The sequence below is a fragment of the Acipenser ruthenus genome, chromosome 2 (assembly GCF_902713425.1).
Source record: "Acipenser ruthenus chromosome 2, fAciRut3.2 maternal haplotype, whole genome shotgun sequence".
Classification (NCBI taxonomy): domain Eukaryota; kingdom Metazoa; phylum Chordata; class Actinopteri; order Acipenseriformes; family Acipenseridae; genus Acipenser; species Acipenser ruthenus.
Window position 1 is genome coordinate 26528662 of NC_081190.1, and position 144179 is coordinate 26672840.

The 144179-nt window shown below is 37.1% G+C and overlaps 2 protein-coding genes across 6 annotated transcripts; one reads left to right on the forward strand and one right to left on the reverse strand.

Annotated features, from left to right (window-relative positions):
- Positions 1 to 1421: 1421 nt before the first annotated feature.
- LOC131698779 (receptor expression-enhancing protein 5-like) lies at positions 1422 to 14654 on the forward strand. Its single transcript, XM_058992805.1, has 5 exons — positions 1422 to 1679; positions 2472 to 2565; positions 6717 to 6855; positions 12286 to 12454; positions 14300 to 14654. Exons 1-5 carry the CDS (start codon positions 1562 to 1564, stop codon positions 14347 to 14349), a joined length of 570 nt encoding a protein of 189 aa, XP_058848788.1. The 5' UTR covers positions 1422 to 1561; the 3' UTR covers positions 14350 to 14654.
- A 419-nt stretch (positions 14655 to 15073) lies between these two features.
- LOC131698778 (chromodomain-helicase-DNA-binding protein 1-like) lies at positions 15074 to 49536 on the reverse strand. Of its 5 annotated transcripts, none has more exons than XM_058992785.1 (37): positions 49154 to 49536; positions 47387 to 47575; positions 42501 to 42705; positions 42144 to 42254; positions 41967 to 42037; positions 41153 to 41290; positions 38913 to 39178; positions 38572 to 38797; positions 38128 to 38228; positions 37498 to 37676; positions 37036 to 37160; positions 35224 to 35440; positions 34111 to 34200; positions 33052 to 33242; positions 32636 to 32824; positions 32077 to 32239; positions 30294 to 30446; positions 30093 to 30164; positions 29122 to 29271; positions 28834 to 28982; positions 28103 to 28199; positions 27924 to 28019; positions 27555 to 27731; positions 26782 to 26951; positions 25761 to 25802; positions 25527 to 25660; positions 24986 to 25124; positions 24584 to 24734; positions 24305 to 24427; positions 23829 to 23972; positions 22577 to 22858; positions 22297 to 22431; positions 20757 to 20935; positions 20219 to 20318; positions 20070 to 20118; positions 19673 to 19886; positions 15074 to 19422 (listed from the first exon to the last, which is right to left on the reverse strand). In XM_058992785.1, exons 2-37 carry the CDS (start codon positions 47437 to 47439, stop codon positions 19077 to 19079), a joined length of 5427 nt encoding a protein of 1808 aa, XP_058848768.1. In that variant the 5' UTR covers positions 47440 to 47575; positions 49154 to 49536; the 3' UTR covers positions 15074 to 19076. The 5 variants fall into 5 exon arrangements, with proteins under 5 accessions (XP_058848768.1, XP_058848766.1, XP_058848758.1 ...); XM_058992783.1 differs by having other exon boundaries at positions 23823 to 23972; XM_058992775.1 differs by having other exon boundaries at positions 41153 to 41317.
- Positions 49537 to 144179: the final 94643 nt, after the last annotated feature.

Sequence of the window (144179 nt, forward strand, 5' to 3'; positions counted from 1 at the left end):
ACAACTTCTATTCAATTAAACCACTCACCTGGTACTAATCACACACTAACTCAGCTAATTCAAACACCACCTTACAGAGTTACCAAATGTAGTTAATTAAAGATTACTTGAAGCAGGAGCTAGCCTATCTGCCTCAGTCCCTGGTTCCTGTAGACTGACCACTATTATATGCACACCCTTAAATGGGTTCCACCTCACTTTGCAAGGGGACTGGCACAACTGCTAACTGCTCTATTGACAATACTTTTACACACTTATTGCTTTTGTTAATTTATCATCTCTAGGCTTTACATTACATGTATCTGCGTCAGATAAAATACATAACCTTTGACAGCAAATACAAAAACACATAAAATATGGTTTAATTATGTGCAGTACAGCACATGAAAGGTAAGCTTGGGTTAGGATGCCCAATTAAATTGTGCACACTGTCTAGTATAACATTTAGTTTTTTGGCCTGCATGTTAAATAAATGTTTGCCTTTTTATTCAGGAAAAAGTCACAGCAGATAGAGTGGAAAAGTAGCAACAAGACCAAGTGGACGGGGGTGGTGTGCGGTATGCTTCAGTGTGATTTACAAAGGGGGGCAATAGTAAAAACAAGGCCAATAGCTGTTTAAAAACCTGCTAGGTCGATGTCGTGCTGCACCCGGTGGGTCTGACCCACTCCCTCTGGCCTGGTTGTGAAGCAGTGCTGGAACTCCCGCAACAGCTCCTGCAGCAGGGCCTGCTGATCCGGGCTAAGCCCCTCACAGCTGCAGTGCCAGACCGCGTTCACTGCTGCTAGAGTGACGTATAGGTTGGCGGACTGTTGTGGTACTGCTGGGCTGGGCCCTTCTGTTGTTTGTATTTTAGTGGCTTTATGCCATGCATAGAACTTTAATTTACTGTCAATGTCTCAAACCTCCACAAGCAGGATTAATGGTACTTTGGCAGATAAATAAAGTGTTAACCTATTACAATTATTAACTCATACTAGAAATGTTATAAATTAAAGAAGAAAAAAAAAATCCAACCCATGCTGTGTTTTTTTTGTTTTTTTTGTTTTTTTTCTACCAACTTGAAATATATTAAGAGACCCTTAAGTATGTGTCCCTGCATTCCAACTCTTGCTGGTAACCAGCTCACTGCAGTGCCTACAACAATCACAAAAAACTCATTAGTCTGATGGTATATGTTCTGAGAGCCCACACAGTTGTTTTCAAAGGGCGCAGGAAAATGTTTCATTCAGAGAACCACAATGACAATTTCCTGCTGTAAAAGCTCAGAACCCTTAGCTGGTATAACCTTGTTTCTGTGTAATTAAATATTGAACAACTCGTCCACCTATGAGTTCAGAACAGATACGGGTTTTTCAACATATTTGGCAGACTAATAAGGGTGTGGCTGCCTGTGTGACGTACACCACATCCTGGCTCTGACGGCCCTGTAGTACTTGTGACAGGGCGATGTTAAAAAGCAAGGGAGACTTGTGCGTATTACAGTATTGCAGTGTGGCTTGATTTCAAAGGGAAGAGACAGCAAGCAGGCTATACTGAACTGAACCACACAAACAGAAAAACATGGCTGGGGCGCTAAAAGAGAGGTTTGAGAAGTTTCTTCATGAGAAGAATGTAGTAAACGATCAACTGGCAAAAATCGAGGCCAAGACAGGAGTAAAGCGATCCTACATTGCAATCGGTAAGTCGTTAATTATAGTAATTATAGACCACGCAGCAAACAGGAGTACCAAAAGAGCTGCTTCTTTGACTGGCAATTGTGTGTCACTGTTGTATAAAAATGGAAGTTATGTTTTAAATAGAAAAAAAAACAAAAAACAACAACTCATGAAATGCAGCTATGGCCAAACGTTTTGCATCACCTATAATTTTAGGACCGAGACATTAATACAAATAAAAATAAAATATATAAACAGAATTTAGATATTTTATTTAAAAATAGTACAGTATTTCATGTTGGATTTCGAAATGTCACATTTTTCGTTAAGTATGGGAAACTACATAGCAGTATGTAAGTCAATATGTTAACGTAACGTTATTCAGTAGGGTTCATTCGCGACTGAAGTAATAATTGGGTGATGAAAAACCTTTGGCTATAGCTGTATATATTGTTGTTGTGATGAATACATATTTGCATATTATAATGTACTAGGGGACATATATTCCCGTCATTCCAGTAGAATAATGTCTTATTAACGTTTTAATAGCATATGCAAAACTATAGTATAGCTCGGTAAGATTTTTTTCACAGAACCCTTGATATATCATCATATTCAATGTGCGTTGCACTGTTACGTAAACATTTTCTTTTGCCAAAAATCTGTAAAATCAGGCTACAGTCATCTGTACCACCCCGTTGTTTGTATCCCAAGCTATTTCTGACAATGTCTTGCGAAAGGTATACAGTGGTTGTTTAAAATCTAATTATGATATAAACTGTAAGGCTACAGCGTGTTATGATTTTGTTTTGCAGCTGTCATTGCCATTATTTCTTTATATCTTGTGATCGGATATGGGGCATCTCTTTTGTGTAACCTCATTGGATTCGTGTATCCTGCATATATTTCGTAAGTTATTCTGTTTGTTATTTTTATTTATTTGTTTAGTGTTTTATATATATATATATATATATATATAGAGAGAGAGAGAGAGAGAGAGAGAGAGAGAGAGAGAGAGAGAGAGAGATGAGCTGGTTCAATTAAAACCCAAACCATTTTGAATTTAGCTATACACAGGCTATGCCGTTTGAACGATTACGTCACCCTAGAAGCCTATAGTCAGCAACATAATATAAACTGAAGAGATATCTGTAGTGTCCTTAACAGGCATATTTATATACAGTGCAGTAATACATTATGACAATTCAAGCGTCTGTTTGTACATTTCAGTATGTAAGACACAGAGGATCACATTATTAAAAAAACAAAACAAAACATAAAAGCCAATGCAGATAAATATTTCACAGTATATGTACACATTAGTTTCATTAATTTGCATGTACATTTTTTGAATGAATCAGCAAATATTGAGTAAGTCTGTTAAGAGATATTGCCTAATGTTGCTATTTGGCAAGCATGTTATTACTAAATGGGTTATTAAAATAGCCACACACGGGGACTCTCGCCTGGCGCATCCAGTAAAAGCACTCGCTAGAGTGCAGGATGCGCTCTATAGCCTGAACGTCGCCAGTTCGAGTCCAGGCTATTCCACAGCCGACCGTGGACGGGAGCTCCCAGGGGGCGGCGCTCAATTGGCCGAGCGTCGTCCGGGGGGATGGTTAGGTCGGCCAGGGTGTCCTCGGCTCACCGCGCACCAGCGACCCCTGTAGTCTGGCCGGGCGCCTGCGGGCTTGCCTGTAAGCTGCCCAGAGCTGCGTTGTCCTCTGAGGCGGCTGCACGGTGAGTTTACAGAATGTAAAGAAGCAGGCGGCTGACGGCACACGCTTCGGAGGGCAGCGTGTGTTCATTTTCGCCCCTCCAGAGTCAGCGCAGGGGTGGTAGCGGTGAGCTGAGCCTAAAAATAATTGGGCATTTCAAATTGGGGAGAAAATAATAAAAACTAATTGGCAACGACTTAAATTTAAAAAAAAAAAAAAAAAATAATAAAATAAAATAGCCACACACAAAAAAAACCAAACATAAGTATATGAATTTAGCCCAGTGCGTTGTCATTACTACGTTAAATATGAGTTTCAACCCAATTACGATAGAGTGTCAGAACTAGCAGACTTTATTGGGGTGTGGGTTTTTATGTTCCAGATGTACTTGTATTTAAAGTAGAAAAGCTTAAACAGCAGTAATGGAATAATCCAATACCTATAAATCAAGAGCCGTATATGGATTGAGAACTATCGTTTGGATAGCCCTAGTGTAAAGTACATTCTCATTATATCCGTAAAACAAGCACTGATACAAAAATAGCAAATTCCGGGAAGAAAAACAGATCAAACAACAAATAATAATATACATTTGAGGCTAATTGCTCTCATAAGCGAGTATGTGTTAGGTAAGGTTTAACAATGATGCTGTTTGAAAATGTTGTATTCGTGTTGTATCATGGGCTATAAATTAAATTTGTAGTTTGAAAATGAGCACAAATTAACAAGACTTTAAACTGATGCTCTTTTTTTAAAATATATTGTGACCTACTGTAGATTAAACCAAAATAAACATATTTTAAGGTTGCAATTGTGTCACGACACATTTTTTTTTTACCTTCTCCATTTAACACCTGTTTAATGTTTCTGCCAGAATCCACAAAATAACAACATAAACAGTTTTGCTTGGTCAGCTTATTGTAATAAAGTTAGCATTGTATTTGCAAGAAGGTCAGTGTTGAAAATTAGTTTTATTGTTTAGACATGACACACACACACACACACATACAGTAAGAATCTGTTATAAAATGTGAAAAACATGAAGAAAATAAATATTGAAGGATGTGTTATAAAATTCAGCATATAGGTTAAGATGGAGCAGTCCGTTCTATAAATATGTTTGCACCTTTATTAATATCCATTTGCAGTAGCTTTTCAAATATCCTATTCCTACTTGCTATGTTTAGCGGTGCCCATTTTTTCTAGTTTTCACAGTTGTTTGCACCATCTCAGGATTTTGTTTTATTTACATACTATACTTTGCCTTGTGTTGAGTCTTCTGCCATGAGTGACTGCACAATGAAGCTGGATTGGATTACCTGATGCTCTTCCGTGTGCAGTCTGTTTGCTTGATAGCTCTGAAATGTCAGAAAGAGGCCCACCCTTTACCAACAGGAATTACCACAAGCACAGACATAGAGCAGAACTGGCACGTTGACAAAAAAACATTTCAGGATGCGCAACTGATGCATTATCATCTTAAGTTGCACTAGGGAATTGAGTCACCATGTGACTGGTTTATTACTGGGTTCTTCGTTGTTGAGAAATCTATTGGACACATGGATTGTACACGGCAGCTTCATTTTTCTGGCACAGACAAGAGGCCGCGCCTTTATTGAATTTAAGATTTTTAGCCCAGGGGCATTGATTATTTAATGCAGTTGTCATCACAGAATATATATATATATATATATATATATATATATATATATATATATATATATATATATATATATATATATATATATATATATATTATATATCAAATGCTGAGCAAGGTAGTCTGTAGAATTGCATGTGCCGTACTGTTCAGGATGTGGTATAATATTGTGTGGTTTGGAGTGTCTATATACTGCTGTTGTGGTGTAGTGTCAGTCACATGGGAAATGCAGAGATGTAGGAAGAAGGAAGTGCTGTAAATGCATGGTAAAGCACAAGGTTGCAAATTCAAGGTAAACGCATAATAGAAGACTATTGAACTGTATTTTTTGTTTACAACTGTAAGTCACCCTGGGTAAGGGTGTCTGCTAAGAAATTCTTTCTTTTACTGTAATATTAAACTGAATTATACTTTTTTATTATTCGTTATTCAGCTAATTAAAAACTGAAAGAATATTGTAAACAATGATGTAAAATGCCAGTTAGATTTGTCACTCTTTAGTTTGAGTACTAATCAGAATCGGTGGATCCCAGGGATGATATGATCCCACAATGAAAAGAGTCTAGGTACAACACAAAACAATAGTGATTGTGACCATGACCTCTGACCGAATATGGGATGGTACACTTGGAGCTGCTGTCTTCTGTTTGGTAACAGCTGTATTCTTTGATGTTCTTAAATTCCATTACCTGTGTTGTCCAACCCTTTCACTGCCACGTTGTTTTAACCTCTAGCCATATCAATGACACAGACCACATGCTTTGACATGGGGTCCTTATAGTGGGTACAGAGTTGCATTGTCTCATGATTCACTCAATAAAGTTCCGTTACAAGTGGTGTCCAGTAAAAATGAACCATTCCACTGCCACATTCGATGTACCTCTGCATATGAATGTCATGTTTACACATTATTACATCTGATATGTCCCTTCTTAGATTTTATATATATATATATATATATATATATATATATATATATATATATATATATATATATATATATATATATATATATATAGACACACACACACACACACACACACACACACACTTATATAGCTGAGAATTAATATGCGGCAGTACCAAAGTTTTGAGCATTCAAATGTAATGCTTTCTTATATTCTTAAACCTTTTACCAGGCAGCTGATCATGTTTAAATGGTTGGTGTATTTTTAGGGTTGAAGTAAACCAGGATGCCCTTTAATGTGGGTTCCCAAATTATACCAGTGTGTGTATGTGTGTTCTATAAAGGGATTCCCAGTCTTCTTGCTACGAATACATCTCTCTCCCAGTGTATAACACTATCACAATAATAATACAAATATAAGCCAGTATTGAAAGTGTTTGCTGGTCTTACTTTAGACTTGTTTTCCTGCTTTATTAATACCAGTATTTAAAAATGTATTACAGAGACTTTTATGTGATGCCTTGTTATATTCTTAGGTTTTATGCACCTGTTCAGACTTGAGATATCAGTTATGTATTCTAGAAGTGTACCTCTAAAGTCGGCACACAGTGTCATCCACTGAATGTATTTCTTCAAACCACCCCATATGCACTAAAAGAAAGGTTGCATAAATATTAAAAATCTAGCCTACCTCTTATTCTGATGGAATAACATGATGTGTTTATTTTGCTGCTTACACTGCCCTTATTAAAATAATCTTGTTTCTGACTTTCAGAATTAAAGCAATCGAAAGCATAGCCAAAGATGATGACACAAAATGGCTGACCTACTGGGTGGTGTATGGAGTTTTCAGCGTGGCTGAATTCTTTGCTGATATTTTCCTGTCTTGGTTCCCATTTTACTACATGGGCAAGGTATGTTGTTTTTGTTGTTTTGTTGGGGAGATATAAATCAATCTTTATTTTATGTAGCACCTTTCAAAATGGACCACCATCACAAAGCGCTTTACAAGATGCAGTAACAACAAGAAAATCCATAATACTTTAAATACAGAGAAATGCATAATACATAATATACAGTGAAAAATGCATAATACATGAAATAATAGCAACAACACAGCAGCTAATAGCAGATGTCAGGCTTAAAGAGCATGGAAAGCAAGAGAGAACAAATGGGTCTTGAGAGTTGATTTGAAGCGAGCAATGGTGAGAGCATCACGCATCAAAGCTGGGCGAGAGTTCCAAAGAGTTGGAGCCATGAAGCTAAATGAGTGTTCTCCAAGTGTGGTGCACTTTTGCTTGGGGATAACAAGCAGGCCAGAGTCAGAGGACCTCAGCTTGTGGGCAGGGACATAGTGGGTCAGCAAGTTGAGGAGGTACTCGGGACCTATGTGATGAAGGGCATTGTAGGTGAGCAGGAGAGTTTTGAAAGTAATCCTGAACTTTACAGGTAGCCAGTGCAGCTGGGCAAGACGGGGGGGGGTGATCATGCTGAACTAGCTGCAGTCGGTTTATGGTGCGTGCCGGGAGACCACCATAGAGAGTTGCAGTAGTTGAGTCGAAAGGAGACAAATGCATGACAAAGTATCTCTGTATCCGGGAAGGAAAGGTAGGGACGGACTTTGGAGATGTTTCGAAGATGGTAGAAGGAAGATTTGACCACGGAGGAGATGTGGGCATCAAAGGAGAGGTTGCTGTCAAGAAGTACACCAAGGCTTCATACTGTGGGGGAAGGCAGCAGCAGAGTTTCCGAGGTTCAGGGCAGCTATATTGAGCTTAAGCTGAGTTTTAGATCCTACTAGAAGGAGTTCAGATTTGCTAGTGTTCAGCTGAAGAAAATTGGTAGACATCCAGGCCTCAATGTCTTGAATGCAAGCCGAGAGCCGGGCCATGGCAGAGGGGCTTCCAGAGTCAAGTTTTAAGTAGAGCTGGGTGTCGTCAGCATAGGAGTGAGACATGAGGCTGTGTTGGTGGATAAGGTGACCTAAAGGAAGCATGTAGATATTGAAGAGAAGGGCCCAAGAACAGATCCTTGGAGAACACCACTGCATCCAGCATAGAAAACAGACTGCATGCGTCCGGATAGGTAAGAGGACATACAGGAGAGACAGGTTCCAGAGATCCCAGCATACTTCTGAAGGCGGTCAAGAAGAATGCCATGATCTATGGTGTCAGAAGTGGCTGTTGGATGTTTCATCAGCTGACTGGCTACAGCCCTTTCGATATACATATACATATGTAACGTCATGTAATCAAAGAAAGTACAAATGTCTACCGGAAGCCATAGCAGTAGTACAGTTATTTCATGTTAGATTTCAAAATATCATATTTTTCAATGTTTGTCAGTTTGTCATTAAGTATAGGGAACAATGCAAAGCGGTATGTAATTCCATATGTTAACATTATTCAGCAGGCTTCATTTGACTTCATGAAGAAAAATGTGTTAATTCTACAGGGTGATGCAAAACTTTTGGCTATAGCTGTACAGTGGCATAAACTGTTAATAATGAGAATAAGTGAAAATGAGATAGTGTCTGAGAAGTTATATTTAAATAATATACTAGCAACCAGAATCGATTTTAAAGGTTAAATGTGTAACACGTACATAAACCATGTGGTCCTTTTCATTGTAGAGCAAAAGCCATGCCATGTGACCAGTGTGATTTGTGGCCTCTTAGTCTTTACCAGATATAGGCAGCATAAGCTGATAACAAAAAAGGTTTAAGAATGACTCAAAGGCTGATGTGAAACATTTTTTCCATGTTGCAGCATGTAGACTTTCCAGGTTTGGAGACACTAAAAGTACAATTAAAAGGGACACTATAAGAACTTGGTAGCAAACGGAAAACAACCTGAGTTTAGGTTACCAATATAATTTGATAATGGACCACTTTCTGTCTTTTATGAAAATGTATGTGCAGTGGTTTAGTGAGCAAATCCTCTCGTAAAAACCTAGGGTTCTTATTTGGGATCTTATACTGAAAGCCTTCTCGTCAAAAAGGTAATTACAGTGCATGCTCATTACACAGTTCTGGTTTAATCTTCTTTGTGAGCTTCAGAGACATCACTTGCTCTAGAAACAAACCCCAGTGGAAGTTAAAATTTAAATACAGCTGTCTCAAAACATGGTAAACGTAAAAGATGCCATTACATTCCAGACAAAGAACTGTAACTAATTTATTTGAACATGCTTTAAAGTCATAAATATCATTGATAGCTGTTCCATTTATTATTATTATTATTATTATTATTATTTATTTCTTAGCAGACGCCCTTATCCAGGGCGACTTACAATCGTAAGCAAATACATTTCAAGTGTTACAATACAAGTAATACAATAAGAGCAAGAAATACAATAACTTTTGTTCAAGCAAAGTACAAGTGTGACAAACCACAATTCAATAATACAGCAGATAATAGTGATAGTTACATCAGGATATGATTAAATAGTGATAGTTACATCAGGATGTGATTAAATACAAAGTACTACAGGTTAAACACTTGGCAGATTACAGTATTCTGAAGTACAGGATTAAATGCAGTAAAATAGGGGGCAGATAAGAGCAAAATAAAGCACATTTACATGAAGGGTGATAGTGTCCCAGGATACAAACAGAGGAGTTCTACAGGTGCTCTTTGAAGAGGTGAGTCTTGAGGAGGCGCCGGAATGTGGTCAGGGACTGGGCAGTCCTGACATCTGTAGGAAGGTCATTCCACCACTGCGGAGCAAGGGTGGAGAAGGAGCGGGCTCTGGAGGCAGGGGAGCGTAGTGGAGGTAGAGCTAGTCTTCTAGTGCAGGCGGAGCGGAGAGGTCGAGTGGGGGTGTAGGGAGAGATGAGGGTCTGGAGGTAGCTGGGTGCAGTCTGGTCAAGGCATCTGTAGGCTAGTACAATTTAAATTCAATTCCTGTTTTTCAAAACCATAGAAAACTGTGCAACTTGTGGTATTAAGAGGTATGTTATTACTGTTACATCTAAAAAAAGATCATCCCTTTCTATATTTGTTCCTATTTGGATTGCTGCCGTATGAATCATATCAAACACTGCCTTAAAAGTCTTAAATGTCTTTCTGCTTTGCAAGACATGCCGTACGAGTGCTTACAGGCACTTATAATGTAGTAAGCATGTTTGACGACACTAAATGCAAGGTGTGCATTTGCTTTGACCACCCTTGTTTGTAAAATCAAACACGACATACAGGAAGTGAGTATTTACATGTCCAGGGATTTCCTGACGTGTGGTGCTTGTGAAATAAAAGGGTGCGGTCTTGTATTTCAAGCTGTCGGCTGCTTACAAATATCCCATTCTTGTCCTCTTGAGCACTGTGCTGCTTGGGTATTGGTGTCTAGTTCTAGTGTCACAGAGGATCACCATCAGTGTGTTTTGCCTTCTCCCAGCCCGATGCATCTGCTATGAGACAAGGTAATTCTACCCCTCACAGAGACACAGTGGAATGCAGACCCTTCTTGAGCTCAAAGGATTATGCAGCACAGATGGGAACAGCAAGACTTGCCCGACCGAAATTGCTGCCTTTAGAGCGCGTAACTTGCTTAAGTGAGAGCTTTGGTAAGAGGTGAAATAAATAGCAATGTACAAATTTCAGAACAATATTAAGCATGCATTGCCAATCTAACATTTATAGTTGTAAAGGAAGGGCAGGCCAATGGTAAATATTTGCCATTTGGGCAACACTCTGCAATAAATAGCTGTGGTAAGAAACATTGATAAGGGTTATTATTTCCTTTGAATTTCTGTGGAATGTAGTATAAATTGAGGAGTTATTTGAAATGAAATACATGTTGTTGTTCGGGATCCTCTAGAAAAACAAGAACACTTTATCCTTGGAAGTCTATCCCAGAAATAGTAGCTCTAACCCAAAGGTCCTGTGTAGGATATAGACATATCCAGCTGCATATCCACATGGAAAGTTCTCAAACACTGATACCAGATTCCTAAACACTAAACAGTAAAAAAGCCAAAAATCCTTCAAAATCATGCACTTTAAAAGTATACCAAATCAGATTAGAAAGAACTTTGTGTTTTACGAATGCATTTCAAACAGCAGCAGACAATACCTACAGTCCATTCTGTGATGCGTAATCTTGTGACAAAAGCATGTCTAAACCAGTTAGCAGTTGTAATGAACAAACAGGGAGTGGCTGTAACTTGTAATTTACCTCATTATCTTGCACAAGGGAGTAAAATGTATTGTAAAGAAAGGGAGAAGAAAAGGAGAGTTGGGCCATGTTAACATTAAGTGTTAAATGTACAGTATAGGACTTTGTTAAGGATGAATAAATGTCATCAGATAAATGTATATATACTTGTCGCACTTCCCTAGTTGAGACTGCTCAATTTACCTTGTTAGGCAGCAAAGGTTTTGCACACCATGGTCCTGTTAAACTGTTGTGCAATTAAATCCATGCACCTGTATGAGGCATGGTTGACATACCCACCAATCCAGCTTGCAAGCCACTGAGAGGCAAGGAGCTATAATCTGCATCCCAAATTCAGCGTGCTAGTCTGTGAGTTAGTGTTAGTGATCAGACTCTTGTGTAAAACTGATAAACATGTCTAAGATTATTATAGCCTTAACTTTTAATTTCCAGCCACAGCGGGGAAACTTCCTGCACCAAAACTCAATGATTAGTAGATAAACAAGTGGAGGAGAGATTTACTCCTATCATGCGCTCAGCAGTATCTGCAGGAAGAATGCAAGAGGCTTACATGACAAGCAAAGCATGACTTGACAAATGAAAGATAAGTGAAAGAGATAATGTCAAGCTCTGCTGATCAGGATACAGAGATCATTGATACCTATCTGACACAGTCTATTTTAAACATCATTTGCATCTTCAAACAAACAAACAAAAAAACACAGAAATGGCATGATAGTAAGATTTAAACCTCTTATTAATCAGTTACCTTGAATGCAGTTTCTTTCTTTGCCTGTCTAAATGGTTTGGTTGGGAAAGAACCAATAAAGCTTTACGAGGATATTCAGCAAAAGAGAAGTCATACGTAACTTAATTCCCTCAACTACTGCAATCTCCCTGCATATGCAAGGTTTTCATAAGGTCTGCAGACAGACAGCCAGCATATTGCGTATTCACGCTACAACTCTCAACTAGTGTCTAAGTGGTAATCTCAATAGGGTGTATGCAACTTGAAGGTACAGTGAAGCATTTGAGAATCACAAAAGCATGTGACTCACAGAAGACACAGCAATGGCTTGCAAATGCCGCTGGGAGACTAAATATAGGCTAGATACTTGGTCTGCAGTCAAGTATGCCGAGTTTGATTCCTGTTTTTAAAAGCACATTGACATTTGTGTGTTTGCCAACAGTGTGCTTTCCTTGTGTGGTGCATGTCTCCCACCCCTTCCAACGGATCCATGTTGATCTACCATCGGATTATCCGCCCCTTCTTTCTGAAGCATGAGGCCAAGATGGATCGTGTTGTGAAGGACCTGAAAGACAAGGCTTCAGAGGCTGCTGACACCATTACCAACGAGGGTAAGGCCACATCATTACTAATACTTTATAGTATTGCCAGAATAGTCACACTTGAGGTAGATAATTCAATCTCTGGATGTGGTGAGGCCATGGCAGATGCACAAAGTTGTATAGTGTAACACAAAAGTAAAAATCAGCGAATTATATGTGCCTAATGAAAAAAAATAAGAAATTGATATAAAATTTAAAACAGGAGTCCCACCTCTTATTCATCTTTAAACGCACACATGTTTCAATTTGTTTAAACAGCATTAGGGATGTGTTGATCAGTTTTAAGCATTCCATGGGAAAAAATAAATAATGTGTTTCCACATATATGACATGCATCTGACTTTTAATTCAGCAGTATAGTCTAATATGAACTGTAGTGGCATTTCCTATTTTAAACCCAGAGCCCACGACGACAGTATTAGAGGCATTACATTGTGCAGCACAGTGCTTGTCAGGGGAGAATGGACCAGACGAGGCAGAATGTTAGAAACAAGGTTTTTGTAGGTTAGTTAATGTAGGTAAGTTTGAGGCTTGCTTAGGAGCCTTAATTTGTAGCTTTTGCAGAAGACCAATGAAAATGTATCAAAAGTGGTAGGAGTGTTTGCGTTCAAAACTGTTTCCTGATGTCACAGGATTACCTAGAGAAAGAAAATGAAAAGTGCAGTAATAGTAGCCCAACTAGATTTGCAATAATGAATTATATTTACATATATTCTCAATTTCTATTGGTTAAACTTATTTATTTAGTACCAGTGTGTTTCCTCAGGTACTGGTCAATCCCATAGGGCCTGTTTCTGAAATTAGAATGTCTACGTGCACCTACATTTCTTAGTAGATCAGCAATATTTCTATTTTGAAATTTTGGCCTGACGCAAAAACAAACCAGCATTGCAGCTGACAAGAATGATAGTTTTAGAATATTTAATTTCCAAACATATATCGGTGTTCTTGCTCTCAGTCAGTGAAGTGAGGTTACAAAATCACTCCCCCACCCCTACCAAATCTACACCTACAGTACAGTATAGACCTATGTAAAAACTTGCTAAAACAGAGCCAAAAAACATTGCAGACAAGAAAACTAAAGTACTACAAGTCAAGTAACACAGAGACAGACAGAGATGCACTGTATGCAGTCAGTGGTCGAGGGAAAACCAATGTGAAAATGCAAAGGGAAGTAAAATACAACTGGTCGACACCAAGCAGCATAAAGTAGTGAAACAAAAGAAAGACATAAACAAGAAGATAGAAGTGAGCAGCAGAAAATCTCAAACTCACAACCGAATGTTGATTTTGAAAACATGATTACATGTTTGGGTGTAAACATTACATCTCTGGGTAATCTGATCTGTTTATAAGACTGGCCAAGGCAAGTCGATCAAACTAACTTCCCTGCAGGGTAGCACTAAAACTACCTAGTGCCAACTTCCGTGAACTCAGTCAACAGCAAGGATAGCAGGGAGTTGCAGGGAAGTTCAGCGAAACACTAAATATCTAAATTGGGTGCGGTTTGGGAGTGGAGAACAGAATTTCTGTTTCCTCTAAACTGCTTCCCCCATCCCCACTGGATTAACTGAGACTGCACAGTAGTGACAGCCTTGGTGTGGAGTTAAGAATGGTAAATTCTGTAATAGACACATTTTGCTCCAAGACTTTATATTATGTATATTACACACTAGAAACCGTACGCATTGGCAGATATCTTGCCTGCAAAATTCCACAAAATTGACAAAATCACTGTGGTATTGACTTGTTACAAGAAATTCTGTGCCCAGCCCTATTAAGGCCATCATTTTGGGGCCTTGACTCTTCTTAATATAAAGGTTTCACTCTATTTTCATTTATTGTGTTTTTCAGCCAAAAAAGCAACAGCAAACATAATGTTTGAAGAGAAGAAGAGCTCCTAAGCCCTGGACAAAGTCTTATTTAAAAAGCTTAATCTCTTTGGAGGACTGTGGTACAAAATGTCTAAATAAATGTTGCCTTGGAGTTTTTCTTTTTAATGACCCAGGAGATCTTTTCAGTTTTGCTCACTATTGTATTGTTGTATGTATCCGTAGCAATGGATGTGTGTTACATAAAGGCAGTGCAGTAGCTGTTCAAGCTTATTTCAAAACTATTTTAATCATGTATACATTGGAACAATGCGTTTCAAGTGTATTGTCCCGCCCCTGCACAAGAAGGAACCTAATAAAGAACAACATATTACTAATTGTCTTTATTGTTTTTTCTTGTTGGTATTAAAAGATTTACCAGGAAGTAAAACTCACTGAAGCCAGGGTGTTCTTTCCTGGCTATCCTTTGATTAACAAATCAGCTGTAGGCTGACAGTTGACAGTAAACTGGTTCTCCAAGATGGTAGCGGCTGGAAATTTCACAATTTTACTTGGTTAATCTAGTATACCGGCCATGTTATCAGACATTTACACATCATATCTTTGATCATGTGCTGTGGTTTTAAAAAATGTCAAGTACAGAATACTAGCACAGTGCACAGAAACATCTATTTCCTAAAACATGGCAGGCAGATTTACGAGTCAAAACTGTAAACACTGTAGCCACTACAAGTCTTATTACCTATTCCCTTTCTAAAACTAGTATCGGTAAAGGATCCACATATCATAAAGAAGGTAATGAAAGAAATATCTTTATTTTTTATGAGTGCCTACTCAGTTGACAGTAACAAAGTGTAGTCTAAAAGACCACTGTTTACCATTAAAAAGTCTATCAGGGTCCTGCCAACTTAAATTGATGCTGAAAATGACAACAGTTGACAGCAATTTTGCTCCCAAGTCAGACCCTCTCTATCAGTCTTACTCTGTATTTAAAACCGAGCAGCAATTTGTGTACTGGCAATTATTGCCAAGAGTAAACTAGCCTGTAGTCTGAAAGGAGATAACTTCTTACTGGCTGAGGAAGACATTTCATGCTTAGAAAATCGATGCTTAGGAAAGACTTTTTTTTTTTTTAAAACTCATCCAGGACACAATTTTTAATTGCATACCCAGCATACATTATCCTTGGTGATCTGAATTGCTGTTGGCAGATCTGACAAAAAACAGCAGTCTTTACCAGTGGATTCTGGGTAAGCGAGACCAGCAGGTGATTCTGTATCCAGACTACTGAGGTTTCATTATGACCACCCTTATAACCTGAAGAGTAACTTGCTGGTGGAAAACTACAACACACAATTGCTTATTGGTATGCGAATGAATGGCCTTTTTTGCAGTTTATTGTATTTTGCAGCATACTTTGTATTGTGGGGTCTTTGCATTGCACAGCACAGTATGGACCAGAAAAAGACAGAAACAGAATGTTAATACTTCAGAATAACATTGTAGCATAAAGCAAGTCGTTTTTATGAAACAGGCACACCGTATAGGTTTATTATACAACCGTTTACATCCAGAAAATTTGGATTTCTGTCACATTTAATATGGAGTTATGATTAAATGGCAAAATGTTTGGGGCTGAACAGAGTCCTATTCCACTTGCACTGGAGAACAGAATGTTGCAGTTTTCCTTCTAATGAATAACAAGGTAATGAACAGAGAAGAGAACAACCAGTGTTAAACCTTGTCTACTGCAGTTTTACCTAATGTATGTACAACAGGAGCGATAGATGCGTGAGATATTAAACACAGCAACTGAAGTAAAACCACAGACGACAAAAATGCAACAGGTAATGTGCTGCACAATAAATTGGGGGTGTTCTCTAGAGACAAGTAAAAAATGTACAACATATGTACAAGTACAGCCATCTCCGTATGCAACTGCACAGTAAGATACAGAACCCAGTATCTTTAAGATAAGAAAAATTCTAGTTGCACCAGAATTAGATTCTTGGTTTCCTAAAGAACCCGTTATCCATTTGTGATTCATTTTGAAAAGATCATTACCATGGATGTAGATCATGGTGATTTCATTTTTTTTTTTTATCCAACAGACAGATGGCTTTAATTTTGTGTTTACAGCTATGGCAGGGATGTAGGTCACAAATATAAAACACATATACTAATATGCATTGCTAATGACTTCCCATCACTCTATGCATTATTCAGTTATGTCAGAACAGTTGTAAGCAACATTAGCAAAATAAATCTCTGTGCCTACAGCAATAAAACACTTGTTAAAACATGCTGGAGCAACTAGTAAAAAAAAAAAAAAAACACTTTGTTTCAGTGTATTCTGCCATGTTGTACAACATTTCTTTTATGCAGCTGTAGTCATTTCTGCAGTTAACTATAATTTCAGCTGCTCACTTAATGCAAAATATTTTGGTGTGTGAAAGACTGACAAAAGTAATGCTTTTCAAAATTAAATTGTAATTTTGTCAAACTATACCATTTAAAACCACTAACATCTTACATTTTTCTTATGATTTCCATGTTGGATAAAGTAGAAAAGGAGGTGGAGTTTAGCTTGATAGAAATGACTTGTTTCAATATAAGGGCACTAGACATAACTGGCACTACGGATGTAAAGATGCATTTATTTGTATGGTACTGTATGCTTGTTATCAGGATACACAAGATGCACAGAACAGTGATTTAGTTGGGTCTTGTGCACATGTAATGGATGAAAAATGTAATACGTAATGTTAAAAAAAACAAATCAGAAGCTTGTAGATTTAAATTTCCTTTTTGACAAAATAAAATGCGTTTTTATCTAATGTATTAAAAACTACTTTAATCACTGTAAGTCCACCAGTTCAGTATGTCTTACAGTACACATTTAACTTGCCATTACATCTTTTATTTACAGATACATATTCATGAAAGTCTAATCTTCTCAAGCCAAGTTTTATTTCAGAGATCTAAACCCACACTTCCCTTTACTGCATTTCATACGGAATACCCATTTAAAAATAAAAAAACATGACTTTATACTTGTAATCAAATTTGGTCTTCATTTGCTCTCCTTCACTTCCTACATCAATACAGTTTTATCTTTCACAGTGATACACCAAGGTTAACATCCACATTGTATAAAGCTACAGCTTTCTGTAACCTGTGTTTCTTTGCCTTCTGCATTACTCCAATATGTTTGGTACATAGCAGCGTAGTTAACACACTTTAAATCCCTGAGATTGACTTCTTATTGTGATTTATGATATCTTCTTACAGATGACAGAGGCTAGAATTAATAGAAGTGTTAAAAAAAAAAAAAAAAGTCCTGAACTGGTCTAAGTGCAGTGCAATTGTGTGTCTCCTGCCTCCCCAAATCTTTTTTTCAATACTTGAATTCTGTGATGGATACAAAAAAACCAAACTTAAAATGTTGATAGAAGTACGATTGTAAAAGGTGAATGATGTTAGGTGTTACAAAAAACCATAACCACAAAGTATTAGAAAGAAAAAAATAATGCCTTTTTCTGTGTAAATTTAATTTGTAATATATAGAAGGTATCTAGCTATATACACACACACGAGTGTGTACTGTAAGTATCTTTCAAATTTACCCAGACACAGATACATGTGGCTGCATAAAACATTTGACATTGTTGCCTACATTTAAAAAGAACACAAATGGATTTACATTAAAAATGTAATCTAGTTTATTTGAGATCTAACTTTTAGAGCTGGGACCTCTTAGTATAAATGGGCATCTTCTCTCCTATATCACAAGCGTATGGAATTAAAAAGGAAAGGATTTGTCTTTTTTTTAAACAAATTACAACAAAAAAGGAAACAGTCAAGACCTATTGTAAGTAATGATAGAAAGGGGGCACTACAGGGTGTACATATAATGGAATAGAGGTTTCCTTTCCCCATTATTACATTCGGAACAGCAATTGATTGCGAGACTATCCATTAATAATAAACTGACAAATTTATTCTTGTGACAAGGCGGCCTGAGTTTTTGGGTAAAGGGAAACTGTCAAAAAAAAAAAAAGCCTGAGGAAAAAAGCTCATTCAATTCATTATTTTACAATAAATTTACAGTAGTACATTATGTATAATATTATCTATATATATATATATATATATATATATATATATATATATATATATATATATATATATATATATATATATATATATAAAGGCATTTAAATTGATCACTGACAAAAAAAACCTGGCTATTTTACAGTTGTAAGTACAGAAATTAAATATTCAAGCATGATGCAAAAATCGGCATGGTTGTCACAGTATATACTGTAAACATGTTACTTTGGAAGGTGAGCAAAAGTCCTTCAATCATCTTAAACTCTTTATTCATTTCGTAGGCATGATTAAAGATCAGTTACATATAGCTCTTTATTGTTAGTTTTTAAATAGACCAAACACCACATCAAAATTGAACTAATCCTTGCCAAGATCCAGTCTGGTGGTGAAGGGGGGTGGAGGGGGGCAGTGTTCTGGTCTGTTCTGTAGTAGTAAACAAGTGATTTTTTTTTTGTTTTGTTTTAAAAATGTCACAAACTTTGCAGCACACTGCAGCATTACCCTTAAATATAAAAATATTTGTTTTTCTTTTAATGGGATATTACACCTTGCAACCTGGAAAGGAGAAGCAATACTGCTACTGAAAGTAGCCTGTCCATAGCACTTTCAAGTCACATAAGGCATTTACTGTGTTGAACTGTTTCTATGGCTAACAAAAAGGTCCAGACATGACATCTCAGCTTGTGTTATGTCTTGCGGCTACTCCAGATCTGCTCTGGAGTACTTTTGTGGTCAGAAGAGTACTCAAATGGAGATCTGTGTCCAAGGGGAGACCTGGAGTCATATGGGGGAGACCTAGGCCCACTCCCAGAGGCTCGGTGGTCCATCTGCCAGTCTGAATGGTACCTGTATTCTCGGGAGGATTTGTGGTGGCCATATTCAGAACTGGATCGTTGTTCAGAGTGGGACCTGTGGTCAGAATGGGAGTGATGGTCTGAGCGAGATCTTTCTTTCAGGCTCCCTTCTAAACCTGACCTGTGATCTCGACTTCTGTGGTCATCCAGTTTTCTGTGCTTACTGTCACTGTAGTATCTGTTAAAATAAAAAAACAAAATAAAACCACAATTTTTTTTTCTTTCAAAAAGACTGTTTTAGGTGACTTGAGCCCAGGATCTATATACTGTTAATCTGGGATAGCAACATGTGTATTGCATTTTGCAGAACGAGTTCTAGAAACAATTAACTTAATAAAGCTGTAGCAGATTCCATCAACTAAAGCTAGTTTTGATCCTGTGTTAGTCGGAGTGAGATGACCAACAGAAATTCAAGCATCAGTGTCTACCTGCTGTCTTGCCTGTAGTGATCCCTATCCCGGTGGTCCTTGCCATTGCTGTATGATGAATAAGGTCTCTTTCTCGAAGAATCGTTTTTCCTGTAAGAATCTCCCTGCCGTTCCTTGTGATGATCATTGTAATGTGAGGAGTGGTGCCTCTCAGAGGTGTAGCTGTCCCTGCTATTGTCGTCATGATGAGAATTCTCCTTTAGCCTTTCAATATCTGCATTGTATTAGAAGAGAGGAAGGACCTTTCACAATGATGTTCTCAAACCACTTTTCAGTTAGGAAATGTACTTAAGTTTACAGAAAGAAAAGTTCTATAGCTGATTTCAAAGCCTCAAAAATGTAAGTAGCATATACATATATGGATATTCTTTATGCAAAACAGGACATGTACACATACCTTCCTGTTTAATGCTGTGAACATTTAAGCTACTGTTTTGGTCACCTGCCTGCAAAAAACAAACAAAACAAACAAACATTGGTTTGCCGGTTGCTTCAAATTTTCATAAAGTTTTACATTTTGCACCAGTTTAAAATAGGTTCACGTACCTGAGCACTCTCTTGTCGTTTCTTGATCGCGTGTTTATATAGTTTGTGTAGTTTTCTAGCATCAAACTCCGTAAACTTTGATACAAATATCCAGAGATTTCTGAAACAATAAAGCATGCATCAGAAAAGCAGAACTTGCCTTAGAAAGGTTTTCTCCTGATCAATATTTGAGCCAACCATAAAACACAAAAAATTGAATGACCTCCAGGTAAATGCACCAAAAACTTGTCTATGCATAACAAGTGAAACAAAAACAAATTGTACTCAATTAAAATGTCTAATTCAACATCAGCCTAGCATATAGTATTCTGTGACATTAATCTTAAAATAAATACATAAATATTAAGTCTTCCCTTTCTTGCAGTTGGTTTTAAAGATCCTGATTAGCAATTATCTTAATATACCCTAGTTTAGACAACTGGGGTATGTGAAACCAGACAATCATTTAAACAAGTAGAATTCCATGATTAAATGCATCTATCAATCTCAACTGACCAATCTAATATGAGGAAATCTCATCACTTGCTTGATTACTTACTTTCTCCACTGTTTGATCAGTTCTGGGTTGGTGTACTCCTTCAGACATTCAGTGATGTGGTCTCCAATTTTGATCAGGCACTGCCTTGTGTGTTCCAGCTGCTCCCTCTCTGAAAGACCCTTCTCTGGCCTATCTAACTGTTTTAATGCTGCCTTAACAGGTCGCATCCTTTCTTTGCACTAAAAAAAAAAATAAAAAAAAAAAAAGCATACAGTAAACTCTTGCTTGTTTTAAATAGTGCAAATACGATAAATGGCCTTGGAAATTACTTTTGTGATCATTACTATTTTTTAGAGATGGACCTATCATATGTCCTGTACTAGGGGTATCCAACCCTGGCCCTGGAGAGCTACAGGGTCTTCTGGTTTTTGTTGCAACGGAGCTACTTAATTTAAACAATTATTGGCTTAATTAGTCAAGTTGAATATGTGTTCCAGATCTTCAGCCATCAATGACTTAAACACCTATAAAACCTGCCGGATTGGGGCTCTCCAGGACCAGGCTTAGAGGCTGCTGCCCTATACTATATGTGCCATTATAGATTCCCATGTAATTTACACATTTGGAACTGCTCTATAAAACACTGTACTATGGTACATAGACTAACATATGTATGTAGTAAGGCTAATACAGTGCCCTCCGTTTATAATAATCAACCACATATAGGTGACCAAAACCACTGGGCAAAATTCCTATACTAATGCCTCGAGTAAACATAATTGTGATCATAACAAGTTGCTTATCCACAAGGACTTGTTTTGATGTACTGTCCTGAGGCGACTGAGCACCATTGACATTTGTATACTGTATTTAAACTGCTGATGCGCAGTGGCACACTTTTGCTAGTTGTAATTATAAATCAGTCAATTTAAGAATCAACTGCTTAAAGAATCAAGAACGGTGTGATTCTTATAAACGGAGTGCACTGTATCTAACTAAAGAATGATCAAATCAGTTAGAATACATGCAACACATTTAAAAACAAGATCTAATGTCTAATTATAAAGGGAAATTGAGGGTCGTGTCGGGAGACAGACAGCAAAATAATAATGGCATCTGCCTAAACAGCAACAAAACAGAAGCATTACAGTAGCTTACAGACTGCCAGAAGGAGAAATTAATAAGGACAATATGAACTGATGCTCTCTGATGTTGTAGTGGTTTCTGCTTATGTTTTAAACACACATTTCTTGAAGTTCAGTGAGGGAAATTACTCAACTACTTGTATTTATAGTGCAGGTAATACAAGAGGTAGGCAAGTGCCAGTGGAATACGACAGGTAATATGATTAAATAGTGCGATCAACTTTATAAAGAAACACTACATATGCTGTATATTTTCCTCCCGACATCACACCGCTCCCTGATACAACATTGTATTGATATATAGAAACGAGCCCTAGCTTACAATTCAGACCATACTGGGTCATTCCCTTTCAATATAGAAGACTCAGCTCTCTGTTAAGACCCTTTTACCCAGCCTCTTTGTTGGTCTTAAGAGGTATTTCCTGTCGATATCGAATTTGCCATCTTGAACCTACCACACTAAACGTCTTTTGGTCAAGCTCCTCCGACTCCTCAGCGATGGGTACAGGTTCACCGCTTGCAGTAATGTGGACAGGAGCATCCGTTACCTTCTTCAATTTTTCTTTAATCTCAACTTTTACTTCAGTTATCTTAAACAAAATTAAAAAAAAAAAAAAAACACAGCAACATTTAATTTTAGTTAAATGAAGTGTCTGAAATCAGACTTGGGATTCATGCGTTTCAATATGAATACGGAGAGATTACACACAGGAATGAATGCTGCCTATTTCTTACTTTTTCCTCTTTGATTTCTTCTTTTTTCAGTACAGGCTCAGCTTTCATTTCTTTCTTCTCTTTCAGTTCCCTTTTCTCTTTTACATCCTTATTTTCCTCTTTTTTATCCTTTTTTTCTTTTTTGTTGTCCTTTTCTTTCGCTTCCTTCTCTTCAGGCTCATTTTTAATTACAGTTTCTGGCTCTGGTTCGTCATCATCATCATCGTTGTCGTCATCACTTGACTTTTTTACTTTTTCAGTTTTGGCCCTCCTGTTGACAGGCTTGGCAGGAGCAACTTCTTCCTAAAAGAAGGACACATGGCTGTTTTACAAACTGATGAACGCAAACCATGTCTACTTGATATATTTTAATTCATTTTACATCTGGATTTAATTTTACTGTGTTATAATCAGGGCTTCAGTTCGGTTTTCATTCATTTCATTTTTCGGTGCTTACTTTTAGCTGTTTTTTTTGTGTTTGTTTTTCCCCCCCTGGGGCTTTTGCTTTTTATATACTGTATGAAATTGTTGTTTTCAGTTACTTTCCAAAATGCTTTGGTGGTTGTTTCTGTTAATATGTTTAGTAACTCGACAGTACTTGAACACTTAAGTTATACCTTTGTTCCTTTGTCTTCCACCACAAAATCCTTATTTTTTTTCACAGGCACATTCTTCTGGGTTTTTTGTGTGTTTAGGCATTTATTTTTTATTGGGAAAGGTAGCTTCTTTTTTTTTTTTTTAAGTAGTCTTTTACTTATTTTTTTGAAATGGGAAAGGGTGATGTCAACATGAATTGAGTAACCATTTCCAGTGTTTGTTACTTTTTTTTTTTGTAACAAATCGGGGGTATTTTATCGTTTCTTTTTTTACTGAAAATCAGAAGCTATAGTTTGAATATACTGTTCAGACAGATGCAACCATAGGGTTTACCCAAGCACATTTTGAACACTCAGCTTTCAATAATATTGTTAGTTGAAATGTATAAAAAGTAACAGTGTTTACCATATACCTTTTTAGGAGGAAAAAGAATGCATAACATAAAAAAAGCTCAGCTTTAAAACAGTTTATTTTTTGGTACCAATTAAGGACACAATACTGTAAGTGGCAAGTGTTACATACGCAGTGCATCTTAGACCAATTTAACTGGTAGAGTTAAAAAGTGAATACATAAATAAATAAAATAAATAAATAAAATAAAGCGAGCACATTAAATGTCATCTTGTGTCTACAATTCGGTAGCAGTGTTTTACTAGCATACAAGCCCCACCTTTACCTCTTCCTCCTCCTCCTCCTCCTCCTCCTCTGAGCTTTTCTCTGATGGGGGCGGAGACAAGTCACTCTTAACCACCTCTTCAATTTTTACTGGCTTTGCAACTTTGTTCTTCTTGCTTCTGGGCTTCCTCTTTCTCGAATTGGCCTACAAACAATAGATTAGTAGGTTCAAAGTTACTTCTAAAAATATTCAAAATAATATTTAATACCAACTTTAACTGCTACATGAAAAACTTTTTTTAAAGACATGTTAAATCAGATTTATATGCAACTATCCCCATAACTGAAAAACAATTAAGTATAAAATATTCATAGTATGCATGCATTTCTCTTAAGCATAAGCACATATAGGAATTGCTTGCTTTCAGTACAACAGGGACACCTAGTGGGTACATTTTTGTGTTTACAACATATCAAACTGCTGAGTAAACAAGGCATTACTGTTAAGTTTTTAAAAATATAAAGTGTTTGCCTTACCGTCCCAGCTAGCCTCTGGGCCTCCTTTCTGGCCAGGTCCTTGCTCAGTAGTTTTATGAGGTAGTCAGCTCTTGTCTGCAGCTGTTTAGCCTGTGGTTTCTTATCCGGGTCATCTGGTAACAGCTGCATTGAGAAAAAAAAAGGTTAATGAAACTACAAAAAAATAAAAAATAAATAATAAATTCAAGGCATCTGTTAATTTTCTATTTCTTAGCATTTTGAACACTTACACTAACCCGTTTCCCAATCAAAATGCAGCATTATGTGACTTGTGCTTACCTTTTGTGTTAAATTCAGGTCTGGGTCCATTTTGATCATTTCCCAGCTGCCATAGCCATACTCGTATATACCAATCAATAGGTTGGAGTCGTCTTCTTTACCCCAGTCAACATCAAAGTGAGCTGCCTTTGAATGACAAGGGATGCTATATCTGTTGAAGCAACAAGACATACTATTTCAGTCACCAAAATCAACTGAACTTGCTTTAACTCAAATCTTGAACGGTTTGTTTGGTTTGTTTTAATAAAATCTACCAACACTATTGGGGATGAATTAACTGCTATACATCAGATGAATTAAACAGAATCTGCTAACTATTAACTGTTTGTCTTTACATGGCCACTACAGTTCTTACAGGAGGAGTCACCAAATTGATTATTCTAGACTTCTTTTGACCTCTACCTTTTCCTGTCCTCAGGATCTGCTGGAATGGACTTGTGCAATGGTGCCAGTTCTTCTTCATGAGAGACGACCAACTTTGCATTCACTTGAACCCCTGAGATTCGGAATGTTGGTCCTTTTACTTTACCTCGCCTGCCCCCTGTTGATCGGAAAGAACATTTCTTGAGGTTTAAAGACAGCAGGCCCCTATTTATTCAAACCTCCAGTATTTTTAAACATGCAGCATACCACAGATCACTGTGAAAAACAAATGTTAAGCCATTTTAGGTTAATCCAGAACTTAACACATAACATATGCCTGAACTAAGTTTCATCACAACTGGGTGAGCAACTCTGAGGATAAGAGTGTAGTATGTATATGTCACCACTATATCCATGTTGCCAGGTAGATTTAACCAGCTCAGGGATAACATTAAATGATTTATTTCACCCTCAACAAACTGCATTTGTATTTATTCTTTTTTTTTTAAATTGACCAAAATTGAAAAAAAGGAATTAGAAAGCATTTTCTTTTAAAAATCCTTCTAAAAACATAAATTACCTCCTGTCTTTTCTGGCCCAGAGGAGTTCTCTCTTAGGGTCTTTATGCAGCCATTATGCACGGTTTCAGCCAGCCGTTTAAGGTCCATTTCAGATTTGTCAACCAGTTCAGCGTCCCGGGCAATTGCATCAAGTCTAGAAAACAATGGAATGGGATTTAGATCATTGTCCATTACTAACAACTCAAAAGAGAACATTGTCTTAAATCATTTGTATTATATACAACAAAACATACCTTTCCAGAGGGCCACCAAACTTTTTGTAACTCTTAATGAACCTGTAACAAACATGAAAAACCATGTTACAAAAGACAGTATTCCCCTAGAAAGCAATTAACCCTTTGCGGTCCTATGTCGGACCTGGTCCGACATTGCAATTATTCCTAACCGGTCCAATGTCGGACCCTGTCCGACATCATCAAGAAGACGCAAAAAACGGGTTTCTAGTCGTTTTTTTCTCTGGCAAAAGCCGAGAAAACCATTCAATGGCCGAGTGGGAGCGACAGGAGCCGAGAAAAGCCCAAAAAATAATAATAAAGGGCGTATCTCATGAACAGTCATACTTGCCCCTGGCATCTGATAATGGAGCACATAAGGAAACAAGCTGGCTATCACTGCATCAGTGCTCAGAGAATATCACGGACATTTGCAGAGCTTTTTTCAGATGTTATAGTAATAAAATAATGACTTGGATCGCATTATTGAGGCGTTTGGTGATAAAACGAGTGATCAGGAGATGATTGATCGGTATGTACGACTATTATTATTATTATTATTATTTATTTATTAGCATATGTGAAAGCTATAGCGAACGAAAGGGTGGGGCGGGGCTGGAGATGCCTAGTGAGTGCTTTGTTGATATGCAGGGCCTTTTAAACCCGTTTGACTGAAAAAATACTTTTAAACTGCGCGTGTGAAAATAAACTGGAGCTGACGCGCCTGACACGCACTTATTAAATGGACTGCAAAGGGTTAAAGGGTACAATGGAAAGTAACCTACAAATTCAAAATGAATAACAAATCCAGAATAAACTAAGTGGTCACATCCAAAAACATAAAAGGTGCCTTAAAAGTAATGTAAATCCCCTTTTTTCACATAGAACACTAGATCATTTTGATATGCTCATTTAAATGGATGCCAATTCCTATAAAAAAAAAACAGGTTCTCAACTGTCAAATATAAGGTGTCTGAGCTTTCTTGAAAATTGCAGAGAGGCTGGGGACATGTTGGCTTTAAAAAGTAATTTCAGACATTACCTCCGTATTTCAGCATCACTGAACCCTTTGATGTTTTCTCTTGGAATTGTCCGTGGTCTCCCTCGTTTCTTTGGCCGCTTTCTGCCTGAAATAGAATCGCTGTCGGACCCAGAGTACCTCCTGTTCCTGCTGTTCCTGCTGCGCCTGCCTTCATTCCCATTAGAATTTGCCTGTTTAAAGAATAACATTACAGATTAACTAGATAAGCCTCAATGAACATCTATGCTTTTTAGCATTTCACAGAAATATGTACAGCACTCATACACGGTCATGTCACAATAAGGTACTCCAGAACATTACTAAATCTGTCCTTATGACTGATTCTAGCAGTTTATCTAACTTCCACTTCATACTCTACTCAAATCAAAAATAGGTAGTGTGGTGACTAGTCTACTGCCACGAAAAATTCTGATTGGTTAGTAGAGCTTCATGAACCAATTACTCAATTATTCTGATTGAGCTCTCCACAGAAATCAGATGCTGACATTCAGGTGAGGGTCATTGGTGTTGATTGGGCTAATTTACTAATCAAAATGAAACAAGTGAAGAAACAGCTGCTTGGATTTGTGTGGATTGCTGTCATCCAGAGTGCAAGAAAAGCAGCAATCCGCACAAATTCAGCATTTGCATATCAGCACAGGAAGAATTCAGTTAACCTATACAAATCATTAGATGTTACTAATTCACAAGAGACCACGGTATAGTAAAAGCACTGCTAGTAACTAAAGCATGGCACCTCAGACGTTAACACAACGTACTAGATAAGCAAATACCTGTTTGGCGCAATTTCTCATTCTGGGCAGCAAGTAGATCTCTTCCAGCTCTTTCTGCCTCTCTTCCTCTTCCAGTCTCCTCCGCTGCTCCTCAGGAATAATATCATCCCAGGACTTCTTTTTCCGGTCAGCATCCAGGTCAATCTCTTCATCCTCCATTGTTGAAAAGTTTGCCACCTGGGGGGGGTTAAAACAGAGTTAAAATAACTGATGTTGTTTCATTGCCCTGTGAAGGATTTACAACAGAATATTTCAGATAAATGCTATCTAAAGCAATATTGATTTATTTCTTCTTCTTATTATCTGTACTTGGTTTAATAATATATTTAACAACCTAATGCATTAAGATGGACAAACAGATGGCTACACCTTAAACTGTGACAGCAGTTCTTCCCCCACAGTCGAAGGACCCGGATCATTTTCTCGTGTTTCAGCTCGTTTCAGGATTTCATCGATATCCATTTCCTAGTAAGCAAGCACAGGGATGTTAGGTCTCTTGAAATAAAGACCTGTAGGTCAAAACTAACAACCACCGAAATGCATCTAACCTGTGGCTCCTGCTCCTCTCCTTCTTGTTCTTTAAACAGTTCCTCAGCACCAAACTTCAGGATTGCTGAAAGCTCTTCTTTATTGAAAGGAGTGGAACTGTAAAAATCAAAAACAGAAGATTTCACACGATGATTGAGCATTTCTTGCATCAACATTTTGTTTCTTTAGTTTTTATTTGTCTGATAAGTTTCACTTCTGAGGTAATTTGCTCCTCTCCCTCTAGTTTTTTTTTTTAGAAAATTAAGATTTACTATTAAGGGCCAGCCATGCCAACAGCACAGCAAGAGGATACTCCAGTATACCTACACTATCTGCTTGAGTACCACTATATGAAGATTAATATCCATAACAATACTGGCTCTATTGTTGCATTTATGGATTACAACTTTATGATTAACTCCATTACCACATTAACACATATTAACCATAGAGAACAGGAATCATCTATGAATTGTAATTAGGCCTACACAGGTTTTACCTATAAATATTCTCCATGAAAGTTGCAGTAGTCAGAGACTAAGGACAGGTACTAACAGTAGAGTGGAGCAACACCCGTCACACAAATGTGTTTTTCACGTACAGGAACTGGGCACAGAGAAATACTGCCAAGTGATGCTCTAACAATTTTGAACAGTCCACAATTTTGCAGGCATAGTGTGCATTGTGATGCATTTTGCATACATATGATTTAATAAAGTGCACACTGTTACTGGAGGTATAAAGCAAGCACCTTGAAGGAGCTGAGCCTGTGTGCAGTACAGTTTTTCCTGTGGTATCCATTCTCTGGATCACCAGGTGGTCCAGCACCATCTTTTTCTTTGCCCTTTCAATGATTTCTTCCTCCACAGACCCCTTAGTGACCAGTCGATAGATGTTGACCTGAAATTGAACAATTCAAATTAATTACAATGCCATTAATTTTATTACAGGTGATTTGAGAATGTACTTTTAACATTTATTAAGAATACAATATTGCCCTGATCTACAAATGGAGCAAACATGTCTAATAAAATTGTACCTGTTTCTTCTGCCCAATCCTATGGGCCCTGGCTTGAGCTTGCAAGTCATTTTGAGGATTCCAATCCGAGTCAAAAATAACAACAGTATCTGCAGAGGCCAAGTTTATGCCCAGACCGCCAGCTCTTGTAGACAGCAAGAAGCAGAAATCCTAAAGGGACAGTCAAACAAGTGAACAACATTGCAACAACAACATTACCAAAAATGAACAAACATCTAATGGATGATAGAAATCATCCATCGGAACTATAGTTTGTTATAACTTTCTTGCCATAAGCAAGTAATTTGCAATCTTTAGATGTGGTGTAAAAGGCCATTTAAAAAGCAGAAATCCTACATTAGAGGTCATTTTCAAGAAGTAAAACATAGGAGACTGCTATATTCAAAGGAATAAGTTTACATCTTGAAACATTTTGTGAAAAAAAGACAGTGTACAGGCTAAATACTTCATACAGATTACAATGCACCCCCTTTATAATGTCTGTGGCACCCATTGCCATTCCACTAGCACTTTCATTCTAGTTATAAGGCAGAACACAAAATCACGGTCTCGTAATTATGTCTCCTGACTAAAGCATTATAAAGAGCGAGCACTGTACTATTATTATTATTATTATTATTATTATTATTTCTTAGCAGACGCCCTTATCCAGGGCGACTTACAACTGTTACAAGATATCACATTATTTTTACATAAAATTACATTATTTTTTACATACAATTACCCATTAATACAGTTGGGTTTTTACTGGAGCAATCTAGGTAAAGTACCTTGCTCAAGGGTACAGCAGCAGTGTCCCCCACCTGGGATTGAACCCACGACCCTCCGGTCAAGAGTCCAGAGCCCTAACCACTACTCCACACTGCTGCCCTATTATTAGTTAACACATTAAAACGGGAGTAAATAAAGACATCCATACAAGTCTGGTAAATCAGATTAATTAATACAAGTAATTATAATCTGCCATTTACCTCTGATCCTTCTGCATTAAAATGATCAAGTGCTTGTCTCCTCATTTCTCCCTTTATCGATCCATCCAGCCTCTAGATAAATAAAAGGAAGAAATATTCTGGTTAGGTACCTGTACTTCTGCTTCATCTTTCAAGCATTCCAAGCAATTTCTAAACATTCTAAACACAAAGCGTCCCATGAAATGAACAGAGAAAGCTCACCTGAAACAGGAACTGTCGACTCTTCAAGTATTCTGCGAGAATGTCCAGCATTCGCACCATCTGAGAGAAGATAAGAACTCGGTGGCCTCGCTCTTTAAGGCGTAAGAGGAGCTTGTCAAGCAAGATCAGCTTTCCACTGCTACGGATCAGATGCTAAGGAACAAGAAGTGATTCCAATTAGTGCTGCTGCATAAAACTACATGTAAATACAGAGTATGTAACCCACACAGGGAACCAAAGAGGAGGAGGTTCTTTTTTTCTTTTTATTACTTGCTGCTTGTTTAATCTGCGAGAAAGAATACCAGCTGTATTTCTTGTTTATACAATTCAAATCTACATGGGGCTCACATCTATCTCATATTATTAATGTGTTCACACAGGGCTTTCTAAAATCACAGCACCATTAGGCCAGTAATAACCGAGATGTTTTAGATCAGAGGTTCCCAAACTGTGGTACGCGTACCCCCAGGGGTACGCGAGACGTGTTTAGGGGGTACGCGTGACAAATTGTGTAATGGCGTACATTTTTTTTTAGTTTTTTTTTTTTTTTTGCATTTTCATAAGACTTGTCATACTCACACAAAACTTTAAAACGCATTGGAAATTCCTTTCAATTTCTGCCGTGAAATGGAGAAACAAACAGAGAGCCGTGCAAGACAATCTCGCGGGCAGCGGGACACTTGGGATCAACGCTGTGGTGTGCTCGTTTTGCAAACCTCCAAGTGGTAACAATGAGAACAAAGATACACAGGGACAGTGACGTACAGAACTCTCACCACCAATAACTGCACAACGCGAATTAAATGTATTATATTTATGACGTATGTTTTTAGTTTTTTATTAATTACATTTTTTTGGTAGTTATGATGAGCTATTTTTGATTTTTATGTAAATCGTTTTTTCAGAGCTTTCGATTTTTATGTACTGTATGAAATTGTTGTTTTCTGTTACTGTACTTTACAAAATGCTTGTTTTTTTCTGTCACAAAGTAGTAACTGTACAGTACCACACTTTGTACCTTCTTTCCTTTGTTGTCTTCCACAACGAAATCCTTGTGGTCACGGACACATTCTTCTGGGTTTTTTGTGTTTAGGCATTTGTTTTACATTTCGCCACAATTTGCAATTCTGTTTTAAATCCTACGTATCTTAACTGTAATATAGCTTTAAATCCCGCGAACGAGGCTCCAGTCGAGAAAGTATTCAGAACTAATCAATACAAGTTAGGAAAAGGTAGTTTGTCTTTGTTTTTTATGTATTAGGTTTTTGAGTTATGTGAATTGAGTATATTTCCAGTGTTTTTCTGGTGTTCATTATACACAGATTTTTTTTTTTTTTTGTATCAGGGGTGTTTTATCGGTTAAACCCTAAAATCAGAAGCCGTAATTATATTATTATAGTCATTTATATTGTAAGTATATTATTGTGTATGTGTATAAATCTGTGTATTATGAAAGCATATATTAAAAACAACATGAACATATAAATCTGTATGCTAGGGGTACGTAGACAGGTGATAGGTCTGGAAGGGGGTACGCGGCAATCAAAAGTTTGGGAACCTCTGTTTTAGATGAACACACCGGAGAAAATGAACACACCATTACTGGCTACAGTTATTCAAGTATTTTGCAACAATGGTACATTCTGTATGGATCATTTTAGAGGAAGTTTATTGGTTAGGAAAAGACACTTGTGCCTCATAAGTCACTTACATATTCTACAAACATTAAATGTTAAATAATATGGTAAAAAAAAAAGGATTTGCACTAGTCACAACGTCTTACCTGTAAGGCCTCTTGTTTGTTATAAAACTCATTATCATCGGGTGGTTTAATAAGGTAGCAATGATTACAACACTTTTTCAGTTCCATCATTATATTCAGAAAGCCTGAGGTACTGCCCTTTGTGCCTTTGCTGAGTGCCTTGTAATTCCGGGTCAACACCCACCTGTTCAAGGAAGTTAAAAAAAAAAAAAAAAAAGTTATTGGAATACTTTTTTGTAAAGCCTATTAATGATGTGCCAGCTGATTACCTGTAAATCTACTTAAATGATCAAAAATGCTTTCCCTATATGCTGCCCCTCTGAGTACATAAATACAAAACTATAGAATGATCAGTATTATAAAAACATAGGCCACCATGACCTACATCCAATGAAAATGGGAAGAAATGTAAAATGTTTGTACACCTTCAAGAAATCTTACTGAGTTTTGTCTCAATTTCCAATTGAAATGGAAATAGAAAAAAAAGATTTTAAAACCCATTGTATCTACATTTGTCTGTAATCAGTCTACAGAAAGGACACATACTTATGCCTAACCATCGTGCAGGAAAACAACTTACTTGTAGTACTGCTTCTGTATTGCACTCATTTCCACCCGCAGGATCTGCTCCACCTTTGCAGGAAGGGACTTTTCCACATCCTTTTTAACTCTGCGCAGCAGAAAAGGCTCCAGCTCCTTATGCAGACTAGCATACCCAGAATCACGACCTGTCCCATGATCCTCCTCAAAGACCTCCCAAGAGCTAAACCTTAAATAAAAAGGTAAAAGGTAAGGTAAAAGGTAAAAAAAAACCTTAGGTAAAATGTTAACACTGGACAAGTAATAAACCAGTTAAAACATCAAAGTATTGAATTAAATTAAATATTATTTTTACATAAACTTTAAAATCATTGCATCATTGTCACTGAGTCGTTGATTTAAAATTTGGAATTAAAACAAAAAATATACACGTTTCAAAAGCTCAGCTTCACCTACTTGTCAGGCATGATAAAATGCAGCAATGACCAGAGCTCCTTCAGAGAGTTCTGCAGAGGGGTTCCAGTGATCAGAAGTCTGTGGTTTGACTTGAACTCTATCAGAGTTTTGTAAAGAAGGGAATCATCATTCTTCAAACGATGAGCTTCATCAACACCAATAAAAGCCCAGTTGACATTGCCAAGGAATGACTGGGACAAAAAAAAAAAAAGCAGCTAATCACAAGGTATCCACTTTACACATTCTATATTATGGGCTACATGATTCAAACTTGAATTTCTTAACTTTAGTGTGGGGGCTTTAATGTTATTTTCTCGCCACAAAGTACATGGTACTGGGAAGCTAAAAGCTCAGTTGCTTAAAGATTTGTTAAACAGTCCTGTAAAATATATTTTGCTAATTTTTTAAAAACCATCTCTGGGCTCCCGAGTGGCGCATCCAGTAAAAGCACTCGCTAGAGTGCAGGATGCGCTCTATAGCCTGGATGTCGCGAGTTTGAATCCAGGCTATTCCACCGTGGACGGGAGCTCCCAGGGGGCGGCGCTCAATTGGCCGAGCATCGTCCGGGGGGAGGGAGGGTTAGGTCGACCAGGGGGTCCTCGGCTCACCGCGCACCAGCGACCCCTGTGGTCTGGCCGGGCGCCTGCGGGCTTGCCTGTAAGCTGCCCAGAGCTGCATTGTCCTCCGACGCTGTAGCTCTGAGGCGGCTGCACGGTGAGTCTGCAGAGTGTAAGGAAGCGGGCGGCTGATGGCACACACTTCGGAGGACAGCGAGTGTTCATCTTCGCCCCTCCCGAGTCAGCGTAGGGGTGGTAGCGGTGAGCTGAGCCTAAAAATAATTGGGCATTCCAAATTGGGGAGAAAATAATAAAAGATAATTGGCAACGACTAAATTTATATTTAAAAAAAAAAAAAAAAAAAACAACATCTCTGGTGAACCTTTAAAATATAACTAAATGGACAGGTTATAGGAAACAAATGTATTAAGTGGTCCAAATAAGATTTCCAGTGCAATAAATTGTATAATTCTGAAATGCGGGAGATGTTGACCATACAAACCTTATCTTTAAGCAGGATTTCATACGTTGTTAGTAAGATATTCAACTTCAAACGTTTGGTTTGTGGATGCATCCATTCATGTGTTCTAATCTAAACAAAAAAAAACACAAAACAAAAAAAAAAGTCAATATGATGTGTATGTGTTGCAGAATGCAGGAGCCAGAGGACCACTTTCATATTGTTGATTATAAAGTCTGTCTGAAATTACCTGGAATCACCTAGCTCTTGATATGTACTACTGTTAGGGGTGGGTTAGAGTACTCGAAATAATTATAATTACTTGAGCACTAATGTATTACTTGAGTATACGAAAAAATTTAAATAATATCTCTTCATGAATGCAAGTTCAATATATTGTAGCGACCAGGTCAGTTCAGTTTGGCAGACTAGTTTCATCTGGTCCTGTGCATTCACATTTTCTGTATTGATCCATACTTTTGAGTTGTATCTGATAGTTGTCTTTCATTTTAATATTGATGTTGTTTAAAATGTACCATCATTATGACTGCCGGCGGCGGTTTTAGGTATGAGTATAACTGCGGCGGTTCTAGTGTTGGTGGTAATTTTTGTGGCACATATGTAAAAAAATATTGTCTGTAAATTACTCGAAATTCCCACCCCTAATCACTGTCGCCTCGAGAACTAAATTACAGTGCATCCCCTACTGTTGCTGTACATACAAAATAAGAGCCATCAGTTTCATGAAAAAGTGGACCACCACACACATACCGGACTGGTTCCTCCAAATATGTTTAGATTCTGGTACTCTCAATAACTTGTGCTTTTCAATGTCCTAAGTAAATTTCACCACATTTGACCAAGCAGTTCCAAAACCCAAGGATAGTCTTAGGTCAGTAAACCGACTCCAAAAAAGTAGGATTTTGGAAAGATGTGATTGTTACTGCTGTTTATCAGTTTTTTTTTTTTTTATATGTACTTGGTTCAAAATCAATGTTACTTTTTTTTAGTTCTCTATAGCATAATAGCAGCCATATGTAGAACTAATATTTCACTATATGCCAGTCAGGGATGATCAAGCACATGTAAACAATCCTTCGAAACAAAGTTTACATCTACAGTTTTAGCTTAATGAAGAAAGGCCGTCAGTCATACCATGCTTCTGCTGTTTATGTCGCCCAGGTAAACCGCTACGTTCATCATAGGAGCCCATAACTGAATTTCTCTTTGCCACGAAGTAAGAGTAGAGAGGGGTACCACCACCAGGAAAGGGCCATAGAGCTGATGCTCATGGAACAGATAGTTCAGGAAGGAGATAGTTTGAATGGTTTTTCCAAGACCCATTTCATCTGCAAGGATGCAACTATTGCCCCTGAAAAAAAAAAAAAACAAAAAAAAAAGGTCAGTAACATTCCCTGCCAAGAATAAAAAAAAAGCAGCATCAGTATTATCAAAAGCTAGGTCACTATGCCCTACACAGACATCCGATTGGTTATCACAACCAATCAAGTGGCAGAAGTCAAGCTACAAGTTTTCACAATAAGCTGTTATACAGGGTGCCAAATGTTGGTACTGGCAAAGAACAAGGCTGGATCACATGGTTAACTGTGAGTGTTAACATCACTAAATGATGCTGAATGAATGAGCCGAGGCCTATTCATGGGATAAATATGTTGTAACAAAGTCAATATTTGGGGGTATTATCCACTTCTCTGGCAAGAGGGGAAGAGGAAACAAGTATGTAGACTACGGCTGCTACGATTAAATGGAAAATCGATTTTTCAATCGATTCCATTCCACATTATATACATAGACAAATACTGGATAAACGATTTAAATCACATTTTTGTAACGCGCATAGTTAATAACATTATTTAAGTTTATCAACGAAACTGCACCGAACGCCCTGCCTTGCTATTTACAGTAAAGACAAGCAGTGGTCGTGTTCCTGCTTAAGTGTTTTGAAAATGCTGTGTAAGTATGTGCCCTCTGTGTATTCCATGTAAACAAAAAAGCACGCTGCCTCGGAACCAGAGCAGGTCAACAGGCTTGTATTCCTGGCAAACAACATGTAAATAAATTGTGCACATTGAAGAAAACTGACTGTATATAGTTTGCGCTGTTTGAAAATGAACCGTTAAACCTGCGCTTCCTGATTGATGACCCAATCTAGTGGATGCAAGCACAATCAGCGGCGTCCACAGCAGACAAAACATTTTTATGCCAGCAATCCTACAGCCCTACGTGCAAAGCTATATTACAGTTAATTACCCCTCGCATCCCATTGTTCTGCACAAGCTTTTACTGAACAGCAATGACATTAAAATAATCATGTCTCGGGGGGGGGGGGGGGCATAAGGAAACAAGCTGGCTGTTACTGAATCAGCACACAGAGAATAACACGGACATTTGCAGAGCTTTTTGGAAATGTTATAGTAATAAAATAATGACTTGGATCGCATTATTGAGGAGTTTGGTGATAAAACGAGTGATCAGGAGATGATCGATCGGTATGTACGACTATTATTATTATTTATTTCTTAGCATATGTGAAAGCTATAGTGAACGAAAGGGTGGGGCGGGGCTGGAGATGCCTAGTGAGTGCTTTGTTGATATGCAGGGCCTTTTAAACCTGTTTAACTGTGGAAAAAAAATCCTTTTAAACAGCGCGTCTAAAATGAACTGCGCGTGTGAAAATAAATTGGACCTGACACGCACTTAATAAATGGACTGCAAAGGGTTAATATCGAAGGGACTGCATGTACACAACAGTGTGTAGATTGACATGTAAGTTTTTGATAATAGTTGCTTGAGGTTAATTCCTGAAATAAGTACACACAGGTTATGACGCAAAACTAGAACAAGCACAAAGAAGGAGACCTTCAACACTAAACTCTGACTACCTTACCTAAGATAACATTAATATTAGTATTAAAATCGGGGTAAAATGTTAGGCAAGTGACTTACTTGCACCATGAGTGTGCCATCCAGTTTAAACTGTCCAGCTGGTAATCGCGGAGCTCTAATCCATCACCACCAATGTAAGAGGGCTGCTTCTTCATGGGAACAAACCTGGGTCTCTGTTTTAACACCTGGTAGAGAAATTATACACACACAAAATGTTTCAACATACAAATTCAACAGTTGTAAAAATGAAATGCTAAGGATGCTTTTAACACTGCTTTTGAATTTGTTGCACTGCCAATTTGTAAATCAGGGCACTTGCATATGAACTGGCTTGCACTACCTATCTTCTGATAGAGCAATTTCTTATTGTACAATTTTAGCATTCAGCACATATTTTAGCTTGAGGAACATGTTTCATGGTCTAACAATGTACTATGAAAAACTGTTTATGTACCCTCAAATGCCTAACAAACATAAGTTATATTGTAAGAAGTCAGACACTGAAATCTGCAAGCACTTTACCTTACAGTCTTTGAAGGGAATGGTTTTTGACTGGTTTCTGCTCATGTAATCATCAATACATTTCTGAAATTTCCTTGAAATTAGAGCACCGTCCTCCCAGCTGCATTCAGAATATGAAAGGCCTTGCCATTTGCAGAAATAGTCTGGATAACCAGCCGCCGATTTTTGATTAGAATGAGCTGCCAATGGAAGAAAATTGTAATGCAACCAATCAACTGCTTTGAAAGAACTACATCTTGCTAAAATAATGTGGTTAATTTTATAAGTGCCAACCTTAACCATTGCATTAATTTTGGATTTCAGGAACAAAAATGTTAGACCAAAATAGATGATCTTACTGTACAACTTCCTGATGAATTGAGTTACCTATCTGAAGAATTTACTGTTTACCAATCTTGCATAAATATATGATTAAACTGAAAAAGTATGTAAGCTTCCTAAATAAATTAAATGAAGGAAGCATTTGACATAATGTTTGAGTCATTAATTCTTTAAAAAAACAGTTCAACGTGGAGTGCACTGTTTAACTGTGTTCCCTAAAGTGACGAGTGGCTTCTTAAACTGGGGGTGGCATTTAAAGAAAGTCTTTTTTTATGAATAGCTCTGTACAGCTTTCACATTTTTACTCACCAATTATTCTCTCCACAATTTGGTATTGAGAATGCAAGTCATCAAGAAGCTCCTGCTGACAGTTGAAATATTCAACATCTTCAGGAGATGATGTTTTCATCCTTTAAAACAAAATACAAGTAAATATATAAGAATGCATTTTAGAAAATATTGTTTGATGAGGCACCCCATGTGTAGCATCATAAGATAAATCATAAGACAAAGGGAGGTAGGTTTTAAATGGCACTAGTAATATTACTATTACGTATTCTCTCTGTGTGGGGGGGGAGTAACTGGGTTAAAGGTGTTTATAAAAAAAAAGTATAGTGTGTTTAAAGCTTTATAGTATTAAAAAAGAGGGTGCAAAGCAGTATGATATTCTACTATTAAATACAGTGATTTAAAAAAGGGCAGTTAAATGTACTTTACCTGTGAATTTATCTGCAATTCTAAATTAATACTTACCATCGTTTCATTTCCTGATTCTTTTTCTTAAAGTTATCTAGTTTTTTCATGCCTCTGACATTTTGCTGCTTGAGGGTCTCTTCGGTCTCCCAGGTGTTGTGAATGTGAGACCATCCTTTCCATTTAATCAGATACTGATTGTCTCCAGGGTCTTTGCCTGGTACAAAGTTAGAATTTGGATCACCATCTGCCTCCACTGCATATACAGTTGTGGTTGCACCAGTAGCTTTAAATAAAAATAAAAAAGGCACAGTTAGTATTCCACAAGTAAGTTTTGGCTTCTACAAGAGAGACAAATTAAAACGTGCATGACATAGCATTATTAATTTAGTTAAGCATACCTCCTCTCCTCCCAAACCTCATCTCCATCACTTTTTCCAATGTTTCAAATTCATCATCTTCAGGAGGAGGAACATCTTCACCACACACTTCCACCAAATCATCAGAATCCGTCTTCATTTCATCATCCTCTTTGTAGCTCACGTTTACAGTGGCCTGACGACGGGGACCCTTCTTGTCATAATCATCGTCATCATCATCATCTGAGGAACCCATTGGTGGCTTCTTTTTCTGAGCTTTGCCTTTTTTACCATTTCTTACATTTATCCTTTAAAACAATCAAGTTTAATATATAATCTGTTATATGGTTGGGAAAAACACATAAAATCACATTCATAATTATATTGGCGAATAACTGTCAATTACGTTATAGTATACTTGGTGTTCCGCATTTTTGGTTTAACACATTTTTCTGAGTTTATTTTACATATACAGTAATCAGTCGTATCTGCCCATCACATATCCGCCTTAACCATTTATCCGAGAGATTGTAGATCCTACCAAAGTTTTCGTACACTGTGTTGTATGCGCTCTGTGCGCTGCCATTGCTGGTAGTGTCCCAGGAGCTGTTCAGTGTGTTGATATGTAAATAAATCCTGTTTGCCTGTGGGGTGTATCAACTTCAACCTCTGTCTCGATCTCCTGCTTGTCACAGCAGAGAATGCACAACCCACACAGCAGACGGCTCCTCTGTCACAAGCATTAACACCCTGTATATTTCTAAACAAGGGATTTAGGGGAGCTCCCTAATAAAAGCTGAATCTCAAAACAGTAATTGTGTGAATATAGTAATTGTTACAGCTGTGTATAATGGCATTTCAAATAAGATTAATTTATCCAACAGTCAAATACACGAGGTATTACTGTATTAAAAAAATGGATATAAATTGGTAAAAATGTGTTAATGGAAACATCAGTAAAAATCTCAGTACACGCACTTCACATGTGGAATAGGAGGCGTAGCAGTTCTGGTTTCTGATTAAGTTTAATGTCCCTGGGATGTATGATAAAACAGAATATGTGCAAATCGAGGACATATTTCCCTAAGTTACCTGGTACTTTGCAAACGTTCGGGCAATCGCTGTGCTGACAGAGCTAATATCTGCAGAAGGTATGAACGTGACATCAGCACAAAACAAGCCACGTTTTGAGTTCCATAAGTTTACCAACTAAAGCATCATCATTTTCTGTCAAATATTTATGATTAAGATTGTCGGCGTTACGCAGTGTTTAGCTGGTGGACAGTACTGTCGCACAAATGCATACCTCTCTGCAATAAACAGTGGCTGTCCAGCAAAGCACAGAGCTCTGACAAACTCATTAACACAGTAATTCTGTGCTCTCTTATTAAAATGTGTGTAAAAGCAGCAGAAATGGATTGCTTGTCTCTCTTTTTCTTGTTTTAGTTTAATGTGTCGCTTACTTTCACTATGTTCTTTTATTCTGTCTGTTTGAACATCCTCTGCCTTATCTGGCCCACTTCTGATATTTGGCTTTTTGTATACTTCGAAATGTCGTTTTCTTTTGAATATTCATAAAGTGATTTTCATTTCCTCCCCATTCCTCATCCACTGAAAACATGATATTTTCATGTAAGTATTTCAATTTAGTTTTTGATCAAGCAAGTTACTACGCCCACCAAAATCGGGCTTTGACTGGCCATTGGCCAACAGAATCAGGTGATAATGTGTTTGTGAACAGAGAACCAATCACGTGCAATGTTTGAACATTATTTGATCCTCTGTCTAAACCTACGTGCTGTATCCTAGGATACAGTGTAGAGCTGCTTATTACAATGTCCGAGTGAAAATAAAAAGGCATTTTATTCAAAATATTGTGTATTTCCTAAAAAATAGTACCGGGAAAATACAGAATAGTAGACTAAAAATCAGGTATAAATCAGTAAAAACTGAGGTTCAGTTAAAAAAAAAAAAAAAAAAAATCCTGTAATTTCAGTTCAGAATAAACCAGACATGCAGAAAACGAAATATACTGCAACAGAATTGTTGCAATTAGTTAGTGTGTATGCGAGGTTCATAATGCAAAGCTGTAATAGTTATTTCTATATTTCTGGTGGGGTAAAGTGGCTTCATAACCATTGCCTGAAATTTTACAAATGCCATGGACAAACCCTTCAAAACAGATTTCTGTAACACTCTTCCCAACACCAATGAAAGTCTAATAACTTTGTTATAAAAAGTGTTTACAAGGATAAAGTGCAAAAAGAAAGGTGCAGATTTACCTGTTTGGGGGCTTTCTGCTTTTAACTTTGTGATTAGGCTCGAAGTCCGATACACTCTCATCGCTGTTTCCACCTTGATCATCTGAAGAGTCAGAACCAGAATCTGACCCAGAATTCGATCCAGACCTGGACTCTGGCCTGGAATCAGACAAATGCCAGTCCTCACTAAAAACAAATAATTTAGGTTTACAGTACTTTATTACTTTTAACAGCAAACCCGTATTCCTTGGGAGGGATTCTGGTAAACAGCCAAGTTTAAAATGTCACCAGTGCTGTAAGTTTAGAATTTGTTTATTCAAACATTGTCACAGTATAGTATTTATTTTATTAAACAAAACACTCTAGGCTTGACTGTTACTAACCAAGCAAAAAAGTCAAGAGTAAATCTGTTACATATCTTTGTCCTCAACCATACGATAACTGCACTGCCAAACCACACCACTGAAATCCAGTTTTCTCTTTATATTCTACTTGTTTTACCATCCGTCACTATTAAACACTCAATAGTGCTGAATTTCACGACCAGGCCAGCTTCCTCTTAAACACAGGAACTCAAGAGCAGTCAGTGAGCTTCTAGACTCTGGCGGATAAAGGCCAGCCAGCAGGGTTCACTGTAGTGCGATGAGAAGCAGTCCCTGTCTTTTTTCCTCCCTAATCCACGGGAGCACCAGAGCCAATGCGACGCTCCCTTCCGAATCCCCAGTGAAGACCAGTGACTCTGCACAGCAAGGATGCAAACCTGCGCACCACACGGCTTTACCAAGCGAGTCACTCTGGGACCCCTCCCATTATGAATCTTTAAATATGAACTTACTCTTTACGCTTCTTTTTCCTTTTATTCTGGCTTGAAGAATCATCATCTGATTCATCACTGCTGGACGAATCCTGTGGGGGGGGGTGGAATTCAGATAAAGTTATTTTATGGGAAAGACCTCACGTCTGGTCATTCAGGTCTTTATGGAAACAAATACATGCAATTTGTTGAGGTTACCTCATCTGATCCACTGTCTGATGAACTCTGCTGTTGCTGTTGCTGCTGTTGCTGTTTCCTGAGCATAGCCGATCGTTGTACAGCCAAGATACTTGGATTTGATTTCCAAAACTGGAGGGAAGATAAATAAATACAAAACATAAAAATGACAAGCATTTTAACATGTTCAAGCCAGGTGAAAGTAAAATAAAAAACAAGAAAAAAATAAAACACAGTTCACATTATTACGTTCAAAAAACAAAATGTGCCACGACTGTGTGGCGAGCGTCTCCTTCACAGTAGCAAGTTATACCAGATAACACCAACAATGAAAAGAATATATACAACCCCACATAACCCATCAGCAGCTTCTAATACCTCTGCTCCATCTATTTCCGCAGTTTTGTTTTCTTGCTGTTTCTTTTCCTTTGACCCTTCGGACTCCGATTCCGACTGGCTGCCGGAGTCGGAACCACTGCCTGAGTCGCTGCTTCCTGATTGACTGCTGCTTCCATCACTGCTGCTCCCAGAGCTGGAACCTGAACCAGAGCCTGATCCAGAGCCAGATTCCTCATCAGATTGGCTAAAAATACATTTATAATAAAAAGTTACACATACATTTCAGCATCTCTTAGCCAATTTGCGATTATAACAATAAATGAGATCTAGGTCACAGGGTGCATAACCTAAATAACAAGGGCTGTATGCTTTATTAGCTACTATCCCTAGTAAAGCTACTAAGTAACAGGGCTGCTACGATTAAATCAAATCAATTTTTCCATCAATTCCATTCCTCATTATATACGGATATAAATACTGGATAATTGGGGGTTGGCATCTTATAAGGGGTTGGCATCTTATATACATTAAACAAGTACCAGTGCTACAGTTCTACGTCAGCATAAAAAGATATTAGAAAAGACCACAACAAATCACAGAGCAAAAAATAAGTCAAACTAAACTCATCACAGCTGCGATCAGACAGCAGTCCAAATTAAACAAGGACAACAAAGCGCAAATATATAGTCTAGATAAGCGAGTGCTTTGGGTTTTTTTTTCTAAGTATGAACGTGTCCATATAGTTATCAAATGTATTTAACAGAAATTAAAAGTATTTGAGAATTAATTGTTTAATGTTTTTTTTAATAAATCAGTTTTATTAAAAACATAAAAGAACTAATTTATGTGGGCGGTACAATCATTGGTATTTATATGAACGATTATCATTTGTGTGCCCAATTAATCGATTGCTATTTGGAGGCTTAACTGACAGCCCTACTAAGTAGTAATACCTATAACACTACTAGTGTTACTGGCTTATACAGCACTTGCCCGTTACTGAAATTTGACGGGTAAAAATAAAGACATTGTAGGGACTGCAATACATTCTCATGATGTCATAACAGATCATATACCGTAAATGTCTGCATCATGCTTTGCTTGTGTACGGAGTTGTGGCAGCGTGCCCTGCCCATGTCTGTATTATGTGTTACATGTCGCGTGTGGTGTGTTAATGTTGGTGTATAGGTATTGGTGCACGGGATATAAATAGGTCTGTGTAGCACAAGTGATTTAAAATATATAGTTGTATTTAGGCACGTGCAGATAAAGTATGTAATAGTGCATGAGCACAGGGATTGCACAAATTAGTTCACGTGCTGGGATTCAAGTGAATAATTAATTTGTAATTGAATCCCGGCACAACTGTATATATAGAGACACGAAGCACTCACTCACTCGGGGTTGGGTGTTCGGTGAGGAGAGAATGGGAGAGAGAGGAGAGAATTTAAAATACTAATAACAATTGCTATTGCATGCTGGTAGGACCAGCACGACACTTGTTTGTTTATTTTGACTCACCGTGTTGTTTCGTTTAGTCTGTTTGTCTGTATTTGTTTTGGCCACCACGCAGTTTTATTTTACAAAGTGTTTTGTTTAATGTCATAGCGGCTCAGTTTAAACCCCAGTCTGCTGTGTTGTGCTGATGTCACCCTGTTACAGGAGTATTAGATTCTGGGAATATATATGGGTGTGTCTGTCATTTCTTTATCTGTATGATCACAATAAGTTATTCCACATACTACAAGTCAATAATTAGAATATGCTTTATCTTGGTACCAATTGTTTACCTCCGAGTCATCAATTCCACTTATTAAACTATTCATTTCCATGTCTTATCCTGCACATACTGATGTGTCATGGTCTTCAACTCTTTCTTTATACTGTACTGACAGCTCCAATTCTGAATTTACAGTCGTGGTAAGAGATGCAATAACATAGCTAAAGCTGACAGGCAACTTCTACAACCACTTTCCAGGGTAAATGTAAACTAACTTGGAATAGGCTACTTGCATTGTGGTTTGCAAGACATGGTCCGGAACATGCCTAATAAGTGTAGCCTAGTCTCTATATAGCAGAAACTTACTGGTCTTGTGACCTCATTATGGCACAACACCATATGCTCACCTGCTTTTTCATATATACATGTCTAAACTAAATTTAATGTATTGAGGAAAAGGATAAGACATCAATATTGGACTAATGCCAAGCCAAATATTTGTCTGGCAATGGATCCATCCCAATACAGAAGTTTGATCAGTAAAGTATGTGATTAAAATGAGGAGCACCATGCCTTTTAAATCTATACAACTCTAGCATTCATACACCACTATAAGTGTCATTCTATACCATGGAAAAACAGGCCACAACCACAGAATATAGAACAGAATTTCATAACAAATGCAGGTGTCAAACTGACAAGGGGTCCCTAGATACAACCTTTATTAGCCCAATCAATCAGAGAGCACAAGGCATGCAAAAGTAGGTAACCCTGACAATACTGTGGCTTAGATCCCAATAACCTCAAGACTGGCTGCAAGGAATTACAAGAAAGCGGTCTATTGAATAAGCTGAAGATAAAATAGTAAATATATTCTGTTTCGTACATTCCTTCACCAAAGGATGACATTTTGAATGTATAGTATATCTAACTAAAAAGCAACCAATATACCAACGTTAGCTAAGTAAATTTCAAGTGATTTGAAAATCTGCAATGCTAAGAGTTTACAAGCAGTTCTATATGATCTAAATCAAATAAAACATCACAGGTTAAACTGAATATGGTAAGAATTTCAAAGTACATTTTCTCCATGACCAGTGAAAATTAGTCACTTGCCACAGCAACTTACATTAAAAGAACAAGATTCATAGTCAGTTTCACCTGGAGAAAATCTCCTTATACATGAATCTGCCAGTCTTGCCATCTATATCTTACTCCGGTGCTTTTTCAATTGGCACCCTGCTCCGTAATCTGGTCAAGCAGATGCAAACTCATACAGATCTGATCTCAAACTAAAATACACACCTATCACAAAAAGAAACTCAGGCACATATGCTCTCTTGCTCATCACAATCCACTGTTATCTAATAGGACTGTACTAATTAAAACATCATACTCCAATCCATCCAAAATACTGTTGCTCTTACAAACTGATGATTTGAGGGACATACAAATATACTGTTTATTAACAGTGCTTAGAGGATGGTTTCAAACTACATGTCTGAAAATAGATTGACAATCACACAGCTTTTTAGTAGGTAGACTACACATTTACATATTTTTGAACACTTCAAACACTTGTTCCTTTCAACTGGCAAATGTATTGAAACCCCCAATTTCAGTGCTCTCCTCCCATCTCCCACCTTCTGTCTAATTTCAAATGGCACAAATGTCTTTTGATGTACCCTTTGTTTTTACTGAGGTTTATTTAAATCTACCAAGTACTTGTACTTGAAGTTTGTTAGACTCGTGTAACAATCAATACTGCATTTTAGGAACTTATCTGACACCACATTGGAAACTTAAAAAAAGGACATTTCTGTAGTCCAGACCATTTGTGTGAACAGGTCTAAAGAAACAGTGGTATTTAGATCACGCTAATTTGTAACAAAATAGATAAACATTTTTAATTAAGGCAAAAAAAAAGTAATCCTTATGTTTTCAAATAACAAATGATGTTGGTGCTTGAACATTTACTGTAGGTTACAGTTTTTTTATACATTGTTGCCAAAAAAAAGCAAAACTAAAATGACAAAACATGTCACAAACTAAATCAGATCATCCTTCAGATTTAAGGTTTTGGAGCATGCTGGCAATGTGTATAGGCTGTGGAATAAAAACAGGCCATTGGCTTCACTCTAAATCACACTGGTATTAACTATTTGATGTGCAGGTATGAATATGTTTTGAAATTCGTACTGGCAACCAATTGACTGTTGAATAGGTACATTAGTACAGAATAACTTATGTTAAGTCAGTTCTTAGTTTATCTGCACCACACATTTGGTGAATATTACAAACAAACAGCAAATTAGTTCAATTGGCTTTTACACGAACTGGGATAGAAGACAAAAGTGCCTGTCTATCAAGAACAAATAACTGCAATACCAATATTTAAAAAAAAAATGTTGTGTTGAAAATGTTTTGTTTATCAAAGAATTATCCAGGGTCCAACATTATAAAAACAACCCATCAGAGCATTCAGCTCAACAGCCAAACAGAGCATACAACTAGATACCCAACACCACCCAACACAAATGTAATTGTTTTGCTTGATATTGTTAATGTGTTGTGTTCTCTTTGTTTATGTCTACAGATTTCTATTTAAAAAGGGTGAGTGTTAATAAAATATTATTTGGTCCATGGCAGATAGCTGACAACAATCTCATTTCTCTAGCATTGTACTTAACATGACTTGGCAGGGCAAACTGGGTTGAACATTGGTTCTATGAACATGGATATAAGTTTGAGATGAGATTTGAAGGCGACGCCTGTTGAATTGAAAACAGGTGACTAATGTGTTATCCACAAAAAAAAAATTAAAAATAGCACACTGTCACCTATCAATAGACAGTTCTTTGTAGAGCTTTCCAGAAAATAGATTTTTCAAGAAAGGCTTGTTCAATTCTAGAGGGCTTTAATTCCAGGTCCTGCAAAAACAATGCCTGATGAAATACTAAACTGGGTAATGGCATCACAACTGAATACAACCAGCTGAAATACCATGCCACCTATTCCTTGAAACAAACTGTGTTAAGCTGACCAACTACAGAGCATGGTTTTAACCCATGACTGGCCATAATATCAGTGCTTTCCCTATCAGCCATCTGATCACCAGGTATGGCAAACAGGCAACATTACATACCTTCAATATGCATAAAGTTCAGTTTTAAAACTAAACGGAAGGTAAAAATAGAAGTCTTACCTTGATTCCCCACTGCTGTTGCTCACACTTTCCTGGTCACTGCGTCCATCCATTTTACAGTTACCACAATTGTGTGTTAAAATTCTTCCTTGTCAGAAGCAATACAAAAGTTTAAAAAGCAAGTCCAGATCACTGCAAACGACACTGATTTTCTGTTCTTTCAGCAACCCTCCAGGAGTATCTGATTATCTATAAAGAGAATTTTACAACTTAGTCAATATATTGGGGACATTTGCTAGGTCAACTTACTTTTCTTTATTGATGAGCCATAAAGTTGTAGTTTGCTTAACTCAACAGTTTGTTTACAGTCTACTGTGAGTACCACTCACGGGAACATACAATGATTGTAGCTGTCAACACACACGTTGTGCACTTGTTCAATTAAGGGCATTTTTTCTGTTTTTCAGTCACTAAGGCAAAAAAAAGATTAAGGATATTTTGAGACAGCAACACATGAGGACTACTTTCTCAAAACGTCAGATGCCTTCTTGTGATGCCCTATTTTGGAATGCGTGTCATTTTCACAATTGCGCTTGAATTATGAATGGATATACTGTGTCAAGATAATTATTTTGTTTTCAATATACTACAGTGTATGTCCCTTATGCCTTTCGTCAATACATTACCCATCTTATAGCTGTATGCACATCTGGGTATGTTACACCACTTATCGTGGTCTCTTAAACTAAAAAAAACACAACTACAACGTTACTGAAAAACAATATTATCTCTCGGGTTTGAACAACTGCAGTAGAAAAACAGTACCAGCGCATTCCCCAGTCTTTGTCCTTACTTTTCCTTATTTCCTTATAAAATCCAGCATGGCTCCCTGACCCAAGACTGCTACTTAGCCCCTACAATAACACGCAAGTCTTTACTTTACAAACACGCTCGTCTGGTGCACAATAATAATATTGCTTCTGTATTGTTTCCCATCCATCCTAGTTTTAAGAAATATTCCAATAAAGTCAAATACATTAAGAGGCAAAATAAAACCAATCCACATCAACCTAGACCCAAACTGACCTAAAACAACCCAAAACGCGTAATAAATTCAGGGCCAGTCTAACCTCCATCTCAAAATCTTAAATATAATATAGCATTTTTAAACCGCAAAGGCCCCGATTCGAGGCCTGCAGCGTGCTTGAGTTTCAGCCGGCCTCTCCTGAACAAAGATCCCCGCTGGAGCGTCTCTGCCTCCAGCCTCCAGGCAGCCTGCCGCTCTTCTCCTCGCGCTTGTGTGAGTGAAGAGCTGCGCAGCAAAACCACTAAAAAATAAAAACCACACTGTGCAAGTGAAAGAGCTGCACAGCAGAATTGATATTTTTGTATTCGTTTTTAAAATACCGCTTAAAAATAAGAAAACAATTAGTTTTTAGCTAATTATAAATAGTAATAATTGCAGCACTTTCTACAATAGAGCTTTTTTTTTTCCTTTTGGACTGATTTCCTCAATGTTTCCCCCTTACAAAAAACACACTACATAATTATATATCTTGATTTGTGGGTGACTAATAATTGATTTCCTGAACCGCCAGCCTTTTCTTTTCCTCGATACTTTAATCCCTTCTGATATTCTCCAAATATTTGCACATCACGCGTTTACTACTAGAAACCCATTCCTCCCATCCGTGAAATTCTAGTGCTGTAGTAATGTTAAGTAACTCCTTTCGCTTTAAGAAGGATTGAGATTATAGTGTTCCTGGTTTCAATCAGACCGGCTGTTCTTTTGGTAATTCTCTCTCTGTCCCGCTTTGCTTTTTGTACCTCCAAAGAGTCGTCTGCCTGACTCTCCGTCCGGCGTCTTGGGTCCTTTTTTTTGTAACACAAAATTATTTTCTTTGCCAGGTCCCGTTGTGAGCTTCTTCTCTCGATTCGGCTGTTTGGAATCTGTTCTGTGACCCAAGCTCCCCCCTCGTTGCTTCACTCAAAGCAATCAATCAGCCTGAGTTTTTAGGTTTCCTTTCTGTACTAAAAAAAATGTGTTTTTTTGGTAATCAAAAGGTTGTTGATTGTATGGAGATCATTTACGAATCCTATCTGCCGGCCTCCGCCATGACGCCGTCGAGCTCACACTCAACCGAACTGGAGTGTGGAAACCCCGGGCAGTGACGTCACAGCCAGCCAGCGCTCACCCGTCTCTGTCTCTCTCTCTCTCTCTCTCTCTCTCTCTCTCTCACACACACACACACACACACACACACACACACACACCACAGTACGGCTGGAGAAGGAGGATGAGGCCGACGGGGGTACAGAAAAAGAGACTCCCTGGACACAGTTGCCAAAATGTTTTTTTGCAACACTATTGGTTGTGGCTGCGGAGTGGATTGTAGATTGGAATCACCCTTGGCTCCTGTTCCTACTATGAATTAATTCAAAAGCGAAACTAAAGTTGCCAACCTTGTGGCAAGTGAAACATGCTACATTAGAGTGACAAGATGTGGCTATTTTTAATACAAGTACGCCTACATACGAATTTTTGGGTATGTTGAGTAGCCAACTATATCCTGCCAGTTAATCTTCAAAATACAAAAACGGGACACCTGCCATTTCTTATGTTGGGGAGGGGAGGGGAGTGGAGTGGAGTGTGCTGAATCAAGATGCATATTTTATTTATTGCAAAAATCTTTTGTAGCAAGAGTTTTGCTTTTGTGGATGAAAAAAAGTTAGATGTCTCCACTTATTTATTTCAGCATTTTTTTAGTGCAAAACTTCAACAATGCTAATTCAAAAGTATTCATACCCTTTGATGCTATGATATTGTCTACAAGGTGCTAGAAATTTCAATATGATAATGCAGAACCTAATTCTAGAAGAGTAGAAAATGCTGGATGTAGGTGAACATTCTTCAAGAGTATGAAAGGGTTAGGCATAGGATGATTGCTGTCATTACAATAAGTCAATATGAAAAAAAGTAAAGAGCTATCTGAGGACCTTAGGCAGAAAATGATTTATTGTCATAAAACTGGAGAAGGATATAAGATCATTTGAGTATCCCAATTTCAACTATTGTTTCTATTATCAAGCACAAGACTCATGGTACTGTCACAACGCTCCCTCGGACTGGAAGAAAGAAGGTTCTTTCACCAAGAACAAGTAGAAGTATGTGAGGAAGGTTAATAACAATCCGAGATTGACTGCCAAAGATATTCAAAGTGAATAGGTTGCAAGTTTCCATTTCAACCATAGGTCGACTATTGCATAGTGAAGGTCTCAATGGTCGCAGGCCAAGGAAAAAGCCACTCTTAGGAAAACATCACAAGGACAATCGTTTAAAGTTTACAAAATGTCATTTGAATAATGGATATGAGTTCTGGTCAAAGGTTTTATGGAGTGATGAAACAAAAATCAAGCTATTTGGTCACGCTGATAGTCGTTACGTTTGGAGTAAGTCTGGTGAGGTGTACAAAGAAAAGAACACCATAACTACTGTCAAGCATGGAGATGGTATTATCCTATTATGGGGCTGTTTTTCCTTTAATGGCACAGGAAATTTAGTTCCACTACATGGTAAAATGGATTCCATAACATACCAAAAGATATTGGCCAATCATCTGAAACCTTTCTCTACAAAACCTGGTTTCCAACACAGCAACGATCCAAAGCACACATCAAAATCTACTTCAGAATGGTCAAAGACGAATAAAATCAAGGTTCTGGAATGGTCGAGTCAAGTCCAGATCTAAATCTGATTGAAAATCTTTGGTATGAGTTGAAGAAGGCTGTGCACAAGATAAGTCCTCGGAATTTGAATGAACTGGAACAATTTTGCATTGAAGAATGGTCAAAAATCACTAAAGAGTCATGCCAAAAGCTAATTGACAAATATCCTAATCGTTTAAAAGAGGTTATTATAGCTAAATGTGCCTCAGCTAGCTATAAATTTAATTTTCCTTGTCAGCGTATGAATACTTTTGAATTAGCATTTTCGGAGTTCTGCAAAAAAAATTATGAAATAAATAATTGTAGACATCTATTTCTCGTACTTTAACTCGTCCACAAAAGCAAAACTTTTGCTACAAAAGAGTTTTCCTATAATTATTTGTTTTTAAGAAATTTCTAGAAATGATACATTTCCATTGGGGTATGTAAACTTTTGACTACAACTGTATATACAGTATATCTCGGATGAGTAGTTAGGGTAGGAGGCTGTGTGGTCCAGTGGTTAAAGAACAGCGCTTGTAACCAGGAGGTCCCCGGTTCAAATCCCAGCTCACTCACTGACTCACTGTGTGACCCTGAGCTCGGGCGAGATGTTGAAAGTGACTACACACACCCTACTCTCTGTAAGTGAACTTGGATAAAGGTGTCTGCTAAATTATAATAATAATAAATAGGGTATGTTATAATTTCCTACCACATCTTAAGAAAACAACGACTTAGGTTCTCAACCTTGGGCGTAAGAGTTGGGGGGTACAGCAAATGTTCCAAATAATACAGTAATTATTGAAATTTAAAAAATCAAAATAAAAGTTTTACACATCAGTCTCAATGTGAATCTTACCATTGGGTTCTTTCTTGCTCTTTGTTCGGTTGAAACGGGATTGGCTGCGAGTAGCAATATTAACTCTCCACATGTTTGACTGTTAATACATAACAATTATGTTTAATTGGATTCATATGGATAAACTGAGATTGCTGTGTAACTGGTGGGACTAGCTACTGTATCCAAGTTGTTGGTGAATGTTACAAATTCAAATATTTTTTTGAAAATGTGTAGCATTAACCATAATTTCTTTCCAAGTGTACTATTCACTTCTCTGCAGCCAGTTCATGATTGATCATTATCTGGGATTCTACTTAAAAAAATCCTGTATGGTTATCACCTTTTTTGCTCCATGAAGAAGAGTGATTTATTCAATTCATTTTAGTTTTAATTGTGGTCAAGGTTATAGTTTTATCCATGTCATTTTATCCATTTTGTGATAACCTCGGTTTTTTTTGTAACAATAATTTTTATTTTTAATTTTTTCATTTACCATTAATTGTTAAACTTTGCTCTTTTTTCACAACATTGTCCATGTAGTATCATTTTATGTTTTGTGAAACCAGTGAAAATATGAACGATAGGGCCCTATCCACAAAGCTTTAATTAATGAGTCAAATATATGTACAGAATTATAAAATAAAAATAAATATATATTCATATTTTGGAAATGTTTGTACGGTTATTAAAGAAGCCTAAAACAAAATAGTTTATGTTATTTACAATTTAACACAACAGATTATTTGGTGAAAACAAATCTAACTGTATGAGCCTGTGACAGGGTGGGCTGGGCAGTGACGTCAGGACAGATGCAGAGACGGGAAAAATACTGACACCAAGTACTGCAGTTGCAAAAGAAAGACGTGGCGCCGCCATTTTATTTAAATATAAAAATAAATCAAAGGTTTAAACAAAAAGAAACTGTGGTCACAGAGCAAAATAAAAGGTTCAAACAGAAACAAATCTCAAACACAAAATAATAAATAATACAGGTCAGGCTGGGCTGTAGCCTTCACTGTTCCTGTATCTTTTTTTAGTTTCGTTTTTCTCTCCTCGCTCTCTCCACTCTCGCTCCTCATACACCCACCCCGAGTACAGCGAGCTGCAGGCTTTTATATTGTGGCCAAGGGGTTTAACTGGCCACAATCTGCACGAGTTTATTAATTTAACTGCTGTGGATAGGGCTTCCCATCCAAACGACTACACAAACTAAAAACACACGGCTACGCCGTAATAAATAAATATAAATAAACAATAACAAAACCCAGGGCGCCTCAGCATCATAAATAATAAATACATAAACAAACAAACAAATATAAAATAACACAGGGGCGGAGGGGGAAACCCTGTTCTAAAATAAATACACACATTTACACAGCAGGGCTCTCTACCTCCCTGCTACAGAGCCATCAGTGCTTTTCAAAACTGCTTATTATATTTCATCATAACACAAAAGGGCAATTATTGCGCAAAAAAGGGAAGCAAATTTAAAACAGGTTGTGTAACGCCTGCAGTGTTGTTAGGTGATGTCCTTCTCCATTACACATACACTGTTATTTGCAGGGATAACGCTATTAACAATTTAAAACATGCAACAACTATTCCATTATTTTTACCGCAAGTATTTGACTCAAATTAGTAGTCATTCTACACCTAGTGTATAGTAGTCTATATACCAAATCATCTTTTTTATTTACATTTTTACTGTTGTTTAGCATCTTCTGTGAGCGTACCAGACAAAGTGTTTAATATTTTGTTATCGAAACCAAATACATCATTATTATTATTACAGTTGAAAGGTCACCACACCATGTAATTGCAGCCAACTAGGATTTTACAAGCCACGTGGATGCAGACGTAGAGAAAATGTAAATTAAATATTAGAGAAACTAAACTGAGAATTATTGTAAACGTCATACAAGGGTATGGTGAAGTAAGAAAGAAAATACATTTGAAGCTGCTTATCCTTTCAAAGTTTGACTGCCCAATGATAAATAACAGTGTATCCATAATACAGTGTCAAGATAATGATTTTTGTTTTCAATATTCTAGTGCCTCTCCCTTATGCTTTTCTTCAATGCATTACATATCTTGTGAGTGATTTACTTTATTTGGAAATTTTAACAATTAAAGTTGGTATGGGTTTTATTGATTATTCTAACAATACGATTACTCATACAAGCCAGCATGGGCCTTTAATAGCACTATCAATTCATGAGAATATAATGCTGTGCATGTACATTGATAACTAAGGGCACTGATAAAAATACAAGATTTTAAACAAAATAACATACAAGGTCTGCCAATGTGTACTGACTGTAAGAACATAAGAAAGGTTACAAACGAGCGGAGGCCGTTCGGCCCATCTTGCTCGTTTGGTTGTTAGTAGCTTATTGATCCCAGAATCTCATCAAGCAGCTTCTTGAAGGATCCCAGGGTGTCAGCTTCAACAACATTACTGGAGAGTTGGTTCCAGACTGCCACAATTCTCGTAAAAAGGTGCCTCCTATTTTCTGTTCTGAATGCCCCTTTATCTAATCTAATCTGAGTTAACATTGTCAATACCTTTTAGAATTTTGAATGCTTGGATCAGATCGCCGCATAGTCTTCTTTGTTCAAGACTAAATAGATTAGCCTGTCTGCATATGACATGTCTTTTAAACCAGGAATAATTCTGGACGCCCTTCTTTGCACTCTTTCTAGAGCAGCAATATCCTTTTTGTAGCGAGGTGACCGGAACTGAACACAATATTCTAGATGAGGTCTTACTAATGCATTGTAAAGTTTTAACATTACTTCCCTTGATTTAAATTCAACACCTTTCACTATATAGTCAGCATAAACTCCAAGATCTTTTTAATAGATTTCTTCTTCAATTTCAGTATCTCCCATATAGTATTTATAATGGACATTTTTATTGCCTGTATGCAGTACCTTACACTTTTCTATATTAAATGTAATTTGCCATGTGTCTGCCCAGTTCTGAATGCTGTCTAGATCATTTTGAATGACCTTTGCTGCTGCAACAGTGTTTGCCACTCCTCCTATTTTTGTGTCATCTGCAAATTTAACAAGTTTGCTTACTATACCAGAATCTAAGTCATTAATGTTGCTTAGGAAGGGCAGAGGACATAATACTGATCCCTGTGGTACTCCACTGGTTACCTCGCTCCAATTGGAGGTTTCTCCTCTAATCAGTACTTTCTGTTTTCTACATGTTAACCACTCCCTAATCCATGTGCATGCATTTCCTTGAATCCCTACTGCGTTCAGTTTGAGAATGAATCTTTTATGCGGGTCTCTGTCAAAAGCTTTTTTGAAATCTAAATAAACCATGTCATGTGCTTTGCAATTATCCATTGTCAATTGAAAAAAATCAAGCAGGTTTGTTAGACACAATCTCCCTTTCCTAAAACCATGCTGACTGTCTCCCAGGATACTGTTACCATATAGGTAACTTTCCATTTTGGTAACTTTCCATAATAGAAGTCAGGCTTATTGGTCTGTAGTTACCTGTTTCGGTTTTGACTTCCTTTTTGTGGATCGGTATTATGTTTGCAATTCTCCAGTCTGTCGGTACAACCCCTGTCTCAAGAAACTGTTGCATGATCTTAGTTAGTGGTTTGTAAATAACTTCTTTCATTTCTTTGAGTAGTATTGGAAGGATCTCATCAGGCCCAGGGGATTTGTTTATTTTAAGAGCTCCTAGTCCCTTTAACACTTCTGCCTCTGTTATGCTAAAGTTATTTAAAACAGGATAGGAACAGGTTGACATGGGGGCATATTGTCCATATCCTCCGTTGTAAAAACTTGTGAAAAGTTGTCATTTAATATATGTACTATTTTTTTCTCTTCATCTATGATGTTGCCATTTGTATCTCTTAGACATTTTACTTCCTCCTTGAATGTTCCTTTGCTGTTATAATACTGGGAAAAAAAACTTTTGGGAATTTCTCTATTTTACTCCAATCTACTTCTGTTAGTCTCTGTTTCATTCCTTCATAGTTTGCCTTCTTTTCAATACAATGCTCCCAATAATGTTTATACATTTCCTTTCTGGCAGCATTTCTGTAACTTTAATTTCTGTTATACAGGTGAAAGGTGCTTTCCAGAGACACAAGAGATGATATAAAACTGAACTGTTATATTGAGATTGGACTTGTCTGGTTGTTCTCTTTGATCTAATACAAGGACAGTAAAGCATGAGCGATGCATGTAAATATCTTTATATTTGTGTGTCTTGTACCAGATACATTTTCCTGAAATGACAGCTACCCTGCAGCATCAGTGTAGTGCCCTATTGGGGTTACCCTGCTAAAGTAGAGGGAACTGCATTAAGAAGTGTTTCTCAAATGATCATGTTCCAGTAATCATGTCCCTGCTAAACCCCTCCTTACTTACAGTACCTCAACCTTTTCCTGAATAATTCATTGAAGTCCCACTTGCCTCAGTCAGTTCAGAGCGACTTAGCAAGAGCCTAAATGCTTACATTGCTGGCACAATATCATTTTTGTAATAAACAAGGTAGTCCAACAACCTGGATTGGATACAGGATAAGTGAATCCCTCAAATGAGCAACAGCACTAAATATAAATAGTGTTTATGTAATACATATCAGAATAAACATTAACTGCACTTTACTGCAAACAAAATCAGTCTACACATCTTTACAAATACCACGCACTGATTTTTAAACAGATTTCTTTCCATAATACTTACTGGGTATGAAGATCACACTCCTGATAGACTCTAAATGTGAATTTCTTGTATTGGGATGTTTTACGATGTTAGCATGCTGCTTCAGGTTTGCAGGGTTCTCAATGTATTTGTCATTAGCAGTACAACACATAAAATACTGGGAAAATAATGGTATTTCCAGTGGGGAAATTATAAGTTATAGTTCACTTACTGTACCTTGAGTTTGTTGACTTTTCTTGAAGTTGGGACAGAGTTTTGACTGTCTGACCAAGAAATCGGAGAATAGTCTTAAAAGCCTGCAACGCGCAGCTCCACACTCATTGTCTGAGTAGAAACAGGTGTGTCCTGTCAGGTTGTGGATGTTTTTTGTTATTTGGCCACTGTAGCATGTCTGCTGCTAGCCACAATAAGTTCTACATTTCTGCAGTTTGTATCCAACGTGCTAGTCACTGAAGTTGTTCTTGGTGGTTTACTGGAAACACTGCCTAACATATTTGTTGCCGAACAGTTGCACACAACTCCCAGACAGCATATAAACTGTAGGTCTTGGATCACATGACACCATGCATTTGCATATTGTAGATTACAGACTATAGAATTCTCTAATTTTTTAATCATGCTTGTTTAAGTGTCTTATACTGTGGTAGAGTGTCTGTGTTTACTTGGTCGCTCTAATTTCCTTAGAAAGAACATTGCAGACTGAGACTGAGACCTGCTTCAGTGTCAATAGGTGATAGTCTTTGGCTCCTGACAGACAGCTAAGATCTGCACCAAAACAAGCTGGATATTTGCATCGGAATTATAGGAGATAAGCAACTTATTTCTATCTCAATAAAATCACGATTCTGCAATTTGTTCCTTGATTTGACTCATTTTGACGTATGGAATTATGTCAATCATACCAAAGTGTCCCTGCCCTACCCCATCTAAGCGTTCCATGCTTGGAATGCGCATTTCCAAAATCTAGAAAAGTGTAGTATGATGATATCACAAATCTGGAAAAAGAATGTTCCATTTTGGGTGGCAAAAGTCGTTGTAAACATAACAAATGTATCCACTATTTGGGCAAGTTTTCCCAGACTGTACAGGCTGAATGTAATGAGGGCATGTGACATTTGAAGAAGAGAAAAAACGTCATACAGATTGTTCTTCATATTCACATGAAACAGGAAGGAAGGTCAAATACTTCCTTTACAGGTGCATAACCTGACAAAAATTAAAAACACTCTTCAAATGAAGATTTAAACAAGTTCATATATTATCATAGCCAAATGACATGTATTTTTTTAGTGCATGTACAGGTGTGCTTGTGTAGAAAGATATAATCTGTTTTTTTTTTTTGTTTTTTTTTATTGTTTTGTTGTCTGACTGAACTGGGTCTTGATCCTAAGAGTTTTGTCATTTTCTAGACCAAACTCCAAATAACACTTTTCAAATGATGTGTTCCCTTGACTGCTAATGAACCCTCTACTCTAGGTTTTTAATAATGTTAATTCACATATGTCATGTTGTCTTTAGCATGGTCTGGGCCTGTAAGGCTGGATCCACCAATTTCGATCCATATGACAGCAGATTCTCTCCAGGTTTTTATAAGAATGCATGTTTTGTGTTCACACTACTTTTAAGCGTCTGAAATCTGTCCTCCTGCTGTGGAGTCGCTTGCGGTCTGTTCTTTTTTGTCCGTGTCACAGCTGTCTGCCTACGGTCCTCGTCTCCACCTTCGGCCTGTCAATTTGTGTATCGCTTACACAATGCTGTATTAGGTTAAAACTGTCAAACACTGCACTAGTATTTCATATTTCAGTCACAATCGAGCAAACAGCTTATTGCTGTTGCGGCCGGACTTCATCAGAATTTAATTTGGACTAATACAATATCTGATGTGTGATTTCAAAACTGAACACTAAATAATCATCTCACTTAAAATATTTCACCTAATGCCTTTGTCAGTGTTAACATAATGTTGTTTGCCTACTATTATTACCTCAGAATTTATGATTTTTCTGCAATCAGTTAGTTATGAGGATGAAGAAACGAGTATGAAAACATTGATAAATAAAATAAAATAAAATGTAAAAATAATAAACATGCTGTATTCTATGAAACTGCTTCTTTTAAACACGTGTTAGTGTTTTATCAATTGCTTGAGAATATGAGTTATTGTATTCACCAAAATCCACATTACAGTGTAAAGTATATAAATACTAAAATGTGTTTAAAACCTGTTGCATACAATTTCTGTTTAAGTCTTAAAGATTTGCTGTTAGAAAGCAGGGCTGCATGCAGTTGACACAATGTAATAAGTCAGTTATGGCAAACCACAGCCCTCTTTTAGATAACTTTTTTGTTGTTCTCACTTCTTACATTTTCCACATCACACAACCAACCTGCTGCATCCTGTTATATTATACATTTTTGGTATGGATATTTGTGGGGAGAGGCAAAACACACTAAATTGACTATTATAAACAGATTGTTCCCACAAAACATGGAGAACACCCACCCACTGGCTATCAATATAATTATAAGCATAATCATTTGTGATGGTTAGATATTCCATGTTAGGCAAAACACCCTACAATTCAAATTCAATTAACTGAGACTTCCTTCAGTGCTTTGTGTATCAGACACTCCAGTAACCTGTATATATGTGATGGCTGAGTGGGGGAAATGTGCCAAAATGATACTAAATTGTGAACTCATATAGTGACAACTAAATATACAGTGGTGCCAAAAACATTTCAATGCAAAATGCTTCCATTCACATTGATGTAATTACCACTTACTTGGAATTAAATAAATAAGAAATACAAAAAGAAACCAACATGATTTTGAAGGCATTGAAAAAGACTTTGATTCGAAGCATTTGTCATTGAATTTTGGTTTCTTTCACTATTGCATGTTTAATAGTTATGGATGATCACTTACTCAGGAAAATGACATTCAAAGTGACAGTAAAGAAGAAGAATACATTAGTTAAGATAACTATGATATTTCATACCCGCCCCAAGTTGCACTGTAATATCACCAGAAAGCAGCTGCTACCCACCAAAACTTTATTATGCAATAGAATCAAAGAAACCATACAGGAAGCAAACCGAATGTGGTTACTTGAAAGATAACAACTGAACCAGCTGTTGTGAACAATAGTGCTTTCAGAGGAATACTACGAGATGCTCCACCTACTGTACCTATATTATACTGTATGATCATGCTAACCTCCCAAACATCCTGCATATTATACAACAGAATGTGTAGCTACTAACCTTGATTCTGTTTAATGGATGTCTTTTTTTAACTATTTTCTTTTTCATCTACATTGCTCCAAATCTGCTGGCTTGGAAATATCTTACCTGATTTTTTGCATTCTGGCAAAACAAATGCTACTTACATCAGATATGTAGACCCGTGCACCCTCTTTTAGTACTGAAAACTATGAGATAAAGGGCTCCTGAGAAGAACAATCTGTCACGGATTGGATGTTTGATCTACAACCAGATGCTGGATCACATGGCAATCCTCCTGCAACGTTTCTTCTTGGCAATTTTCTTCTATTGATTCTATTGATTAATTTACTGCCCAACTCAAAACTGGATAGAGTTAATATCAAATCCAAACTTCAACACTTTATGCTCCAACTGGTATTTTGGTTATTTGCCTCTTTTAGCTTGTCATGACTGAAGTGGAATTACAGTGTACAGTCAAGTTGGCAGGATGAAAGTTTCAATAATAAGTTCAAAGAGGCACCAAGACAAGAATGGGTTCAAGTTCCTAATTAATAGATCAACAGAATAATTTTTGGGCATCGGTTCTCTTTCCATGGCAGGTGTGGCAATTGCTCTTCATTTCTGAGATGTTGGCTGAGGTACTGTTTGACTGACTAGAGGTCGGATAGGATGGTGGAAAGGTTACAGCCTTCACCCCATGCAGAAGATAACTGGTTACACGGTGGTGGAGGTGGTGGGGATATGGTGGACGCATGAAAATGAAAATACGAGTACATTGATTGTAGTAGTGTTTGAATGTCTCGGCCTCTTAGAACTGCAACCTAGATGTATTTAATATGTTGTGTATAGGTTGTTTCTTATTGTATGTGAGATGTCATCTTGTGCAGTTTGGGCAAGAAGATCGCAAAGCAAAGCTGAATAATGATAGACATCCTTCTAACAATGTATTAACTTATAAAAAGAAGACTGTACTCAGGAACTTTCATTTTACATAAAATCATTTTCAACTTTAGAATTGTGCAGTACATTCTATGAATGGGATGACAGTGTACACAGGATAAGATGGAATTGTGCAGTATGTTCTAGAATGGGATGACACTACACAGGATTAGCTGGGATTCTGCAGTATGTTCTAGAATGGGATGACATTGTACATAGGATAATCTGGGATTCTGACTCTTTAACGGTGGTTGATTTCTCATATGTGTTTTGAAATTCGGTAAATTCACGGTTAGGCCATTTACAGACTGAAACTTGTTCACTGCCCTCAATATTTTGTCCTCCAAATACTAAAGGAATGATCTACTAATATCGTATTAGGCAGCAGTGAGGCAGCTTTTAACAACATAGCGACAGAAACATGGAAACAATATCATTATTTTCCTTAACCATTCATGTACCAAGTTTCTACAAACCATCAATAAAATAAAATAAAAATGTAATACCTGTAAAATGAAAGCAGATGTTTTCTTTGTGTTACGTAAATGCAGTCTTCCTGTTGTGGCTGGGAGTACCATTAATTATGCAGGCAGACCCATAACATACATAAATTAATAAGACCTTGTCTGTCATGTGGCATATAGTATAGAAAAATACAAACAACAATGCATTTACATACAATAATACATTTTAAGTCAACAATGAAATATGCCATGAAAGGAAAATCATTGTTCTTGTAACTTGACTTAATAGAAATGCAGCTGTAAAAAAATGTGTCATAGCCGAACTCCCACCAGCAGCACGGAGCTCTATTTTTTAACTGAATGAAAAGCATGCTTCTACCTGGGGAATCTGCTCGCTGATCTGTCCTTAGCACTACGGCCTCCGAAAACGGAGATAGTCCCTGTGACTAGATGGTCTTCTTAAGGGTAAAAACAGTTCCTAAAGACTTTTACATTCAGATGTAGTATTATTATTATTATTATTATTATTATTATTATTATTATTATTATTATTATTTACAATACAGGAGATATTAATCATGGTTAAATGTGATTAAAACTTGTTTGACTATAATGTCCTGCGAGGAGCCACTTGTAATTTATATAATGAGAAAATTACATCACATTAGAACATACAATGGCCCCAAGTGTGAGAATGTGTAAAAATAGGCAAACACACATGCAAATGTGCAATGCTATGATACCAAGCAAATGGTACCCAAACCCAATGGCAGCACACAACTCTCCATGGCTGCTGCTCAGTGTTCCTAAAAAATAGCATCCATCTATGAACTTACTGAAAGGCGTCCTCCAGCTCCTCTTCCACACACAAACACACATGGCTGACCAGGAGAACTCTCTTGGGGCCTCAACTGAGCACATTGTCATTCATGCTGACATGTCACGTGACGTGACCTAGATTTCTCTGAAAAGAAATAAAAAAGAAACCCTGCCCTGCTGTGACAGTTTCACTTCAGTCAGACTACTGTGAATAACATGCTAGATGTACAGCTATTGTCTGCTGAAGCACAGCCATTTGACGTTACATGGTGAAAGAGTCACAGTGCCACGATGGTTACACCACATTAGAATTCTACCGGTAATTATGAGTGCTCAGTGCTGTGAACATCACTGTGTACAATGAGATATACATTTGATTCCATATGAAGATTAAAAATATGCTTCTCTGAGTAGATTTTAAACATCACTTGTCCCTCAATCAAGAGCTGACCTTTCTATTCTTGTAACATCAACCACCTATAAACAAAGAAAAAGTACTCATGTTGTCAGGTATTCCATAATATAGCAGTGTTTAAAAGATTTTGTACACTAATACAATATACTTAATGGGGCCTACAAACCAAAAGTAGTGTTCCTTGTGGTTGACTAATGTGAAGTTGTTCGGATAACTACACATAAACATGCTATTAAAAGAATAATAATAATAATAATAATAATAATAATAATAATAATAATAATAATAATAATAATAATAATAATAATGCCTTTGCTATTACTTAAAAAAAAACATTTTAACTTCATTTTGGTTCTCGGGCATTCCTAAATTACATTACATGGTTCAGTATAAAAAGGAATGTAGGATTTTTAAGGTAATTTCAGGTAATTTTTCAGACTCTTTATTTAGTCCCTTATGTTTCATCTTTTTATTTTTAGTCCCTTATGTTTATTGTTGTTTGTTTGTTGTTTTACTGGCGGTGGACAGCTTGTTCGAAAGTTTTAGAGAGGAACGTGAGGACAGACAAGGCAATAGTTCTGGGTGGAAGAAATGTCAAGAGAGAATGGGGGTTGCAAGAGCAGTTTTGAAGGCTAAGGGAAAGGAGCCAGAGAGCAGAGAGGTGTTAATGAGGGAGGAGAAAAAAGGAAGAGCAGGGGCACTGGATCACTCCAGCCGTGCAGTCCTGCCAGGGTCTCCAATTGTACTTGGAAAGCCTCCCAGCTGCTGGTCCCATCGAAACTCTGAATTTTTCACTACAGTAGTCTCCGCGTATAGGAACTCCTCGTAAGGGAACACTTTGCCTAAAGGAACACCCTTGTGGTGAAGCAGATTTTTCCCATTGTAAATCCTCTGGCTAAAGGAACAGCCCTGGGCTGGGTTGCACCAGCTATGCATAAGTTAATTCCTAAGTTTGAAACGTAAAGTCTCTACCTTTGTTGTCTGAGGAAGTGCAGGACAGAGTGTGGCTCCACTGTTTGCGATCACTTGAAGACGGTGCCCAGTAATATTTAAGGCTTCCCTCACACCTGTGACCAGTGACAGACATTATTTGCCGTGTTTCAAGCCCTGCTTCGCTAAGGAGGTGCACCGCTGTGGACCTAAAGCTGTGGTTTGTGTATCGGCGACTCAGTCTGGCTAGTTTGCTTATTTTTTGGCATCATGGTGGACAGGTCATTTATTCCCATGGGCTCCCTTGAATACCACACTGCTTCAAAATCTATGTAAGTTTGTTCTTGACGTCTAGGATGTAAATAAAAATTCGGGGCATCGGCTTCAGGTTTTTCTGGGGATGGAGTAATTGAAACCTCCGAGTTTTTCTTTATTTCATTAATTATAATTCTTGTGATTCTTGGTTTGTTCGTTACATTTTAAAGTGAAATATTCCTGGCAGTTTTCATCATGGCAAAGCACAAACGAGTCTGCTTTTAAATCACGTCTGTCCATATTTAGTTGCACATCAAACCAAACCTTTTCTCACTGCGGCAGTGTCAGATGACAGTGCTGGGGAGGTTTTTAACTTTTGTAAATCGTCCTTTCTGATCCGGGGGGTAGTGACAGGAGGTATCCATGCCAGATTTGCGGTACCGCTTCACAGTGGCAACAAAGATGTTTTTTGCATTTTTAAATACTCGGTCACTTCTCAATATCACTTTGCGGTTTATTGCTGGACTGTTTTAAAAACGGTTAAGACCGGCTCGTAGGGTCGAATAGCTTGAGATTGAATACTCCTGTCCCTCTTTATTGAGAATTTAAATATGGCTACCATTTTTAAATTAATTATTTTCAAAATTCTATATTAAATGTGGTTAGTCATGTTTATTAATATATATTTAAATATGGCTACCATTTTTTTTTTTTTTTTTTTCAAAATTCTAGTGGAGTATGGATATTTACAAGTGATTCGACCCTTTTTGAAAAGAAGTTCCAACCCATGGGGATATGCTGCAATATTCACCCCCATGTGGCCTGTTTTGACCAATCAGGATAGAGTATTTAAAAGACCCATTTTATAACTCTGTCATAGAGAACACTTCAGCTATAAGAACACTTTGCTTGCTTCCTGAGAACCGGAGAGTACTGTACTATACTATAATAGGCAATAACCAGGATACTGTAAATAATATTCTTATCAAATACAGTGAGGTGATCCCAGGCACTTCAAAGTGTTTGGAGATGGGTGGGTTTGCACTTCATTGCTGTGGACAATTAAATTGCTAAATAATAGTACATTTCAAGTGATTATTAAATGAGAAGTAATGTAAAGTTAAAAAAGGAATGGCTTGAGTATTTGTTTTTAGCTCTGCATAAATGTGACTGAAAGAACAATCCCTGCCATTGTTTAACAAATTGTATTGTATTTTAGTTAGCCTTGTCTAAAATTTAAACAGACTTAAGCGCATGCAGAGATAAACATGCTTTATGAATAAGCTGTATGAATATGGCCCTTCATGTTACCTGTTTGATAAATGATGCTGATGTTGCCTGTTTCAGGTGTACATGATTTTGCCTGGTTCATCTGTATTTGCCATATGCATTTTAAACCTTGTACATTACACCCTCTGCTGGCAATAGCTTATTGGACAGCCAGTGCGTCTATGAATTTCTTTGAATTTAAAGTCGAGTCACTAAAGCAGCTTTAGTTTCCGGACACAAGGAGGAGGTTTCTGTTGTTAGCACAAGACACAACCGTGTAGTCAGGAAACTAGTGAGATTATGGCAACATAATAATGCAAATCAATCATTAAAATGACCATAACAGATTAAATGTCTCAATAATTTTTTTCTTTTAGGTATCTTTTTTCTGAAATGTTAATATACATTAAAATTCAGAAGAAAATAAAAGTTACAAAACAGATGACTAAACAATTAACTACATTATTTGTTTTATTTCTTTATTGTTTAATTTATTGTTGATGTACCTGTGATTTTTTTTAAATTAGTTATATGTGTCCAAAAATAAAAAAATGTCCACGTTAGAAAAAAGAGACCAGCCATATAAAGATGTGATATCTACAAAAGCCTCTAAATCACGTATTAACATCACCAATTCTTTTTCCAGAAGATTATGTGACTATAACTATCAAATAGGATTGGAGTTTGTTGACCAACAGAACAGATATATAGCCTACAAATTAGAAAAGTTAGACCACAGGGACAGCAGGTGGTCAACATTTCATTTTTTTAAGGTTTGTTAACTTCAATCTATGGAAAAACGATATGCACACTGAATAACTGTCAGTTATTTTTGAATAACATAAGATTTTAAGACAACCTTCCAAATTATACTGAGCAGCTACATTACATTTTTTCTTTGTATTTATTTTTTTTTTGCTTGAAAAAACATACCAAACAACACTCTGTGTAAATTGTTTTCTGCAGAAATCACAATATATGTTGCTTCTGTGACGACTGTGACAAAGGTACAGCCTTAAATATGCTGGATTGTTAAATTAAACAACAGGCCTTGAGCAGAATACATGACCTGGCCTTGAGCAGATACCCACCCACAGATATCAGGACTGCTCAGTCCCTGACCACCTTCCGGTGCCTCCTCAAGACACACCTGTTCAGACAGCATCTGTAAATCTCACAACTTTTGACTATACTGGACTATATGGCACCCAGTTATACCAGTACTTGCATCAGGTTGTACTTGCACTGAACTGCTCCATACCTTGACGTATTCTACCACTGCTCTTAATTATAACTACTTTCTGTATCTTGTATTTGATTGTACTCTTATAGGGATCCATATTTATGTTTTTTGTAATTCTTCTCATTTTAAATCTTTCTCATCCATTTATTGTACTTACTATGTGCTCTTAATGGACTTTACTCATAAGCAAAGATTTTTACCATAAGTTAACTGCTCTTAGTCAAACTCACTCTTAAATGTAATTATTTACTGTAATCTTTATTTTGCTCTTATTTTCTACTGATTTTACTGTACTTTATAACTTCTCTTATTTATAATGTGATATTCTGCAATGTGATATTTTATAATGTGATATTCTGTAATGTGATATTTTATATAATGTGATATTTTATATTGTGATATTTTGTAATGCTGATAACAAGTCTTTTTGACAAGAGTCCATTTAGTCGGTGCTCGGAATATACCTACAGATAGAGGTACAAACTGGGCTACAGAGACTGAGTTTACTGTCTGGAAGCTTGTGTTGTATCAGAGTTACCCAGTGCAGTTATATTTTTATCACATGTTTGAATTACCTTTTTATTTTCTTGTTTTATGTATTGTAGCGTACCAGCTTTTCAGGAACAGTGTAGAGTTCAACAAGATCAAACAGGAGACTGTAGCTTCAGTCCGGACCCACAATTCTTTATTGAATCCAGTGCACACAACACACACAGCAAGCCCCATATCCAAACTGGACATGCTGTTACAGTATTATTTATATAAGGACTGTTATTTACTCCTTCACGGTATTCCAGGTAACCAGGCAACAGGCACAATGTCACAGTACAATGTCAGTAACAGAAGTAGGAACAGTAAACTAGGACCATAGATCTGGCTACTTAGTTTGATTGCCTCACAACACAAAATCAACTTGTGGCTTTTTTTTTTTTAATGTATGCACTGGATTTTATGTGGTCTTGTGGGTAGAAAATGCATTCTCAAATTACTTTTTTTATTTTGACTGGCCTTTTAAGAATGCTTTAAGAGTCTTTGATCTTTAATCTCTAAGACAAATCAACACAGGGGAAATAAGTGGGACAGCTTCCACAGTATACTATTATTGTGACCCATTCAAAAACGGTAAACAAATCTGTTTTTGGTTAAATCTGTATTTTCTATAAAATTGACCACAGATTGTGATCAGTCAAGACAAGGCTTCAAAGTATAGTTGGCTTGGAGAGTTGCATGGTCAATGCATATTCTTCCTTTTTCCAGAATCTCACTTTAACCCTTTAACTCTATTTCCCCTGCCTGTTTTGTGGTATCTAATGATTTTTGTAAATTAATGTATTTTTCCCCCTTTTTTTCTTTTAATGATATTTGCATTTTAATTTATATTCAATACCTTCTGGGTCACTAGTGAGCCAATTAAGTGGTTGGGGATATACCTGGTCCAGTGTCATAATACAATGATATGATTGACTGTATGTGCACATGAAACCTCCTTGCTTTGTGACTGGATATAATCAAAAGCTGCACCCAATCAGATAATACAGAACATCTGATCTGTAGAGCAATCATAGGCTAAAAATCACCAAAAGGTATAACTGACATGACTAATACTGATGTTATTGAGCAAACAAAATGTCTCTTCGAAAACTGATGGGAATTCCTCTTGTTAGCCAATGCATGATCTTCATAATGTGAACCCAATCTTAACCACTGACCTCTTTCAGCTTTGTATGCTAAAAAATACAGCCTGAACAATCTCAATTACTTCCTATTATGTATCATTATAGTTACCGGTATGTTTTTTGTTCATTATGGCCTGATTTTCCAAGCTTGGTAAATCTCTGATGATGAAACTCTGGAACATAAAATGTAACACCAGTAAAACTTAAAATCAGGCCCATAAGCTAAACCTTTGTTTGACTGGAATAGTAAATGTTCTGGCAAAAAGGGGTCTGTAACAGTACCAGACCCCTTCAGATGCCTGTCTTGAAATATACTGTACAATGATTTTTGCCCTATATTTAGGGGCAGCAGTGTGGAGTAGTGGTTAGGGTTCTGGACTCTTGACCGGAGGGTTGTGGGTTCAATCCCCAGTGGGGGACACTGCTGTTGTACCCTTGAGCAAGGTACTTTACCTAGATTGCTCCAGTAAAAACCCAACTGTATAAATGGGTAATTGTATGTAAGAATAATGTGATATCTGTATAATGTGAAATAATGTATAATGTGATATCTTGTAACAATTGTAAGTCGCCCTGGATAAGGGCGTCTGCTAAGAAATAAATAATAATAATATTTCTGATATATTACTACACATAGGGCTACATTATCAAGTCAGCGATTGTTTCCTATTACTTTTATTTGCTCTTTTGGATTGCCAGAAAAAGAAAAAAAAAATCCACTTTTAATTTGTGCATTACAGCTTCCCCTTTTTTTACTTGAAGGTGATTCCACAATTCACCACTAGATGCCCTCACAACTCTTTTTTAAATTTTTTTTTTTATCACAGAACAAAGGTAACTAAATCTACCTAAAATGAATTTGTAAAAAAAAACATTAATTGAGGTTATTTTCTGATTCCATTTATATGAAAAATACTATATATACTGTACTCAATTTCAATGCTATTTTGAAAATAAATAAATACATTTAAAAACAAAGCTTCTTCCATATTACATTTATTTTCTCTCTTACCTTTACTAAGCTTACACTGTGCTTTTACTATGCTTTACTACAATATGCTATGTGTTTGGTGTAGCACAGTAATCTTGTATAAAGGGAAATGATATTGATACTGTACATGCAAAAGAAAATATTATAAACCCACAAACCACTTTGGTGGCACGTGTAAACAGAATCTATAGCTGTAAATATCAAAAAAGGAGTGGTCATTTTTAGCCATAGATATGGCCAAAAGTTTTGCATCACCAAATAGAATTAACACATTTTTCTTCATAAAGTTGAATGAAACCTGCTGAATAATGTTATGTTAACATATCTAATTACATAAAGCTTTGTAGTGTCCCATATACTTAACGAAAAACTGACACAAAATTGAAAAAAAATGTGACATTTCGAAATCTAACATGAAATACTGTACTGCTAGTATATATACACTGTAAGGCAGTGTGTTGTGTGAGACAGCAGGGAGGGGGTTAAAACCTCCCTGAAGGAAAAAATGGCACCTTTTTGTATTTAGTTAATTAGTTTTTGTTAATTGTTTTATTATCAATTATCCCCTGCACCTGGTAGCTATTGTTAAATTGGGACCAGGTGCAGGGTATTTAAGAGGAGCAGTCAGTCTGCTCAAGGCTGCTGAGTAGAAGGAGGCAGAAGAGGTGCTCTGTCTCCGAGTAGCCAGAGTGAAGTAAGTGCTGTGTTAGTGTGTGGTGCCAGGTAAACGGCTTAACCGCCCTGCAAGTTAGTCAGGGAAAGTACCTGTTTAGTAAGCGCTCCAAACGGAGTTAGGTTTTTGTTTTGTTTGTGGTTGTTTTGTGTTTAATTAAAAGTAGCGCAACCGCGCTGAAAACTCAATTTCTCTGTGCTGGGTCAGTTATTTAAAGGGGCACGAACCCGTGAGAGGTGAAATCCTTTCACAACACGCACACACACAGTGGTTTGCAGAAGTATTCACCCTCTACCAATAATGTCACATTTTATTGAATTACAAATAATGTGTGCACAGTTTTTCAAACAAACTTTTTTTTATTCAAAGCTGTAGTGGTTAAACTGAAAACTGTTATATGAGGAGGAGGTTAAATGTCAGCAAAACTTGCAAAGAAAATGTACAAAATGAAATTTACTGGTTGCATAAGTATTCAGCCCCTTAAGTCAGTACTTGGTAGAAGCAGTCTTTTTGGATAGGTCTCTACTAGCTTTGCACAGTAGGAGGGTGACATTTTTGCCCATTCTTCACTGGGAAATAGCTCCAGTTCTGATAAGTTTGTTGGTGATTGTCGATGGACTGCAATCTTCAAGTCTCGCCATACATTTTCAGGACTTTCACTGAGCCACTCAAGAACATTAATTCTCTTCTTGTTTAACCACTCCAGTGTGGCTTTGGCTTTGTGCTTCGGGTCATTGTCCTGCTGAAATGTGAATTTCCTCCCCAGTTTCAGAGTCTTGGCTGACTCAAACAGGTTTTCCTCAAGGATTCGCCTGTCCTTTGCACCAATCCATTCTCCCCTCTATCCTGACAAGTTTCCCAGTCCCTGCTGAAGAGAAGCATCCCCATAACATGATGCTGCCACCACCATGCTTGACTGTTAAGATGGTGTTGACTGGGTGATGTGCAGTGTTGGGCTTGCGCCAGACATAACGCTTGGAATTTAGACAGAAAAGTTCAATTTTTGTCTCATCTGACTGCAAAACCTTTTTCCACATGACTGCAGTATCATCTACATGCTTTTTCACAAACTCTATACGTGCTTTAAGATGAGGCTGTTTGAGTAATGGCTTCTTTCTTGCCACCCGTCCATACAGGCCAGCTTTGTGTAAGGACGTGAACACTGACTCCCATCTCAGACACAGAACTTTGCAGACCTCTCAAGGTTATTGTTGGCTTCAGAGTGACATCCTGAACTTGTTTCCTGCTTGCCCGGCTGCTCAGTTTGGGAGGGCGACCTGATCTGCATAGTGTCTGGGTGGTATGATGCATCTTCCACTTCTTAATGATGGACTTCACTGTGCTAAGAGTGCCTTTGAAATTTTCTTGTACCCTTCTCCTGCTCTGTGCCTCTCTACCACTTTATCCGACTTGATTCGAAAACTCCTTGGTCTTCATGGTTGCTTTGTTGGATCACTATGTGAGTTGCAGCTTGAAAGTCTTTATAAACCTGAGGGAAATTATTTACAAGTTAAACCACTTTGAGTACACACAGGCTGAAACCATTTCACTAATTCTGTGACCTTTCAAACAAATCATTTGCACCTGAGCTGATTTAGGGCTGCAGTAGCAAAGGGGTTGAATACTTATGCAACTGAGATTAATCTGTTTTTCTCTGTAAATCTTACTTATTTATATTCTATATGCATTTTTTAACTTTATCAATGTGGAGTAGTTTGTGTATACTATTTTTTTGTGTAAATTAGTTTCAAATGGCATTACTGTGATCTGTATATCGTTTGGGTTTTTGAACACAGAATTATATGCTTATACATAGCGGAAGATTTAATCAAAAAATACTGCGCTGCTTTATGACTGGTATTAGCTCCCTGTTTTATAGCGCTATCAAATCAATCAGCCCATTTAATACAGGTTAATACATCCCATGAAGCTCAGATCAAATTCAAACTCTCTCCCTGTCTGGTGCTTACTTCTTTAATCCAGAAAGAGAGAGAAATAAAGTATTTTGCAAATATTTAATTGAAATGCTTTATATGCGCAAACATCCTCACTTTTGTTCTGATTCCATTAACTGAACCTCGAGAGAGACAGGCATTGAAAAAAAAATCTGCATAATAACTAAAGCTGCATTTAAAGCAGTTTTACCTTCATTTTCCAAGTGACATAACACACAATTTACTGAATTTACACAATTACAATGGGGTTTTATTCAATTTAACTCAATTAAATGCAAGTCATTTCACTCTAAACTTAATTAAACTGAATCTAAAATGATTTTAGCAAGACATGCTGAAAAAGATGAAGAAGCATTACAGTTCAGTTTCTTCTATCATTCATTTTATTTCATTCTTATCTTTATAAAACAATAACACCAGCCTGCTAAAAGGGGAAAAAAATAATTAGGATTAAAAGATTATTTTAGCCTTGCAGACATAATACAGTTATATAACTGTCATAGTTATAGTCTCTGTAAGTCGCCTTGGATAAAGGCGTCTGCTAAATAAACAAATAATAATAATAATAATAATAATAATAATAATAATAATAATAATAATAACATTTTGTAAGAATTCTTAGGTTTTTTTTGTTTTGTTTTATGAGACAGACCATGAATATACATTTATGTGCAGGACATACAGGCCTTTGTCTGTTCTCAAAACATGAGTCAGACGCTTGAACAGAATATTTTACATATAGCTGTATTTACTACAGGAATAGGTTGTAAGATTCTACAGTAGATTACATTTAAGATTGTTTTATATTATAATTCCCAAAAAGTACCAGGGTCTTCAATATTGGATGAATTTTATGGATATAATTATGAATTGGTCTGACCATGGGAATTTCATACAAAGTATCTACATTTGAATAATTTATCAACTGTCTTTCCACAGCAGCACGTTAGTTCTTTAATGTTTGGTCAGATAGACTAGGGGGGCAAGTCAATCAAACTTCCTTCTCTCAACTTGCCTCAGACTTCCCAGTACTAACGTCTTCAAAGTCGATCAATGTTAAAAATAGTGTGGAGTTGCAGGAAAGTTCAGCGAAGTACAGAATGTCGATTGGATGGGTTTGGGAGTGGAGAAGAACAACTGATTGTTGTGCATGTTTTTTCTCCAAACCCCATCCCTACTTGAAACAGAGACTCAGGCCCAACAAATAAAATACATCACCGTTTGGTTGCATTGGTGTCAAAAGTGGACGCAGTTACCCCGGTCGTGCACGTGGAAACCTGTAGTCTGGTGAACATGAGGGCGGACTTGAGGCTGGCAGGGAAGTGTGTAGCGTGCACGGGGGTAGGGCTCAGGGCTGGTAGGTGACGCAATCTATAAAGACATAAACCTGACGCCCCTGTGTATCATACACATGGGAGGGGTCATACGCAAAAAACACTAATTACATTATGTAACACAATTTTTGTTCCTGGGTAGTAAGTGTTATTTCCTAATTGCTTATGCCTCAAAAGTATAGAAAATGGCTATTATTCCCCACAAACTTTGCTTTTGTGACCAGGACAGTGATATTTTGAAATTTACCTATTTCCAATGAGAAAACGGGCGAATTTGTGTCTTTTCGTTCACATAGTCAGAAAAAAACAACATATGAATCCAAATTAACATGTATTTATACTAAAGTAATACAAAAATGACTACAAAAGATTTAGAAGTGAGTAGTTTTTCGAGATTTACGATTATACTGTAAATCACTTTCACGAATCAGCCCCCAAATGTAGTCTCCCATCATTGCAGTTGCATTGTTAAACAGCTCTTGGCTTAGTTTCCATAATTCAGAGTGCACTAATAACTGCTGCACTTATTGTCCTGTCAATTATGTTACTTTTGTCAATTATGTTACTTTTGTCAACACTGTTACTCTGTTGTCAACTATGTTACTTGCAAATATATTTCTCCAAAATATTTAATTTTGTGTTTTGTAATAAACTAACTTGCTTTATTGATTGGCAAAAGGGAAGAAAATTATCCATCCTTGATCATTATTATTTTACACTTCAAGAACTGCATTTAGGGACATGGTATTTGTCTAAAAATGATTGATTTTAAATGTATTTATAGCTTAAACACTTTGTCAGAGAGTTGTCCGTAACAGAGTTGAAGCAAAATTTATGGCTTTTAATTTACAGGTTTTTTGTTGTTAAGCTCGGTACATTTTAAATGTTTTTATGCTTTTTTTTTTAAATACACAATGATTTTCAAAATTTTTACAAGGTGCCAAATGCACTCTATTAGTAGAATGACCCATAAACACTCAAACAATATCCAAACCCAGGAGAAACACAATTACCGGTACATTTTTTAGGGTAATTTGAATTTACAAGCCACTACATCAAATATAGAGGGAGGGTTCGTTATTATCTTTATAGTTTTTTATCAGAATATCAGAATAAAGGAACACAATTGTAATCAATCAATCAATCAATCAATCAATCAATCAATCAAGCTTTATTTTATATAGCGCCTTTCATAGTGGACCACCATCACAAAGTGCTTTACAAGATATATACAGTATATATATATATATATATATATATATATATATATATATATATATATAAAACAATAATGCTGATTCCTGTATGTTTTGCAGATATGTGTATCTTCCTTCCTAATTATTTTCATTGTAATACCAAATTGTGATATCCTCAACAATGTACTAGTTAATGACTAAGAGAAACAGCACACGTACACTTGCTGTAATTAACGTCTGCTTGTTTATTTTCGGAACGGGGTATTGCTGCAAAACGCAGACTCGCACAGCGTAGCTCTCAACAGGCAGCTCACACAGCGTAGTGCTGCATACGCAACTCGTAATAGACGTCATCATTATATGCTACAGCTGGATCACACGATAAGGGTGATGAATTTAGGGAATGAAACTAAGTTTATTAAATAACAATAACCCTAAGGTTCGTGGGATATTGGGCGTAACTTTAAATACACACAACAATAACCTAACCCTAAACCTAAGGTTTGTGGGGTATTGGGCGTGGATCACCAGTTAATTCTCACAGAGTAATCTCTATGTTCAAGTTTTTTTGTATTTCTATTTTAATATATAGACTCCTGAAACCACTAGCCAGTGGCAAACCCTTAACTAAAAAGGATTGTGTTCATTCATCTGACTCATTTGAAATGCATTCAACTGTTATTCAGACTTTATTGTTAGCAATGATAGTATTCTACACCTAGAAAGTTTTTTTTTTTTTTTTGGTGAATGAATAATACTTCTATTGAGCTCCCTGTTTTCTGTCAACTGCCCATACATATAACTGTGTTGATTACACATGGCAGCTCCAGCCTTTATTTTTACTAATGTATGGCATGCTGGTGTCTCTAGACTTCAGAACAATTATACATAATCAAATGATGTGGCTGTTTGACATGGGCTCAGAAACCTAGGTTAAAAAACAGTATCTACAATGTTCTGGTTTATTGGGAGAGGCGTGTTTGCGAATTGCAGACTATCCTCTCCCAACAGGGAACATCCTAAACTTCTATTCTACTTTTTAATGATTGCGCTGCTATTTTTATACTGGCTTTTAAAACGTACCAAATAACAAACTGTGTGCAAAAGAGATCACTACAAGGTGCATCAAGGTGCACAGGAGATAACCGTATTCTGGATGGACTTTGTCTCTGATGGTGTACTATCAAGGGAGGCTGTTGTCTCACAGTAAGCCCTGCACCCTGTAGTTATAGCTAATGTATGACAAGTTTTCTTTCCTTATTATAGATTTTTATTAAAGAGCCAGGTAAGTGGTGTTTAACTTGATCTTCTGAGTTTGGAAGTGAGAATCCACTTGTCATATCATTTATGGTAACACTGCATAAAATACCCAAAACCTTCAGTTCTAGTTACCATAGCTGTTATTTGGTTTGTTATGTGCTATTTAAAAATCTGCTGTAAGGATAATGGCACCATAATTCAAATGTAATCACAGGGTAAGTGTATTTTTGAATTTTGATTAAGGGTGGCCGACCGTAACTTGCTTGACTATTATTTTAATTAGAGTTTAAAAAATTGCCTACAGGTATGAATACCATGCTCTTATAAAAATTAGCTCCTGCTGTGATGCAATAATGTTATACATCCATCCATCCATTATCATTAACCGCTTACTCCTTTACAGGGTTGCGGTGAGCCGGAGCCTAACCCAGCATACACAGGGCGCAAGGTAAGACTACACCCTGGACGGGACGCCAGTCCATCGCAGGGCACCACACACACAGAGGGCAATTTAGAGTGACCAATCAACCTGGACAGCATGTCTTTGGACTGTGGGAGGAAACCAGAGTACCCAGAGAAAACCCACGCGAACACGGGGAGAACATGCAAACTCCACACAGACAGTGCCCTAGGCCGGATTCGAACCCAGGACCCTGGCGCTGTGAGGCAGCAGGGCTAACCACTACGCCACCGTGCCGCCCTAATGTTATACAATAATCCTAAATTCAACAAGTTCTATTTTTACAGCAGTACAAGTTTTAAAAGCAAAACCCATATAAATACCGTTTCATTAACACTTTAATTCAGAAAAATATACAATAGTGTTCTCAGCATTTGATATAAAATACACAATAAACAATTAGTTGTTAACTTTAACAGCACATTAATTAATGGAAAGGCATTGCACCAATGAATACCTGACAATGCATTGAGCCTTCAAACTACAATCTGTTTAACTTCCACTAGAGGTCCACATTGTCACAGTTTTCAAATAACCGAGTAAACCCATTGTGAAGTGCTACAATTACAGTTGTGGCCTTGTATTATGACCTACTTTTCCGTTTGCCAGGTTTCAAGAAATAAAATGCATCGCTGTTTGATTTTCTTTTTCAGAGAGAATCCAAAAAACAAATACAAAAAAAGAGTGTGAGGGAAAATATAAAAATAAATATTGTTTCATTTCCAACAGTGATACTGGTTAATATAATCACAAAATTGCATTATTTCTGCATGTTACATGATTGTATGTATTTTTGTATGTATACATTTCTGATTCTGTAGAGTGCACAGCTGTGAATCTGTATGTAGCTTAGTGATTAATTAAAAGTGGATGACATTGTTGAAGGTCATTGAATTGAGCTCTAGCACAGGCACCACATGGCATCCCTATGGCTACCCAGTGGTAAATGGGAGCTCGGGGTAAGCAATGTCTAACACAGATAATCGTAGTACAGTACCAGCCAGCTATCCCCTTGTGTGCAAAGCCTACAAAAACATGCATCCTTTGCAGGGCATGATTACATTAAAGTGAATAATAAACAGATCTCTGTAGATTTTTTGTAGACTGGTATTTGTTAATTACATTTAGTTACTTGAGGCTTGAGGGTTTTTAAGTATACTCTCCATAGCTAATTTTCACTACAAAGATCTTCTTTTACTGTGTGATAGGCAATTTGATCTAAGATGGTTTTGCATTCTTCTTCAGTATTGTACTGAATATTAAAACAAAACAAAAAAACAACGAATATAGCACATGTTCTCCATGTTGAGGCATCTATAAAAAAAATCAAGATATCTGAAAACAAGATTATAATATTTAATGGAAAACACAGCATTATACAGATGAGGGTTCGGTATCTTACAGAAACACCACATTTAGTTAGGTGCATCTGTGGACATGCTTATATAATATATACTGATAAGGAATTGCATTTCTAATAAATCATAACACAAATACTAATACTATTACGTTACTAAACCATTAAGCCAAAATGACTCGAACCTTCAACTAACTGACACCTTAACCATAACACTACACATCAGGTTTATATTATCCCTTCATATTGCCATTGCTTGATAATGTGGAAGAACAACAAGGAACATGTTACACACGGCCAACAGTGGCTGTGATACAATTTGAATAATGGTGCTGATATTTGCGCCACTTTTTTTTTTTTTTTTTTAATGTCTAGGTTAAAAGCTCATGTGGCAACGTATTTTGTAGCTCCCACTTAATCCCCCCTTTGTTGATTTATATTACAGATTAAACATCAAAGACCCTGTCTTTGCTGTTACACTGGCTTCAAAATGGGGCCCCTACAGTTTAGGAGACATTCACTTTAAATTAAGCTTTTCTTGGGATTTATAATTTGGAGCCAGCTATTTCTCAGCTTGATTAACTTCTGAGAATCCACTGAGGTTAAAATCAGTACCTCTAGCTCCTGGTCTCATATACTGTTTTAAATTATGTATGAAGTGCAGTTTTTTAAAATTTTTTTTAACATATCAGTTCATACAGCTAGAAAGGCACACAGCCCCAGGGAGACACAGTGACAATAACCTGTCTTGGGGCTGTGCAATAAGAAATCGCAGTGTCTGGTCCTCTCTTAGATGAAGAGATACGATTCATATGTTTTTAATGAGGGCACATGCAGCATCCTCCACCCAGCACATTTATATTATTTAATTCAATATTAGTTCAGCACCATTCTTAATAGATGAGGTTAGTTGCCAGGGGGGATGCTTTTATGAACTAGCCATGCCTTGAAAGTTGACTAGTATCAAATGAAAATGAGTATTAAGGAAGCAAGACTGAGAGGAAATATTTATACAATGAAATTTCAAAAGCTGGAAAAATAAACAAAATTGATATAATACATCTTTTGTGGTGAAAAACATTTCAATTGTAACATTAATCATAACAGTAATCCTATCAGATTACAGCTTTCACCTGTTTATAATAAACATGCCTAAAGGATTTTATTTAAGATAATGCTACTTTTCAACTTGCAATTCAAGTATCTTCTTGCAATGTTTATCCATAAACAAAGATGGTCATTTAAAGCTGCATATTTTTTCCTCCAACCATGACAGCTTCTTGCAGCCAAACAGCTTTAGTGCCGTTATCAATCATCTCCTTGACTAGTACTTCCTTCTTCTCAAAATATCATTTTGCCTTTCTCAGCTTTTCTTTTATTTCAGTAGATTCTGCTATTGTACTGCCTGCATTGACTAATGTGTGTTGTTCTACAGAACAGAAAACCCTACAGAAAACTCACAACTGTATATCTCTCTCTCTATATGTGTGTGTGTGTGTGTGTGTGTGTGTGTGTGTGTGTGTGTGTGTGTGTGTGCATTTGCTACTTGACTACTTTTTAAATTGCACACTGGCTTGGCACTCCCATGGGTCAGGCTGCCACGTTTAAATGTGTATGTACATGTGTGCGTGGCTGGGTGAAATCCCTTCAGGTAAATTCTATATTTGTGTGTGTTGGCAAAATAGATGCATGTGAGAATGTGGCTGGGGCTAAATTGAATGATCAATGGTTTAGGCTCCAGCCACATGGTATTTAAGGAGGGCAAATCCTTTGTTTGGATGTTGGTGTGTAGGTGAGTGCAAGCTGAGTTGGGTTGGGTTGGGTTGGGTTGAGTTGAGTTGAGTTGAGTTGAGTTGAGTTGAGTTGAGTTGAGTTGAGCTGAGCTGAGTTGAGATGAGATGAGATAAGTTGGGTTTGAAAAAAGTTATAACATACTCATCCCTTAACTTGAAACCATACAGCAAAACTAAAAAAAATAATGATCATTTGTTGCACTGAAACAGTGCATCTGGAATGGTGTAAAACATACAGTATGCATTGACACTTTGGTCGGTAACATTAGGGATATACATAGACTCATGTATATCCCTGTAATTCTGATAGCCTGCCATTTGCTAAATGGGTAGGACAGCTGGGATGGAGTGTTATCTTGACACAGCAGTGAGGTCCTGTGTTCTAGCCAAGCTTTTGTTAGCAAGGCATGAATTAATAATGGGGCAGAAGCACAATGAAAAGGGCCCCAGCTCTAAAAAGCAGTTACTCTAATTGTATTCATTTGTAGGCAGATACTACATTATTTTTAAATACTCCTACTCTTGACTGTTATTTTTGCAGTCACATTTTGTTTATTAGCTTACATTGTTTATAGCATTGTATATATTTAATTTATATCGTGTTCATTTTATTTTACACAAAATGTCTAAAATGATGATAGAAGACTAAATTGAAGCTGACACAGGCATTGTGTAAAATGTTCATACTATAGGGATATGTGTTCTCTCTTTATTCTCAAGCTGTTTGTGTTTTATAAAAGCGGCACCTCCTGAGTGTGCCAAGAGAAATGGACTCTGTCGACCTCTTTAAGGCTTCCCTGGATTTGGGAGCTAATCTACTCCCTTGCTGTAAAGCACTTCCTATGTGGTGTAGTACCAAAAATAATAGCGCATGTACAATTGTTTTTACAAGCTTTAGTGAGGTGATGCACGGTCTTAAATTGACAATGGATCTTCCTCAATCCCATAGAATACCTTTCTGTTCATTCATTGAGTCACAGTTAACCCCCAACAAATCGAATGAAGTGCTCTGGTGTTGGAGGGTCACATCTCCACCAAATCCCAGCTGCGTATCATTGCACAGGATATGCTGCTCTGCTTGTATCAGTGCAACGACTTCAAAAAGAGAACCCCTTGCTGATTTCAGCTGCAAGTAAATATAGCAACATAATGACATTTATGTTCAAGGAAAATATGTCTCTGAAGATTTGTTATAAAAGAAAAATGTTAAAGATGATGAAGAATGGTCATGTGTATCTAAAATTGATTTGGGAAGCAAAAACCAATGAATGTTGTATTTAGAAGAAAACCAATTGGTTTAAATCCTGTGTTGCTCTACGTGTAGCCTGCTGTCCTTCTGCAGGGATCAGTTCATCAGTTCAACTGTTCATGTTTGGTAATTGTTTTCTTTTAGATAGATAGGTTTCTCAGACACAGCAAGAATTTCCGAGGTTGGCCAGGTTTGGAAAAATACACTGTAATGCTCTTTTGATTTCGACGACTAGCCGTAGGCCAGGCAGTGCAAACAAAGTATAATAAACTAGGGAATAATGTATTCCCATGTACTAATCAACTCTTTGTTTTATCTCCAGTGCAAGGCTATACCTATGATACGATGTTATTGTATACAGAATACTGCATACTCATTCCCATGCTAATATCCTATTTCTCTGACCAGTCTATTTGGGTCAGACAGTAGACAATCCTTTATTCACATAAATGATCAAATGGGCTCTCACTGCAGTAAACAAGCTTGCAGTGGTGTCGAGTATACTAAATATCAAATAAAAAGGTAAGCTGCAGCTTCTAAATATATCACTGCTAAGCTGTTCCAATAAAAGATATCTACTTTAACTTATTTTTCATTTCTGGAACAATATGGCTAATGTATCAACACTACAGAACTGTAATGGAAGGATGTTGAGATATGCTTACCATTTATATTTAATTAGAACTAGGGTAAGCAAAGACAAATCCAAGATATCTGAACCCAAAGCAGTTGCAGCTACTCCCCATTCGACTCTTTCTTGATCTACTTAGCTTTAATGTTATCCCACTTAAGGGCTTGCTATTGTCCTTATGGCTAATTATGTTGTTTTCAACTGTAAAGGTGTAAGACAGAAAGAAGCCCAGGTTTAGATTTCTCTTAGTTTTTTTAATCAAATGTTTATTTGTATTTATATCAAATATGCCATCATTGCTCTCTATAGCACTAACAATATGAATATCAAGTTAAATGAATGTTCACAGAGAAAAAAAAGCAGCACTGCCTTTCAAAACAAGTGCAGATCATATTAGAGTATGGGTGTTTGTTCAAATTGCAACCCGCGACTCTCAAAATAAGCAAGCTTATTATAAGCGGACTTGGCAACTGAGGCCCAGTCACTACATCCAATCTCTCAGTTGAAACTACACTCTCGTTATGCCCCCAGCTTCATTGGGGTGTGTCTCTTCAGGAATACAGTTAGAAAAAAAATGACACTGCTGGGATATAAAAGTCTCTTCTGCAAATGTAACACACAGTGTATATCTCAATCAAGATCATACATATATATATATATATATATATATATATATATATATATATATATATATATATATATATATAAATAAGGAACAATAAGAGTCCAAGTACTGAACTTGTGGCTCCCCACTTCATTCTGATGTTAGTCCTCTTACAAGTGCACTGTCTTCTGTTTTTTAACCAATTCTGAATCCAATTATGACCAGTCCACTGCATGCCTGCTGAGCATATATTATACTCAAACTTGTAGTTACAGAGTGTCATAGGGAGATCAAACCACATGAAACATGTATAATATATTATGAAACTGAAGATGGCATACCAGGCTCAAGCATGTTTCAACCACCCATGTCCTTCTACACAGCTAAGTAGTTAATTGATCTTGTCCCTTTTACTGTATATTGAAAAATGTCAGTATTCTGTAGCTGACTGACCTGCACAGTAGGACTATAAGAATAATTTTACATGTAGACAGTTTACTTGCAGTTGCATTATGGTTGTGGATATCGATTGCTATTAGCTAAGTGCTAGCTAATGTAGCTGCAAGATTAGATTATTAACAGACTGGCTGGGACCTGACCTAAACTGTCACATAAAAGATTGTATTTGCAAGTGCATTCCATTTTTATTAATGGATAATGTAATGCTAAGCATGTTTTTTCAACCCTTCACTGGGGGCTTGGGTCAGTATTGCTGTGGTGCCCTCATAGATGGTGCAACAGTAAAGGTTTTGTAATTAGTTTGCATTAAGGAATCTCTATGAGTCCTTTTGTGCTTATTGTTTTTATTTACATTATTTCATCACGGTTGTTAAAGTTTTATTTCTTTTATTGTATTGTGATAAAATACAACAGAAATGACGGAAATGCAACCTAAAGAGCTAAACAACACATGAGTAATTAATTACAATGCTGTATTCTGGGCAGCAGTGTGGAGTAGTGGTTTGGGTTCTGAACTCTTGACCGGAGGTTCATGGTTTGAATCCCAGGTGGGGAGACTGCTGCTGTACCCTTGAGCAAGGTACTTTACCTAGATTGCTCCAGTAAAAACCCAACTGTATAAATGGGTAATTGTATGTAAAAAATAATGTGATAACTTGTAACAATTGTAAGTCGCCCTGGATAAGGGCGTCTGCTAAGAAATAAATAATAATATTTTACCCCTGCCAATTTGCTCTTTAATTTCAGCTGGATAAGAAATGAGAACATTGAGTGTTATGATTGTTAAGTTCATATATTTGCTGCTTATATATGATCTTAACACTTTAATTTATTAGTATTGCATTTTTAAAAATATAAAAGTATTTTGTTGACCTTTACTTGATACCACATTAATCCTTCTACTAGAGCTGCAGAGCCCTTAATGAAATCTGTAACTTCCATCACACCAATGTGTGCTGCAGGACTCCAGCCTCCATGATCTGTAGGAATTAAATGAACCAGGGCCCAGCTGTCAGATTGCACTCAGCACCTCCACATCACACCTGTCCTCCACTCACTGCATCTGCTTGCCAAATCTGGGGTTGTCTTTACAGTCCTGCTTCTTACATTGTAGACTCTAATGAACTTGGGTCTCAAGATCATAATGATCTGCTGTTCTTTACAGGTCCCTGGTGTTCTGAAATGCTCTTTGACCCTTTTCTATTGAATGAACTTCAAGTCTTGGTTCTGTGCGATGCATGCCTGAAAATGAGTGTGCAACTTGTTGTAATAATTGCTTTTGAAGTCCATGATCATATTTGGGATTTAATTTGTTCCTAAAGTTCATCTTAAGGGAGTTTTATTTAGCTGAGTCTGCTACTTTGTTAGGACTGTTTTTTTTTAAATACCCATTTTGATTATTTTTGATTATTGTTCAAACAGGGACAAAAGAAGTTAGTGGTAAAATCAACAAACAACAACACAATAATGTGTGTTTTTTAACACAAGTCTGTGTTCACATGTATATTTACTCAAACATCTACTTAACAAACATCTACCACCATTCAGTGTGAAACACTGCAGTCTTTCTCTTTCACCAAAGGTTGTAATTCTGGCATGACTTCAAACACAGCGCATCTTAGTGCGGCTTCTGGGTTTGTGTCCAGCAGTTGTGAGCAGTACTTTCACTTCATCACAGTGATTGCTGAGAATGTTGTCTCACACAACCAAGTTGAGCCGAACATAGAACACAGCTTTGTGGCAGAAGAAAGCAAGTCCAGCCGATAACGAGCAGCTCCAAGGTGCTGAAATCCGGTGTTTCCACCAGTGTTAGAAGAATTTGTACAAACATAACATTAACGAGGCGAGGCGAGTGACACCAAAACCAAAAAAAAAATGGCCTCACATGCATGTCAACACAATCTCTTCACAGCAGTGTTCACACTCACATTGAAATATTATTATTTATTTCTTAGCTGACGCCCTTATCCAGGGCGACTTACAATTGTTACAAGATATCACATTATTTTACATACAGTTACCCATTTATACAGTTGGGTTTTTACTGGAGTAATCTAGGTAAAGTACCTTGCTCAAGGGTACAGCAGCAGTGTCCCCACTGGGGATTGAACCCACGACCCTCTGGTCAAGAGTCCAGAGCCCTAACCACTACTCCACACTGCTGCCCGAAATACATGGTAGGGATTTTTTTAATGTTGCTCGCCTCGATCAAATAGTGTATGTGTAAATCCAGCTTTATACGCCATTTTAGCAGATAATCAATAAGCAGTAACCAAAGAAGTAAATAACACACAATGATAAAAATAAAAAAAACACACTTGCACACACTGCTTTACGTCTTGCCACTGTCTTACCATTATCCAGTTATTTTAGGAATAATCAGAGTCAAAAATACCTTTTGTGACTGATCAATACACCACATTAGTAAATTGTTTGGAAAATACCACTCTAATGTGTCACATTGCAATTCCCTGGTTCATTCAGTTTGGCAAAAAGATTGTCTGCCAGGTATGGACTGGGAATTTACAGTATATCATGGGAACATGGAAGACAGGATGAACTCCAATATATATTCCACTCCTAATCATCCACTGGAGAACTAATTTTGCTCCATCCATTGTTTGGCACAGATTATGTTTCAAAGTTTGATAACTTGTCAAAGAAAACTTTAATAACATTGTGCAGTAAATCTAACTGACAAGGTTGTGTAAATACAGTATTTGGACAAGAACGACAATGACTGTTTCTGCAGAAACTGCATGTTGACTTACAAAACTCATGTCTGACAATAAATGATGAAGTTGTTTTCACAAGTTTTTTGATTATGTTGGCCTGTACAAGTAGATCATGCAAGTACTGAAAACAAATCATTTCTGGTTAGGCAACTATTCATCAGTAATTCTGTAATATAAAACTGTAGTTGTATTCTATTTCATATTCTTCTTTTACTGCCAGCATTATTCACAACGGGTGAAGAAACTTGATTTACAGCTACAGAGTTTTTAAGACTTATCTGTTTGACACACAGCTGGTCACAATTGATGCCAGCAGCAAACTGCAATTAAATTGTAACTGTGACTATCTCCTCTCAAACTAAGCTTTTAGAACGTTTTATTGCCTCTTATTTTGTGGCAATTTCATGTTGCTAATGAGGCTGACATGAATAACAATTACCAAGACCTATAGTTATTTTGAAAGTATATTCTGTAAATTTACAACATAAGTAATGACTTTCGGAAAGTCAAAAGTCTACAGAGCACAAAAATGAGACAGGGTGTGTCATGCAGGGTCTGAAAGATTTCTAAAAAAGTTTGAAAATACCACATTATAGGCATTTTTTATATCCCATGCAGTATTTTTGTAAAGGCACAATGAATTGATGATTTTAACAATAAAGGTCAAGCTCAATGTCGCAAGTAATGAAAAGCCATCAGTGGGACTCTTGTAAGGCTGTGCTGTTCCATTGATGTTCACTTCTGAATTCATGGATTGTTCCCTGTTGATGTCAGCTCGTCTCCATGCCTTGAAACTCAAGCTGTACTTCAATCCCCTAATGTAGTGGCAGAGGCAGAGTTTCAGTTTGGTAATTAAGGCAAATACATTTTATTTAAATGTCATATGTATAAAGTATATATTTCACAATCAACATGTAAAAAATATTCACAAATATAAACCATTATGTATATATGCATTATATAATTGAAAGAAGACATTTATTCAGCATTATTCATTTTTGCAATTTTACACACTGCTCCACATTTCACCTTAAATTCTAGAATGTCAATATTTGGTTTAATACCATAGTATTCACTGTATACTTTGAAATATAATCATTTTAACTATTATAGTCTATTATTTACTAACCTCTACATTTTCCAGCAGGTGGAGATTAGTTAGAGAGAAATAACATGATATAAGAACATACCCTTGAACATGAAAAGATGTTTTGGTAACATGTACAAACAATAGCCTCAAATTAACCAGTGGTAACAATAAAACAATGACATATCACTCTATAATTATTTGCGGTCACACTAATCATTATTTTATAAAGATTTTTCTCTGACAGTAACAAAATGTTTTTTTTTTGTTTTTTTTTTCTCAAGATTTCTTATTTGTTTTAACTCCTCTTAATAGAATTCAGGTACAGTACTGAAAAGAATGGGATCAAAATCTACCCAGTTTCTCTGAACTTGATTGATTGATTTTTAATTTTTTGGATTAAGCACAGCTACAACTCAATTTGTAATTGACTCTATTTAAATTCAGGGTGTGCTGGTACATGTAAATAGGATATAATGTGGTTACAGTGCCTTTATCAACATATCTGCTTTTAATGGAAGAATCAATTACATTTTAAACAGCCTCCCAACACAAAGCACTCAGCTCATGAATATTCTCTCACATTGTGACAGCTTCTTAAAACGGAGTGTGAAAGGTTCTGAATTTGCTAATGCTTCATCAATGGATATTGGGGGTTTGCAGAGAACATGCGTTTGTGACAGAATGTCTAGACTCCTGCAAGGAGATAAACTAAAAAGATAATAGAGAATGCATGGTAAATGATCCAGTTATACAACTGAAGAATGAAGTTTTGGATATGGTGAAAAAATAATTGTGTTTAATAGTTTCCACCCACTATAATATATTATACAGATTTTAATGGGAATACTTGAAGTTAAGAAACCTAAACCTGGCATCATATATTTCTCTTGATTTAAACATACCAACATAAACTTGACAATATGCCATTCCATTGGATTGAATCCTTTATTTGCAGTGCTTTCAGTCATCTTTGTTTCAAACCAAATTACTCAGCATGGATGCATACAAAATATATAGTAGCACATTACAAACACTGATAGATGACAAAGACATCCTGATTATGGAAAAGGTCAGTTCTGCTATGAGGATGCTTGATTTGTGATTCAAGATGCTCCATTGTTTTTTTTGTTTTGTTTTTTTTAAATAGCAGAGCATTTTCTTCTCTTGACATTTGAGTGTATTTGAATTGTAGGAGAAAAATCGTGCCAATTCAAGCCAGGCATGATTGAACTTGATGAAAACCAATGCCACTCCTACAGCCCAAGACAGCAAACAAATGAAGGTTTTTAATAAGGAAGCAAATTTTATTATCCCCAGGTACTACCTTAAGTTGACAAAAATAGCCTCCTCCGTGGCCATGCACTGTCCAGGGATTTAGCCTCAAAGTCTCCCAAAGAGTGCAATGTTGTTTCAGTTGCAGGCTGGATTATTCTGTGTTTCATTTTCTTTGCAAAAGCCAGACTTGGGAATCTAACCAAACGTGTTCAGATAATTAAAAAAAAAAAAAAAAACAGTCAGGAATCCATTGCATTTTAAAAAAGAAACTACTAGGGGAAGGACATGTAAGATGTGTTTGTGCACAGTGGTGCTGAGTGTCCTCCTCTGGGATAATGGCAGGCAGCTTTTATCCCCTGTGAAAATATGTTGAAAAGAGTGAAATGTACAGTGTGCCAATAAGAGCAGGGTTCCATGCATGAGAAACATGTGGTACACGGAGTACAGACGTGCTCATTGAATACTTCCTGTCTGAGCAGCTAATGGGCAATGTTAGATTCCATTTTGTGAAGCACCAGGCTCAGGCAGGCTATGACACGTGAAAACTGTCAAGTCTCCTGCAGAAAAGGATAAATAATTTACAATAACTGATTCTCCTGGTAACCTCTACGGTGGGTGTTAGTGAGAAATGGTATACTTGATATCTTGTAAAAAAAAAGAATGGACATTTCTTGTTAAATTATGTAGAAAGTTAATTGCCTAATAAGTGCACATTTGTGCTATGGTGGTACGTGGTGTTTGAAACCGATCATTGACAAGCAGTGCTCGAACATACTATTAACCCTTTAATGGCTGCTTTTGAGTACACTATATTTCTGTAATGTATTTTTGGGACTGTTGTGCAAAATGCCGTGTTTTAAAAAACAAAACATTGGTTCTAAAAGGGTTCATTCACACCACAGTATAAATAATGTAAATGAAGAATTCTTTCACTTTAAACCTCCAACATATACTCAGCATCAGAAGAAACTTATCACTTATATTTGAGCATCAAAAGAAACATATCACTTATATTTGGATAAAATTCACTAGATGTGATCGAAAAATGACAGGCGCAGTGACTTTTTATTGTGCTGATTAACGAAGATGCTGCAAAATGATCTGTCGATCTTGGGCAGATGTTGTGACTCTTGGTCTCCCAGTTCATGGCCTGTCATTGAGAGAGTGTGTCTGGTTATACCGTCTCGCCAGGTTTGAAATTGCTGGCTGTGAACACCCTAGATGGCGAGCCACAGTACACTGCCCTAGTCCAGCCTCCAACATGCTGATTGCACGAAGGCGCTGCTCTCTTGACAGACATGGAATATTGTTTTTTTTTTGTGATTTTCTTTATTACTTTTATTCAAGCTTGCAATCAACAGCTGAAATCACTCAATATCCAATCAACTGTCTCACTAATTAGGTTATTAAGTGCATATGCTTCAGTCATAGTCACTCAAGCGTGTCATGGTCAAGGATGAACGATCAAGTGATTAAAAAGAAACTAAAAACATTTAGTCAATGTCCATTATTTATATACAGTACCTTATTTTTTTTCGAAAATAAATGTGTTATAATAGTGACACATTTCTTTTGATGCTCAGTATATATAAGTCGTGACTTGAATTGACCACACCTATCTATCTATATACACTCAAAATCTTCTCAAGCTTTTTCGATGATGTGAAAGAGACAGAGATGACTTGTGCTTTCCCCCCCTGGGCACTGCTTTAAAAAATATGTTCCAGATTTACAATATGGTTACTGATAGGTGTAGTTCCTGTAGCGGAGTCAGTCAAGCCATCTGTTTTCTTTGAATGCTGTTGATGTCAGTAATTATTGAGTTGCCATGTGTTAAATAAAGTTTTGGTGCAAAACGTTGTATACAAATGTGTTCAGGTACAGTACCAGACAACACTATGGGACATATTTAGCTGTGTGTTCAAGTTACGTGTTAGAAGGAGCAGGTAATTGGCTATTGTTATATGCAATTCTTTGCTATTATGTTTACTGTTAAAGTGCTTTAAAAAATGCATTAACTGAAAAGTGTATTTATAAAACATTTTGTACCATACAAAAGAATACCAATTCATGACACTTAAAGTAATGTGTGATATTGATTAAACATCTGACCATATTTGGAGAACCTCAAATTTTCTTCCACTCAGGTTATTCATTGAAACTAATTACCAGGCATTACAGCTCAGTGTGTAAGGCTTTGACAAACTGCATGCTATACATTTGACAATAAAATTGCAATTCTTATTTTACTTCAATTACACTGTAAAGTTTGAGATCACATTTGACATAGCTCTGGAGTGCTTAGGGTATATAATAGAAGGTGCTCTTTGAGTGTTGTGTTCCATTCCAGTGACTGAGCAACAAAAAATAGAAATGCCTCAATAGAACCCTATTGTAGGTTGGTAGAAAAAGATGTAATTTCTATTTTGAACAACAAAAAGACAATATAAGAAGACATTTAATAATTTGTAAAAAGAGGAGAGAGAGGCAATTGTAGATATTTTAAAATGGACAAGGTGTTACTGTTAACATAATGCTTTTAAACTGTTTTTCAAGAAATTTAACAAGGCCATTTGACTGAAATTCCTTTAGTCTATTGTAATGTCTTTCTATAGTGGTATTGCTCACCTGTATCTAATTGACACCAAGTAATTTGTTCTATTTAAAACAAGCTTGCAACGTTGTCTAATATCCTGATGAAGATCTCTCGTAGATTGAAATGTTGATTTGATCTGTTAGCATGGTGTTTTGATAAATAAAATAATAGTTTTTATTTTGGAGCTTATTTAGTGTGCAGGTATTTAATTTATTTATTCTTGTTTTGACTACTTCGTACCCTGCACCTCTTTTGAGTAATGGGTAGATACCTTTGATTCCTCACAGCTAAACCTGCCTGCCCTGTGTGAGATTGCCCTACCTCAATTTGAATGAATTCAGCGTTAAACCTCAGTCAAATCAGACAGAAGTCTTGAGGATCTCAGGAATATTTAATCCATCCCTGTGCCTAATTATAGATATGAAAAACTTTTCCAAGCCAGATGCAAGACCATGAGGTGCCTCATTCTCTGTAACTGTATTTTTGAAAACGTAAAATCAAATAAAAAATAAACAAACCAATAAACAAAAAAAGAGCTACAAAGGTGAAACAACATTATTAAAGACATCTGCATTTCATTGTACTCTTAGGAAAGAGTATTTAGAAAAAAGAAATGTGTCCAACACTTCTGAATTTATAGCTTAATAAATGAAATGTCATTGAACTAGTTGCTAAAGGCCCAAATATCCACTATGTAATTTTACCCTAGAAGACAGCTGCATTAATAAGGGGTACAGAGTTTAACAAATATTATTCCAAAGTAACCAATTAAATTTGGATATTTGGGAAACTGCAGCAGAAATACGATGTGTGATTGAGTAAGAAATTGAACAATTTATCACCAGAAAAATACAAGATTCATAAAGATTGCTGACAGATCAGTAATCAATACAAAAAAAGAGACTGAAAAAAAGGCTGCATACTTACAAACTTTTGGTTTTATGTAATTAACAAAATCCTTTTCCCTTCCTGCTTTTTGATTAACACAGCCAAATACAACCTCCAAGAAATCAATTTGGCAGGGCTCTAGAGTACATACTGTAAGAATGGGTAGGTGAGAAATATCCTTGTTACTATATATGTCTAATTATATTGTCATTTCAATTGGAGAATCAATAGCATACACCAACCAACAAAACTAACTCACAGGGATCTATTCAATTAATCTAAACTGTGGAAGAGCCTTATATTGTGTTTATTTAGATCATAAAGGGTAGGGACCTATTTAAAAAGTAGAGTAGATTTGGTCTACTTAATAGACTCTTATATATACACATGCAGCATTGGTCCCTATTTATAAATCTTTAACACATCAAGAGAAGACTGAGATTCATGAATATCTTCTGGAAAATTGTTGATCCAGCCTAAGTTAGCTTGTATTTTTTCTGTCTGTACTTCTCTTTGATTTATTTAAATGTCACTTTATACATATTTTATTTTTCTTTAAAGTAAACTAGAATATTTTAAGAGTATTTAAAATCTTTGTAAGTGGTATGCACACTCTGTCAACTCATCCAATCTCAAGAGCACAGAAATGTGTGTGAACCTCCTTGTTGTTTCTTTAAAAGAAGTATATTTGTGCACAAAGAATATGACAAAAAATAACAATCTGAGGAGCTTTGTCTCTCATTCACTGTTGCTTAGTTTTCCTCATCCACCCCATTCAAGCTGATGCCTGTCTCTTAATGTAGTCATTTCTTGTTTAGTCCATTTCATCCATAGCCTTGGGTCTTGTTCACCACTGCATTCCAGCCTGATCATCTGATTTTGCTTCCATCATTATCTTTTCCTCCTCCTGTTTAAATAACTCCCTTTCACCATTCACCAATTACTGAAACAACAATAAGGCCACCCTCCTTTAGTTCTCCTATAGGCCCCTTTCACAGTCGCAGGGATTTCCATGGAACCATCATCCTCAAAAGTTCACAAGCTGCTTTTTGGTTTCAGGTGTAGCCTTAAGATAAACCTGTGCAGAAACACAGTTTTTGTTAATACCCCAATTCAACAAGTGCATAAATAGCAAACAAGTATCTATAGTGAAACTAACCACCTACTACTAAATATATATATATAAAAAAATATCACAGTAGCACATGAAATATATTTAATAAAAATATGTACTGTGACAGGGAGAGCCCTGTCGCTGGTTCTTGCGCGGATGTGTGCAGCTGGGACACGGAACAGGAGACGCATTGCTAGGCAACTGTGACAAGGATGTGAGTGGTGTTGTATACAAAGGCAATGTCCAAACAGTAATCGCAAAAAAACTTCTGTATTTAATAAAGTGGTACAAATAATACATCAGTCACCTCTATACCAGCAATGGTATAGGGGAAGCGATATGATGGGTTTGCAGTCCCAAACAAAAACCACACTCCTTTGTGCACGAAACTGTGCTCCTTTAATCCCGGGAAGTGGTGCTGGTGTATGTGTCATGCTGTACAGTGAGGTAGAGATCTGGTGTAAGTGCTGGCTCCGTGGCTGCAGTGCCCGATCTCCCTATTCCTCCTCTGCAATAGACAAACACAAAACACGCTCTGGCTGTGCAATCATGTTTCAGCGTAAGGGGCCTGTGACAGAGAGCGAATGAATCCTAGTCAACAATCTCCCTCCCGACCTGTGAGGGCGCTGTATAACAGGAACAGTGTGTTCTGTACTGGATGGTTTGGCAGTTCATTCCAGGGTCAGTCGGAAGCCAGCCATCCAGGAAGGGGGCGGAGTCACAATGCCAGAACCCATCGCCCTAATGCGGTACGCAATGTGTCAGTCATGGATTGGAGGATACGCGATTGAACTAGCTATCGCAGGGGTGTGACTAAGGGTATTTCAAGGGATGTGACGATGCATATATTATTTAAAGGTACCAAACCATGATAAGGAAAATAAAACCATGATAAGGAAGATAAAGAACAGCTTCGACCGTGCACTTTGTTGTCTTTCATTGTTTGGAGCACTACTAACCACTGTGCCACAGGGCCGTACTGACGTAGCTGCTTCCCCTTTGAACCACCAAACTCCTCCCTGCAATCAACCCGTCGCCGCTCTGCCCTGTAGCTGAATGCAGTGAAGTCTTTCAGTGTACGTGCCGCTACACGCTACCCTTAATATGGTCACCTTCCAGTTTCCCACTACCATTGAGTCTGCCCATCTAGGAGGAGGAAGCATACCTGTGTGGTCCAGTGGTTAAAGAAGAGGCTGTGTGGTCCAGTGGTTAAAGAAAAGGGCTTGTAACCAGGAGGTCCCTAGTTCAAATCCCACCTCAGCCACTGACTCATTGTGTGACCCTGAGCAAGCCACTTAACCTCCTTGTGCTCCGTCTGTCGGGTGAGACGTAGTTGTAAGTGACTCTGCAGCTGATACGTAGTTCACACACTCTAGACGCCTTTATCCAAGTCGCCTTGGATAAAGCCATCTGCTAAATAAATAAAAAATAATAATAATAATACCACCAACCTTACACAGTGCCCTTTCTGGTTGGGAGGGAGATTTACAGCTTGAATTCATTCTCTCTCTGTCACAACAACCAATTGAGCAGTTAGGCTCGCCTGACACTGAGCTGATCGGGGGGTCCGGATTGGCTTGGGGGGGCGTGCCCGGGGAGGCTGTGCACAACCCAAAAGGCGTCTGCGCCACAGCTCGAGGCTACTGCACAGCCATAGCCATACAGATGGGCGCTGAGTGAATGCTTGCTGTGTTGACATCGAGGAGGAGGGTGTTCGCTCCATGGAGAGAACTACTACGAAACCCTTCCACTCCAAGATGGTGCTCGTGAAGGCATTGCCCAGCCGAGGCCTTTTGAAGAGGTCAGAGTAGCTGTGAGGATGCCGGGACTCCCAGCCCAGAAGTAGGTCAGTTTAGGGAATGTTGATCCCAAATAGTATAGAGAGGGTTTGTGTAGTGTAGTAGGTTCCTGGAGCGGGACGTTCCTTTTAATGGGACTAGCGCTCGCCACTTATGTGCCAAACTATTATTTTTAGCTTTGCTTTGCTTTGTTTTCTTTAATAAATCAGGCGCTAGGATTATCATTGTTGGTACCCTAGCGTTGGGCCTGTGTTTTTATTAAATCTGCGTGCTGTGTCAACACCCAATGCTCTGTGTCTGCCTCTGTATTATTCAGAGACAACCCACATATGTAACATCACCATGTTACAGTACTTACAGATATTAATGGAAACTGTGGTCGCCACTTACACTATCAGTGCTCTCTCCTGCCCATTACAGACAAGGATAAAATGATGAGATTATTGCTTAATACAGAATTGTCTCTCTGTAGAGAGAATTGATTGTTGAAGTGATAGCACTGCTGATATATTATGTCTAAGTATTCATTTGAAACACTAATTATTAAATAAAAGGAATACATTATCATATTACTGAGACACATCATTGGTTTAAAAAATAAATTAGTTTTGCCTATTCAACTATATATGTTCCTTTTATAAATAATATGAGGTGGATACAATTTCAAAGAAACTGAATTAGTCAGATCTGCAAGAAATGATGGTTTACTAATGTATAGATATGTTTTTAAACAAAAAGAAATGGGGAGTTCATTGAGTGCAAACCCCACTTTACACATTAGTACTCTGGGTTTACACAATATAAAAATTAGTAGTGTACTGGTCTATTTCAAAATGTCCCACTCTGATGATGCATCACCAGTTTGTTTTTTTAATAAATTTGGTCGTTGCCAATTATTTTTATTATTTTCTCCCAATTTGGAATGGCCAATTATTTTATTATGCTCAGTTCACCGCTACCACCCCTGCGCTGACTCGGGAAGGCGAAGACAAAACACACACTGTCCTCCGAAGCGTGTGCCGTCAGCCGACCGCTTTTTTTCACACTCACCATGCAGCCACCCAAGAGCTACAGCGTCGGAGGACAACGCAGCTCTCGGGCAGCTTACAGGCAAGCCCGCAGGCGCCCGGCCAGACTACAGGGATCACTGGTGCGTGGTGAGCCGAGGACCCCCTGGCCGACCTAACCCTCCCACCCCCCCGTGCGACGCTCGGCCAATTGAGCGCCGCCCCCGGGAGCTCCCGTCCTCGGTCGGCAAAGGAATATCCTGGACTCGAACTCGCGACGTCCAGACTATAGGGCGCATCCGGCACTCTACGCAAGTGCTTTACTGGATGTGCCACTCGGGAGCCCCTTATTCTGAGAATGTTTTGAATGTTACAATAGTTAAAGACAATGTCATTCCACCATCGCAGTATATTATACATCTAATACCCTGAACTCATATACCCATGGACTACTCAAAACTGCCAGGTCTATTAAAAGACACGTAACACTAATGTTGTTTATTTATTTGAATTCTATGGGAGAGACACAGGAAGTTGACATTGAAGATACCAAACAGGAGCTCAGGATTTATTTACAGCAACACAAACAACCATGTGGCACTACCAGTGATGGTACAGCATGGGTGTGCATACAACCAGTGTACAGCAAACAAAAACAAATTCCAACTCCATATAGGTTTAAAACCCTGCTCCCAGTTCCACACACTGACACTGTAGTTTGGTTTCTGTCATAAAAGACAGGTTTGTTGTCCACGGTAGCATGGATGGTCATGTTCCTTTGCTCAAAACTGAACCAGGTAACTACAGACCAATAAGTCTGACTTCTATTATATGTAAACTTATGGAAACTATAATAAGATCCAAAATGGAAAATTACCTATATGGTAACAGTATCCTGGGAGACAGTCAGCATTGTTTTAGGAAAGGGAGATCGTGTCTAACTAACCTGCTTGATTTTTTTGAGGACGCAACATTGACAATGGATAATTGCAAAGCATATGACATGGTTTATTTAGATTTCCACTAAGCTTTTGACAAAGTCCCGCACAAAAGATTAATCCTCAAACTGAACACAGTAGGGATTCAAGGAAATGCATGCACATGGATTAGGGAGTGGTTAACATGTAGAAAACAGAAAGTACTGATTAGAGGAAAAACCTCAAAATGGAGCGAGGTAACCAGTGGTGTACCACAGGGATCAGTATTAGGTCCTCTGCTATTCCTAATCTACATTAATGATTTAGATTCTGGTATAGTAAGCAAACTTGTTAAATTTGCAGACGACACAAAATAGTAGGAGTGGCAAACACTGTTGCAGCGGCAAAGGTCAATCAAAATGATCTAGACAGCATTCAGAACTGGGCAGACACATGGCAAATTACATTTAATAGAGAAAAGTGTAAGGTACTGCACGCAGGCAATACAAATGTGCATTATAAATATCATATGGGAGATACTGAAATTGAAGAAGGAATCTATGAAAAAGACCTAGGAGTTTATGTTGACTCAGAAATGTCTTCATCTAGACAATGTGGGGAAGCTATAAAAAGGCCAACAAGATGCTTGGATATATTGTGAAAAGTGTTGAATTTAAATCAAGGGAAGTAATGTTAAAACTTTACAATGCATTAGTAAGACCTCATCTAGAATATCAAGTTCTGGTCACCTTGTTACAAAAAGGATATTGCTGCTCTAGAAAGAGTGCAAAGAAGAGCGACCTGAATTATCCCGGGTTTAAAAGGCATGTTGTATGCAGACAGGCTAAAATAATTGAATCTATTCAGTCTTGAACAAAGAAGACTACGCGGTGATTTGATTTAAGCATTAAAAATTCTAAAAGGTATTGACAATGTCGACCCAGGGGACTTTTTCGACCTGAAAAAAGAAACAAGGACCAGAGGTCACAAATGGAGATTAGGTAAAGGGGCATTCAAAACAGAAAATAGGAGGCACTTTTTTACAAAGAGAATTGTAAGGGTGTGGAACCAACTCCCCAGTAATGTTGTTGAAGCTGACACCCTGGGATCCTTCAAGAAGCTGCTTGATGAAATTCTGGGATCAATAAGCTACTAACAACCAAACGAGCAAGATGGGCCGAATGGCCTCCTCTCGTTTGTAAACTTTCTTATGTTCTAAGTGTGTCCACTGGGACAGGAAGAGCAGCCAGCTACTCCTCGGCTCTGATTCCTGTAAACAAAGTGTGAACATATTTCATTCAAGGGGTCAGATTCACTAACCTTTTTCTCCAGAGCAATAACCAGAAAACTCTATTAGAGTCCCCAGGGGCTCATCTAGTAAAAGGTACCACTGCCTGGAGTGCATGGTGAGTCACATGAGCTGTGTTAGAATCACAGGGAGTGCTGGATTGGCCTTTGCACTCAGATGGGTTAGTGAGGTAATACCCTTCACACACAAATCATTTTCAATTAAATAAAAAAAATCAGAGACAAAGAGTACAATTATCGCTCTTTTCCCACCCCCAAGCAGGATTCTTTATTAAAAACACACAATAATAAAACAATGGCTGCAGGATGAGAGCAAAAAAAAAACCAAACATTAAAACAAATTGTCCTTAAGAAAGGACACCTATAAAAGAAAAAACAAGCAGAAACAAAAAACAGGACTGCACTAAGGGAGGCTGGTAAATACCAGGTCAATAGCGCCACCACATGATCAATTAGAAGTGCTCAAAAACAATAGAACATAAAAACTAGAAATACTACAAAACAAATCTACAACCGTGCTCAATTAATTAATTCATGATTTAAATGTGCAGCCCAGAAGTATGCCAAAATCCAAAGAAAACAAACCCATGTGCTTGACAAAATCCAATCCTGGCATGCAGATGGCTCCTCCCCCAGTGGCAGCTACCCAGCTTGTAACAGAATAGGTTAGTATGAACTCTCAGAGCTGCATTAAACAATTGCTAGGCATACCCAATAAAATGCACACTTATCCGAATGTTAAAGTGACTATGTAATTGTCCAAATTAGATTACAACTCTTATTTATATAAATCACATTTGCTACAAATTTAAAAAAAGGATAGGAAATGAAAGGACTCCAATAAATTAAAACTATCCACTAAAAACAGATACAGTGCACAATCCTGTTATAGTTAAAAAACACAAACTATAAATAAATACCCATGATAATACTAAAACCAAACACAAAACAGGAAAAAGCAAGGTAAGAAAACAGTGACTGCCTGATGTCCACGAGTCCACGATAAAAGAACAGCTGCCAGAACACTCCTGAACTCGCCCTAACAGGTGGGGAAAGCAGGATGGCACAGCAAGGTTAGCGTCTGTGTCACTGCCTGTGCTGCACAGATTTTATACTTGATAATTTACTTAATTAACACTCATGAGTCCAATCACCCCACCTGTTACACAAGTTTGGCACCAAACATGCTTTTTAAAAACTGCACACATGTAAGAAGTGCAAAATAGGTAACATTTATGGAATTATTGAATAGGTATAACTAGGGATGTGAGTTTGTCATGGTAAAAATATCTAAAAATCACAGCAGTCACGGCTAAAAATAGACAATTTCACGGAGTGGTCACGGCTACAAAGATTTGAACTTAAATATATATTTATTCATGTAATATACTGTAATATTTTTACAGTACCTGTTAAAAAACAACTGTAACAAGAATATGCTTACCACTGAAATTGTTTTTTTTTGTTTTTTTTAAATAAATGTTCTGGTTGTATCCTTTTCGTTGTCTATTTAAACACAGCTGTGGTTTTGGTATTACAAGATGAGCATTAAAAGATCAGAAGAATCGGTCTGCATTTACACTGTTGTCAGGTTAAGCACCTCAGGGGAATGACTGCAAGAGCTGCAAATCAGGGTTCATGCTTCTCCAGGACTGGAAACCGTCCTTCCTTTAGGCTTTGCATTATCAAGTGTATCCAGAGGTATATATTCTGCACAAAAGGCTTCGGTTCATTTGAAGTTTGTTTCTCTTAAAGCTGCTTCCTCCACTTTCATGACATTGTTTGGGATATTGCTCTGCTATTTGCTTAGAACTTAATTTGCCACTTTATAGTTCTGTGTAAGTGTTCACCTTTATTTGATGTTTCCCAACCAGTTTAGAGAAGGTTTCATAGTGTAGTAGGTTCCTGGAGCGGAACGTAAAAGCAATGTGCAGATTTAAGTTGCCAGATCAAGATTAGCACAAATGTATGCTTTAAAAAATTGTGTTTAGCCCCAGCCTGTTTTGAAGCAAAGCTAAATCTTTTGTTTCTCCACAAGTATTTTTGGGAGAAAGTCAATATACTGATTTTAACCTTTTTAGACAGGATTTGTTTTTAGTTTTCTTTGACAGATCTATTTATCTATTTATCTTCCACTGTCTTTTTATTGTCAGTGTGAAACACATCCCAGAAATTGAGTTTCTCATGCAGTTGCTATAGAAACTAATCAGCTGACTAGGGGATTGGATAAATAATTTAAGACATCTCAAAAAGTTTGGTGTTTGGTAGAAACGAGTTCTGATACTGTTTGTATCTCTGGAAAAATATGACCGGGACCATGTAGAAAATTCGTAGTATCAGAATATTTGATTAATCCGAGTTAATTTTAAAGAGAATGGACTGCGTGTGTGTATAATTATATATATACTTAAACTATTTACAAATAAAATCGTGAAAACAAAATAAAACCTATAGCAGGCTATAAATGAGCAACAGCAAAATAATTACAGCTCCAAAATTGCAATAAGCTGTCCCTTTTACCGACATGACTTGAATTGAACTGAAGAACTGACCAAAGCTGCCAGTTTATATACCTAACACCTCCTGACTTAACCAAGTGAGGGGGTATATCATATTAAACTACCAAATAATAATACATATACAAAACATTCAATGCATAAATCAATCATAATAAATGAATACCATAAATAATAAGCACATATACAGACGTGCTAAAATTTGTTGGTACCCTTACAGCTCATTGAAATAATGCTTCATTCCTCCTGAAAAGTGATGAAATTAAAAGCTATTTTATCATGTATACTTGCATGCCTTTGGTATGTCATAGAATAAAGCAAAGAAGCTGTGAAAAGAGATGAATTATTGCTTATTCTACAAAGATTTTCAAAAAAGGCCTGGATACATTTGTTGGTACCCCTTAGAAAAGATAATAAATAATTGGATTATAGTGATATTTCAAACTAATTAGTTTCTTTAATTAATATCACACATGTCTCCAATCTTGTAATCAGTCATTCGAAAAAATGAAGCTTTCAAAGAAAAGAACACCATACCTACAGTGAAACATGGAGGAGGCTCGGTTATGTTTTGGGGCTGCTTTGCTGCGCCTGGCACAGGGTGCATTGAATCTGTGCAGGGCACAATGAAATCTCAAGACTATCAAGGCATTCTGGAGCGAAATGTACTGCCCAGTGTCAGAAAGCTCTGTCTCAGTCGCAGGTCATGGGTCCTCCAACAGGATAATGACCCAAAACACACAGCTAAAAGCACCCAAGAATGGATAAGAACAAAACATTGGACTATTCTGAAGTGGCCTTCTATGAGTCCTGATCTGAATCCTATTGAACATCTATGGAAAGAGCTGAAACTTGCAGTCTGGAGAAGGCACCCATCAAACCTGAGACAGCTGGAGCAGTTTGCTCAGGAACAGTGGGCCAAACTACCTGTTAACAGGTACAGAAGTCTCATTGAGAGCTACAGAAAACGTTTGATTGCAGTGATTGCCTCTAAAGGTTGTGCAACAAAATATTAGGTTAGTGGTCCCATCATTTTTGTCCATGCCATTTTCATTTGTTTTATTATTTACAATATTATGTTGAATAAAAAATCAAAAGCAAAGTCTGATTTCTATTAAATATGGAATAAACAATGGTGGATGCCAATTACTTTTGTCAGTTTCAAGTTATTTCAGAGAAAATTGTGCATTCTTGGTTTTTTGTGGAGGGGTACCAACAAATTTGAGCACGTCTGTATGTATAAATAGTACTTAAACAAGCAAATTACAGTCAGCACTTGGATATCTGTTACCCTGATGCACGTCAGTCGCGTTTTACGGCACTTGTATTAAGAATAAGATCAATCCCTATTATATATACATACATATATATATATATATATCTATATATATATATCTATCTATATATATATATATATATATATATATATATATATATATATATATATATATATATATGTAATATACATATTATATATTATATATATTATCCAATTTCACATGATGAAAATGCAGCAAAAACATAGCGAACAAGACAAGCTACGGTAATGTAAAAAAGTTAATCATTAAATAGTTTTAGATACTGTGATGCATTTTGTTTTAAAAATCTGTGATCTTTAGTTGCTTCTGTGCATTTTCATTTGTACTGTTCCAACAAAACCAACTACAGTACATCTAAGTGGAAGCCTACTTATTTTAAAACACTGTCCTTTCAGCTATGTATTTGACATTGTATCTTTTTTATGTTCCCTGATAAGACGAACAAAGGTTGGAAGGGGCCAAAATGAGATAATCAGATATGCGTCACACACGTTTAACCTTCACTGAAGTCAAAACGTTGTAGGGTTGGATATGTGAGTGCTGACTGTATAAGCATTCAACAGATACTCCCCTCTAAAATAGAAAAGCACACATACAAATTGAAAAACACAAAAGCAAAAAACTGAAAACAAAACAAAACTAAAGCAGAAAACACAAAATCAAAAGCCGGAAGCACAAATACAAAAACAGAAAACAAATACGAAAAGCCCACATCACAACAAAAGTAAATTCACAACGGAAATACATCGTGATGGAGGCCACTCCCCCACATACCTCAGCACAGTCTCCACCTGTTTCTGGAGAAGTTGAAGCTGTAAGTCTTTAGTAACTTAGTTGGCCGTGGTATATTTCTGTCAGTGTTATAATTGGCTTTTGTGTTTTCTGCTTTTGTTTTTTTTGTGTTTTCAGTTTTTTGCATTTGTGTTTTCAATTTGCTTTTGTTGTTCGTATTTGTTTTTCAATCTGTGGTTGTGTTTTGCACTGCAGGGCCACCGTACAATAGCATATTAAAAGCTTCAGGAATCTCCCTGCTGCAGAACAATGCATTACAAACAGGGAAGTAACAATGTTCTTGTGTCTCTCTTTTTGGGTTGAGCACAGTTACATGGCAGTTTAAAATCACAATGTTTAGAACTAAAGCACAGATTAAACCAAAGTCCAAAAAAGTTCATGTGGTGGGTTTAATGGGACCTTGCTCCATCGCAACATATAGATTTGAGAATATAATCCTTTAGTATATAGAATATTAATTAATGAACAATATAATCCAATAAGAGGTTATGTTTAATGTATTTTACTCTACAGGTAAGAGAATGTAGGTATAATAGCAATACAACATTTGATATTTTAAATATTTTGGTCATAAAAAGGGGCTACATTCCAAAAAGGTCGACAAAATCTCCAGCTAAGATTTCTGGTTAAATGTTAAGAAATGCAGGTCCGTATGGCCTGTACAGCTGTCATTTCTGGCTTTGTGATGTAGCTAGGGATAGTAGCACAGCTATGGCCAAAAAATTAGCATCACCCTACAGAATTAACACATTCTGCTTCATAAAGTCAAATGAAGCCTGCTTAATAATGTTACGTTAACATAACGAATTACATACCGCTTTGTAGTTTTCCATACACTTAATGAAAAACTGACAAAATTTTTTTAAAAATGTGACATTTCGGAATTTAACATGAAATACTGTACTACTGTTATTACGGTACAGATGTGTGGATACTGCAAAATGCTGAGTGCTGAAAAGTTACAATATATTTTTGTATTGATTTTTTTAAATACAAACATAACAAATTCTTCAATTCAAACTGATTCTTATTTATTTATTTATTTATTTTTACAACAGCATGAGAACATGTTGGGTTCCACATCTCATCCAAGAAGGTCTGTAGAGAGCAGCATCACACAGACACTGAAGTACATTTTGTGTAATATTTACTTTAAAAATCACTGTCCTGAAGCAGACAAACATCATTAGATTGAATGAACGTCGTGATGAACATCCACACTTTGCATTTTTACCCGATTGGTAGGTTTATTCACCATCATCCTCTAGAGTGTTAGTTTAAGGGCTATTTTCCATTTGCACTTGTACACTCATCATGCCAAATAATGTTCTTCCCTACATGGATGGAAAAGGAGGGAATATGTGTAATTGAATGTGATCACAGACTATTAAGTATCAATTTAACTATCTTAGATTACATAGGAGATGTAATGATGCATTGTATATGCGTTTTTGAAAGCCACACTATGAATACCTTCTCTTATTACATGTTTTATCAATCATGTTATGTAAAATGCCTAAAGAAAAAGCTCAACACAGACCTCAGCGGGAGATGTACAGCACATTAGCTAGAACAATTTGTTTCCACATTCTGTGCATTTCTAGCATCAATTAGTTAAAAAGGGCTGTGTCATTAACTTTGTCTCACATTCAGAATAATGTAAGCAGATGCATATGAAAAATATGGTCTCACAACCTTATTGATTTTCACAAAACCTTTGAGTTGTTGGTGCCTCCTCTGTGTTGTTAACCTGAAACAGTGCATCATGGATTGATTAATGCAATTCACAGAACTTGCAGGTGCAGTTCATTGTTCGTATGTATGTAAATTGTAAAGGGAATAATGCGGATTATACCGACTCATAGCCTCCTAGCATCTGACCTTGAGGTCTTTGCCCAGAGCCTGTGGAGACCTATTTAATTAGCCAGCTGGAAACTGCAGGTCAATATGCTAAACTCTTCCCTTCTGCATCTCAGAATTTTTATTTTTTTGTTCCCGATAGCTTTTCATTTTTTTAATCAAAGTCATAGATAAAAGGCTGCCTCGTTCATTTCAAATCGGAAGCAAAATGCAGCTGTTCTAAACTGGAAATGAAGACAGCAATCCACAGCAATCCACTGCACTGTATGTTACTGGAATGTGAAATGAACCAATTGAGGGGGAAGAAAATGTTATTTTTTCTTGATCCTTTTTTGCTCATAATGAGGCTGTACTTTTTATAAATAGGCATTACATTAATTGTCACTGACATGAGGTAATAATGCATGCGAGGACAACTTTACTTAATTGTATACACGTTTTAGTGGTTAGGATGCAATAGAACACAAGGAAAAGATTGTGCACAACCTCCATCTGTGTTCTATGTTCTATCAATCTCACCATATTTCTGTTATGGATTGAGAACACATGGTTTCATTGAACTGATGCAGTGGCACTTTATTTCAGTCTTTGCCTTAATCAGCTGTACCAGAGAGTAGAAAACCAAAGGAGAGATTATAATGACTATAATAAACACCTATATGGATTAATACCATAATACTAGCTATTTTACTGAAATAGATAGGAGTAATACATTGCCTACATTCTTCACTTTTTTAGTATGGTGTAGTACATTTATTTGCTTAATAGACTCCTGCTTGAAAGAAAGATGGGGCATGATTGACACTGGGCTAGGACACTAATGAAGTGATCCTGAAGTAAACATAACATTCCACACTGGGGGCCATTATATACCTGTGTTACTGTCAGAAGGCTAAATTTATATCCATTTGTCATGGTCTTGTTTCAGTCAGCAGTCTGCTACTTTCAAACCTGACCTGGTGCACTCAGATATATTTGTTGTTCTGTCATACAGCCCTCCTGTATGTTATTAAATGACCTTCCACAGATCTGCACCCAAATTCTGTTTGTCAATACTGACGACCAACTCTAAAAATTATATTTTGTTAATATTGCACCTATACCCCTGCTGTGAGAACATGTTTAAGAGATATTTAAAACAAAGATACCAGAGAAGTGGACATATTTATCAATAAAACATGATGTTATTGTACTGAAACAGAGTTAGCATGATATCTATCTGTCTTTGATCTTAAAAGGAAATACAATTAATGTTTCATATATCTATGCAATGTGTTTTTTTTATAGGAGTATGTCTGTTTTTATGGTTAACCGTAGTAACCATATTGGGCCATATTTACACCGCTTGAAGAAATATTTTGTTAAGTAAACCTTCCTTTAAACAGACTTTAAAAGTTGTGTTAATCTGTCCCATTATCACAAAAACACTTTCAATTACAGAAGATTACAGAAGAGTATGAAAATTCTATTATATGGTTGACATTTGTAGTTTCATGTGAGAGCATACAATGATGTTTACAAAAGAAGGACACACCACAGTACATGCAAAGATCCACTTCTAACTGGTCATCGGCCACCTCTTTTTGATGGCTGTAAAGTTAATTGTGTTAGTCTTATCTGGGTTTAAACAAAGACCGCAGATGAGGCAGGTGACATTATGTGACATTTAACATGCAACGGTCTCAGCTGAGAAAGGCCAAAAGACGGTTGGAATAAGGATTTTAGAGATTGTGCTCTACAGAGTTTCACCAAACCGTCTGACTATAAAGGAATTCAACACAGATTGGCATGCTTTACCAAAGATGAAGTAACTTTGAACATAAATACCATACAAATGAAATAAGGATGGCCATACATCTGATTTAAGAAGGTTACGTTTTTAAATAGGTACATTAGTTGTATTTTAAATGTTGTTCCTATTACTTTGAAAAAGGACTACTCATCATTACTCTGTACTTTGTTTCTTTTTATGTTTTTTATACTTAGGTCTGTTAATGTTAGGGTGATTGATCGCATAATGGAGCAGACTCACTGTGGGACACGTGCCGTTGGATTGTCAGAATAATTACACAGTATAACTGGGCTGTATGGTTATAATTATAGGGGGTTTGCTTGGATAAGTGTGGCTGTTGTCTAATAAATTAAATCAGTATTCACTTTCTGTTTGGCAAAAACAATTACAACCCAATCTGCTGCACTCTAATATCAGTTGACCTCCAGTTGTATTTATATTAGAGTTTACTTTTGGTATTTCCCCCCCCCCCCCCCATGTGACATGTAGGTTGAAAACAATTATGCTGTCAACATCCCTTTACTTACCAGCTGATAATACACACACTGTCAAAGTCATAGGCTTCAAAACTGCTAATTTGGCACCTGCTAAACATTGACCTATTTGACACAACCCCAAAGAGCTGTCTTTCAATCTAATAAACTTGAACAAAAGTAAATATTAGGCAAAGAGCCTTTGAATTCTATACTCAAGCAAATTACTAATTTTTCAAGGCAATCAAATAAAGGCATGTACCAAGGTTGAGGTCAATTCCTGTTTTTCAATTCAAATTCAATTTCTAATTCTTTTTTAAAATCAATTCCTACATCCAAGTGCCTTTTAATCAATTCCAACACATCACTGATCACAATTTAATTAGCAGTATTCTGTTAAAATGAGCTTCTTACAGTGGCAGCAAAGTCCTTAAATTGCAGTCACTGTTCGTCAATTAAATTGGCTTCATATGAAAGCAGTTGAACCATCACAAACGATATCTTTAAAATATCAATTATTATTTCTTTGAAGGAAATGGATTTGGAATTGGGAAGTTATTTTAAAACAGGAATTGGAAATGGAATTTGAAAAAACAGGAATTGACCCCAATCCTCGCTTGTACATCTGCATAGAAAGTGGGGTATAGAATAACAAACTTGTTAACAGCTTTGTTAGAATAGGAAACTCATGATAATTTGAATTAATACTGTATTATTAAAATAAGCAGATTGACCTCAAAAGGACATTAGAATAATATTTCTTTGGAAAACATTTTGACTGGAATTTTATAGTTATGGTTATTAAAAACGTACTTATAAAAGCAGCAAATCTGTTACAGAAAAGTTATAAAAATATCATTTGTATGCAATACACCTAATGTTTATATTATCACATTTATTTATTTTTTCTTCAGTAGTGCAGCTTTGGGTGTTTTATGATACCAGTGTAAAAAAAAACTATCAGAAATCTGAGATTCAGTCAGTTGACCCTGCCATGGACTGAGGAACATTAAGGGTGGAGGTTGAGACCGAGACTGACATTTTCCCCACGCCTTCAGCATTGTCTTTCCTGTCATTAACCAACCAGCCGCTTCCTCTAATGACTGACATGATTTACAGCCAGTGACATTGTTTGATCCCAAAGGCACTGCTTTCGTGAAGTGACCTAGGATGTGAAACAGTGCCAGACTACCAGAAAACATTCTTTAACCTAGTACGGTAGCCAGATATCATCTTTAAATACTTGTTTGCTACAGTATAACGTGTTTTTTGTGTCTTTTAAAACACATGTGAGATCTACAAAATGAATAGAAATGCACAACAGAGAGGATTTATGCAACTATTTCCTTAACTAGTAAGTGAGCAGAATATTTCTAGAAGTAGATAAGTAATGTGTGTAACACCAGTGAGGCAAATTTATCAACTTATTTTCCCACAAAAACACTGTGGCATAAAGACCCTAATAAATCAGATCCACTGTTCTCTAATGATATAACTACAGTATAGATATTTTTAAAAATAAATCCTAGGATTGAGCAGCAGGAGTTAAAATGAACTCAATTCTTTATGGTTTTATAATAAAGTGGAGGTACGCATTTTCTTGTTACAATTTCATCTGACTCAGTGGTGCAGAGGCATAGGGTTTTTGCATGCTGAGTTTCAATGAGTCTTTGCAACTTATGGTCTCTGACTCCTCTATAATAAGGTTTTTGGAATTGAGGATCCAACTCTGGTCTCCATGGCAATTTATTTCTAACCAGATATTCTGACCAGCCACTTACCCCCTACATTATTCATTTTGGACTTACATGTGATGTAGACAGTGACAGATTGTTAATTCACATCTATATAAATTAAACGATCAGTTAAAATAGTTATAATTTATATCGTGTAGAATGTAAAAGCTTAAATTTCAATAACCTATCTAAGAAAAGGTTACATTTATTTGACTGTGTTTAAAAAAAAACAAAAAAAAAACAACATTATTTTATTGTGATGACAAGGGGGTTTCTGCTGTTACAGCAGTGTGTTATGGGAAAAACTGGACCAGACACAAAATAAATGTCTTAAACTTCCAAATTGAGAAACCCTAATTTTAGTACAGCCCAACACTGTACACATAGTTTCTCCATTATATGGTGTTTCCTGCAAAGAGAAAGGTTACATCAAATTTACTAAATAACACCAATATGTTGGTGGTAGCAGTGTGGAGTAGTGGTTAGGGCTCTGGACTCTTGACCAGAGGGTTGTGGGTTCAATCCCCAGTGGGGGACACTGCTGTTGTACCCTTGAGCAAGGTACTTTACCTAGATTGCTCCAGTAAAAACCCAACTGTATAAATGGCTAATTGTATGTAAGATAATGTGAAATAATATATAATGTGATATCTTGTAACAATTGTAAGTCGCCCTGGATAAGGGCGTCTGCTAAGAAAGAAATAAATAAAATAATAAAATATGCAAGGTTACTGTTGTAGTGAGTAGGGAAATAGCTTGGAGGACAGCAAAGTTTGTCATTATATTCTGGTGAACATACATATTTGAGATCAAATGTGATTCTTAGACGCTTATCTAAATAGACAATGTTTAATTTCAGTAAAAATGCCCTGGAGTGATTCTCTATTACACTTTATCTCTAATCCTGCAGGTGGTACAAGGGTTCTAGCTCTCTTGACAATTATTCATGTTTTCTGAATAGTTCTGGTGTGTTACCAAGAGCACTGAATCAATATACCATATTCCTTTACATGTTCTTTCCAGCTGCAATTTACCTCAGTCTTCAATCCAATTCAGTGCAAGATAAATGACCATATGGAATAGTTAAACTACAGTTAAATATAATTTCAAAAGTGAACAGTCACAAAGGTTCCAATAATCCTGCTGCTGTGCTAGTTTACTCTGCCTGTCTGGACTGTACCGCATGAAAGAGTAGGTAGCTGTTTATTTCTACCATTTCGAATTCAAAAAGCATTATCCCCAAACAGAAACAATCCTCAAATTGAACACAATTTGGAATGATTTCTTCTTTTGAACTTCAAGGAGAACTTTTTTTGTGATCTTTGCCACATCAGAGTAAGCCTACAGCATTTTGTTTGCATGAGCTCTAGACTGGCAAATTGATAGAACTCAAGGAAATTGCAGTGTCAACAGAGCAGAATACAGAAACAGGCAGTAGAGTGTGTACAGCTCTGGACAAAAGCTTTGCATCACCTACAATTTTAGGATTGAGACGATTCATAATAAAAAATATAGTTGAGATCTTTTATTTATCATCATGTTACCAAAGAAACGACAAAATACAAAAGCCTACCGGAAGTAATAGCAGTACAGTATTTCAGGTTAGATTTCGAAATGTCACAGTTTTCAATTTGTCCGTTTTTTGTTAAGTATATGGAAAACTACAAAGCGGTATGTAAATCAATATATGTTAAACGGAACCTTATTCAACAGGTTTCATCCGATTTTATATAGCAAAACTAGTTCATTGTATAGGGTGATGCAAAACTTTTGGCCATAGCTGTATGTAGTCACATCCACAACCAGTAGTACACCAACTATCATGCCCCTTACAAACACACTCAAGTCTTTAAAGCTTCGGTCACCATGTAATTTAACTACTTGCAATAATCCTAATAAAAGTGACGGGGCCCTGTATATTTTTTGTGCATGTGCCAGGTATATTATATTCTTTTATACAAATTATTTCACTACAGTTGATAGTTTAATGGTTGGAAAGGAAATTATTTTCACACTGTTCACAGTACATTTGTGAAGCAGCATTTTCTTCATCTGTAGAATGTATTATATAGTTTTAAGAATGTGATAATGAGCTCTTGGCAATAAATGCTGAAGCAAATAGAGAGCATTGCTCTTATAAAATCAGAGAAATCATCATTTATTAATTTTCTAAACAGAAATACAGAATTATGCAATGACTGAGGTGGTCGACATTCTCGCTTCATTAAATTAAAATTTTGGGGCTTCTTGGTTTTTGGGGAAATAAAAACAATAAAAACCCTGAGAACTGTTTACTATTATTTAATGCTACCATTAAATGACTGATTTATACTGGATTTAGGTTTAGTTTTGGCTAGAATTTGTAAATACTTAAGTTTGAGTGTTTGGTGCCGTTTGTTTTATTAAAAAAATAAAATAAAAAAAGGCTTGTATGAGCTTGCATCTCAAATTCAAACCTGAGCGTCTATAAATTGTGTAGCTCCTATTTTTCTCCTGCATCCTCAGCTCATCTTCATTCCGGAAATTTGAGATGCACTCAGTCTTGTTCCTACGGTAACCGTCTTGGGATCAACATCAATATAAATGCCCATTTTTTTTAGTAGCACTAGAAAAGTAGGAAAAAAAATGAAAGTAAACATACATATAAAAAGTAACACGTTAACAAAAAGACAACAAAAGAGAAAAATAATCTGTAGAGCCAACTTTTAAGTCCAGTACATCCTCTCAGTCGCCTTCTGTGACAAACACAACAACATGTGTGGAAAAGAGGGGTATTCTTTGCCACTTTTGGGACCGTTCACACAGTCTTTCTAGTATAAAATAAGTACTTCCACAACCAATAGGGTGTAAAACAGGGTGGTGCCTGTATATTAATTAGTTCACAAAACAAAAGCCTAACTCCACCCAGGAGTACTAACTACACTTTTACAAGCTTTTAACTAATAAAACTGGATGGCTAAGTCGTTTACTGGTAACCACAATACATATACTTTATCAAGTATTATCTTTTCGTAAGGTCTGCACACAGGTCTCATCTTTAGGCCATAGCCTTAACACAGACTTTGGCCTTCACACAAAGCCAGACCAAGCATTTTGACCTGCTTATATACCTGCCTGCTAACTACAGGCAGGTTTACTTAATTGAATTAGAGCCAAGTGATTCTGATCCTGGCTCAGTAAAACAATGAAACAAAGCAGCCACAAAACACATTCCCCCAGTGTGCAGGGCCTCTGCCCTGTCACACATGACAAATGGGTATGTGACGGAGGATCCCATTTTATTCTCTAAAATACTGGAAAATAAACAGGCTTCCTAACTTAGTAGACACATTTGCAATTTTGCTTCCTGGCCTTGCAGTTTACAAAATACATGCTCTCAGATTGAATCGGTTACATCTGTACTGTTTATGAAGATCATTATGCTGAAAAAAATTACGACTGACCATCTAATAATGTTGAAAAAAAGGCATTGTAGTATGTTTTACTTAATTTTTTTGCTTGTGTGTACAAAGAGGTTTGTTTTTTTTACATTATCACCACCGTGTGAGAATTTCTAAACTAGATTATAGATAAGCAAGGTGTCTAAAATATTTCTCTAGCTTTTTTTAAAGTCTTTTTATTATTCCTTACCAAATGTAAATAATAAGTGACTTATTTGGTGATTAAATCAATAGATGTTTATTTAGGTAGACTTAATGAAACTCACCTCTGCTTGTGATATTGGTAAATGTGGTACACAGTGAAAAAAAGTCATAATTATGGAGTCAGAGACTAGAATCAATCCCTTAAATTTTCCGAACCCACACAGTTTAAAATGCTGCATTGAAAAAGAGGGGTGGAGGTGTTTTAGTCTGTTTTTAACTCAAGCTCAAATCCTCATAGACTATCATTGTGCTTGAAAGGAGTTTGTGGGTTGAACACTAAACAGCCCGTGCAGCTCTACACTCAGATGCTGCCTATATCCATATATTACTTGTTCTTTAAGAGCAGTGTCAGCAACTACATCTAGCTTGATGATCTTCACATAAAATTGCTTCTTTCTCTGTGTCATAATAGCCTCGGATACCCACTGATTATTAAATAGCACCCTAATTGAGGGTATAGCCATTAACTCATTAAAATGTAATTTTAATGTAATTGCTACATTGGCCCACTGTGAAACTTCTAATGCGTTAGGAGAAGCAGTTGTACTGCAGACAATGCGGACAAGATGCAGGGTAAAGGTTTTTTCTTAGGTTTCACTTGAATGACCCTGCTTCTTCAATGACCCCATTGTGTGTCTGATTGTGTGTCTTTCTTAATGTGTGACAGGATAAGACTTCACCTGAACTGCAAATAAAACTCTCTCTTAAAATTGGATCAGTGATATACAGGTACACTTTCCGCAGAGCTATAGGAAAAATGACAGGCCTTGCAGACAGAATTCAATCTTTTATTCACTAAACAAACAGAGCAACTGTTGCTTAAATCATGTTATCCTGTATATGATCATGGTGACAAGGCTAGTAAAATCTTGACTCATCAGCTCCGACAGTCTGCTACGTCTCAATTAATCACTGACATTCGTACACAATCATGCCCAACAACTACTGATCAGCAGGAGATACAGGATCCAATTTTTTCATATAAGCCACACAAGTCATATATTCCCATATAAAAATGTGTTAAACTTGATTTACTTTAATGTAAACCCATTTACCAACTTTTAAAAATACATGCCTTGGTGTTTCTTCAGTGACATCCCCATGTTTAGGCTATAGTCTGATACCCCAGCCTTTTCAACCCTGCATGCTAGATGCCTGATTCTGTTTGGTTCAAAGCAGGCTGACCCACCTTGGCATGCTCAGTGCATCGGGGATCTCAAAATCTTCATAGAAAGTATACACTCCACTGATAGTTAAGTATGACCAGTACTTCATCTATTCAACTAAACTAATTCATCAAATGGTTCTGATACATTTTATGGGAAATATGTAAAACATGACATTTGCTATAGACTGCTACATTTTTTACTTTCGTGTTTGATTAAATACAAGGCCACATGAATTTCCATAAAATATATATAAAAATGAGATTGTGTCAGTCAAAAAAGCATGGCTGTCATGTGGTACAGGGCTGAACTGGTGTAAGTCTGCCCAGAGTGTCTCCTGGTTGCATTAATCTCCAATTTTGTCCTTATGCTGACGCTGGAAACTAGTTATCACCAAAGCAAATCAATCTAGCCTGTGTCTGTCAGTGTAATATTATGTGAGCTGAAAGGTGGTTTTCAATTTCAATTTCTCTTCCACCATTTGCATATACATAAGTCAGACATCCCATTACCTGGGAAGAAAAGGAGAATACAATACAGTGAATACCTGGAAGGTCGTCGGGGAAAACATCACGCAGACTAACATAAAGAAACTCAAAATGTATTCCCTCATAGCTCTTATTTCCAAAGGCTACATGTCCTAATCAGAGAGCAGTCTTCAGACACCTATTCATGTTAATCTGTTTTTGACAGCTTCATTGTTCAGAACAAAGAGATTTTTATTGCAATTATTTCATTTGTTTCTTTTCACACTCATCACATGAATGGGAAGTTATCTGTGATTTCTATTGGTTTTGTATATGCGTGGTTAACTTGTTAAATCATTAACAGAAAAATTGGTATCTGGCTGAATTTTAACTTAACATACATTGTGAGATGCTATTAGTACACCAAAGAAGGCACAGGCTGAACGGTGACTTAGCTTCTTACAGTTTTACTATGACGCAAATCATTTTTCTGCATATCAAATTTTATATAAAAATTCTCCATCATGATATTATTACTATAATAAGCTCAGGACAGACTTCATCAAGCAGTGTATCTTATTTTTAGTGGATGTGAGAGTGTGTATTATCAGTATTGTGACCATATGGTAACAGTTCCTTAATGTTAGTCAGTAGGCTTTGTCAATCTTTATTATGTTAAAGGGTTAATATACTGTGAAATCTCTATGTTTGAATGATGGGAAGAAATGTCTCTGTGGATGAAGATGTTTCTTATAGCGGTTACTTTCAAGCACATCACAACTGCAACAGTCTCTCTCTGACCAAAATTTGAACAATCAGCAACATCAACACAAGAACACTTTAATTGAAATCTGCTTTTGTGTTATAATTTCCATTGTACACCCCCCCCCCCCCCCCACACACACACACACACTGATAAGAACAAGAAACAAATCTTTATTAAATAAATACATTCTGCTGAGGAAAGCAATGTCAGCCTGCTTTTTTCTGTTAATTTGCTGTGCAGCACACAGTAGGACTAGCCAGGGTAACACAAGAAGGAAAATATAAGCAACCTCTATGTACAAAGTTGAGCTTGTACCAATTGAAAAATGTACATTTCATATTGCCTATCAGCTGAATGTTGTTAGAATAATACCGTTAATGAGACTTAAGGGCCCAAGGGCAATGATTAATCATATTACTGTGCCAGGACACCAAAGGCAAAAAGAGAAGAGGCTACTTCAACAGCAACGATAGAAGCTGTATTTTGAAATAATTAAAACATTTGAAATATTTTAGGGGTTGAAAAAAAAACAGTTACAGTGTAATACAGTGCTCCCTCGCTATAACGCGGGTCTCACATTCCCACTCATGGATCATTTTAATTAGCAGTTTTTATACTATAAATACCCTGGATAAACGGCAGTCGGGAGTTCAGTTCGAAGCGACTGACAAGCCAACCAAGTGCGTGAAGGAGAGTGGGTCAGGCGAGGGGAAGAGGGATGAGCTGTCAGAGCGGGGCTGAAGTGTCTCATCTCCTGGAGAAAACTGCAGTTCCTCTCACAGCAAAAAGTAAATACATTAGGAAAGATAACCATGTAATTGGCCTAATATTTATTTAGTTATAAAACGAATGCTGAATAAGATGTCTGTCTTATAAAGTGCCAGCACAGCTTTTCTTCAGTTCAGATACTGTATCAAAAGGGACGGACAGAAACGGAAGTTAGACTGAGAAGTTGTTTACAGTTTGTATACACTAGTATAGGGAGACATGCTGTAGGAGCGTTATATCCGAGGCACGTTATAATCAAGAGCCTTATAGCGAGGGAGCTGTACATATTTTTGGACTAATACCTTTATCAATGCAAACTCATAAACACCTTTTAACACTGTGCTGCACTTGTACTTTTTAACACAACAAGGTGTGCAGTTGTACTGAGACAACCCGAAAACTCTCAATGAGCAGTATAACTGCAGATAAGGCTTGTCCAGGCCATTTTATAAATTACCTACTCCATTTCACTTCATCCATTTCACTAGACTTCTTATCAAGCTATATGAAATGTACATTCAGTCCATGGGATTGATAATAGCTGCTTTACTTTATGAACAGGGGATGCTGGATAGGCGTTCATAGATTATATATTTATTTTATTTTCTATTTTCTTGTATTATATGTTTTGTTAGACAGTTCTTACTTTAATTGCAAAGTTTAATGTTAACCTGCTTGCCCTGTGTTTTTAGAAGCTCTGTTTGTAAAGACTGACACATTCAGTGCATGTCGAGTCTTAGTAAGTATGATTTCTTATTTTTTTTCAGGGCTGAGTAGACTGCTAATTGTAAAAAGAGAACAGGAAGACAGGCAGGTGCAATGTTTGAATTACCACACATTTATTAAATTAGATTTAGAAATCAATGGAATGTGACAAACATAATAACATGACAGTTCAATGCTCCTGAATATAAAAAAAGTGTATAAATACTGGTTGGAGCAAGATATTTGAACAAGCAAAAACACTATCATGAAAATGTATATTTAATGGTGTAGCATCCCTGCAGTTACATTTACATGTCTTTTCCAACTGTATATTTGATGTCTCATGTTGAAAACAGATATTTTCTGTAAAACATAATTAAAAAAATATGAAAAATATATTTTCTGTAAAACATCAGTGGAAAAAAATATTTTCCTTATTATAAATTCCATTGTGATGAATGAGAGGTATGTAGCGTGTGGGATTGGGGTATAAAACTATACGTTCCACGCACAGCTTGTTTTGTTTAGAAGGCATGTGCTGGTGGTGTTTTTCTTTGTTCAGTGTGATGGGGAAGGGGGGGTGAGAGGGGTGGTGAAGGTCAGAAGCTGTCTTTGAAGAACAGAAAGGCTCACGTCTGCAAAGAACAGGAAACTAAGCTACTGTGGTTTGTGGGGATAAAAATAAAACACCTGTGGAATAATGGTAGTAATTTAGTATGTGTGATAAAGCATGTTTACAATGAGGTTTTATCATACATACTGAGTATTAACACCAGACACTCAATCAATAATTTTGCTGTTGTACTGTTAGTTAATTAAACACCTAATTTACTTGTAACATAACTTGACAGTACCATTTTTTGCCATTGGTCTTAAATAAAATAATAATAATAGATTTAGTAAAGAAAAACCTGGATAAGACATACTAACAGCCATCATTACTAACATTTGCATTGACTTGATGTAGCAATCTCATTAATAATTGTGAAATATTGAGAGCAGTTAACTAGAGTATGATAGTACTTAATTTACTGTTAATATGGCATAAATGTGAACTAATCAACATGTGAGATAATCGTTAAAGAACATAAACTGTGGTATAAACTGAACACCCCATGAACGTTCATACCATAGCCCTAAATAACAAACTTGACTTGTATTCTTGTGTGTTATTCAACACTCCTTACTAGTGCAAATACCTACAGTACTCAATGAATGTAGTATCCTTTATATTGATATGTTAGTGGCGTATAGAGATGAGACTTATTAGCTGGGAATGGTGGTCACGCTTAGCCCTGACTGATCCATGTGATGGAGTGTGGTTATTACCATGCTGAGGAACTTTACTGCACCTTTCGCCATTGGAGTTGGATCTATACACATCTATCTAGATAACTGTCTATATTAGTAACTTTTCACTTTCCTATACAAAAGTGCTGTATTATTTATAGCACATATTGTACCTGTTTTTAATACAAGAGTGCCTTTAAATAAATGCCTTTAAATTGGAACAGCAGTGTGGAGTAGTGGTTAGGGCTCTGGACTCTTGACCAGAGGGTTGTGGGTTCAATCCCCAGTGGAGGACACTGCTGTTGTACCTTTGAGCAAGGTACTTTACCTAGATTGCTCCAGTAAAAACCCAACTGTATAAATGGGTAATTGTATGTAAAAATAATGTGATATCTGTATAATGTGAAATAATGTATAATGTGATATCTTGTAACAATTGTAAGTCGCCCTGGATAAGGGCGTCTGCTAAGAAAAAAATAATAATAATAAATAACTGAATATTTAAACTAGGGCTGTAAGCATTTAAATGGTAAACGTGGATAAAAAAAATAGTTAAAAAAAATTATTATAAGTTTATACCCCACTGAACCAAAAAAAAAAAGAAGAAAAAAGCGTTTCCCCATATTACAACGCCTTTTTTTTTTTTTTACATCCGTAGTTTTGCCATTTGACCTTTGTGTGTTCTCTCATGTGATCAGTCTTCAACCAATTAAAGGTGACTTTTTACATGAATCAACTCTGTACGATTTCCTTTAATGCGGTAGTAAGGTCTGTAAAGAAACAACGTGCATGACATGTCTAAATCTAAACATAAAAGTCCCGTTTGGGACTTTTTTTAAAAAAACAGACGAAAGAACCGTCAAGTGTACCATTTGTTCAAGCAGTTCAGTTTATCTGGGCTCCACTGGTGCAATGCTGAACCATCTTTGATTGAAGCACCCACAGCACATCAGTGAAGGATCAGTCGCTGCAAGCCAGGCAAAGATTACAGCATTTACACGCACGTGAGCTTGTGACCTGGTAAAAGCTGAAAGAATATCACAACTGATTGCAGAAATGATTGCAAGAGGCTGCTTGCCCATTCAAACAGTGGAAGGTGATGGTTTTTGGCAGCCGCTGTCTTTCATTGAGCCCGATTACAAGGTACCATCACGGCCATCAGTACTAAGTATAATACACAGTCTCTGTGAAAGCTAATTTACAAGAAGCCCTAGATAAAACTACACACGTAAGCTTAGCGACAGACTGTCGGACATCAAGAGCACAAGATTCTTACATTTCGTTTCTCGTGCACTATATCACTGATGACTGGGAGTTTAAAACTGCAGTCTTGTCAACAACAGAAATAGAAGGACGTCATATGTCTGATGCACTTGCCAGTTTTATTCAAAATGTAGCAGAATCATGGACTCTTCACGCCAAAGTCGTTGCTGTTGTTCATGATAATGCTTCAAACATGCAGAGGCTTGGCGAAATGAGCTGCAATGCTCAGGATCTTGGTAGCACTGCACACTCACTACAGCTTTCAGTTCAGGCTGGTCTTAAAACTGAGCGCATAGCTCACCTACTTGCAGAAACACGGCATCTTGTGGGTCACTTTAAGCACAGCACTTCTGCTTGGAACGCGCTGCAAGAACAGCAGCGTATAATGAATCTTCCTCAACATCAGCTTGTCCAGCATGTTAAAACACGCTGGCATACTGACTTTCTCATGTTGGAGCGTCTCTTTGAACAAAGGAGAGCATAATGCAAGGCTCCACCCTTTATCATCTAGACTATGATGCTTCCTCTGGGTTGTTTGTTGATTCTATATGGCTATGCCTCACTGCATACTGCTATTCAGTTTTTTTTGGGTCATTTGTCCACCATTTTTGAAAGGATCCTTGAACTATGTAATTGCTTTTCAAATGTCCGGTGTGTTGTCTAGGTGTAGTTAAAGAAATGTGAGTACAGAGTTAAAGTAAAGTTAATGTGCTATATTTAACCACCCCAAAGCAATTACGTCTTTCAGGGATCCTTGCAAAAATGCGAGATTGGTGAACCAGTCAAAATCATGAACTTGCTAGAGGCTACTGGCTGCTCTGTGCGGGCAGACGTAACCTTGGAGGCAGGAGCTGTACAAAACTACCCTACACATTTCAGCCTTCTGACAACATTGGACTTGGAAACTTTCCCAGACTGCCAGCTGGAAACCTGAAGAGCAATTTTAACCTCCGAAAAAGTACAATAATTTATTGAGCAGTGTACTTTAAACCCCAAAGGAAACTCAGTCCTTCAAATTCACCGATGACTTTATACATTATATTGTATCTAGGACAAAAATGTGTTTAAATAAAAAAAAAATGTAGATTTCTGCAGGATACCAAACGGTACACTTGTTTTGACACAAAGGTGAAAAACTTGTTTTTTCAACTATGCACTAGATAGCATCTTGATTCATATTTTTTGAGAGCCGAGTCAAGGATAAAATAAGAGTACTTCATTTCATGAGTTCTCTGACTAATATAAATAGAAATGTTAGTTTCTGTCTGGTCATATTAGGAGCTGCTAATGCTGATAATTGTAAACACAGAGTTGTTTTTCTATTATCTGGTAAACTAATTTTAATTCTCAGAAACAAAAACATGCTGTATGATCAAGCTACCATACAGTGGGCAATAATTTGTTATTGATTTCTACCATACATTTTACACCTTTAATGATTAGTACCAATTGTATATAGTAGGAACAAATGAACATGGTGAGAGTGGTTCACTTCACAGACTTTATTTATTGTATGCCTTTTATTCCTCTTTAAAATGTGAGGGTTTTCTTTTGCACAGCAGTCTCTATTGATTTTAGTTGTCGTAAACCTTTCTCTGTCTTTGCAATATGCCTGCAACAACATGAGCGGGCATGGCACTAACTTAATGTAGAAAAAAGCTCCCGTTTATACTTAATTGGGTCAAGATGATGGTTTGTTTTTTTATCTCCTGTTCTCCTGGGGGAGTCGGATTGGGATAAGTCCCATTGTTGCTTCAGTGTGCACAACCTGTTCCACCTCCCCCACCCCCACAAAAAAATGAAATAAAATCAGATCAAATCATGAAATCAAAAATATATAAATGTTCAGTAACAAATGTTGCAGTATTTATGACTAATGCAGCAGTTTATTGAGCAGATTACACAATTTCAATGACATGTACCCATTGCCGTGTAATATGTAGTTCCTCATGCAAATCCCAATTTCTGAAAGAATACTGTTAATAGGCATCTTTTTAACATTTAGAAAAATGCAGCAAATGTTTGCTTTACTGGTGCACTACATGTCACATTTACAGTAGGAACCTGGCAGCTGGTTTAGTTTGCGTCTGGTAAATGATTGAACACATTGCATAGAGCTGCATAATTTCTTTAAAATGTCTTCAACAAAAAAGACACCACATGCATCAAAGATCGGAAATATGTCAACTAAAGATCGCTTTGTACAAGGGGGTATTTCACGTACGGTGATTTTTAAAATTATTATTATTATTATATATTTAAGCTTGTTTTACCTTTTTCTCTGACAGAGAGAAGTGCATGTTTTCACTTTATCAATTAAAAGAAGTACTCTATAGTGCATATGCATTCAAATCCCTGCCATACTGGCAGAGAAAAACAGTGATTTGAAATTGCCGCTTTCACACGTGGAGAGCCTGTGCTTATACACGTGTGTTTTGAAAAGCTGAAAAGCTGTTAAATGTTAATGAATAGCCTATGGTGCCACATTAAAAACCTTTTTGTTGACTATAAATCCTAAATTCCCGAATATTCAGTTAATATCACAGGATAGTAAGTCTATTGTTTATAGCATATTTCACTTGAGAGACGAGTTCATGCCCTTCAATGCCCCAAACTGATGACCGTATAAATCCAATTGAAACAGTAGCCAACAGCTAATATATTCTACTGCTTTCTGCTGTATGTTGTACTTTGGTGGAGCTTCACCTTGTTGAACCATGGTTGTATTACTTGCAGTTACTTTATTACAGATAAGGTAATGCTTGTAGTAAATAAATTGTAAAAGGTTTTTGATGTGGCCGCAGAGGCAATTCATTAACGTTTAACAGCTTTTCAGTGACCCAAAACACAGGTGTATAAGCACAGGCTCTCCACATGTGAAAGCTGCAATTTCAAATCACTGTTTTTCTCTGTCAGTATGCATAATAATGGCATGACAGATGGTTTAAATATTTTTATATATTTTATTGTTCATTTGAATGTTCTTTACATTTTCATGTGTTTTATATATAGATAACTCTGACACTGGTCCAATATGAATGCTATTGGAAGTGACAATTAGAGGTGAGATAAAAATAATCCATAATGGTCTTGGCCTTTATAAAAGGTTTCTATGGTTATACTATGGCTTTACAATAGTTTACCATGGTTTGCCATTTTTTTATATGCTTTACCATACCTAATAAATGATATTGTATGAATTGTATTGTAACACTTGAATGTATTTGTATTTGCTTGCGATTGTAAGTCGCCCTGGATAAGGGCGTCTGCTAAGAAATAAATAATAATAATAATAATAATAAAGACATAGTCATCTAACATGAATGTCACTCACAAAGCTTTAATGTTGAGCTTATTTGAGGAGATAAAATGTTTTTTAAAAAATACAGAGAAAACATTCTGCATTCATTGTGTTGGAAGCTCATACCTCCTATTTGTAGTACAATGCGTGTTTGTTTCTGACTAAAGAAACATGAGAAAGAAGGATCAAATAATCCAACCTGCTAATACCAGACATGAGTTTCATATTGAATTGTTGCCTCTAGAGTAATCAAACATTTTCAAAAATCCAATATGTATTTTCCCAAAAGAGAACTATGGAAAGTAACACTCTTAGAATGAGTTTCATGACTTGTTAAGTGATAACAGGTGTACCGGGATAGAGGCTGAGCGTGAATCGGCAACCACACACATCACAAGTGAGTGTCCTTATTAAAACATAAGAACATAAGAAAGTTTACACACGAGAGGAGGCCATTTGGCCCATCTTGCTCGTTTGGTTGTTAGTAGCTTATTGATCCCAGAATCTCATCAAGCAGCTTCTTGAAGGATCCCAAGGTGTCAGCTTCAACAACATTACTGGGGAGTTGGTTCCACACCCTCACAATTCTCTGTGTAAAAAGGTGCCTCCTATTTTCTGTTCTGAATGCCCCTTTATCTAATCTCCATTTGTGACCCCTGGTCCTTGTTTCTTTTTTCAGGTCGAAAAAGTCCCCTTTATCTATCTCCATTTGTGACCCCTGGTCCTTGTTTCTTTTTTCAGGTTGAAAAAGTCCCCTAGGTTGATATTGTCAATACCTTTTAGAATTTTGAATGCTTGAATCAGATCACTGCGTAGTCTTCTTTGTTCAAGACTGAATAGATTCAATTCTTTTAGCCTGTCTGCATACGACGTGCCTTTTAAACCTGGGATAATTCTGGTCGCTCTTCTTTGCACTCTTTCTAGAGCAGCAATATGCTTTTTGAACAGAATATTCTAGATCTTACTAATGCATTGTAAAGTTTTAACATTACTTCCCTTGTTCTAAATGAAAGGAACCTTATGGTCATTTTTGCATTTGCTTATGTGGAGGCATATTTAGCATCATTGGCCTGTTCATTGGCACCATTTCAGACAAGTAATACCAGCAGGCTTTGGTAAAGATTAAGGCTGCTGCACCCTTGAGTCTGGGGGCTGCAGGTCTCTAAAACCAAATAATGAACGGCCCAGGTATTTAAGGTTAATTTATGGTTTCCAGTGTCCTCCTTCCACACCACACAACTGGACAAACAACCGTCATTTTGCATGAGTTTGCTAAAAAATGTAATTGCTCAAAAAATAACTGAATTTAGACGCATGTGCAAATGTACCAAACAGTAAAAATAAAAACAGTGTGTTGTGCATAGCAGAAAATAACACCAAACAAAACTATTAATGGCAAGTTGGATCTATGAGGCTATTCTCTAAGTGAAAATCTAATTGTGGGTATATTAATGTCGGTCCTCAGACAAATGATTGGATATTCAGGCTATAGGTATTCATTTAGAACAGCACTGAATGAAAGGATTCATAAATACTCCCATTGCCTGTAACAATCTAGTTATTGTACAGAAATAATAAATATAAGCCAAATTAATGCAAATCCCCACATTGCAGTGCAGATAACACTATTCCCTCTGTGTGTTTAAGGGAGTACAGAATGGTTCCTTGGAAAAAAAAGATGTTTTTTTCTTTTGTTACATTTCATTTGTTTGCCCTTCTTTGAACAAGAGCCAAACTTGTATGTGTATTCAAAGCAATTTCAGATGTTTCTTTATCAGTGAAAAATACAGTATTAAATAACTCGAGTTTTATTCTTTCAATTGAAAGAAATATTTATTTGCAACGGGAATACAATTTGGGAAATTGTCAGCCATATTAAAAAATGCCAAGAAAAAATCCAACAGTTTCCAAAGAAGGCTAAAGACAGCAGAGTGGTAAAAACAAATGCGTAATCATAAATGAGTAAATATGAAGATGCTGAGATGTTGATAAAGCGCTCCATAAGTGGTGTGCTGGTAATAGAGAATACAAAACAAATTCTGACAGGTACAAAAAGATTTGAACAGAGTGGCATGTATGGGGGAAGGCAGCACCAGGGCTTGTAGGTGACAATCACACACGAGGACATAAGTCCGATATACAGCTCTTTTGTACAGCGGTATTGCCGCTATGCTTTAGTGCGAGAGGTCCCAGGTTCGCACCCACCCTCCATCTGTGTGTGGATTGCCTCGCCCTGCGTGATGCGCCTGTCTGCTTTAACCCAGATCTCTAGAATATGACACCTGTTCTTGCCCATTTGCATTGGTGAAGTACAGAGCTATTTTAAAAATGTTATTAACGGCATTTAAGGCTGTCTCTGGAAATGGCCCTGATTACATTAATGATATGCTTTTACCTTATGTCCCGGGACGCCAGCTGAGATCTGCTGATGCTGGGCTTCTGGTGACAACAATGATCAAACATAACGCTTGTGGTGGAAGGTCCTTTAGTCATTATGCACCTGTGTTATGGAACAATCTTTCAATTGAAATCTGTAATGCTGACTGCATTTAAATCAAAGCTTAAAACACATCTTTACGCAGAAGCATTTTTGTAGATTGTAGGTTAGGCTGTGTGGTCCATTGGTTAAAGAAAGGGGCTTGTAATCAGGAGGTCCCCAGTTCAAATCCCACCTCAGCCACTGACTCATTGTGTGACCCTGAGCAAGTCACTTAACCTCCTTGTGCTCCGTCTTTCGGGTGAGATGTAATTTTAACTTCGCAGCTGATGCATGGTTCACACACCCTAGTCTCTGTACGTCGCTTTGGATAAAGGCGTCTGCTAAATGAACAAATAATAATAATAGATTGGGTTGGCCTATTTTAGAGTTTTGTTTATATGTATTTGTTTATGTTTTTGATATTTTATTGTATATTATATTGTATTATTGTATAGTGTGTTTATTTTTAATGTGAAGTGCTTTGGGATGCCTTGGCATGAAAGGCACTGTACAAAATACATTTGATTGATTGATTAATTGAAAACAACTGTACCAATAAATGTATCCAGAGGTGAGGCAGATTTAAAAGCAAGTACAGGCAATTTTAACTAGGTACAATTTTGTTTTAAACAAAGTAGGTTTCTTTTTAACCCAAAGGGCTCTAAATGACTGAGCAAGCTGCACGATTGCATTTTGTTTAAAATAAAATAAAAACAAGCATTACGTTAACCCAGCTTTTCCTGCCCATTTAAATCTATGTTTTTGCTGCAGTTACAAATTGAATAGTAAGTAACATTTAGCATTTTCTCACATATATATGTAAGCAATGACCTGACACACAGGGCATTGCCACTGGCATAGTATGTCACTCCCCAGCAATTTACTTAGTGATTAATGCATCCTATAGGTATTCTGTCTCAGCAGTCATTGTGCTAGCAACTGAGCCACCAATCAGACTTAATGATAGAAACGGTACCAAGCTGTTCAGCTGCAATCTGATTTGTGCTTTCATTTGCCCTTTTATGGGATGTGAAGCATGAGACACGTTGGTTGTTCGGCTTAAAAAGATGTTTCAATGTTTCTTTGTTTTTTAAAAGAAAACCAAACACACTGTGACTTTATACTTTAAATTGGTTTTATCTTATTTAATGTATCCTTACATGAGAGCAAAATAGTTTCTAAGATTCAACATAAATCAGAGAAACTTAACCTGACTGGTGCAGCGATGTTTCCTGAAAGAGTCCAGTCTTTACAGACAGCTTCCTCTCTGCTAAACAGTTTGAGACTACTACTACTAGGACTACTGCTACGAGTACAAAAAAAAACAAAAACGAGGCAGCTTTTTATATGATACAAGATCGTTTTGTACATGTGTAGAACCATGCATACTATACTTAAGTACCAATTGAGAACACAGGCTGTTTGTTAAGTGTTCTAATCATTTTCTCTTTGTAGACAAAGAGTATTTAAACTGAGTCAACCTCCATCCCAAGTGAAGTTCTTGTGAAAGGGGTGTGGAGGTAGTGCGAGGTGCGAGATGCGAGATGCGAGGTGCGAGGACTATTGATTTGTTCTATGGCGCATGCTTGAAAACCGGCTTGTGTTTAATTGCATTGAGACGTTCTCTCTGCTTGTGCCGGTTGCACTATTTTGTAACCTTGGAGATCAACAGCTTAAAGGCTGGTTTATACTTCCGACTGCGACCCAATTTTTGGTCTCAGCCAGTGGTCTCCGACGGTCGGAATGATATCATCCTCACTGCCGTGAGCTGCGTCTTTTTTGAAAAGTCATACAGCGTTTTTTTTGCGTGTCTGCGACCGCAAAACGTACACGGTCGGATGAGGTTGAAAAAATCCAACATTTGTCGCATGGTCGCAAGCCAGTGAAGCGTGACACAGCCAGTTTCGGAGGAACCCAATAAACATGAACAACAGAACAGGATTTTAAACTTGCCTCTAAACTGAATGAAATTAAAGCATAAATGAACCTTTGTTAAAATGAATATTGGTGCTTACATAGGCTACCATGCGCAGCAACCACTTGTAGAATAATAATAATGAATAAAATGTATTTTTATTTGTATTATTGTTATTCTTTTTACATATTTGAGTCGCTAATAAACGTCGCTAATTATTTTCTGTATGCAATTACTTTCCCCGTCAAATCAGTAACGTTGCTGATCAGAGGCAGTATGGAAAACGGCTGATCAGTTTTACTTGTTTGCTGCTCATAAAAATATATATGAGCCAATTTACACAGTCACTTAATTCATGAGACGGGCAATTTTAAAATCCTGTCTCAAAGTGTCGCGGGATTGTGGAGCCTGTTGGCAACCCTAGTCACAAGTCGACACCGGCAGTAACACAGACTGGCTGAAAGTATGACCGACAGCTACGACCACTTTGCTGCGTCAAAAAGTCTGCGAACTTGGGGGTGCTTCAGTCCTTCTAGCACAGCACTAGAAGTGTCTGCAGCTGACATACGGCGTTTGTCTACGAGAGAAGTATAAACCACCCTTAAGTATTCTGTATAGATAAGTACCAAATTTAAATGATTACTGAACAGTCTTGTCATGTCTCTATATCAGAGACTGGAATGAATCAGTGGCAGGCAAAGGGCTCCCTTCCAATTATATAAATATGGATTAAGATAGACAAACTTTCCTATCAGAGCAAGGTGATTGTGGATTCCAAACAAACCTTAGGCAAAACATGTAATTCAATCACTATGATAACAGACCTCCTATTACCTAGTTCACTAGGCAACTGCACTTATCACCAAGTAATGAACTTGGAGTTGGCCATTTGATCATCGTAATACAACATTATGGATGTAAACTGCATGTTATAATTTGCAGCTGACATAGATTTTGCACGCTAGAGAACACTACGTGGCTAGAAACTGGAATTTCCAGATTTAAAAAATACATCTGTTCACCAGTGGGTGTCATACACAGACAATCATGTTACTATGGAAGGCAATCAGTAGTAGGCCATATGGGTCAAAAACTAGTTAGTACAATCTAATTGCTTCTAATTGAAATTGTTCTTAATTTGATCAAAAAATAAATTAAACCAAAAGGAATGAAGTATTTCAAGGCACTAGCTGTGCTATAATAAGCTCAATGTTAAACTTTGCAAAACCTAATCTTTATCAAAAATAAATAGCCTGTTTCAAACCTTTCTCCACTCACCAAACACTCAACCCCATGTGCATGAAGCACTCACCCTTTTATACAGCTGCACTGAGACTCGGTTGCTAATCAGTCATTCAATTTGTATCTTGGTACATCTGCACGTGAACTAATTTCTACTCCCTGTGCCCACATACTAATACCCATTTTAATCTGCACGTGAAGTGATTGTGACATCCTCGTGTCTAAATACAAATATACATTTTACATCACCTCTGCTACATAACCCACACTCTGTGCAGCACTACAATAATACATATAACAGATAACATAAAACACAAAATACACACAGTGAACAGGCCTCCCCAGGCGTTGCAGGCTCAGCAGCCCTAGGCGTCGCAGGCTAGGCAGCTACAGGCGGTGCGGGACAGGCAGCTCCTGGCATTGGAGGTGGGAGCAGCGGGTAGTCCTCCCCTGGCGGTGGAGGTGGGAGCAGCAGGTAGTCCTCCCGTGGAAGTGGAAGTGGCAGGCAGTCTCCTGCTGACACTGGTGGGAGCAGCAAGCAGTCTTCCCCCTGGTGGAGACGGTGGTACCTGGGCTGCTGCTTTCTCCAAATCCACCTTCAAGTAGCCGAGGACCATCTCCACAGCCTGTTTCCTCGCTGCCAGGCCTTCCATTGGTCCCTATCTCACAGCTGCAGGACATGGATTACTATGGTGATGGACTGGTTCTCCTGCCCAGGATTTTCTATTATCCAGTCACATAGTTGGCTTGCGACTTGTGCCACTTCCATTTTATTCTTAGGTGGTTGGCTATTGTGAGGTTGGTAGGGCGGGGCCATGGGGTATATAGGGAACTGTATGTGAGAGAAGGTGGTCTAACTGGGGAAGGGAAATCATGAGGGGAATCACTGCTACAAAACAGCATATTGTGGTATTTGTTAATCACTTTTTGCTCTGTGACCAGGAATGGTAAAAGAAGGAAACCTTGTGACCAAGGATTGTAACTTCGGGATTTGCTGTACGACGGGATCCGGATTAAACGTTGGTGTGGACCGCTCTCTTCCAAACAACGCTGGTTGTTTACTTTAACCCCTATTTGTGCTGTGTCTCTTTCCCACTGGAACCACCTATTCACTGTACATATTGTAAATATCACCAAGTGCCTATATAAAGTACCAAACTTTTGTTCTTCAAGAACCTGGACTGTGTGTTTTATTGATTTATTACCCGGTCTGTCCACCACCGCTTACAAGGGGTTTTGCACATTTAGCCAGCATTACAGTATGCAGTAGTCACAATAACAATAATATAGCAATTTAATAATTAGGTAATCATTTTGCAAGAAAAATCAGCTAAAGTTTGTCAATGCCAAGAGATGAATGTTCAGTAAAGCTTATGGTTTTCGAAGTGAGATTAGTAATATAAATAAATACATATGGAAATACTGGCATTTTGATAAACTGCATTTTAGTGCCCTGGAATCAAAGGGAATGTGATATGGTGCAAAGATTCAGTTGCTAATATTCACAATAGTATAGAACAGTATCGTTCATTTAAATATATTTAGAACGACTGGTAATGATAAAACCATAAGCCTGTATTTAATGTTCATCTCTGCTGCCTGTCTTCTTTTTGGCATTTATAACTTGAACTGATCAAAATGATTTTTCATATACTAAATATTAAATTGATACACTGTGACTAGTGCATCTGCTCGTAAGCATACAGTACTGTGTTATTGTTGTTATTACTAATAAATGTTGCTTTTTATAGTGAACCCCCAAACACATTTCAGTCTAGTTCATCATGGACTGACTTTCTGGCACAGCGGTAGTGCATTGTACACATCTTTGTTGATTTTGGTTAAAGAAAAGAAGAAAATTATTAACTTTGGTATCTTAACAAATACAGGTTTAATACATATTTAATCGTCGTAAAACAAACGTGTTATTATTTAATCTGAGTGTTATGCAAACTACTGTACTTAGATTCTTAGTCTATTTTCTTCTTGCTATTTCCTGCTGGTACTATTGCATTTTTATCTCAAGCTTAAAGTCAGAAAGAACATGTACCACAATTTGTTTAACTATAGCAATCGTCAATGCACAATAAGACACTAAGACAATAAGGATTAAACCGTTGGCCCAAATGTTGATTAGAGCAAATGTTTCTACATCCCTGCTGCAATCTGTCTCATGGTGTGTCTCAAGCAACAAAAATATGGCTAAACAAAATAAACAAAAAGGTTCCTTGTGGAAGTGAAACCTTCACGCAGGAGTGGCTGTTTGTTATTTCGTCTGCCGTCATGCATTTTGTCTCGCTCAAACCGGGTCAAAGCATGTTGACCCACATCCTGAGGTGGGTCGTTAGGACCCGGGTTAATCCAGGCACGTGGTTTTACACTACGCGGGATTGTGACCCGGGTATCCAGAACCCAGGTCTGGATCTGGGTAGGAGTGCCAGTGTGAAAGGGGCTTTAGTATGCGAGTTGGAACGCAGTATTTCCTTGAGTTTGTTCAAGCTCAATAAGCTGTCTGTATCTCTGCTAAAAGCAGAATGAAACTGACAGGCATGGTAAGTAAGGATCAGCTTGGGAGAATAGTTCCTCAATGTTCTCTTGAACAGTGTACTTGTCAAGCAGGTCTTGAAGCAAATCCCTCAGTGTGTTATAAGACTGAAGAGGAATCTATACTAGCTTACTGCTTTAAAAACTTAACACTTACATTTCAACAGCTAAATAAGAGGGCAGCTGCTGTTTCAACACTAGCCTGCTCCATGGGACTCATTACATTCTGTTATTGTTGACTATTGCCCTCAATATTGCAAATTATAAACCTAATGGAATGCACATTTTCACTGTAAGAAACAAGCACTGAAAAAACTGTACATGTGAAAATCCTGTCTTGTATAACTGTAACAGGGTCAAGAATGACCTGCTCACATTTACTTTGCACTTGTTATGTTACTATTTTTATAATTGTATTTACTGATTTTGATTAGTGCACGCTTTATGTTGTCTGACATTTTATAATTGATTTGTATCACATTATGTTGGATTCTCCACTCGTTTCCCTTTATCTGCCTTATTGGGCACCGACTAATTGAATTACTGATCAATTTACACACCTGACTATAAATAGCCCAGGTTTTGTGCCTGTCTGTGCAGGAGTGGGAACACAGACTTTGGAGCTTGGAGCTTGGAGCTTGGAGCTTGGAGCTTGGAGCTTGGAGCTTGGAGCTTGGAGCTTGGAGCGACGAGTAAGAGAGAGTGAAATGGAGCATCCCATCTACGTATTTGGCTGATTGTATCCAGTGTTGACTAATGAACGTGAGAGGCTTGAGTGTTTTTAGCCTGTCGGTAACCGACCAGAATTTAGGAAGTGAAACAGAATAAGCTATATTGTGATGGTGGTTTCTCTCCATCTCTCTGTTGCCTCTCCTGTATGGACATTGTGTGTGTTTTGTGTTTAGACTTTTAGACCACGATATTACTGTTTTACTGTGTTTTGAAAATGTATATCCCCTCTATTCACTGGGTAGCACTGTTATTGCACTTGCACTTTGTTAAATACATGACCTCATGTGACACGGTGAATGGTGTGGTGCAGTAGAAAGTGAATGTCCAGACTGAATTCTCCCAAAAACAAAAGGGTTTTAATAATTAACAAACAAAAAGATCATAAAATAAATCCACTTGGAAAAATAAGTAATAATAATAATAATAATAAATAATAAGCCCCAGTACCAGCGATGGTAATGGGGCAAAACTCAGCAACATCCAGCTAAAACAAAAGCAACAAAAACACACTCCAATAACCACAGTCCTCCGTGCACGAAAATGTGCTCTTCTTTTCCAGGGTTTGTGGTGCGTGCGCTGTGCTGTGAAGTGCTGTGCGATGAGGGGCGTGCTCTGGGGTAAGTGGTGCTGGCTCGCTGGCTACAGCCTCCCGTCCTCCTGCTCCTCTGTTGACACACAAACACAAAACACGTAATCACTCAAAAAACAAACATCGGCTCCGGCCGATCGCTTTTTAACTCAGCACAAGGGGAGGTTTTGACGTAGCTGCTTCCCCTTTGTACCCAGCAAACTCCTCCCTGCAGTCAACGCGTCGCCTGGTTTCTCCAATAGAGGGCTGCCCCGCAGCTGACTGCACTGGAATCGTCCGGAGTACTTGCAGCTACGCGCCCCTCCTAATATGGTCACCTTCCGGTTTCCACCTACCACCGAGGTGGTAGATCTAGGAGGCAGCGTACCTTCCCCCTTACACAGCGCCCTTTCTAATCGGGAGGGAGATTTACAGCATCGATCCTTTCTCTCTCTATCACACCTCAATACGAACCTTGTTACCCGTTCTTAGTCTCAACCTATAGCTGAATAGAATGATTGTCTTATTACAACAGTACCTTTTTAAATACTGTGTTGCTATTGGATTTTTATAATAAATAAACCTCTACTGAATTTGTGTGATTTTCTTGGCGACCTTATTTCTGAGATTTTAGATCTGTTGCCTGAATAAAAAGAACCTGAAGGTCTCCTACAATTTGTTCTGTGCCTTCTCGCACTGAACTGACATAGTCGCTCTACGTTCTGTGATATTTTGGAATTGAAGGCGTGTGTGCTGTTTTTGTGGACTCTTCCCTACCGAGGAGGTGTTACATAACCATAATCCTGCCATTGTAGAGCCACACACAATGATCAACCTACCTGTAAACTGCAGACAGCAGCAGTGTCACCAAGAAACTGCGATCCTTCTGTCTGCCTCATTTTCATTGACAATCTAGAGCAAGCAGGAAGTGAAAGAGCCAACAGCTTGAACAGTTGACATGAAACAGAAAAGACGAAGGGCTTCCTTTGGCTGCTGCCATAATAGAATCTTTTGCAGTAATGATAGCAAACTGACATGTTGCGTTCAGTAACACAAATTTCAATCCCATTCATTTTGTGTGTGTGTGTGTGTGTGTGTATATATATATATATATTGTAACACAGCAGGGAGGGGGTTAATATCCTCCCTGCATAAAAGATGTGGTTATGCACTTTTGGTTTAATTGTTTAATTATTTTTTAATTGTTTTATTATTAATTATCACCCGCACCTGGTAACTATTGTAAATTAATGCCAGGTGCAGGGTATTAAAAGATAGCAGTCAGTTTGCTAGTGACTGCTGAGTAGAAGGAGACAGAAGGTGTGCTCTGTTTCCGAGCAGTCAAAAGGAAAGTAAGTGCGGTGATTTGTGTTTGTTTGGCAGGTAAACGGCTTAGCCATCCTGCGAGCTAGTCAGGAACCTGCCGTGTAGTCAGTGCTCCAACAAGGAGCTAGGTGTTTATTTTTGTTTGTGTTTTATTTGTGTATTAAAAAATAGCGCGTTAACGCTTAAACTCAATTTCTTGTGTCCTGGGTCTGCTTTTAAAGGGTCAAACAAACAACCATGAGCTGGGGCTATAATGCCAGAAGCCGCATTTAATTTTCCACTATGGCTGAGTCTGCAGTACATATTTAATATATACCAAGCATCAAAAGAAACTTATCACATAAAAAAATAAGGTATATAAATGATGGACATTGACGAAATGTTTTTGGTTTCTTTTTAATCACTAGATCATTCATCCTTGACCATGACACGCTTGAGTGACTATGACTGAAGCATATTGTAGCGTTTTCTGGGGCGGGTTCTTTGTAAGGCGGGGTTTACACATAAAGCCACACAACACAAGTCCAAGTAAAGGTTAAAACCTGTTTATTATTTTCAGGCTTTGGCAGCTTTCTTGATAAATAAAAATCAAAACAAACAAAGTAAATAATCCGCCACCAGTGGGAGGTCCTTCAAGCGTTGTCTTTTCAGGCTGGGGTTTGTTACCGAGGGTCGTTTTCATACAGAGGGGGGGTCCAAGTGCCGTTAGGGTTCTCCAGTCCAGTCCTAGTTGGTCGTTGAGTGTTCAATCCTTGTTGTAATTATATTTTCCTCTCTGTACAACCTCCTTCTCCACAGTACACATTCTCTCTCCAAATACCTCCTACTCCTTCACCTGCCGGGATCAAAAAGACAAAGAAAGAAATCCAGGGCGCGGTTAAATAGAGCAACTGATTAGTATCACCTGTCTGCCGTTTGGCTCTGATTACAACTGGAGACAGGTGTGGCTGTTCTGCTGCAGTCTAGAAGTTTCCACTGAGCTGTCCGTGGTCCTGCCTCTGTGGAATACTTCACATTGCTGTCTGTGGTCCTGGCAGCCAAAAAACAAAGAAACCTCACAGGCACATAACGTCCATCCACAACACAACCCCTGAAACCGCTACAATATGCACTTAATCACATAATTAATGAGACAGTTGATTGGACACTGGATATGGAGTGATTTCAGCTGTTGAATTGCGAGCTTGAATAAAAGCAATAAAGAAAATCACAAAAAAAACCCATATACCACGTCTGTCAAGAGAGCAGCGCCTTCGTGCAATCGGCATGTTGAAGGGTGGACTAGGGCAGCATACTGTGGCGCGTCGTCTTGGGTGCTCAGAGCCAGTAATTTCAAACCTGGCGAGACGGTATAACCAGACACATTCTGTCAATGACAGGCCACTAACTGGGAGACCAAGAGTCACAACACCTGCCCAAGATAAACAGATCATTTTGCAGCATTTTTGTGATGTCAATTGTTAATCAACACAATAAAAAGTCACTGCACCTGCTCTAAAACAGTTTGTCATTTTTTCATCTGATCTAGTGAATTTTATCCAAATATAAGTGATAAGTTTCTTTTGATGCTTAAATATAAGTGATACGTTTCTTTTGATGCTCAGTATATGAATCAGTCAATGTTGGATTTTAAATATGACTATATATTTTGTTTAAATATAGCTGGTACAGCAGAAGTAAATAAATAAATAACATAAATAAATAAATAACAGTTCATAACGCATACAGTAGTTATAAAGTTTTTTTGGCGTCCAGCTCTCCGTGTGGCTTGCTGACTGCTGCATAATCCAGTTTATAACTCGTCAAGTTAGAAAACAGTGACTTTTAATCACCATTTTAGGTTTGGAACATCATTCTTTTGTTTTGTAATTCATTTTGTGTTAAGTCACAGAATCGGTGTTCAGCCATTTTCTCATGTTGTGAGTGCAGGGGAGAAAGGCATTCCTTTGAAAAGGGATGGGACTGACAGTGATGTGAACTAATCACATGGCAGACCGAGACTATTGCCCGGTGGTGTAAGGATGTCAGGGCAATAGTTCAATCTATTTTTGCTCCGATGATGAGGTTTTAACCAATCACAGGCCAGGATTTCACCCACTGATTCATATATATATATATATATATATATATATATATATATATATATACATATATGTGTGTGTGTGTGTGTGTGTGTTTCGACTTGAACGAGTCTTTGTCAGGTGGTGATTCACCACCTGATGAAGACTAATTCGAGTTGAAACGCGTCATGGACGTGGACTTTTAAATCTCCTGTTTGTCTAAATAAAATTAAAAGAATCTTAGGCTAGAATAAAAACTGGAGCAGGAATAGGGACAGCGGTGTGTGACGGGCCTGAGTAATTTACCTGTGGCTTACAGGAGAGGTGTGCTAGTCCTCTTTGCTCCAAGGTTTTAAATTAGGCTTGCCAAAAAGTGTTCATGATTGGGGTGAGGAGAAATTAGTGTGAAAGCAATCTTTCTGATTTCTCAGACAAATTGTGTTGTTTCACACAGACTCAATCACAGCAACTGGACAGGTTAGTATACCTACCTTACCTTACCACAGTGAGAAGCAAAAGAGGAAGTGAGCTCCACAGAGTGATTGTTTGTTCCCTCGGGAGGCGGGACAGAGGACGTTACTCAATGGAGGGTCCTATCGGCAGCTCTGGCATAAAATGTTCAGTGAATACCTGACCTGTGGCAGGCATATCCCAAAAGCATTGTCGATGGTCATCTTCGAATTGAAAGGTAACTATAACAGCAGGTTCTACGCATACTTGAAATTATTGGTATAAAGCTTCACTATTTTCCCAAAGGAGCCAGACAGTATAGTTGTTCAAATTGGAATTGGAAGATGGCCAATTCAGCTCTGAATGGGGAAAAATAACCTCAGTATGGTGCCAAAAGATTGCAATACAGGGGGTATATAGTGTGAATAGTTTTTTTCATTGATGTTTACAACAATATTTTAACACCCATTCACCTGTTATTTAAGGAAAATAAGAATAATAACACCCCTTATTCTTCATAGATTGCCTTGTAATTATTCTAGATGCTAGCTGGTAATTCACTTTCCTGGAAGATTAAAATTAGCCTTTCTTTTTGTAAGAAAACTAAATATAACACTCTTTCACATTACACCATGATCAACCTTACTGCAAATATAAATTTTTCCATATCCCAAGTATAGTTTCAGTCATTTTCTACTCTTTCGTTTAACAGGAGCAAATACTTAATTCAAATGCAGTGTTGAAACAATGCGTGATGACTTGTAGGGCGATGTCCCTTTTCAGGCATTGTTTAACAAAACATAAATTCTTCCAGTAAAATTGACCATTCCCGGTAGGTCAATTCAGTCCATTAATTGAGTCTTTAATCATTCGTTATCCTCGTCTTTGAGGGATCCCAGGTAGTAAAGTTATTTATATTTTAATGTCCTTTAAACAATCTTTCAGTCTTCAAGTTTATTAATTATTGGGTGTTTTCTAGATGGTTTTTTTTCTAAACTTACAATATCTCTCTTTGTCCACAATAACTATATTGAATCAGTATCAACACCTGGCACTTCTAGGAAGCTGAACCTGGTCGAGCCTGTGGGCCTCGCTTATCAGTGTAGCTATGGTTACCGAGTTGGACTACTCCTTTTTACATCTTTTATTACAATTTTGCGGAATCCGTAAAACACAAAGAACAAAAGTCTATGCTCCTTATCTCTCTGGTTGTCATAGAGACTAGGCCAGCTTCCTCCAGACATATATGCTGAACCCTATTAATCTGCTATGTTCCTACAGGTAAGTAAACTGAAGACATATAAATAAAGTTTTATGTGTCAAGTTTTTTAACCTCTCCAAGCAGTATTTATGGTATAGTACCTAGGCAGAGAAAAAAAGCTATTAACTCATATTGAAATCATAGGCCATCAGAAACTGTACAATGACCAGGCTACGGAGAGAAGAGTGAGACATGTTGTCTGAAGGTGGTGGAATGGAGCATCTACTGAATTTGCTGTCATCCCTGAACTTCAGGAGCACTTCCATTATTCACTAAGGAGAGGAAAGACTACTGTGCACAACAACAATACCTTAACTTCATGTCAAGCATCAGTTTGAGAAAAAAAGCTAATGTAACAAAACATGCACACGTATGACACATACTATGTAACCAATGGCATTCATTGTGTTAAGAAAAGTATACTACACTGTTCAAGGACTGCAATATAATTTAGTACAGAGTACATAGGAATTAGGTTTTTGAATAGACTCTTTACCAATGGTTTCAAACCTTCAGAATTACAAATAACTCCAGCCTTGGACCAAGAAGAGCAATAATAAATGGCGAGCCCTTAAAATGGCAGATAGCTTTGATGTTGTACTGCATCGTGAATGGAGAGATGCAGGGCAAGCTGAGGGAGTCCTGGTAAGGAGGAATTAATTACCTAGGTACCATTTAAAATTAAATAAGCAATTTAGTCGCTTGGGCATATAAACTGGGTGATATGAAAAGATAGAGAAACATGCAATCCTATTTATTAATTTATTTATTCATTGAATTAGTTCAAAAGTGAATCTTGAATATCTCCCAGTTTTCAATTTGAATTAAAGTCAGAGTAGACAGTAGCTCACTCTGGCATCTAGCCAAACCAGTAGAGGATCCAATCCGTGAAAAGCAGAAGGTTTTTACTGAACTGTAACTGACAACCTGACTCCTGACTTTTTGGAAAAAAAAAGAGAAAATTTCACACATATTTTCTGGAATATAACACACACCCTATGAATTACCTGCATTACATATTTTATACTTGTATAATGTGGATCTATATATAAGGTGCAACTTGTTTTATAATAACATGCTGAAATTCTCCTCAGATTTATATAATGATGTGTGTTAAATTCTTCTAATTATGGTACTAATAAAAAGATAAGCTCTTTATTATAATTCACAATGACACACCCTCTGTAGTGCCATTTTGTGATTATACAATGTTATCAGCTAAAAAAAAATAGGTTTATGTCCTGAGATATCACCATGGCTACGAATTCACATGTTGCTCATTGAAATGAATTCAAAATGTAAATTTCATGAAGAACAACATGGACACAGTATGTCAGGGACTGTACACCAAACTGCAATTTGTATTATTTCTGTAAAGAAAAAATTAAATGGTTAATATTACAAAACTAGCAATAAACAGCATACATTACATTGCTTGTTACAAGTACCATACTGTATCTTTGGTGTAAGAATGTAGCTAATTGTACATTGCAGTTTTAAATAAAATCATTATTAATTGTTATTTTCATGTTAGCTCTAATTTTGAATTTACATGATAATAATATAATATGAAAAAGTAGATCACAATGACCTATAACCAAATAATCACTTTAAGCATGTAAAATGTAGGTTTGCCATACAGACACTTTCATATACATATACAGACTTTTTCAATCGCTGAAACGTATATCCAACTTTCATCGGCAATTCTCAAGGTATTTGTAAAACCAGAGATAAAGAATGTCCTTTTCACCAACTTTATAAGCGGTTTTCTATATGGTAAAATGTAACTGTGACATACACAGACTGTCAGACAGACACAGCCTTCATGTACCCCTCAGATTATGACACACTGAATAATTTGTGATAAAGAATGTCATCACAATTTGACAAGGGATTCTCTAAAAAAAAAAAAAAAAAAAAAGTTCCTGGAGGGCCGCAGTGTCTTCTGGTTTTCGTTCCACCCAAGCTCTCAGTTACTTAATTGGTCTAATGATTTGATTAACTGGACACATTTAACACTCCAGGTCTGAAAATGTTTCATAGGTCGTGTACCTTCAATCAAGCGCATTTTTTAAATCATCAACTGTAAAATTCCTTGAAAAATATTAAATATGTCCAATTGAACAAATAATTAGATCAATTATGTTAATTGAGAGCTTAAGTTGGAATGAAAATCAGAAGACCCTGCGGCCCTCGAGGACTGGAGTTTGACAACCCTGCTCTAAGTAATGTGACATAGGCCTACTGTACTTCTGAATAATAACAAAATACAACTCCGCTGTCCAGGGTTACCATGGTCTCAACTGTGTCTTCCATGATCCCTGTGTGTGCTTCAATGTTTTACAGTTCTGTGGAAGTAGCCAGTGCAGAATACATTTTACTACAGTCTGTACATGGTGCCTGTGGCACGGTGGAAATAGTGGTGGAAGTGTAAGATTTGCAGGGATGGGGTTAAATCTATCTCTGACAACAATCACAGGTGTGGCCATTCCCTCATTAGATAATTGAGTCCTAATAGGGAAATGGCCACATGTATATAAAGGTGCTTTGTTTGGTGGATTCGTTTGGGGAGTAAGTGGTTATGCTTTGTGGCAAACGTTATAGCAGGTGAATGCCCAGCCTGTAGTGTTTTGTTTGGCCCCTGTGCCTTTGTTTCTTAATAAAAGTGTGCATTGCACTTAACTGCAGCTTCTGTCTCTGGGTTTCCTTCCTGCTGGATAACAAGCCTTGGCCACCATGCTACCCTTTCACACTGCCCTTTTCCTGATCTAAATCAGTTCCCTGATGCGAATGCTGACATTTAGAAGGGTCCAAGCTGTTTGTGTCTCAGTCTGCTGCAGAAATTCCTCAGCCAATTCAGCATCTGACTTGTAAAACAACAACATTCAGCGCTGCTTTAATGAAGGAATTTATGATGCTTTTTCTATTTGAGTTTTTCACATCATGACAGTAAAACATGAATGATTATAAAACAAATTATTTCCAGAGTGAAGAGATTACAAAAATGTACATCACATGTTATTATTTAATAATGAGCTCCATTGGTCTTTCACACCTTTTTATAGTGCCATAGATTTTTTTTTTTTTCTCAATTGACACTTTGTGATACCAGTAGATTAACCTGGGCTCTCCACTCCCATACTTTTCAACTACAACTTCATTAATAGAATAAAAGGTATTAGAGATTTTAACCTGAGAGAGCAGAAAGAAGAGCTGTCTCCCTTACTTACCCCTATATATAATATGGATAGTATAGAGTGACTAGTCACATGAGGTTGAAGATCAAACACACATTTTACCACACTTTCAGACCAGGCTTGCTGGAGCTAATGATCCTTCCCCAGAGGGAGACTGGATATGTTTAAGGGAATATGAGAAGAAGCAAATGAGCCAAATGTGCTTTTTGGTGTGGTCACATCGATCCGCACTGAGAACTGCGCTGTTGAAGGATGGAATTGTGTGCTGCTTGGAAGAAGTAAATATGAAAAATGATCTGGGGCGATGAGTTTAACCTCATCTCAACTCACTGACAGGGGACTGGATATAATCTGTAATGGCAGTGTATCACACAAAACTACCTGTTACATAGGCAAGGAGTCAAGAACAGCAGACTGGCTAATTATTTATAACATAGCGGAAACAGCTAATCTTGGAAGTGGTTATTTGGACTTATTTGGATATTTAGACTTTTTTTTTCTGTGTGACAACCAAGATTGATAACCTAAGTTTTAATTTCTGATACATGATTTTCTGCTGAGAACTAGAGAAGGTAGTCTTCCTTGAACTCTTTTTGATTATTCACTCCTGGGTTGCATTATTAATAACCAATCTGGAATAGAGTAGAATATAAAACATAATTATTGAGTGGCTATGTGTGTGTAAGGTAATGACTGCAAATAACAGAGATAACACGTATCAGTGTTGATTTATACTGTACACAAGGTGTCATTTCTTTAATTCAAAACTATTCTCCACACCCCAATAAAATGCTGTTTCATTGTTGAGAGAGCGAATCATTGGGGGAGGAGGAGGAGGAGGAGGAGGAGGAGGGCTGGAGCGGGTGACAGAGATAATGTCACTACAAGCTGTACACATTATTTTACACAGAATGATACAAAATCAATGAGAGGAAACCTAACTATATTTATTGCATCTACAATTGTATAAATTCTACTATTTAGATATACCTACAGTCCCTTGACTAAATGCCACAGTTGCACTCTTTGATCACTGAGGCGTGTATTTTCCACTATGGGCAAACCATAGTAAATGTATTACATGGGCAATTTGCCCACAGTGGAAAATCGGGCCCTAAAACTGAAACACTGATATGTCCCCCCTAATGTAAAGCATACAGTTCAGCTATACTGTAAACTGTACATCTATACTATCATTGATGGGGGCTTTTATGTTCGAAGTGGAAATCTGTAAATTGCTATACTTCAATTAGCTCTTATACACAAGATGCATTCGAATATCATTAGGACTTCATTGAAATCCCTGTGGGAGCCATCTACAAATTCAGTGTCTTGGCTGCCTTCCAAAACAGAAGCATGAAGTAGTGAGAATTAGTCAGAATAAGGCCCATTTTGACAGTGAGAACATACATTGCTGGATAATGAGGCTAACCCACCTTTTTCAATTTAAAAGTGGGCTGTTTTTTTCAGTCTTTATAAATCCAGGGATACACTGTATTTGTAGCTTACTTAAACTGTAGAGCAGTGGTTCTCAGTCTGTGGTCTGTGGACCACTGGTGGCCCGCCTGCTCCCTTCAGGTGGTCCGTGGAAAGGTTACATAATGATGGGAAGGAAGTGGCAGCATAGTTTATAGATCCCATTGCAAACCCAAAATTTGAGACCTTAAAAACTCAGCTACAGATGCAGGAAGACAATGCATACATGGAGAATATCTCCGAATTGAAAAAAAAAGTCTGAACTCTCCATTATATATAGTTTTGGAGTGTCTAAAATGTATTCGGGTTTTCGTGTATTGCGCTCACGTGCAGCTTGTTAAGTAACACATGACAGGGCGTGTGTTGTGTCGCATTAACATATTAATGCAACAAAAATGCACAAGCCCTGGAGTGTTATCCCGCTTATAAAATGAATACAATAAAACAAGACAAACAGAAAACAATTATATATCCTTCTGCTTTGGGGAAAAAATAGTCCCTCAAATAAGGTTCTATTTGTTGTAAACATTAAACCTGGAGGTTTTCAACATTTCCATTTATTGTAATTCATTAAAATTAATGAAGCCTCCGTGCTGGTTTCAATCGCTTCGTAAACAGAGCTGACATAACCCACAATGTTAGCCTTTTGTTGACAATGAAAAGATACAGAAAAGGAGGCAAAGACAAAGTTCACCATCCACGCATTACTACCGCTGACCTGGAGAAGCCAATACAAAAATACATGATTGGCATTTTTAAATGCTTGGTCACTATCAAGGCTGACATTGCGGTTTATATCAGCACTGGTTTACAGAGCGATTGAGACCAGCACAGAGGCTAACACAACAAAACTGAGTACTCTTGACCAGGCGAATTACGCTGAACCATAGAATTATCGTAACAGACCGTTTAGATTTTCAAGACAAACTTATTTTTAAGTCGATTACCATTCCATTATGTTTCATCAAATCAATAAAAACACCAGCTGCCCAACTGCCTAGTGGAAGGTTGTAATGGTAAGCCTTACTGAGTAAGGTGAACGTTTGAAGACAATGGGATGACAACTGCAGAAACCCCGAAACAGCTGAAAAGATTTTAGAAAAAAAACAGCATCAGTCCTCTGTGACAGAGAGTGATCCGCAAGGTAATAAGCCCATCTGTAGGCAGTGTTGGAAAACAATTTCATGCAAAGGGAATACCATCTCTTCACCCATCTAAGAGATCACCATCCAGATTCATATTCACATGTTTCTGCAAGACCAAAATATTTTGTTAATAAAGGTGTTTAAATCAAAGTGCTTAGGTGATAGTGGATCATACTGTAAACAATGTTGCTGAATCAGTTTTTGATGTTTCATATGTGTTCTTCATATAATTCATATCATTGTTGACTTGTTAAATCTTTGTGTCTCTTGCTTTTTTTTTCCAGCCGAGGTTTTGCTTCTTGTATTTCTATGCACTTGCACACTGTCATGCCTCTGTAAAGATCAAATTTGACGAAAGGAATGTCATTTTTTATATGTTGTGTATTGATCATTTATTAATTGAACTGTGCTTCTGCAAAAATGTAGTCTGCCGCGCAAAAAATCCTCAACAGCCAATCAGCATGCAGCATCAAAACATTCCGTTTTATAAATTAAGATTCTAGCTGGACATTCGTAGCTCGGACTGTGCTGGAACCTCATGGGTGTATTGTAACGTCACAGATCATTAATTCACATATATCAATTTCTGCTGTAATTATCCATTTAAAAATATAACAGTCCGTTTTTTTTCCCCTCTCGGTAAATTTGTGTTAGAGAAAAATTAGAATCGTTCTTTAAAACTCAAATTTTAAAATAACTTTGCTCACAGAAACAGTCCCACCCTTTGCATTGAAACAAAGAAAGGTAAGTCTACGGTTATTCTTAGTATAATAGTGATTTTTTTTAGGTGCTTATTTTTCAGTCACCTATATTGTTATTGTGTGGTCCGCCAAGATTAAAAAAAAAAAAAAAGTTTGAGAACCACTGCTGTAGAGTATTCAGACACAGCCAGGAACAAACAGACTGCGAATTTGGCAGGAACCCTTCAACCTTCAGCCTACAACCTTAAATCAATGAAATTGTCTTTTTAAATTGTATAATTCTCCTGGGTGATACCCCTAGCCCTCAATAAATATTTTACATATTTGGCTGTTAAGAACCTTCCTTAAAAATGAGATTAGGTTAATGTGTGATATTTCATATCATACAATGAGCAAATGAGAAGGCTGGCATATTACTTTCAATTATTTCTATTTCTCTAGGCTGTCTGTCTGTGTCAGACTATTACATTATCAATCATGTGTCATTTCGTAGACTTATTTTATGGAGTCAATGCAGACTGGCCTGAATTGTAAACACGTGACTCATTTATTAAAAATAAAAAAAAAATGGTGTCAATTAAGTGGGCAAAGGTTATTCCACCCGGTCCTGTTCTGAAATCCAAACCGACCATACAATAAAGATCGGCTGCATACATACAGTATCATTAAACGCACATCTTCTACATTTAAATATCTCTCATGTTTTATCTGATTAACTGCCCTCCACTGATGATTGCCTGTGTTGTTATAATTTGATTGCTCTGCTGTTATAGTATTTCATTGTCTCCTGTTCTGAGGTATGAATCATGGTGAAGCATGACTATAAAAGCAACGGTTATAAAACGCAGGCACATTATACACATTATACAGCATCACAGCTGGAATGTAACCCCCCTTGCTCCACAGCAGAACTGGACACTGCCCTTTCAGCATAGCTATTCACAGATGTTTCATCCCTCCCAGCCCAGACATCTCTCCAACACCACTCACTCCTTTTACCTTTCTCTGCTCTTACAAAAAGCTAATTTTAAAACTGTGAGTAGCAAATAAAGATGGGGGGTAGCTAATTCTCATTCAGGGTAAGGAATCCCTTAAAACACCGCAGTGAAATAATAAATCAATAAGCATTAAAAACTCTTCCAAATATTTGATACGCTGAATTACGTACAGTACACATTTTTACCAGCACTATTATAATCAAGTAAAATGATAAAAATGGTAAGCACCTAAAGTGTAAACTTTTTGTTTCTCACATCAATCACACCTCGAAACCTCTGTTTTAAATGCAGTGAATTGTAGCTATGCAGTAGCAATCCCATAATAATCCCATTTTAGAAAAAAACTAGTTGATTAAAAAAAACAAAAAATCTACTGAAGAAAATCACCTACATTTATGTATAATTGAGTATCCATACTGCCTTTGGTCAAGTAGACCCTAGTGTACAGAGTTTAGCTTTCATAGTGAGCAGTGAACCAATGTAATGGTCTTTTTAAAATCCAGAAATCATTAATTATGATACAGTATTACCATTCAAATAGAGCATCATGACATGAAATTGTACATAAACTAGGCCAACTATATTTTTGTACCACAAAACCATGATTAAATGTATTTGTTATACATTCTTATTAATTAGAATTGATCTCAACACTAAAACTTGAAAGTAGTATTTTACAGCCCATAGCAACTACCTTTTGATAGAGGCGATAGAAACTAATTAAACATACACTTCAAACAGACAGCATTGCTCTCAATTCATTCTTCAAAATGGACCATTATAGATCCGCTTTAAATTATTCTTGCTTTGTTTAAATTTCAACCAATTGTTTCTGCAACCATTTAACCAATCACAAACAATAAAAAAAAAAACTTGCATTAACGGTATCTGGTTTATATGCATTGTGGCAGTGCAAAAGCCAATGCACGGGTGTGTGTGGGGGGGGGGGGGGGGGGGGGGGGGGGTATTGGGTGGCAGAGAGGGAGTTAAAATCCTCCCTGCAAAAACACGTGGGAATGTGGCTGGAGCCAGGAGCAGAAATAGGGTGATCATGGGTGTTGGAATAGTTAGTGTTAGAGTTAATGTTGGTGAAGGTGTTTCATGGTGCTGTGTCCATGTCCTGTGTGAGTGTTTTTGTAGACCTTTTGTTTTGGCCCTTGTGCCATTTATTTTGTTAGTGTGTTTTGTCCAGTGCTTTGTTTATTTGATTAAACGTGCGCATTAACACTTGGAACCTACAATTTCTGTGTCTGTCTCCCTTCCTGGTGGAAACAGCATGCCAGTGACGCTGCCCTTTCACTGCAACATATGCTACTGTATCAGTATTTAGCAACAGGGATAAATATGATGCTTATTGTGTGCCCTGCTTCTCAGAGTCACAGTAGGGATAGAAGAAATTATCCTATAAATTGCTTAGCTGAATCACAAACCCCTGAAGAATTAACATTCAGCTAAAAATAAATACCCATTCATAATGCCACTGCATGCAGCCTAGAATTTCTTAACTAAATATCCTCTCTAATCAGACAGTACTATAGATGTTCTTAATCCCATGCCTCAATCATAATTTTCTTTTGCAGCTACACAAGAGTGAAGTAACCAGTGTGAGACCAGTCTAAAGTAAGCAAAAAAAGCCATGTGTCTGACCTCTTGATAGCCAAAACAATACACTATAAATTGTACCCCTGTTTTAGTTCCACAATCTAATTTTTGGTTCCATATT

Excerpts from the sequence above, each read along its gene's own strand:
- LOC131698779 (XM_058992805.1), top strand. The coding sequence starts at position 1,562 with ATGGCTGGGGCGCTAAAAGAGAGGTTTGAGAAGTTTCTTCATGAGAAG. Across the intron at positions 1,680-2,471 it reads GCGATCCTACATTGCAATCG|CTGTCATTGCCATTATTTCT; the intron begins GTAAGTCGTTAA and ends TTTGTTTTGCAG. Across the intron at positions 2,566-6,716 it reads GTGTATCCTGCATATATTTC|AATTAAAGCAATCGAAAGCA; the intron begins GTAAGTTATTCT and ends TCTGACTTTCAG.
- LOC131698778 (XM_058992759.1), bottom strand. The coding sequence starts at position 47,439 with ATGGATGGACGCAGTGACCAGGAAAGTGTGAGCAACAGCAGTGGGGAA. Across the intron at positions 35,441-37,035 it reads ATGGCACACTCATGGTGCAA|GGGCAATAGTTGCATCCTTG; the intron begins GTAAGTCACTTG and ends TTTTTTTTTCAG. Across the intron at positions 32,240-32,635 it reads ATACAGAAGCAGTACTACAA|GTGGGTGTTGACCCGGAATT; the intron begins GTAAGTTGTTTT and ends TTCCTTGAACAG.